The 144,179-nt window shown below is 40.6% G+C and overlaps 1 protein-coding gene across 1 annotated transcript; it reads right to left on the bottom strand.

The window, feature by feature from the left end:
- Positions 1–34,236: 34,236 nt before the first annotated feature.
- On the bottom strand, positions 34,237–95,546 carry cdh2 (cadherin 2, type 1, N-cadherin (neuronal)). Its single transcript, XM_026150927.1, has 16 exons — positions 95,210–95,546; positions 93,464–93,572; positions 57,295–57,503; positions 53,650–53,817; positions 52,436–52,591; positions 49,429–49,573; positions 48,992–49,164; positions 47,851–47,988; positions 47,182–47,367; positions 46,196–46,449; positions 45,358–45,500; positions 44,171–44,404; positions 43,118–43,351; positions 42,744–42,883; positions 37,722–37,886; positions 34,237–35,155 (listed from the first exon to the last, which is right to left on the bottom strand). The coding sequence occupies exons 1-16, from the start codon at positions 95,267–95,269 to the stop codon at positions 34,949–34,951; spliced, it is 2,721 nt and encodes a 906-aa protein (XP_026006712.1). The 5' UTR covers positions 95,270–95,546; the 3' UTR covers positions 34,237–34,948.
- Between the last annotated feature and the right edge of the window lie 48,633 nt (positions 95,547–144,179).

The raw sequence follows: 144,179 nt of genomic DNA, 5'->3' as shown, positions 1-144,179 counted from the left end.
TGCCTTCATTTATCCTTAAAATTAAGTCACTGCCTGCCTGACTGTCCGCCGTTATATCCTGCCTGTAAACTCATCCATGGCAGACTGTGCATGTCATCCAAAATCCAAGACACAAAGACAGAAATCATATTTTTGTGCTATATGACCATAAAAAGGGACTAATAACGCCTCACTGCACTCCCAAAATTATATTATTCTTGCATGCATTTACAGTCCCATAAATATTATTTTGTTTTCCTCTTCAAAAAATAAATCTGCTTTATAGTCACAGCATAATTATGTTATTAGAGACAGAAAACATACATTCATAACATCATATTCTATTAAAATGTTATTCTTCTCTACAATACGGTGGAAATATGTTGAGCCACTCCTCATTTCTTTATATTTGCTTCTAAGAAGTCAGACTTCGCTTTTTAGTCGTTTGATGTGGTGTTGTGCAATAGTTCTCCAGGCTTTCTGAAGGTCTTTTAGGTTTTTAGACACTGGCTGCTTTTTCAGTCCAGTCCTGATAGCGTTTTCTTTGTTTGTTTGTTAAACCATTTATCACTGACCCACGAATCATTCAACTAAATATCTACACGGATGAATAAGTATTGTATCTGCACATAAAAGACAAAGAACAAATGTTCAAATTGTAACTTTAGGCACTTTGTTCCTAGTCGTCTGATGCAGAAACACATAATCCACCAAAGACCTAATGAGAGAGATGCAGCTGCTCTAATGATCTCTGAGCATTCATCACAAATGGACCCAATGGAAGAGTGAGTGTCAAGAAGGCAGTTTTAAGGATGGAGGGCAGGGACAGAATGCTGAGGTATGTCAAATTACATAAAAGCTCAAATTTAGCAGCACCATGTGCTTGCTCATAGGGGGTCATCTGATTATTGGGGTTTTCTCTGTATTAATGTAGGGCTTTTACCTCGCCATATAAATCACATTATCTGTTGTGTTGATTTGGTGCTATATAAATAAAATTGAATTGAACTGAATCATGAACTGATAGACGCAGTATGACATATGGTGTCCTGTTAACAGTTCAATTCTCTGCTTGGAAAAGTCTAATAACAAAGTGTTTGAAGTGAGATTAAGAAAACAAATGAGTATAAACCTTTAAAGTCACGTAATGTCACAGAACAGGGCCCATATCTAAAATGACTTTTCTGATCTTGAATAAAAAGAGAAAATTGAAATAAAAATGTAATTTTACTGAAATAAATTTTTTTTGAAAGATTATATACGAAGCTGACATTTCATTAAATTGTGCTGTTAAGTCATTTCACCCAGTGAATAGCCTTAACACTTACTGCACTTTGGCAATTAAATTTTGCATTTGAGTGAATCCCCTACATTATTTAATGCCCTAGTATTTAACATTCCCGTCAGACTTACACTGCAAAGAACAGGTATAGAAACAGGGAACCTAAAGGCAGGCTGTGCTTATGTGGATTGGTAATTTCAGTCTACAGAGAGAAGAAAATGAATGAAATGAATGGAAGGAGGGGTTTTTTCTGCCTGCTGCTGTGAAAAATGATCTGGGAACCTTCTTCTGAATGCAGACAAACAAGATTAGATCAAACTGATGAAAAATGTGTCATGGCTAATGCTTTGGGTTGTTAGCACTGCTGATTCTGGTGACCAGACTCTGCCCCCGGTTCACATGTGGCTCTTATTATGAGGGGCCTTGTGGTTTTGAAAACTGGTGACCTTAAATGCTTAAAAGCTGTTCTGAATCAAGAATGAGGAAATATGTTTCCCAAAGTGTGTATTTGCCCGCTCTTTGCCACATGTTCTAAAATATCTTAATATCGTCACCAAGAGGCTCTGAATCCCACACTGCATGCACAGTTACTGAATACATTAGAGTGCAACATCTGGAATAATTAAATTTTACATTTTACTTGTGTGTGTGCGTGTGTGTGTGCGTGCGTGTGTGTGTGTGTGTGTGTGCGGTGTGTGTGTGTGCGTGTGTGTGTGTGTGTGTGTGTGTGTGGTGGGTGTAGGTGAGAGAGTTTTTGAATCGGTGCGGCACAAAAATGTAACTCAATCAGCAGGTGGCCATGATGTGATATGTATGCTAATCACTATTTCTCTGTATGAAATCTGAATATGGAGGAATGACATCTGTATTTCCTATTTCAGGACACCTGGATGTTATGCTGTCACATCACAGCTACTAACAGACGTTTCTTGAAAGTTGCATATGTATAGACTGCACAGCTTTAAAAAGCAATAGAGAATCTCATACATTTTGCTACAAGAATAATCTCAAGGGTGTTGCATAGCTGCTTTCTTCCCATTATTACAGGCAAGCAGTGAGAGGATTAGGATGAAAGTTACAATCCTGAAATAAAGGTTTACATAGTGGAAGTTCATACAGTACGCAACACATCAGGCAGTACACCAAAGACAAGCATACTTTCTTCTATTTTTTATACTACATTAATCACCAAGTGATCAGGTGTTTTCTTTTGTTTGTTTTTTTTTTTTTTATTACTTAATAGAAAAACACCACACCACAGAACTGACAGCGCTCTCGCCAAGACAATAAAAGCACAGATGCACATGAATGTGCTCAAAACAAATGCGCACACAATGCAGATGGAGGAAACAAGAAGCATGAATGGGTCCAAATTCCTCCTCTAATCCTACTGGAATATTTTGCCGTTACTGTCTCCTGTGTGAGCGAGTTTACGGGAATTCATCATCCAGTGTGTGGTGCCCTACAGCCAGCGCTGGGAGAGCCTCTGCCAACCTGATGTGTTCTGCTAGCAATCACAGCACTCCGAGTCACAGGCCAGTGGAAAATGCCAGATAAACATCAAACTGGGAATGAGCTTCCTCCCTCTCCCCGTCTTCTCGCTCTGGCAGTTTAAGTGGTTTAAGAATAGCACAAGAGATGGAGCTGCTTATTTTAAGTGACACCATGAGAGCCAAAAGGTCAAATGGAACATACAAGGCTGGAACAGACGAAAAAGGTGCTCAGTAGATTAGACGACTGAGGCACATGCTAGGGTAATGCTGTGGGTTGTGCTTAGATTCAAATGCCACTCTGCATGTTATGCTGTCTCACCGACGTCTTTGCTGTCATCTTCTATTATGTACGACGCAATAAAGGAAGCGAGTCTGTGTGAAGCAGAAAGGAAACAGAGCTGAAACCAGAGTCAGTGCTCAGACTCCTGCTAGAGCTACACTGCCTTGTGATTTTACCCTGGCTTCCATCCAATTCACACTTTCACACAAACATTCACAAAAGCTTATCGTAATTTCCTGTGAGACCTTAAAAGACACAGTCAGGAATAGCTCTTACGGCAGTCTGCTGTTTTAAATCACACGAGGGCAGCTCTGATATTTCATTTTTGTTGAACATCTCTCGGCTCATCGACCAATGGGAGAAAGTATCCTGTGACAAATTTCTTCTAATTTCACGACATATTGCACAAGTTCTAACCTTTTGTTAATCAGAGATAGTAGATTAGTGGAAATGAATACGCGTAAAAGAAATAGAAGACCCAGCAGCTGAAAGTAGCCTTGATGAAATCACAAATCAGTCACATCAAAAAAATCTTTGGATTAGCTGGCAATGATTAGAGCCTCCTCAAGGAGTAACAGGTGGCCCGCGTTATATCTGACACTCTGACATCTAGGCTCTCTTAATTCTTCCTTAGTATGCTGCCATCCACCATCTGAGAAAGAGGCTGTGGATGCCCATGAGTCTAGCAGAAGATTAAAAAATTTATTTGAAATAAATCATTCCACTGTAATGAATAAACTACAACTGGCTAAGATGCCATGCCAATTTGTCCCTGTCTGGCCATTCCAGCAAATTCAGCCCTAGAGCAGACAATTTGATGTAAAAAGAATTTTCAAAGGGCCCTCAAAATTTCATCACCAGATCTGCACCGAACCCTTGGAACTGTTAGTGTCAGCACACATGCATCTACAGTAAGAAAGAGATTACCTGAAGTTGACTCGATTTGTTGATGTGCCAAGAAAAACCCGCGCCTTCCAAATAACCATCAGAGCAGAACTAAAGTTTTGCCAATGAGCCAATGAGGGGGAAAAGAGCTTTTTTGGAACAAACTTTGCTGTGGAAAGTCAAGTCAAAGAAAGAACAGTTTGACAACAGTAACAACAGACCAGGAGTATACAAACTGTGCATTTTGCTGGTGGAAATGTTCTCATCTTGGGTTATTTTTCTGCCTTAGTGGCCGACAACATCATGGTTGTTGATTCATCTGTAAATTTTATGTTAATAAAATGATTTTTTAAGTGTTAATATGAGATTAGCGTGGAATGAAAGTGAACTTTTCAACAGGACAATTACTCTTAGCACTCTGGCAATCCATCTGTCTGTTTCTTATGTCAAAAAATCAGAAACAGACAGGTGTTGTGGAAACACACAGTAAATAAACATCTTGCAGCTGAAGAGCTGTTTTGGTTAAAACAGCCATACAAGTTTTTCCATAAAAGAGTTCTTCAACTAATAATTAAAAATAGTCGCTTGCAATGTAGAGTGAGATGCAAAATGATAGTTTTCATGTAAGCGTAGCTGAATGACACATTAATAAAAATAACACACACAACTGAACTCAAGGTTGTTGACTGTCAATAGCAATTGGCTCAACTTGCCTGATGTAAAGGATTATGTTGGCCAGCTGAGAGAGTAAGATAAGCCACCTGATTTTTTAAATGATCATTGTCGCTCTAAATTACATGTTTATTTTAAGAAAAGGTGTTTTAGCTGATAAACACAACATAAACAACAATGCCTTTGTTTGTAGATCTTGGCCTACAGAGTTCTGCCTTATTTTGCCCACAACTCTCATTTTGTCAAAAACTCCATTTTTACATATTGTTAGTTCATCACCACTTTTGATTTAACTTTATAATGTTTGTAAATGAGATAAATACCTTTTAACATGACACTAATTAAACCTGTAATGAAAAGAAAAAGCTTTAACAGACAAATAGCTGCCGTGACTTCTCTCTGTGTTCTCCTGCTTCCTCTCACAGTAGATGGCTAACTACCATTTCTAAACTGGCCATAGGTGTGAATTTGAGCGTGAATGGTTGTCTATCTCTGGGTTAGTCCTGCAACAGACTCATGACTTGTCAAGGGTTTGCACTCCCTTTCACTATATGACAGCTGGGATAGGCTCCATCCCCCCAGCAGCAATTCTGACCTGAATAAGTGGAAGAAATGGATAAATAAATAAATAAATAAGCAGCTTAACCAGCAACATTTACAGGCTAACTCATTCCAGCATTCAGGGTGAGACATTCAGTAATTTTTGGCAGCTATACTGTAGGTTTAAGCAAAATGAGGTACAATAGTTAGTTAAAATCTCTCTTAAACGTGGGCAGAATTTAAAAAGATGAAGTTTTTCCCCCCTAGTATCACAGATATAGTAATTCAATTTCGAAACTTGTCTAACGCCTTTAAACTTCTAACAAAATCTCATGTTAGGTCTTTATCCCCAGATTCAGCTTTCTTTTCAAGTCATAATGGAAGAAAAAGCAAAGTCCTAGGTCCATTTCCTCAGGACTACCTCATTAAAGTGCTGACTGAGTGCTGTCCATAGCTGCTGCACAGAGCAGGAATGAACTACTGTATATGCCTTCCGGCTCGTCCTCCTCTTTCTTCCTGGCATTCATTTGCTGTGGCAGCCGGTGATCATGGCAACGAATAGTCTTTGGCGGGACCGCTCAGGTCTAGACCGGTCCAAGCTGCAGCAGCCTGTTAGGTACAGTGCTATGGCGCTTTGTTTAATTAGGCCTGTCCTGCTGAGCTGCTGCTGTTTATTTCCCCTGTGACAGTCTGCTGATCTCCACTGAGCAGCAAGGGAGAGACAGAGAGACAGAGAATTGTTATGCATACACTTCTGCACTAAAGTGCCTAAAGAGTAACTGCTTATAGGCACATGAACCGACTCACACTGACACACATTCAAACTGCACAAATACATTCATATGACCTAACAATGCTTCAGTTTGTGGAAATTTTTGTGTGTGCACTCGCCATTACATTGCAGGTTGACATTGTAGCAGCTCATTGTGCTCATCAGTGATGCTCTAGTCTTTGTCTGGAGCCTAGCCTCTCACATCTCTAACCTCACACATCTAAAGGAAGCCCTTTAAAACTCCTTGAAGTTGAAGTGAAAAACAGATTCCTCTTTATTATCACTCGCAGTCAATCAGAAAATAAATTAGCTGTGCCATGTTTTCTGCAAAACGAAAACCATCATTAAAAGACTGACATTTCAGCAAGTTTTTTAATTCACTTTCTTGCTGAAAGTTAGATGAAAGCATCAAAACCAATGCCATGTCTGTACAGTATATGAACCCACTATAGCCAGCAGCAACTTAGCTCAGATTAGCACAAAGACTGCAAGGCAAGCAGCCAGCCTGGCATGTCCAAAGATAAAATGTTATCAACTTGCAGCTACAAAGCAATCAGGAGAGGTGACTGCCTCCAAGCCAAAATTCTGTCCTGTGCATAACCTTTTAAAAACTCACAGTGGCTTTAACACTCTTCTTTTTGTTGCTACATATTAAACAAACAGGATATCATGTAACTAGTGAAGCTTATAGGTGCTGTCGTGCAGTTTACTTTTGGACAAAGTGAGTCTTTCTGCTAAGCTAAGATAACAGGCAGCTTATTGCTTTTCGTTTAATGTACAAACACAAGTCATGTTATCAATTTCTCAGCAAGAAGCAAACTGAAGAGTGCTACTTCATATCGTGTTGTGGGAAATATGGTGTAAATGCGAAGATGTTTTGGGGGCATTTTTTGGTCAACAAATGCATGTTCAGACATTACTGTGACACCTCATGATGAAAAATATCAGAAATGCTTGTCTCACACACACAACTGAAAATGGAGTACAAGTCGCACGGGGGAAAGGGCAGTAGCCATGTCTCTGTGGTACAAAAATCAATCCAGCAAAAAAGCAATTGCCCTAACAGAAGTTAAGTTGCGTCTGTGAGTTTCTCAGGATCCCTCCAGGCGACAGACTCCACTGAGTTCTTTTAAACAGTAGCTGTTTAATTTAAGTGTGGGTCCAGTGAACTGAAAGAGAATTACTGTTTATCTCGACTGGGCCTCCATGCGGCAGAGAGAAGCATCAGGTCAGCACAATGCTGCAGCCAAAAGGATAGACAGAGATATATGGATTGTCAGAATGCCTCAGTACCAAGCAACTCATAATGTAGGACAAGTTTTCCCAGTGTGCACTTTAAGCTGCTTAGTTCAACAAATCTGAGAGAAAATAAGGTAGATGGACAGGATAATGTGCTGTCTACACATTTTTTTCTTCTTTTTCTTCCCTTTCTTCATTGTGTTTCAGGAGTTGCAAATTGAGAACAATTGGATCGCATGGCACAGTCGAAATCCGTTTGACTACTCTGGCAATAACGAAACTGTGAAACTAGGACTGGCAGAGTGGCCATATGCTCTGTGCCAAATCATTCTTGTTACACAAGCACAACTCTGCACATGCACGCGGACACAATTATTTGGAGGAAGCACGATTGATTTCCAGTTTTTAAATATGAACCTCCGCAACTTTATGCCCTTTAGATTTAACATAGGCAAACCTGCAGCCTAATGTGGAATGAAAAACGCATTCGCCACAATAACAATTCTTTTCCGCGGTTACAATATGGCATTTATTGATATCAAGGTCATTTTAAGCATTTAGTTGCAGATGAGTGACTCATGAATCTGTATTTCAGCTCCAGGTGCCTAATTGTTATGACACTTCGAATAGCATTTGTGTTCGTGCACGCGCGCGCGCGTGTGTGTGTGTGTGTGTGTGTATGTGTTTTCTGGCTTCTGGCTGACGTTTTTTTTTTGGTCCGCAAGATCAGAAGGGAATATTTCCTTGGTAAATGGCTCAATTTCTCCTCTTTAGGCTAAATATATGTGAAGAATAATTCATGAGACACGCTTTTATAGTATCCGCTTTTGCTTGTAATTCACTGGCCATATGGTGTCATTGTGTCTGGATGATAAAGTGACTGAAAGCAGCAAAAAGGGCAAAAAGGAAATTCGCAGCTGTGTGCTCATATATGAAGTATAATGAGGGATCTCCTTGTCACTGTCACCTGTGATAGACTCATCACACTCCAAATCACAGGGCTAATGGAGAGATCACCCATCGGGTACAAAGGAGAGAGATTGTCCGAGGTGACGGTGGCACCTGCACATTGAAATAGGATGCATAACAGCAGATTTATTTATGGTGTTAATGTATCGGAGAGGAGCTCATTTGTCTGTCACCGTGTACACTTGACTGGAGAGGATGGAGATTAGCTGTGGAGTCAATGTGACCTTTCTGTCTTACATTCCTCTTTCCTTCTTCCTGACTGTTACATCCCGCTTTGGCATTTTTCTCAAGCTGTGTGTACACAAGGTGACCATGAACTTGCTTTGGGAACGGTCCAAAGCACTGGTGTTTCTTGATCATGTGCCTTGGGCTGCACGATTTAGAGTAATATGAAATACACTTGTCGTCGCACAGGTACTAGAATTGGTACAATTTTGTGTACTGTTTGTTTTCTTTAGCCATGACCCCAATATATAGAAGGAAGTCAAGAACAAATAGATCAATATTGTCACTTGTATTTATCGTTTTATTTATCTCTTTGCTTTCTGAATATTTTTTGCTTAAAATATTCAGAAGTAACAAAGACTCTTTTTTTGAAAGACAAGCTGGCATCACAACCTATTCAGTAATTCATAACACAAAACCTTCTAGCCAGATGTTTGTAATGACTCCCCACAGTCTATCTGACAGTTTAATTATTTTTTAGAATGTGCATTATTAGCAAATCTCCTAATGCTTATTGCTTCTGCCTCTTATTTGGCTAATGGGGCCCATTGTTAATTTCTTTTCTCTATGTTACCAGAGTTCAGGAGGACAGCACTGCCGACACTGAAATGATTCAGTGTGGGGGGGACTGGGACAGGCTTGAGCAAAACAATCTCAGCATGATCAAAGCTGCTGAGTGGAAGAAACACTGATTGGAGTGGGGGTGTGGAGGACAGTATGTAGCGTAGTGAAACAGATCACCTCGACACAAAGTTTCTCTTGCGCTGCAGTTTGTGGGATGAAATGGGCGTGCTGTTGCAATCCATTAATCATAACCAGTCAATACCCTTATAGTCTCATGGCGTAACCTCACAGCCAGTCGAGATGTGATACTGTGTCTGCAACTGCGTTGTAATTAAACAGTAGCCTCTGCGTCTTCAGTAATCGTATTATTACCTAAGGTGTGACAAAAGACAGACCCGTCGAAAGAAAAACACATGTCAGAGCGTGAGGCCCGGTCAACACTGTACATTGTAATCAAACTGACAAGGGAACAACCTCCATTCTGTAGCACACTTGCAATCTCCGTCTCCATTTACAGTCTCCCCACTTGTACATAATTACCGCATTTCTCCCCTGTAGTGAGTATTACCGGTAGGAGCTGCATCCCTGTAGAGGGAGATAGACGTGTGACACCAACCACTGTCATCAGACACTGGGTGGAGGCAAGGATCAGCAGACAGCTACCACGTAATAACTGTACGCTCAGGAAAGAAGCTGAATTGGACGGGGCGAGTAGTAACCCGTAAAGGGGTGGTGGAATTAAATGGAGCTAGTTAAATGGGTGTAATTTAGAGCTATCCAAATTGTGTTGCAGACTGCAAAGCTGTAAGTGATGCTCACTGATTCAAATCCCACTGTATGATGTCATTGTTCCTCCTCACAATGGAGCAGCGTGGAGCTTTCCCCGTGAATCAACGAGCCACAGAATTAGTTTTGTTTTCACTCTGTCAGTTACCAATGTTTGTTTATTTTTTTCTGTATTTAATGGCAAGACAATAATGAAGCAAATCAAAAATAAATTCACAACGCAACAATGGATCTTGCACATTTATTGACTGCTCTGTTGATAACTGGACAACAACATTTTGTAATCATTTTTCTTGCTAACGGTTTGTTTACATCGGAGAGCGGGCCCTTATTTTTAAGTGCAATCTGCTGAATAGTTCTGAATGCATATTTTAATCTGTGAATGAAGCTTTTTTTTACTGTGAATACAATTACAGAAATGCAACCAGACAAAATTCAGCCTCAGAACTGATCAGCTGGTCTGATGACTTTGGCTCTTGGTTCAGTTTTTTTCAGGACCTCTAACATAGCCATCTAGAGAATAATGAATATCCAGTTCAATAAGGATAGAGATCATTTGGAAGAACTGAACATGATTTATTGAGATGCAGAATTCAGTTATTTGGTCATTAGACCCAGATGACCCATCACAGCAGAACTGGATACCAGAGGTTTTAGGAATTAGGACAGGACCCCTTGGAGTCTAGATGCTGCTGGTGGTGAAAATTAAGATGAATGCTTGGATGGGGCTCTGAGTCACCCGGATGAGGCGGAGACGGGGACGAAGTGAGTTGCATGAATGACAGTCTGAAAAGCAGAATGGCACAAGTGCACTGAGATTTAAAGCATGCAGAACGGAGACTGATTGGCTCAGAGAAAGTAGGCAAGAAAATGATTGGCCAAGAGCAATGATGTCAGCACTGAGTTTGGCAGCGTGGAAAACATGGAAGTGTGGAAAAGAATAAACAAGAAGGCGAACGCCCATGAAAGCAGGCAGATGAGTGATTACAGATCTTCCTTAATGAACTTTGACATAATCTTCATTTCAATACTTTCTTTTTTTTTTTTTGTCATTATTATTTACAAATGCACTGACCGCAAGCAGACACCAAAAAGCTTCCAGTACCAACAAGCTTGTCCCTTGCCTATAGATTGTGCACATGCAGATACCTCATTGCAACAAATGTAGAATTTCAAACATTTGTGGAGGTTCATGGTAAATATTTCAAACATTTAAAGTTATAGGTGGTTTGAGGTTTAACAAGGTAAAAAAAAAAGAAGTGATAATGATAATTTCAGAAAACAGTGGTTTGACAAGTTAAAAAAAAAGCTTAAATAATATCACAAAAATGCATAAATGTAACTCACTGTGTCACTTACCTCTAATAGTTTTTGTGAATACCAGTCTGGTTCTGCTGGGCTTTATTAGGTAAAAAAAAAAAAAAGCCAATAGCTTCAGAATCAAATTTGTTTCTACCAAAATGCCAGTAGCATATCTGTTAATTGATTACTTAAAAAAACACAAGCTGTCACCACACTTTTTTTTTTTCTCTCTGGTCTTTTTTGATGGAACACCTGGAGAAATATAATTGGGACACGGTGTAGTATTCCTTACTTTTGTCTTTCTTTTAACAGTACATAGAGGGAATGGACTACATTTGAATCTGACACCTAAGTGTCTGTTTTGTTCTAACATGCATTATTGTGTAAGTGTCTCTCTGTGTGTGTATGTTCATTTTATCTAAGCTGGCACAAAATTAGACACTCCAGTGTCAGATTCTAATTTAGTCCATTCCCTCTATGTACAATTAAAAGAAAGACAAAAGTAAGGAATACTACACCGTGTCCCAATTACTTTCCTCCAGATGTTCCCAGCAACATTTCTGCAGCGTGCACTCTACTCCCTCTCCTTCCTACTTCTAAGTTTGGGTGACAGGCCTCTGAAATACCTTGTCTGTAGAGCTTTTCACAATGCCCCAGATCCATCATTGCAGGGCCATTGAGGCTCATTGTGCGCATCCATTAACTGTATCTATGGTGAAGCCTTACAAAGGGCCAGCTTGAAGAGGGTCACTGGTGCGTGGGCCTCAGCCATCATAAATCTGGTGCGGTCCAGACCTCAGCCCCCCCTGTGCTCCGTTAATGGTGCTCTAATCGCTGGTACCACTTCTTGGGTGGGATGGAGGGGAGGTGTGTGTGTTTGTGTGATGGGTGTTGGGGGCTTAAGAGGGGGCAGGCTGTATCAAGCATTATTCATTTATTTCAAAGCAGCTCAGAGACCAATGAGCCCTGACTAATCACCTAGCTTTTAGTTTTTTCCATAAAAGTATTTCCGAAAAAGTGCAAATTGGTCCACCGTTTTAGTACATTTCCTTTGTCAAGATATTTATATTAATCATTGTCTCTATCTCCACGCTAGCACAGCATTAATACCCATATTAATAAAATATAGGCTGCGTACAAGGGATGGTCAAACCCCCTCCTCATTATTGAAGTGGGTCAGTGCCTCCTCACCTCTTTGCTTAACTGTGGAAAAACATATAGGGCTGGAGAGAACTGCAGGGTTAATGGACTCGTATAGAAGAAGAGACCTTCAGTCACATCTTACCATGAATACAGGCTTGTGTTTTGTGTCTGTGCTTGCTCTATTAGACTCGTAGGCAGTTTTTTCTTGCTATACAATTCTTAAAAATTTTAATCCTGCGGTTTAATATGTTGGTTGATGTTCATGCGTACTGACCGCTGATCACAGCACCAAATTTAAGCATATTATAAAAAAATTAGCCACTTCAAAAACTTTAACATTTTGCAATATCCTTCCCCGCAGCATTTCATAGTTAAAAATGTTTTAAAAAACCACCTATCAGCCCAAAGATTAAAACCAGTTACCTCCCCTTATTTCACCAAAACAGATCGGACTTGTCTGATGTTTTATACCTGTGGAACAACCTTGTAATGGCACACAGAGACGTACAATCTGACTGGGATATGGGAATTTTGGTGTAAATTTTCTTGGCTGTTTTTAAAATTTTCTTGTGGGATGTTTGGTCTGTTAAAGTTTGGGACATGTCAAAATAAAATCCAAATGAATGCCAGTACTTAGCATTCCCCAGAAGACGGTTGGATTGTAATAATGTTATCAATATTAACTGTGAGTGGTTTTAATGCTGTGGCACAGGCTTCCAGAAAAATGGGCTTTTCAGAAATGTTTTCCACTGTCTTTTTATGAGAGCATTATGAATAAAGCTGTGCAAAGAATGAAAACTGGCATTCATACCAAAGTCAGAAGTTCCCTTGTTTAATGTGTTTCCCTGTGCTCTGAATGCTGAGCAGAATCCCTGTAAGCATTGCCATGCAGGTACAAGTGTCCCACTAATTTGCCTGCAGGGCCCGATTAATTCCCTTGTGCTGTAGAACATTGTCTAAACTGGGTTATTTTGAGAAAGCTAAGCAGGATATAAACTGATTTTTAACACTCTGTATCCCACAGTCTGTCCTTTTTTCAAATGAGCAAAAGAATTTACATTTCTTTGCTTTTTTTCCCTCTGCTCACCACCTCCAGCTTTGTAGGCATCTCACAGTCAGAACATCTCCCACTGGAGCCTGTGGGTGTCCTCTCAAGTAAAAGGAGCTCCTGTTGGTGCATCCTACCCACACACATCCAAAGGTTCCCCTCTCTATCCCAGGCAGTACCTGTGAATACTGGCAGTCATCACAGTGTCTGAAACACAAAAGAAACGTGTCTACCTTAATACTGTTTGTGTGCCCAGAGATGCAGCTGGTACTGGCATAAAGAGAATAGTGCCCCTGCTCGAGCCCCCCTCCAGTCCTCCTCTTTCCTTCATTGGGAGGGTGATCAAACCTCCGAGGAAGATTCAAGTCAAGTGCTGGGAAAACAAAGGCTTTTTTCTCAGAAAAACTGCAGGGTTACTGGTGGACTGTAGCCAGTCAAATTCTCACATCAATTACACCATTCAGATAACAGACTATGTACAATGCTTGTTGTCCAATCATACTTGTGAAGCCCGAAGAGCAGAGTCCTGTACTAATACCAATTATTTTTGGAACATTTAAGAAAATCCTCTCCTAACTTTTTGCTCTTTTTGTTTTGGCATCTGTACATTTCCAGTTAGATTTCAAATTAGAAACTTTTTTCTTATAAAAATGCATTTCCTATCATAATATGTTATTTAAAAAATACAGTTATGTAAAATATGACCTATAAACTTGAGCTTTTTATGCATATGGATTCTTATTAATAAGCAAAGTTACTCGTTACTCTGCCTGTGTACTCTGTTTAATTGGAGGGGCGCTGTATTGTTGGTTGATGAAGAGTTACATTGGAATTGTTGGTTGTTCTAGCTACGGGCTAACCGGCTAAATTTAGCAGATGAGTGACAGGCACAAACAAGTTCAGCAGAAGCAAAGCAGACACGCTGCCTTCGAGCTTGTTGGCCTCTCTGTACAAGTGTGTCTTAATAGCTGTTTTTTTTTCTTCACAATATGTCATTCAGAGCTTGTTGAACACTGTTTATTCAGTGCCAGATGCCACCCAGTGAATAAAAATGGTGGTCAAACACACCATCTTGAGTGGCACTGCGTGACACCTGGTATTTCTCAAGCAAAAAAGCAAGCTGTCATTCAAAATCTGCATATGAAATGTGTTCCTTTGTTTTCTCATTTCTGTAGTCTGCCCCCCAACAGCTGTATATTTCTCCCAAGTACCAAGTAACACAGGTATTCAGCATAATGTAAGCGATATAGTAAATAACCTACTCGGGCGACCGTGGCTCAGGGGGTTGGGAAGCGTATCTGTAACCGGAAGGTCGCCGGTTTGATCCCCGGGCTCTCTGTCCTGGTTGTTGTGTCCTTGGGCAAGACACTTTACCCTACTGGTGTTGGCCAGAGGGGCCGATGGCGCGATATGGCAGCCTCGCTCCTGTCAGTCTGCCCCAGGGCAGCTGTGGCTACAACCGTAGCTTGCCTCCACCAGTGTGTGAATGTGAGAGTGAATGAATAGTGGCATTGTAAAGCGCTTTGGGTGCCTTGAAAAGCACTATATAAATCCAATCCATTATTATTATTATTACTACATTTAATAAGCAGGGGACATTTAATATTAATGGTTCAATAAAAACATGAAGGGATTAGCACACTATCTAAGGGGTATTTTACAATCTAGCATGGCTTTTACATGACGATCAGAAGCTCACAAAACCTCATACTCCATTGTGCACCTAATGTTACTTGACTTTCAGCCTGTGACAGGCCCACTACGTGATTATTTTCTTTTTTCTTCTTTTTTTTTGTGTGGCTCGTTTGGATCTTTAGCCATCAGAATTGTTGTCTTAAGACCAAGAAAGATGCCAAGCGGATTTATTTTACCAAGTGGATCATCATGGCCTTGCCATATTGGTCCATTTGATTGACCTTTATTATAATTATGTATTTATTTTATTTTCGGGACAGATATGACTGGGGGATAGGACAGGGAGAAAGAATGAAAGAAAGAGAGGGAGAGAAAGAAAACCAAAGGGGAGAAGAGACGGTGAGAAGGGGGGGAAGAAAGAAAAACAAACAAAACACCTGGATCACCTGTATGGAGAAAAAAAAACCAGAAGAGAAAGCAAACAAAAAAAGAGAAACATAATAAAAACAGCACCATCACAATAAACTAGCTAGCAGTAGATAACAGTAGATACTAAATATTAAACGATATTGTGCAGCACGCAAGATAGATAGCGCACAATGTGCTTTGAGGCAGCAGCCAAGAAAGGTGTGAACACCCGTGTGTACACCTGTGTGCATACCTGTGTGGATCAGCATGTTTGTATTCCAAAGGTTTCTCCATGTAACGATGTGCTAGGGAGTGTGGGGAGCCATAGCCCCGTCCACCAGGGCATGAAGCAGGTATGGAGGAGATCCAGGCCCCAGATATCCAGAGGCCCCAGAGTACAAGGACCCGACGTGGACCACCAAAAGGGGGGGAACCATGCCACCCTCCTGGGAAGAGCTGAGTAGAGCCCCAAAGGAGAGGTCACCCAGCAGCTACGGAGCAGAGGCCAGAGGGGGTTGCAGTGGCGTGCCCGCGGGCTCTGCCGGCAGCCAGCTGTGCCAGAGAGGACCGAGCTTCAGGCCCAGAGGCCAGAAGCCCGAGGGCACCCCATCCCCCGGAAGGGGCCCAGCCGGGCCACAGGCTCCAGGCCCCGCCAATCGGCCACCAGGAGTGAGCCGGTACATACATGAGCGCCCAGCACCAGACAACAAGGACCACCAACACACCAACGTCTGAGGTAATCAGCCACCAGCAGGGAGTGTGGTGAGATAGGCCTCCGTACTTTAGAGGGCCTGAGATGTACCCAGAGAGGTTGAGTCTAAGACCCAACCTGACATATAGACACAGACGAACAGGCGCATGTGGACACAAACGTGCATTCCCACCCCATATACACAACCAAATACTCGGCACTCACCCAACGTGTAGACAGACACAAATAGACACTGCACAGACAGTCACACTCCCCAAACATACTCTATATCCCAGGTCCAGGTACCCCCGCCCCCAGAGGGGCAAGCCGCACCTAAACCCAGGAGATGTAACCCTTCTCTCTGGGGTGGAGGCAAGCGGAACACCTCCTTATCTGCAGTAGCAGGGAGGCCCCGCATCCCAGACCCCAATCTGACGGCCAGCACCTCCTCCCAGCCCCCCAGCCCTGATGGCTAACAGAACCGGGGTGAGTGAAGACCCCAAACCTCCCTACGCCCACTCATATGTAGTGTTGCTGTGTGCTGTTCTAAAGTGCATTTAAAACACAGGAGAGCATGGTACTTGTTTCCTCTCAGAGAGCAGCATGGCTCCTCCCGAAAACCCTTAGTGTCTATATGCATTTAAAATTGAGGGTAGGGCACCAGCGCCAGAGGTGGGTTGGAATACACCGACTATCCTCTGGATGCTGTAAAACGTGCCCACCCCCAAGGCCCTATATGTGTGTGTTATGTGAGAGTGTGAGTAATGTGGATGTCTAGGTTGCAGAATAAAATTGAGGCACAGGCAGCCAGAAGGAGACAGAGGGGGAGTGCCTCCCCTGCACCCTGCTGACATACCTGCACCCCAAGCCCTGCGTGTGTGGGTGGGTGTGGTAGAGCGAGAATAGGGAGGCAGCTGAGGATGGGGAGGGAAGAAAGGGAGGGGCAAGCGGCCCCTCCCTAGGGCCAGCTCCCCCCGCTGACCCCAGTAGGCACCCCAGTGATTATTTTCTACTTATCTCTCTTTGAGACATTAGGAATCACTAGAAAACATAATTTGGTGACGGCAACAACAGATTTGGTGCACTCTATATAATTTCTTTCTCTGCTCTGCTTGACTTAGAAGTAGAGATCATTCAAAAAGAAAAATATATTTTAGTATGCTGCAGTTTTGTTAACATTGTCAATCTAACCTCTTTACATAGAATCTGTCCCATAAATATACACACATGTATGCAATCATCACTAAAAGCAACTCCAATGATGCATTGTGCTCTTTTCGATTTATGACACTGTGTCAAAGGTTTAAGAAAATGTTTTCTCTGATGTAATCTTCACACTAACACTTTATTATCAGTGAAGCATGTGGAGTAATGCACCAGGGAAAGCCTTATCAGATATTCATCTGAGATCATTTCCATTGTGTAAACATGAGTGTTGTCCTTGGTAAGGATGTGCCGAATAGTCCGGTGCAGATGATAGATGGCCGGTGTGCTGCCCGTGTGTTTTTCAACACTCCTCCATACGTGCTCATCAGCCTTGGGGATTGATATTCTGCTGATGTCCTGCTTCCTCTGTGTGCCTGGACTAAAAGCAGGGGCTCCACAAAATATTAACTACATATGCAAATAAAGCAGGCAAGCAAATAACTAAATAAAGACAAATATTCACATCTACCTGTTGGATGCTGTTTGGTAATGATTTTACGATCACTCGTGCATACAGTGTGCTCCATTAAATTAATTCTTAGAGTGTGGGAACTCCATTGTGTGCATTCAGTTGCAGATAAGATTATCCATGTTGCACAGTAGCTCATTTTTCAGCTGGTGAAGATTTTGTCAAAAGAGATTATATGTATAATCCCTTTTCAGTCTCTATTTTTCAGGAAAATACACTAAATATATCTAATACAAACATTTGTGTGCTGGAAATAATAAAACAAGCTAAGCCATATAAACACTTACGCATAGCTTATAGTTAAAAGTTAAAAAGCATCTTTCTGTCTTGATATCCAAATTTTGCTGAGTGTCACATTTCTCTCACGTCATGAGTTAAAACAGGCCTCCTACAGTAAACCTGAACATCATGGCAGGTCTAGGTCTTAAAATGACACCAGTACCTGCTGCATATAAATGATGCTGCATAAGAACGACTGACTGACTGCTAAAACCAAAGCAGCACACTGCAACTATAAAACTGTCTTATATGTCAGGAAAACGCAAGAGAGACAGATAAAAGAAGGAATCAGTTGAAGCACTAAAATAAGCCTTGACTCTTCCATATTATAAAGTGTGACTGATCACAGTATCCTGCCATCAGTGATGGTGGAGCTCAATCCGAGACTACTGGATAATAAGGTCTTGCTACCATATTATGATCAGTGCTGATCCTTGACACTGTCGAAATATCTGCTTGTGACTTGTGCTACAAAAACTTTTCACTGTAATTGATTTGCATTATTGGACAAATTCAGATTCTACCATATAATAATAGTACATCTTTTTAAAAAAAACACACCTTTGGATATGAATGTTTAATGGCTCGCACCCAGGCAGCTATAACCAAGGAATTATTGGCTTTGCATAGCCAATTCATGACTAATGTGTGTTAATGGTATCTCTATAGTTCCTATTCAAGACACTAATCGGCAGTAACTGTGGTGTGTAACATCTAATTAATGATAGATCTTAGCCTCATATGCAATATCTGTCTCATACCTGTCTTGCTAAGGATGTATTTTTCATTGATGCACTTTTGCTCCAGTACGTCTGGAGCAAAAGTGCATAGAGGGCCTTCATAATTAAAGAGAGCATGCTCATCTGCAGTTTGTTGTCCATACTGAAACGAGGGAAATCAATGAAAAACACACAAAGAGCAGCATGTGCAATGACTGGCTTGGCCTTGGTATCAATAGATGGAAATAATGAGCTGAAATTGTTATGTTATCAATTAAGGGTGAGCAGATTTTACACTTAATTGGAATTAATTAGTCTTATTGTACCACGTTGGTTGTCTAATTAAACAAAGAATTATGAGTGTAAAGGCATTTGCGAGGTCACACACCCTCTCATTACATCTGCAATATACTGTATTTAGAAGTTGATTGATTAAAAGATTAATGAATGGCTACTTTTGTTCATTTAATTTCATCTAACCACTCATTTATTACCACATGATGCCAGGCTGAATCTGTTTGTGCGCTTGCATTTACTTCGCCGCACTGTTCTGTATGTAGCATACTTGATCATCTTGACTGTCGCGCGCTGTACTTGCTGCCAGAAATGGGGATACTGAAACAGCAGTATGAAAGGGCACACAGTTATTGTCATTTCTTTCTACTGAGCATTGTTATTGTTTGTGTAACTGTATAAAAAAAAACCTTCCAGCATGCTGCACACGTTTATAATAAAGTCATTTTTGGTATTGTGAATTCTGTGTTTGGCGTTTTAAAAGCATGAAGATGATTTATCCATTTTGGCAGCCATGTGTTGCTACTTGTTTATAAAATGAAGAGTTTATGGGGGTCTTAGTTTTTTTTGTCTTTTTGTTTTTCACTGTTGTCTTTGCCTGGCATTTGGTGTCATGGTCCGGGTGAGCACGGGGTTTTTCCACTCCGCTGGGTTCTACCTTCAGGCAGAGACTCCAATCAGCTTCCACACCTGGTTCCAATCAAGTCACCTGCATATAAGACCAGCATTCACAACAGACCTCTGCCAGATCTTCTGCTAACCCATGTCAGTGCTAGGCTGCGAACCCCTTGTGAGAACCCTCAACTACTGCTTTTCCCTCACCGTGTTTTTCTTTGTCAGGACCCACCTGGCAGTCACGTTTCCCGAACTACTCTCATCTCCGCCTGGACGCTGGTTCTGTCATCTGGTTTCTTCCTCTCCACCATCGGACTACACCTGCCTGCCTCCCTGCCAAGTCCCTCACTCCACGCATATTCTGGATCCTCTCTGGACACTCCTCACCCGGAACCCCCTGGACACCCCTTCCTCGCATGACACTTTAAACCTGCAACGCGTAAGCCCTAACCTCCATAGCCTAATCCTGCAGCTGTGATTCACTGGACTGCCACTGACTACTTGTCTCTTCTCATTATAGTGACTGCGTACCCCTTTTTTCCATCTGTGAAATCCAGCACCTAGCCATAGCACTCAGTTTCATGTTCACAGTTTGGCCTCACAGTTCACAGTTCATAGTATTTCATAAGTCATAGCATTCATAGTCTCCTGTTGTGTAATTTCACTAGACACTTGTAAATAAAGCACTGTGTTCACGCCCGTTTGCCTCCCTCTGTGTCTGCATTTGAGTCCACACCCACAGCCGGGCCCTCTCGGCCGTAACAGTAAGATCTGGCCACAATATGGACTCAGCAGACGCAGAGCGGACAGCCATTCAGAAACAAGGTGCAATCCTAGGTCACCACGAGCAATCCATTCAATATCTCCTGGCTTCACAGAAAGACCTTGGTGAGGGACAGGCTAAGATCTTTGCTGCCCTAGAGACTCTACAAGCTAACCTCGCTTCCGTGCCGCGTCCTGCCCCCGAACCCGCGCCCCCCGCACAAGACACACAGCCATCCACTTCGTCCCCTGCCTCGGCTTACGCGCTCCAAAGTGGGCCGATTTTTCGCGACGCATCATCCCCGGAGCCCGAACCTTTTTCTGGGGATCCGGGGAGCTGCACGGGGTTCCTACTTCAGTGCGATCTGGTATTTGGCCGCTCACCGCGCACCTTCATTGACAACGCCGCTCGGATTTCCTATTTCATAGGGAAATTACGGGACCGTGCTCTAAAATGGGCAGAAGCATACCTGTCAAGCCATCCCCTGCGAACTTGCTCTTATGATGACTTCCTGGGTGAGTTTAAAAAGACATTCACTCATCCTGTCTCTGAGGGCAGTTCGGCCCGTAAGTTGTTAAAGCTGCGCCAGGGTCGCCGTAGTGTTGCTGATTACCTCATAGATTTTCGAACGGCCGCCGCGGAGACGGGGTGGCCAGATCACGCGTTGCAGGGAATCTTTCTACAGTCCCTGAATGATAACATGAAAGATCAGCTTGCTTCACGGGATGAGCCCGCTACGTTTGAGGAGTTAGTCTCCCTTTCTCTCCGTATTGACAGCAGGCTGAGAGAGAGGGAGAATGAAAGGAACTACAAACCCCAACGTCCCCTCCTCCGCCCACTTCCGTGTTCGTTTACGCCAGCCCCACCCATAATGCAGTCGCCTGTGTCGGCCGCCTCTCCCTCCGTCGTGGACGCGGCGCCGGAACCGATGCAGATTGGCCGTGCTCAGCTGCCGCCGGAGGAGAGAGAGCGTCGCTTTCGTGCACGCGCGTGTTTTTATTGCGGGTCGACAGAACATTTAATCGCAGCATGTCCCAAGAGGGGGAAAGGGCCAGCCCGCCAGTAGATTCGGGGATACGGGTGGGCGGTTCTCATAGTGATGATAAACCCCGTTTGCTTCTCACAGTCAGTTTAGTTATCAACCGTGCCACGCACACCTTTCAGGCCCTGGTCGACTCCGGTTCAGAGCAAAACCTAATCAGTTTTGACCACGCCACACGGTTAGGATTGCACCTTGTGCCTTTAGATCCGCCCATTTCTGCGAAAGCACTTAATAACCAGGTCTTTGCACAAATAACTCACCACACTGAGCCAGTGACTGTAATCACTTCAGGAAATCATAGGGAGGAGCTCACTTTCTTCGCCCTCTCATCGCCTGACACTCCCCTCACATTCGGCTACCCTTGGTTAAAGCTACACAATCCACACTTGGATTGGTCTGGACGGAAGATAATAAGCTGGAGTGTATTCTGCTATGCTAATTGTTTGAGGTCGGCGTGTCCCCCGGGCCCCGAGGAGCCCTATGCGTTGGAAGAAACAACCCCCGATCTCACTGGTGTGCCCATGGAATATCACGATTTCAAAGAGATTTTTAGTAAGAGTAAGGCGCAAGCTTTGCCGCCTCACAGACAATATGACTGTGCCATAGACCTTCTCCCCGGTGCTCCTTTGCCCTCCAGTCGATTATACAACATATCTAAACCAGAACGTGTTGCTATGGAGAAGTACATCAGAGAGTCACTTGCTGCTGGAATAATTCGACCGTCGTCTTCACCTGTTGCTGCCGGATTCTTCTTTGTGGGTAAGAAGGACGGGTCGCTACGACCATGTATTGATTTCCGTGGTCTCAACGACATAACTATAAAGAATAAATACCCATTGCCACTCATCAGTTCTGTGTCAGAGTCCCTGCAAGGCGCCACTATCTTCACTAAGCTGGATCTTCGTAATGCTTATCATTTGGTTCGCATTAGGCAGGGAGATGAGTGGAAGACGGCCTTTAACACGCCACTGGGCCACTTCGAGTACCTGGTCATGCCCTTTGGACTAACGAACGCCCCAGCCATATTTCAAGCTTTGGTGAATGATGTTCTCAGGGACTTTCTGAACAGATTTGTGTTCGTATATCTGGATGACATACTCGTATTTTCCAGATCGCTCCAGGAACATCACGCTCATGTCCGTGCTGTCATCCAGCGCTTATTGGAGAACAAACTGTACATAAAGGCAGAAAAGTGTGAGTTTCATGCATCGTCAGTCTCTTTTCTTGGTTATATCCTGGCAGGGGGGCAACTGAAGACTGATCCAGCAAAGGTCAAGGCAGTCACAGAGTGGCCGGTGCCCACATCCCGTAAGCTTCTCCAGAGATTCCTGGGCTTTGCCAACTTCTACAGGCGATTCGTCAGGAACTACAGTCAGGTAGTTGCACCTCTAACACGCCTCACGTCTACAAAGCACCCATTCACGTGGCCTACCGAAGCCGACAGAGCTTTCAACAAGCTGAAACAACTGTTTACAACAGCTCCCGTGCTAATTCAGCCCGACACCAGCAAGCCCTTCATCGTTGAGGTGGACGCATCAGATGTTGGAGTGGGGGCAGTGTTGTCTCAACATACTGGTCCATCAGCAAAGTTACAACCCTGCGCTTTCTTCTCGCGTCGCTTGTCTCCGGCAGAGAGAAACTACGATATTGGGGACCGTGAGCTGCTTGCTGTGAAACTAGCATTGGAGGAGTGGCGGCACCTGCTGGAGGGGGCTGAGCACCCATTCATAGTCTGGACAGACCATAAAAATTTAACATACCTACGGAATGCAAAGAGACTAAATACACGCCAAGCCCGTTGGTCACTGTTTTTTGCCCGTTTCAACTTTTCTATCTCATATCGCCCAGGTACCCGGAATGTTAAGCCAGATGCTCTCTCCCGCCAGTTCGAAGCTGCCTCAGAGCGGTCAGGGGTGCCCTCCATACTCCCTGCCAGCTGTCGTGTAGGGGCTGTCACATGGGAAGTAGACTCCGTCATTCAGCGGGCTCTGCAAGCAGAACCTGATCCGGGCAACGGTCCAGCTAACAAGCGCTATGTACCCACAGCAGCCCGCACCAAGGTTTTGGAATGGGTTCACACGGCCAAGTTCACAGGTCACCCGGGCCGAGGTAGGACAGCTATGCTACTGAAGAGACACTTTTGGTGGGAGACGTTGGATAGGGATGTACGTGAATACGTAGCTGCTTGCACGGTTTGTGCTCGTAATAAGTCCAGGAATCACCGTCCTTACGGACTGCTTCACCCACTAACCACCCCACACCGGCCATGGTCACATATTGCGTTGGATTTTGTAACAGGGCTTCTAAACTCTGCAGGAAAGACTACCATACTTACCATAGTTGACAGATTTTCCAAGGCAGCACATTTCATAGCTCTAGATAAACTGCCCACTGCTTCAGAAACAGCTAAACTGTTGGTTGAACATGTTTTCAGACTCCATGGGATCCCTATGGAAATAGTGTCTGACAGGGGTCCCCAGTTTGCTTCTCAGGCCTGGGGAGCCTTTTGTACGGCCCTGGGGGCCAAGCCCTGTTTGAGCTCAGGCTACCATCCACAGACCAATGGCCAAACTGAGCGCCTGAACCAAGAACTCGAGACCACTCTTCGCTGCGTCACTGCCCATAATCCAGCCTCTTGGTCCACATTCTTGCCGTGGGTTGAATATGCGCGTAACACACTCACCGCCTCGGCCACAGGTCTTTCACCTTTTGAGGCGTCCTTAGGTTACCAGCCACCTCTGTTCCCCGAGCAAGAAGCTGAGCTTGCAGTGCCTTCTGTCCAGCATCATCTGCAGCGTTGCCGCCGGGCCTGGACGCGGACTCGTGAGGCGCTGTTGCGCGCTGTGTCTCGCCAATGCCACTACGCCAACCAGCGGCGCACGGCGGCTCCTACTTACTCTCCGGGGCAAAAAGTGTGGCTGGCGGCTAAGGATATCCTGCTTCAGGGAACCTCCCGCAAGCTGTCTCCGCGCTATATTGGGCCTTTCGTGATTGACAGGCTGATTGGCCCTGCGGCAGTCCGGCTCACATTGCCTGCATCGTTGCGGATCCATCCGGTGTTCCATGTTTCGCAGGTCAAGCCAGTGTTGTCTAGTCCTCTGTGCCCTCCTTCCGACCCCCCTCCTCCCGCCCGGCTCGTCGATGGTCATCCTGCCTTCTCGGTGCGGCGTATCCTGGACGTGCGTCGGTGGGGCAGGGGCCGGCAGTTTCTGGTGGACTGGGTGGGGTACGGGCCTGAGGAGCGTTCGTGGGTGTCTCGGTCTCTGATCTTGGACCCGGCGCTTGTTTCTGATTTTTTCAGGTCTCGTCGCGTGTCCGGGTCTGCTCGGTCGCCGGGGGGCGATCGTTGAGGAGGGGGTACTGTCATGGTCCGGGTGAGCACGGGGTTTTTCCACTCCGCTGGGTTCTACCTTCAAGCAGAGACTCCAATCAGCTTCCACACCTGGTTCCAATCAAGTCACCTGCATATAAGACCAGCATTCACAACAGACCTCTGCCAGATCTTCTGCTAACCCATGTCAGTGCTAGGCTGCGAACCCCTTGTGAGAACCCTCAACTACTGCTTTTCCCTCACCGTGTTTTTCTTTGTCAGGACCCACCTGGCAGTCACGTTTCCCGAACTACTCTCATCTCCGCCTGGACGCTGGTTCTGTCATCTGGTTTCTTCCTCTCCACCATCGGACTACACCTGCCTGCCTCCCTGCCAAGTCCCTCACTCCACGCATATTCTGGATCCTCTCTGGACACTCCTCACCCGGAACCCCCTGGACACCCCTTCCTCGCATGACACTTTAAACCTGCAACGCGTAAGCCCTAACCTCCATAGCCTAATCCTGCAGCTGTGATTCACTGGACTGCCACTGACTACTTGTCTCTTCTCATTATAGTGACTGCGTACCCCTTTTTTCCATCTGTGAAATCCAGCACCTAGCCATAGCACTCAGTTTCATGTTCACAGTTTGGCCTCACAGTTCACAGTTCATAGTATTTCATAAGTCATAGCATTCATAGTCTCCTGTTGTGTAATTTCACTAGACACTTGTAAATAAAGCACTGTGTTCACGCCCGTTTGCCTCCCTCTGTGTCTGCATTTGAGTCCACACCCACAGCCGGGCCCTCTCGGCCGTAACATTTGGTACTGCTTTCCTTTTGAATCTGTCTCTGTGATGCAGGAGAATAAAACAAATCTAAATAATGTTTTTTGGCATGGATGGGAGTAGATGTATAAGCACAAATATGAATTCTGGTACCTGGTTAAGTGTTGCAGTATCCTAAATTTTCTGGTGTTGTATTAATTGCTTCCAAATCACGGATAGATGGTCCTCTCACTGCTTTAGGTTCATGATTTCTCTCAGTCCTGTTACTCTGTTCTTTTTTTCCATCAGTCTATCCATCCATTTTCTCCCACTTATCCAGTTCAGGTCACAGGAGAGTTGGAACTTATCCCAGTTGTCATGGAGTGAGAGGCAGGGCACACCCTGCACAGATCACAATCTGTCACAGGGTTAAACCACACAGACGTAGATAACAATTCACACTCACCTACAGCCAGTTTAAAATTGCCAGTTAACCTAACATGCATGTCTTTGGATTGTGTGTGGAGGAAGCCAGTGTACCTGTACCTGAGTACATGCTTACTCCACACAGATCAGCTGCTGGATTTGAACCCACAACCTTCTTGCAATCCTTTCTTTTTCTTCTTTTTCTAGCTAAAAATATTTGTTTCAAAAACACAAAACAAAAAAATGAGACAGAATTGCCTCCTAAAACATATCTAATTCATCCATTTAGCCATATAGAGATGCTCAAGACGCCCTAATAAAGTTAAGAATCGTAAAGAGAGATGACTAGGTGACTGGGCATGGTTGTTAGTGCCTAGAAGGCTGTTCTATTTCAGAAACTGTTGATCTACTGTGATTTTTTCCCTAAAAGCGTCTCCAGAGTTTACAGAGAATGGTTTGAAATACAGTGTTAACCCTGCGACAGACTGCCGACCTGTCCAGGGTGCCCAGGGATAGGTTCCAGCCCCCCTGCAACCCTGACAAGGATAAGTGGAAGACAATGGATGGACGGATGGTTTGAAATACAGAAAATAACCATTGAGTAGCAGCTCTCTGAATGAAAATATCTAATTGATGCCAGAGGTCAGAGGAGAAAGGCCACACTGCTTTGAGTCTGGAGGTAAACAGTAACTCAAATAAACACATGTTACAACCAAGGTTTACAGAAGAGCATCTCTGAACGTACAGTATGTGAAAACTTGAAACAGATGGACTACAGCAGCAGAAGACCGCACCAGCTGCCAATTCTGTCAGCAACGAACATTGTGCATTGTTTAAACTTCACATTCTTTTATCATCATGGACGCTTCCAGTAGAATAAAGCACCAAGTTACAAAGTTCAAACTGGTTTCTTGACATCACAACCAGTTCGCTGTACTTAAATTGCCTTCACGGTAACCTGATTTCAATTAAATAGAGCCCCTTTGGAAATGTTTGCTCTCAACACCTATCATCGAGTAAAGTGTTGATATTAAGGTGTTATTGTATTACACTATATATTATTATCTGATGCCAGTTTGAGCAATTTATTTTTTAAAAGAATTTAAATTGAATCTAAAGAAGCAAAAAAAGAGTGAAGGGATTTCATAATTGCTGTGTTTAGCTCATCACAGTAGATTGTTTGACACATCTGTCAGAGCTGACTACCACTTTTTTATTACTATTCAGTAATGTTCTTCATGTTATTACTGACATTTTACAGATGCTAAAGAAATAAGATGGTGTATAAAACATTCTTGAATTGATTTGCACTCCCATATCAAGTCCAGCATTCTTTGACAACGCGTGAATGAAAACCAATGCTCCTTAGACTGTCTATGCTCCGGAGCTTTGTTCATGAGTCGCTTGTCACTTTAGCTCTCGGCTATCTATATGAATGACTGACTACAATAGAGTCAGCAGACAGGAAAGACTTGACTAGCCAGTGGCCTCTTTCCCCCCTCCATATAGACCATAATGTAACATTGATCTCAGGACTCTCTACATTTATTAGCCAGTGATCATGGAACTCCCTGTGTAGTCAGCACCAAGATCCCAGTAACATATTTGTGCTTATTGGAAGAAATTATCCACTTATTGTGCGAATGTGGCCAAGGGACCCAAAGCTTTAATGACAAGAGGGTGATGGAATGTCAAGCATTTGAAAGCATGAATAAATCTAACAGTACTCGAGGGATTCTTTGTTTCGCTCCTTTTTTGCTTGCTGTTCTCTTTTTCCAGCTCAAGTTTTGCATATTCTATTTCATTTGAAAATTAAAATCTCAAACGTATTTCTCTGGAGTGAGTTGCAGTTGCTTGATGTAATTGCTCCTTTTAGTCAGTTTCAGGTTGTGCGTGAGATGGCTAGTGCTGCTGTGTGTGCAAGTGTGAGAGAGAGAAAGACAAAGTGATGGCCTGGGTGTCTTTCTGTGCATGTGCATGGTTTACAATTACATGTCCTCTGTGGATCGCATCAACCAGTCATGCAAGAGAGACCAGAGCAAGATGAGAAATGCCTTCAGTGCACTCGCAGGCAAGAACAAGTGACATTGAACGTTCATATACAACCTGAAAGTCTCATGCTCAGCTGATATGCATGTTATGGAGAAAAAGAAAATAGCTTTCATCATATTCATGTCAGTCCACGCCACCAAGCTCACTCCCAATCACGTAATCAGCCGTCCCTCCATCTCTCAGTTCTGTGACCAGTGTCACAACTGTGTTGACTGAGAATAATGGCAGGGTGGAAGCTGATAAATGAGAGCCGATAAATCAGTATCACGAACAGAGGAAGAACAATATCTGCTGAAACAGAGGGAAACCCATTCGAGAGATATCTGTCTGCCGTCAGTGTGAACACAGGGAGGTATAGATCAAGGCTGGTGCAACTGCAAAAAAACAAACAAACAACCAAAACCTGGGACTCCAGAGCAGTTCTCTTACACTCTCTGCTAGTGAGACAACACAAGCAAAAATGATCTCATATTATACTTAGTCAACAATCGCATGGAAATGAATTTGACTTATTCTACGCCGCTGACACTACACAAATACATTAAAGACTTCATGTGGCCCACTGTGCATTCTCTGTCATCCAGCCTGCTTACTTATTCATTCAAGGTAGCTTGCAGGAGCTGGGAAACTATAAGAAATATGTTCTTTCTCCTCCAGGCCAGAAATTTCTATCGATAGCCTGGGTAGCATCCATCTTCCCAAAGTCCACCAAAGGTCAGGAGCAGCATAACTTAGAAGCTGGTTTGCATTGGATTCTAGTCTGTATTCTGCATGTTTACTGACAGTCCCCCCCATGGAGGCTGGGTGGCTCTGTGACACTTGCGCAGCCATCCACACACACACACCGAGGAGCTGAGATGGCTGTCTTGTAAATCTGCTATGGTGTAGGGGGTGATGGTAAAAGCATTGTTTCACAGTCAATAAAAGTGGCCCTGGGGTGCTTGTAAGAACAGCAATCTGCAGCAGTTTTCCAAGACAACATCTTGGGAGTACCCAAGGGGGGTTTAAGTTGAGTCCCACCTCGTATTTGGAGTTAATTTTTCGGATAAAACCTAAAATAATAATGTGCCCGCCACATATTGCAGAATCTAATGGGAAAAGATATGGTGTCACTGGAAAGCAACATGCACACGAGAGCCAAATCTCACCCCAGGAGGGACAGCAAAGCCCATAATGCTAGCCAGCAATTAATAGCACATTCATTATTTATTGTTTAGTGTTTCTGAGGTGTTTTTTTTAGCATACATTTTGTGTGACATTTGCATAAACTGGCGGAAGAAACTGCTGTCATTCATATCCATATTAATCCATTTTAAATGGGTGTTTGCACCCATTTGTCAGCTAGCTAAAAATGTGCAAATGAGATAATGTTTTGAACATTAATTTCACTCAACCTTGCTAGAACATATGGCATATTAATGATGAAAATCACTCAATGTCAGTGAAAAGAATCTTCCAAATACTGTAACATCCTTTTCACTTTCTTTTTAAACATACTCCTGCTGCACTCCAACTATAGCAAACAACTTTCCTTGCATTAGTCCACAGTCTCTAACAGTACATGTCTATAAATGGTACAAAGCTATATGTTTTGGGTGAGGATACTGAAGGCACTGTCTAGCAGCTGCCTTTATGTCCTATGCCAGGTACCTTAGGGGATAATCCATGTTGTGAAATTGAAGTGCAGTGCTGGAATATCAATACTTTTTTTCCTCCCTACTGGGAGTTTTAAAAAATGGAACAGAATTTGACTTCTTGGAGCCGGCTGGAGCAATGTAAACATCAAGATGGCAATATGGCAGGATGGGAGGTGCTGTGGAGGAGATCTTGCTGGAGAGGAGGCATAAATGAGATAGTAAAGTTAAAAAAAAAAATGCATCGCGTCAATTTAAAAAAAAAAAAAGTGGCTAAAAAAGGCAACAGCTATTTATTTTCTAGTGTACATTGTAGAGATTAGCAAGAGCTAGCTTAGCATAAAAACTACAAGCATGGTAAGCATAACATGATAAGCAAACAATATATTCTATTAGGATCGAACGCATTCCAACTTAACGTGTTATTGTAATCACATTACATTTTCCAGTAATGCAATAATGTGACGCGTTACTGTACTGATCTCGGTAATAATATAACAATATAATTAACTGTAATATTAGTATGTTGTTTTATGCGTTACATAATCTGCCGCTTTTCACACTGACAGAAAAACCCACTTTTTTTTCCCTGTTCGTTTGTGCAACAATCAACTTTTTTTAGTTGATGTGCTTAAAGGAGGAAAACGGTGAAGTGATCTACAGCTTTTGAGAAGTGGTGATATAGTCATTTCTTTTCGCCTCTGTCAGTGCGCCCCAGGGCAGCTGTGGCTACAATGTAGCTTGCCATCACCAGTGTGTGAATGTGTGTGTGAATGGGTGGATGACTGAATGTAGTGCAAAGCACTTTGGGGTCCTTAGGGACTAAGTAAAGTGCTATACAAATACAGGCCATTTTACCATTTACCATTTTTATTTTTATTGCACAAAAGAAGTGCATAATGATGAAATGCAAACTGCATTTGGGATAGAAACATCTGCATAATATTGCTAATACAACTTCAACTTCTTGCAACCAACTGCACAGACATGCTAACACAAAGCTAGCAAGGAACCCAGAATAGTATTAAAGCTGAGCCCATGCCGACTGTAGACTAGCAGGCAGACCCTGAACTTTAACAAAGGGAGTAATGAGGAGTCAGGCTTGCAGTCTCCATTTATACCTGTATATGTTTCAGTAGAATCATTGTAGTGATCACTTTAAAGTCCGTTTGATCTTTGTCTATTTGGTTTTCATCTTTGCTTTGTGTTGCCAGCTTTATGTTCATACATATAAACCAAAAAAAAGATTGTGTGTGTGTCCTCGTTAGGATATGGATGTGTGTATAAGTGTACCCTGTATAAGTTTTATATCGTTAACTGATAATTATGTGGCAATGAATTTTAGGTAATTTTCTTCAGAGTAAAATAAAAGTAATATAACAAGGAAAGCAACTAATTCATTTATTCAGTAAGTAATTAAGTTTTTACCATTTCCAAAGGAATGTTGTTTTTTTAAGCAAATTAACACTTAGCAATGATTCATTCAACCATAAAAAAAGGCACAGTGTCTACACATAAGAGACAATTTAGCAAGGAACCAATATTAAATTGTGTCTTCAGGCACTGTGTTACTATCAGCCTATCACAAAAACATGATAACATAGTTTGACAGGCGTATAATAGTATTTTGGCATAGCTTGTTGGTGATTTCCAAAGAGCTATTAGCCAAAACTTGACTTATCTGGTATATCTAAGATATTTTAGAAATATCAGGAAACTGACAAGTGCAGGATTGATGAAGAAGTAGCAGGCCTAAAAAAACTGTCTATAACAGATGAACAGTATCTAAAAGTCCTGTCTTTGAGGAGCAAAGACTTGATAAAGGGACCTGAGATATACATCTAGCCTTTTAGTTGATCCATAGCAGTGAAGGTCTCCAGTCATCTGTAAAACACAGAGGAGGGTCTGTCATGGTTTGGGGCTGCGTTTCAGCCAGGGATGTTGGGGATCTTGTCAAATTATTAATGCAGAGTAATGCAGTCAGATTTTGAGTTATGCAAAATAACCCAAGACTAGACTGAAAATCAGTGGCAACAGGTCTAATGGAGTGATGAATCGAAATTCAGACAGTCTGTATGGAGGAAGGCCAGGAGATCAGCAAAACAGGGAGTATCTACTGCAATCTGTAAAACCTAGCAGAGGTCCTGTCATGGTTTAGGGTTGCATTTCAAGATGATCCCACACTGCTGGGGATCTTGTCAAAATTGATTACATTTCAAACGCACACAAGGATGGTCAGATTTTGATGTACCTTGCAGTACCATCTTGAAAGCATCTGATTGGCAATGGCTTCATTTTTCAGCATGAACCCACACACTGCCACTACAGCAAAAGCATATCAGGATAGAACAAAATAAAATCGATTGGCCTGCTCAGAGTCTGGACCTCAACATTATTGAAGCAGTGCGGGATCATCTTGACAGACAACAGAACAAAAATCAGCCAGCAAAGAAGAACTTTGAATGTCCTTCATGAAGCCAGGAGAACTATTCCAAAGGACTACTTACATAAAGAACACATGTCAAGGAGAGTTCACGGTGTGTTGAAGAATAAAGGTGGTCATACCAAATATTGACTTTCAAGCTCGTTGGTATTGTACAAACTTTGCTTTTACCTTTTATGCAGTTTTCCAGGTGTCTTTGCACGTTTCAATAAATAGCGGTTCCCATTCCCTATTTTCCTAGCAGAATATATAGAAACAGCAGATGAGTCGGAACTTTTGGACTCTATGTTTATTTTATGGGAAACAAATGAGTTTTTTTCTTTTAAGGACTGAAAAACTATGGATACACAGTGATTGCGCTGATGTGCCCAAAAAGGGATTTTATGAAAACCCTTTTAAGACGTTGATTCACTAACCACATCTGTCCCTGCTCAAGATCAAAGTAAAGAAAAACAGTTAACCAAAGGTTTAAGTGGTGTAAGCCTTCTATCAGGAGAGCAGAAACAAAGGGATATACAAAAAACCCCACCAGCCATCTGACTTAAAAACTTGAAAGTTAAAGGGAGTAATTTGGAAAAGCAAATTTGATTCGGTCGCAGATGAAACAACACTTTGAGGTCAGGCAGTTCATCGTTAAACATATCATCTGACTGGGCACTGTAAAATGTTATGTTGCTTCTGGCAAATGGAGGGCAGGGTTATGCATACAGCAAGATAAATGATACACGCCGCACAAGGTCATTTGAGGTCTGCAAGAATAACGCCGTGGCTCACGCAGGATATATGAAAGACTGCTAAGAGGTACAGGATGTGGAACTGATTAACACAGATCAGCACACTGATTACACCAACTGAAAAACAAAAGCCAGGTACGGTTCACTGGTTATTCTCTAACAGACATTCATTGTGCTTTGTGTGACGACTACAAAACCAAACCCGCTCCTGTCTAATTTGGTTGAATTAATAAGCCATGTCCACATCTATTCAACTTGGCAAATGGTGGCTGTGAATTACAAGTCCCAATGTAATAGAGGAGAGAGCGGAAACGAAAGGCAGGTGAAGGCCAAACGACTTGCACATGACAACTGAACACATCGTTACTGCCGCAACTCCCACGTAGAGCACACACACACACACACGCACAGCTGTTCTTGTTCATCCTCCCAAATGTCCCCGGAGTCAAGATACACGCAGAGTCCCTAGAGGCAGTTTTTGGAGGCGTTCTTCATTTTGAGGTCAAGTCCAATCTGACCTACAGTACTCAACAGTACAAATCCCTGATGGCAGAGAGGTGCTGGATGGATTTGAGTTTGCCATGAGCCTTTGACCTTGACTTGCTTTAGGGACACACACAGTGTTCCAGAATGAGCTTATTGTTTAGCGTGTACCCTTCCAGCCACACAACTTATCATCTATAGCCTAATATTAGCCTTAAGCGATTTGATTTTATATGTATATGCGAGAAACAAATAAATAAGGATTTAAATGATTTAATTCTTGCTTCTGGCAGAATGTTGTAGAATTATTATTTATTTTTGTTTTTGTTTAACACTATTGTCCTTTGAGATAGCTTACATAATTCGCAATCTAATTAAGCCTCTGCAACAACGTTGAGTTTCAGTAAGAACAAATGAAGAGGCAGTTTTTAGCTCCAAAATTAGCATTTTATTTGGAAGGTTGGGGTCAGAGATGTATAATTTGTGTTCCAGTACACATGGTTATCCACAAAGCTTAAGTCCAACACCTTTTTCCAGTCTTAAAGCTGATTCCGTAATTAGTGCCGAGCATAACATCCCACCCCCCCCCCCAACCCTTTTTGGTACAAATTCAACAGTTGTGCTGACAAGATCACTACTTTAATTTCTTTTTTTTTAAGTGTGTGTTTTTTTTTTCTTTTTTTTCTTACAAAAAACTCTCTTAACTTCTACACATTTAATGTCACCCAGATTTTTATTTTTTTTTCTTTCCACTTTGTAAATAAATTTGGGAAACAACAATTTTTTTCCTTTCTGTTGTCATGAAAAGATAAAAACATGCAAAAAACTTGAATTTGTAGTTCAAATTATACATTTACAAGTTTGGAACTTTTTGCACTTCTTCATATACTACATCAAAAGAAAGGATAAAGAAAAAAAAACATTATGTACACATTATCTTATCTTTTTACAGTGAAGTAAAACTTGAAAATACCAGATGATGACTAAGGCAAATGAAGTGTACATAGATTAGACCAAAAAAGTTTTTTGTTGTTTTTGTAAAACACTACATCACTTCAAAAAAAGAGAACAAAAAGCTGCTACAAAAGTATGATTCATAACTCCCTTTATTTGCAACCAGCTGCATAATTTTTTTAATTTTTTTGTGTTTTTTTAGTGAGAAAGTCTAGATGTCTAGCATACTGTACAGTGTTGCTCGTAACTGTTTTTCTTTTCCAACCAAACTAACAAATGATCCTTCATTTCTTCATCGTTGTGGTTCATTTAAATAATCCTCAACAAACAGGAGCATTTTGTAACCAAAGGAGAAAAAAAAAAGCATGTAGAAGCATACCAGAGTGTAACATACTTTGTTTGAAATCACTCCAAAAGTCAGTACCATTAAAGCCTTGAACATAAAACTAATCATTTAGATCCAAAAAAATGTACAAAAAGGCACATTATATCCCAGTGCTTCTGTACTGTGAAATTCAAGTGTAACTGAGCGCATTCAATACCAACAATCTGAATGGTGACAGTCCACCAGTGTTCCCTCCCACTTCCTCCGTAACTGAACCACAGTCTATGCCTAAGCTTTCAACAAGCATATGTATGCGTAGACTACAACAATAAGCCTAGGTTGGTTGTTTTTTGAAAAAAATTCTGAATCAATGTTTATTTTTTTGTTTATTTTCTGTCATGGTTCTACCTTTCTCTCTCTCAGGGAATATCAGCTGTCCATGTCCATCAACAGGAAATCTTTCCTTTTCTTCATTTTTTTTCTCTCTCATCTTTATATCCTTCAGGGCGTGACTGTGTGTCCTAGTCGTCACTTCCACCGTACATGTCTGCCAGTTTTCTAAAGCGAGGGCCCCAGTCGTTGAGGTAATCGTAGTCCTGGTCGCCCCCGCTGCTGGAGGAGTTGAGGGAGCTTAGGGAGCCAGCTGTGGAGCCGCTGCCCTCGTAGTCGAACACTAGCAGGGAGTCGTAGGGAGGAGCGGTGGGGTCATTGTCTGCTGCCTTGAGTCCCTGTAAAAAAAAAAAAAAAAACGTTAGATGAGAAGATTAAACACCGTCTCCAACGAGGAGTGAGTCACGTAAAAATAACTCTCTCCCACCCACTACCGCACACAAATGGCTGTACTAAAAACAGTCGGTCGCTCCCTCCGCACTTGCTCAGGAAATAAGGATTAATCAGGCTCTACTGTTCCTGTGTGTTTCCTCTGTGTTGTTTCATTGGGATTCTCCTGATGTTTCTAGGCTGCTGGCTTGATCGAAAGCCAAGATTGAGCATGACCAGTAGCCTCAGATGACAGTTCCATCTCCCCTTACCCCAACTAACACTCCTCTGGCTTTGTACAGGGAGCACGACTCTGGCACCGACACATGGTCGTCTATCATCAGATCAAAATATTTGTAACATTTTATATCTGAATGTGGCCTAAACACTACGCCTAACTGTGGAAACCAGCGAGAACGTGTCTCTGTGTGTTATCGTGAAGCCCGCAGTGCTGGTGGGAGCGGTTCTACTTTCAAGATCATGTTTGACATTCCAAGAAATCCTCACACCGGTGTGAAAAGTCCTCATGGATTGTTATTGATTTCCAGCCTCCTTCCTTAACGGGACTTGGGAGAGTTGATGGATTGCCAATCTAGGAGTTGAGATGCGCTTTGGCCATGAACCATGTGGATCCAGGCTTCGTTTCTCCCTTTTACCCCCTGGAACTGAGGACACCCAACAAATAATAAATGAATTAAAAATAAAGTGGAGCAACATAACGCAGAGAAATGAGACCTCAGCTCGCTGGGAACTTGTCGAAGATTTATAGTTTCCTCCGCACTGCCATTACAGTGCTGAAATGCTCTCAAATAAAAAGATGTACTGAATTAAAGTGCCCGGGCACTTAGCGATTATTTTCCACTTGTTAGCTTTTTGTTAAGTATTTGCTCAGGGCTGTGGTGCTGATAATTTTGTGGGAAATATGACAGATGGATCGTTCATTACAATTACAACCATAATCGCTCTGCTGGTTATAGCCCCCTCCATCTACAACCACAACCCCACTGGCAGTTTCATAAGGTTAGTCAATCACGGAACTCACTGTAATTTCATTGTTAACTGAGTCATACACCGCACCGAAGATAATAACCACTCTTAGTAAAATGGTGAACTCGCTGTCTCTTTTTTGTGCCACGGTTAACAAAGAGATGTGCAATCAATCCACTGTAATCTCTAGGCACACCTAACCCCGCCAGGCTCTATGTAAAACAATGAACGCCATCATTTAAGGTTTGCGTCCCTCTGTGGAGAGACGTCCCACCTGTGGACAACAAAGGTCATTTGAAGTTGGTGCTATTGTATTTAAACTACCCCCTCCCCCTCTGTCAGAACAAAGCAGGAGTTCAGTAATAGACCTTTGTTTGTCAGATTGTCAAGTTAAAGTCCTTCTGCTAAACCTATTCCTATTTTTTGTCCATCTAATTTAATTAGGAGACACAAGCTCCTGGGGCATGTGGAGACCATTCAGGATGGAGATCAGACACACTCCCCCTCCCCAGCCCTCGCTGTCTCCCTGCTCCTCTGGCAGATAGCCCTATCAGTTAGGTCGGATTCCAGCTCCATGTGCATGCTGAAGCTACCATGACTGAGCTTTAGTGGCAGTCAAATTTGGAACTAAAAACAGGTCAGGGTGCTCGGAAATGTCTCAAAGGCCTTGCAAGCACTATAAAATGATATGTTTAAAAAAAAGCTAAAGAAAAAAATAAGTGATCAAGAATGGTTTAAACTGTCAGGCTGTTACTCGCGGGACAGCACAGACTATTACATTTCATCACATATTAGCTGTTACGACAAGTAACATGGCTCACGGTGAGATTAAAATAAGAGGTGCCTGAGTAAAGGGATCTGAGAGATAGATGTTCGGGGGCAGAGCAGAGAGAGCTAGCTCTAATCTAAAAACATGGGCACCATCCAAAAACTAGGGGAGAACTCCATTTGTAATGCTGTGAAACTCTTGTCTGTTGGAGCTTGTGAAAAATATATGACTGCTCTTTTCATTTTACATTCTCCCTTCATGCTGGAGTCAATGATGGCCTGAGGCAAACGAGGGCACGCCGAGCAGTTCACTGCGATAGAAAGCCAATGTATTGCTTCTCGCATCTCCTATTTCTATATCCTGACACATCTATAACTCTACTTTGGCAGAAAATGAGGAGAAAAACAATTATATCCAAGTGAGTTAGCATCATGTACTTTTTGGGCTTTATACATGTTTGAGTGGATATTTCTGAAATGAAAAAAGTTTCAACTTTCTGCTGGGAAAAGATGAAAACAATTCTCATAACGACTGATTCAATTTAAAGTACTTCTCTGTCAACTACAAGGGAGCGAGCAACTCCTTGATGCTCAGTCATATGAGCCAAATTGTTTATTTAGACACAAGTTTATTATAAGAAAACCAGTCAGCTTGGAAATGAAATTCAAGCTTTGCAAGACCTCTGATCCTTTTATTTCAGCTCTTATCCTTGGATTTGATTTTCACCTCACCGCAAAATAATGTCAGATTTCAACAACATTACTGGCTGATGTTTTTACCTCATGGATGAAGTCTCCGATGTCTCCGGGGTGGGGTGCTGCTGACCTCATTGGGTACTGTGGCTCAGGGTGGAGGGGCCTCTCGTCTAGACGGCGGATTCCCACCGGCTTGATGGCATCGGGCTCTATCGTGTCCGGCTGCTGGAGCTGACTCAGGTCATAATCCTGGGGAATACAGACAGAAGGGACTTAGCTAAGCACCGTGGCAAGACCCCAAACTGAGTATGATTATTTAAATAGGTAAGCACATCCTGTGCTGTAAGTAGGAAGAAGTAGTTCAGCTCAGTGGAGGGGAGATTTTAAAGTTAGAATCCAGCGAGAAGAGTTGAGGGAACACGAGGGAAACTTTAATCTTCTTGTCTGTGAAGTACAAGCCCAGGGACAATTTGACACATAAAAAAGCGCCAGCGCTGAGGGGGGGCCAAGCTGAGGACCACATCATACGCTGCAGAGTGTTTGTACTTGGGCGGTGTGCTGCAGGAAGGATGTGCAGGCGACTGTTTTGCTCTAATCAATGCCCAGACACGGGATGGTGGATATGCATAAGCCATTTCTAATCCTATTAACATTACCAAGGCAACCTGAATGGCTCGCAGTTTGCGCAAAGTCATGGGCAAGGAAGAAGGAGGAAAAAAAGGGTGAAGAGAAAAAAAGAGTTAAGAGCGAGAAAGAGGCTGTGGTGAAGAACAACCCAGCTGAGCTGAATGACTGAATGGTATCAGGGTGACAGCAGATATGATAGAGAAAATGCCATTTGAGAATCAGAGTGTGTGCCTAATAAGCGTGCATGATGGATTGTCTCTCTTTAAGAGATTTTCGTAATCCATCCATCTCTAATATGCCCCTTCAAAATTGTCTTTGCTCAGTTGCACACGTACCTACACACAGACACTCGAAAGAGTGGAAAAAACGTGCAGATATTCTTGAAACAATTTTACAACAAATCCTCAAATGAAGCACCAACATCCTGAATAGAAAAAACACAACCAAGCAAGAAGTCAGTTTACAAGTACTTTACTCCAGACATTTTTTTGCTATTTGATTTAATACCCAATAACAAAAGCTCTGTTGGTGAATGGGGTATAATAACAGTCACATGCCACACGAAAAAGGTATCCATCATCTTTGGCTCATTTCAGTCCAACTCCCATTTCACCTTGTCTAAGGTCGTGCTCCAGAAGGGTCAGGAACAAGTGACAGGAATTGCAATGGAGCCATATAATGGCTTAACTATGCAGGAAGGTCTAATGATATACCAGCCCCCTTCAGGGATCAGACTCTTCACACATACGCTGGCCTGATGAAATATTTGCCACCGGCGTTCATGACCCACATTCAAAGAAGACTAAACATTGTTAAGCATATATATATATATATATATATATTATATATATATATATATATATATATATAATATATATATATATATATATATATGCTTTAAAATGCAAGGTGCCTGTTAGAGGATTATGTTGTCGTTCTGTTTTACTGTGATACGTTTGGTCGACAGATTACTACCATTCTCATGTCCTTGCAATTATAAGCTTATCATTAGCTCAGCATAAAGACTAGAAATAGGTCTGCTTGTTAGCAGCTCCCCATCTTCGCTGAGGTTACTTCTTACTGTGCAGATCTGAGCATAGTTTTCCTTTTCTTATATATAGCAATATTAATAAAACAAGAGTAAAAAAAAAAAAAGAAATCCAAAAATTTTAAACTATTTGAAAGCTGTAGATGTAGTTCAGTAATTATTTCCTTTTGCTCAGGGTTATAAAAATTTAAATAATGACCAAAGGTGCAAAAAAGCAAGCGCTATTTTCTAATAAATTTGGAGTTCTCCTTGAAGTTAAGTCATAGTTCCTCTGATGTGCAGAATGTCTTCTTATCTGTGTAACAGGTGGTTAATTTGTTTCATTTATTGAAAAATAAATCAAAACCTTTCGGGTTTTTCCAAAGCATGCCTTCAAAGCCACACTGGGTTAGGTTAAGGTGAAGGAAATTTTCCTGAGGTCACTTATGGAAGCAGATGGCTCTTTCTCTCCCATTTTTTTTTAACTTGCAAACCTGTCCGCAACTGCCTGTCCATCTGTCATTATTTCCTTATTATTACTTTTTTCAATGTGTGCTGAGTGGGTGCCTGATCAGCTGTCTGCCTTTGATGAAATGCGTACTTCACAGAGCAATACAAAACCAGGGCAATGGCAGCAACAACTAAAATCATATACTCTGAGCGCACCCAATGGTCTGACACTTCAATTTCCTCCCCAGCGGGAGATAGGGAGAACAGAGGTGGGCATTATAAAGTCCACGTTGCTGGGAAAGTCAGGTCTATTTTTTACCCAACACTGACTTCGCCGATTCCACAGACAAGACCATTTTCTCCTGGCTCCCTGCCCTTCTCAGCACCACTCAAAATGGAAGCTTGTTTTCCCTCAATAAATTGCTGCACCCGCTCGTTTGCCTTTGAAGGGTGTTATATCATGTGGCTGTTTCCTTTTCAACATGTTTTGGGCCGCAAGTTTGTGCATTTTGTGCTGGAAAGTGAGGACGCGAATACACAAGTGGTTCAGTCCCTCCTGTCTAATCACTGGCAGATGTGTAATGGCTTTCCAGTCGTATTGTTACCTTAGACAGGGCTTCATTATTGTGCCACAGCAGATGTCTGTCTCTAAATGACATCAGCTTACCAATTACAAGTCTCCCAGGCTAATTTGCTCCTACTCTGGGTCAGGCTGGGGTCTCCCGCACATTTCTGCTATATCTAAGCCACCAAAGCACTTCAGCAAGCAGCAAGAAAATAGCCCATTTGGTATATTACTGCCTTTTTTTTATGAAATGATTCCATTTTGCTAACAAGGGGTTATTAGGACAATTGAATTTGTGCCTGTGTGTGAGCCTGATCAGTGCGGGATGATACAGAGATGTGACTCTCCCGATGCCTGTGGCAATGCATGTCTGTTGTGTTGGTGTTGCGAAGCGGAGAGCAGTTCCAGTTGAGAGACATTCCCAATATTTCTGGAACCAATTGGATCAAAATGTGTTTGCCTTATTGATTCGAGCTTTCGATTTCCAGCTCCCTCCTAGAAAAAAAACTTCCAATTTACGTCTTACAATTCATTGTGAATTGCTGAAGTGTATCCTAAAGCGGCACAATGAGCAGACCTCATGCTAGAATGAAGCATTGTAAGTCTATGCATGCTTGCAAAAGAATCTAGGTGGTCCTCTATGTCCTCTGTAGCTTCAGCTATGCAGAAATTGCTTCCGTGCTGCATAAATATGACCTGAATATTCCACACCAACAAAGACCACACACTGTACAGCTAGATGATGTGTATAGCATGGCATTTCTCTGCAGTGTGAATAGACTCCTAGGCTGCAATAACACAAAGGTTCTCCACAAAACAAGAAAAGAAAGAAAAAGAACAAAAAGTTGTTTGGATAAACATATAAACATGTTACAATGCAAAAAGAATTTTAGAAATCTGAGCATTATTGTCATTATTATTAACTTAAAAATGTGCTGTTGTGGAATTTTGATACTTTTTGGATACATCAAAGAATTACAGTTATTTAGGACCATTAAAATCTGGTTTATTAACTGCCCCTGAGATGTTTTCTTGTTTCATATCTCCCTATACTAAACTATGCTGACACAGTCCAAATAAAAAAAAAACCCCCCAAAAAACCAGAAACTTTGAATTTGTAAAGTATTTCTCTGTTACTTTCTTTATTAATGCCTAATTGATATAGACATCAAGACATACAGTAATGTGCAAAAATCAAAAACAGAGTCTCTATAATTATAACCAACTAGATAGTCGATATATGGTACAATCACCTTTACTCTTTGACACACCTGAACTCTCCCTGGCAAGCTTTCCTAAGCAGTCTTCAGGAATAGTTCTCCAGGCTTCTTGAAGGACACTGAAAGCTGATTGACGGTGGTCTATCATGTGTTTTTCTATTCAGGTATACTTTTATTTGGGGTCTTTGTCATGCTGAAACATTTCCATGTTGCAATTAAATGCTTTGCAGATGATACTGCATGGTAGATAAAATCTGATTGTACTTTGCTGCGTTCATAATTCCATGAAGTTTGACAGTGAGAGCAGACCCAAACCATGACAGAGCCTCCACCGTGTTTTACAGTTGGCTGTAGACTCTCGTGCCGTACTTCTGTCCTGATCTTCTCTGAACATACTGACAACAATTTGAACTAAAGATTTCACACCATAAGACTTTCTGTTAATTTTGATTATAGTACTTGTGTAAGTTTGCATCACTCAGCCTTTGTTTGCCTGATGGATACGGATTGTTTTTTAGGCGAACTACTTCAGTTTCCTCAGTTCTTTTTAGGGCACAGTGCACATCGTGGCGAAATATGCCAAGTTTTTGGACACTAGCTCTTTGGGAATGACTTTCTTGGTGCAAAAAATACTTTGTTAAATACCTGTGTTGTCTGTGGTATTTTCAGTAGATTCAACTAAATTGGGGTGAGGGTGTTTGCTAGTAACTAATACAAGGCATAAAATGAAAATTCATCAATTATCAATTAAGTTAAACAAAAAAATCTCTGAAAATAATCAGGTACAAGGACTGGACTGAAAATGAGTGAAAAAAGCAGCAATTATCCATAAAAACATTTGCTGCTTTGAAAGATCCTTTAGAAACCCAGGGAAACTATTGCTCAGGACCATTTTAAAAACAAGAACGTCTGGCTCCTTGTAAACAAAATATAAAGAATTGTGGGGTAGCTCAAGGCTTGCGCACAGTACTCTATGATTCATTTATTATTTATTATTAATTTAACTTTTCAATTCAGCACAGTTTGGGTTTTATATCGTTTGTTTGGGGCTGAATAAAAAAGCAGACACTGCCACAAATGTCATCAGATTCTCTTAAAATCATTTAAATCCTGGTACAATTCACAATCAGTAATTAACATCTGTTGTTACCTATTCTATTGAGAACAGCAGATTTTCTGATTCTTTAGAGGTGCACCCAAACTGTTATGATTCTTACCTGATCCTCTTCTCCTCCACCTTCTTCATCATACTTCAGGATGTTGTCTCTCACGTCATCCTCAGGATCGATAAGGAGCTGCTTAGCCTGACGTTCTTTATCACGACGCTTCATCCACACCACAAACATCAGCACGAGAACTAATAGGCAGAAAGAAAAGCAGCTCTCATACAATGAAAAATAATAACCTGCATATTTTCATTCAAATGTAATCGGATCCAGTGTTTTAGAGCTTGGACGTGGGCCTGATCAAGGCTATCTTTTTGTTAATCCTGCGGTAATCTAGTGATATCTCGGATAATGTTTAGCTGTTTTTATAATTCCCGTGTGCGTTCCCGTGGTGTGCTGTTTGAGAGAGCCACTGAGACACTCACTGAGGAGGATGATGATGCAGAGCAGAATGGAGATGATGGCGCCTGTGCCTAGGCCGGCAGCCATGATGTGCTGCTGGTCAGTGCAGTCTCCGTTGATGTCGCACTGGCACACTTTAATCCGCAGGTAGGAGGTGTTAGACATGGGCAGGTTGCCTGAGTCCGTGATTATGATGGGGATCTCATAGATACCACTTTCAAGGAAGCCAATCTTCAGGCTCACCTGAGCATAGTCACCTGAGAGACGGACAGGAGAAAAGAGCTGTCTTAGCACCTTGTTAGAGGAAACACATTTCGAGTGGTGAGTCTAAAGATTAAATAACTCAGGCTGTTTAAATATAAAAGAGACAGGAAGCCTTTCATAGGGGATTAAGTCTAAACTCTGAATGCTTGTTTGTGTAGACTATGTTCGCAGCGTGATTACACTCCTATTACCACAAATATGCAACATAAATTCCTACCTGGAAGTTGCATCAGCATATCTAATCCAAAACATGGTCCTGATTTGGATTTGGAGCTTATAAATCTACTGAATGCGTTTTGATAATGCTGCTTAGGCTAAATTCCCAGCTGCGATAATCCAAATGCCATTATCCTATTAAGATATATTCACTGCGTTTCAACTCGCACCATCTAGTAGCTAACAAACAACAGATGAGTTCCTACACTCGTGTTTTGTTGTAAATTAGCATAAACAATTAGTGACTGCTGAGTAAGGTTAATATATTGTTTCATTGTCAGATCTGGCTGTGTGATTTCTACAGCGTGTAACTAATACACAAATTTCACATGTGCTTTGGAGGATAACAGATGTGAATGCTATAAATACTGTATGATTTGAGACTTTGGAGTTTTCTAATTAATCATCAAATGCCACTTTTTACTTTTCTTTTACATCAACAAACACAAACGTGGGCACGCAAGCGCAAAACAGCCGAATTGCCTTCTGTCACACGCTATCAGGGGAACAGCAAAACGAAGGTTAGTTTTACTAAATTAGCCCAGGGCTCGAGCGAGCGCCTGAGCAGCATGGTGGAATCATAGTCTGCATCTTACCGCTGATTCTTGTTATGGTCCAGTTTCTCCGAACATCAACGGGCCTGTTGGCTAACTCAAAGGCGAATGGCCCAGCATTTGGGCTCAGGTCTCCATCAAATGCAGTGATGTTGATGGCATTCGGGTCTGGCTTTTCACATATTTCCACCTCCTGAGGGGACACCCGGGGCGCATTGTCATTGATATCCAGTAGGAAGATTTGGAGAGTTCCTGTGCCACTTGCTGGCGGTATACCTGTGTAAAATAAAAAACACACATATAGTTAACATCAACTTTTTACGAGACGTAAGATTTCCCAAAATTCACATATGGAAAGCAATACTTGCTATTGAAATGCCATCTCTCATTTCGCAGTTATTATACAGTGGACATAGAAAAGTAAAGCATGAAGTTTAAACTTTGGGTTTCACTCTAAAAAGCTTTTTGCTCTAGTGGAGGAAGATCCGCACAAAATGAATACTGATCTGAGAATTTAATCTTATGTGGGGAGATGGGCCGAAACACTTGGATATCAGAACATTTAGTGTGTGTGTGTGTGTGTGTGTGTGTGTGTGTGTGTCTCTGAGTGTGTATGTTTGTATGTGTGTCTGAAGAACGTCTTCCTGACGAAGGGCACGGGTCGGGAATACTAAAGCAGACAAACAGAGCCCACTGTCGCTCCTCTCAGGCTCCTCTATGTATTCACTCAGCTAAGAGGCTTTTTTACCATTCAGGCCACGCTCAAAGGAGCTAGTCATCCAATCCTGACCCATTAATGCTGAGAAACCTCTTTATTGGTGGAGTTTTTAAGCCTATTGGCCTAAGCTATGCTCCGTAGAACAGGGTAAACCTGAACAGAGGTAAATCCCGCCAGTTCAGAGACGAGGTGAATACATCCACATGCTCTGGGATTGCTAGCACATTAACCCCCCAATAAGGTGCTCGGCGTTTCAGATGTGCCAAGTGCCTGGTTTAAGGTTGACCTTCGAGAATTGAGAATGTCTTTGTGGCTTTAACCAAGATAGATTTTTTTTTCAGCAGATGCGTTGCACTTGTGCACTGGCTTCAGGTGAAACACATCACAGAGGTAGTCAAAGTGATGCAAGGTGGAAGATAGACCTTTGAGAGGTAGGCTACACTAGACAGCTAGGCTTCCTTTAGAGAAGTGAGTATTAGCTCTTACTGCATCCATCTAGATAGATACGTACCATTGTCAGTAGCCAGGAATGTTGCATTGTACAGATTGTTCTTCACGTAAGGTGATTCTCGGTCCAAAATGGCAATCGTTGTGATCCGGCCGGTGTTTGTGTCGATCCTTAACCAGTTGGCTGGATCTGAGAGTTTGGAGTACCTGAAGAGAAATACAAAGAGATTCACACAGTGACTCGTTATTTCAAGCCAGGCGTTATTTACCGAGTTCTCTGATAAAAGCATCGAGAATGTCTCAAAGGTTTAATTTTGTATTCTGCTGGAAAAAAAAGTCTGTTTCCAGCTTGGCATTTTATTCTTTTTGTCTTTATTAGTTTACATGGAATAAATATTTTAGACCATGAATTTTTACATAATTATTCTAACTTTGGAGAGCAGCCTCACGGGGGAAACCAAACTCAGTAGCTCAAACTAATTTGTAGGACAAGCCGTGGAATTACAAAGCTAGCTCATTTCTCATGGACTGTTTTCAAGCAGATAAATACTTCCACTGCCAAATAGCTGTGATGAAAAGGAAAAAAAATAAGGCTGAAGAATGAGATGGAGACTGCTGCTGGCTGCTAAGTGTTATCTTAACAGGCCTAATGGAGAGAATAGCTGTCACCTTAACCTACCATATTACTCCATATTTTTCACATGTTCAATAGCATTATTCATATTAGAAGCTGGATGTGATGTACTTGAAAAGGGGGAGAACACATTCGAGGAAATTGGGCTAACTTTAAAGATTAGAGGAATTCTTCCAAATTTCCACATCTGAAAGGTGGACTCGAATCTTTTGAAGAGGTGTAAAGTTTCAATCAGACTCTCCTTTTTACTTTTTACTGTAAAATGTACCTGATGGTTTGCTGCATGAAGCGATCAGGATCCTGTGCACTGAAAGTGGTCAGTGTTGACTGTGGCATCATTCCCTCTTCAAGCCTAACGAATTTGGGGTTGGGCTCAAAGTAAGGACTCTCATTGACATCTATCACTCTGATGGAGACGGTGGCAGTGGACTGTCGGGGAGTGTGGATGCCTTTGGCCAGGGAAACTTCATTCCTCGCTTCCACTGTCAGCACATACGTCCTGCTGGTTTCATAATCAATAGGCTGAAAAACAGTAAAGGAGATTGGAGTGAATCACACCTTAAACATATAGGGTAAACTAAATCACATGAAAATTGTGGTTATGTGTCACTGATCTGAAAGCAATAACTAAATCATTTTCTTCGTCTTTGCCTGAAAAATGCTATCGTGAACACTTGCATTGGACAGTGGGACGAGATAAAGAGACTAAATCCTTTTATGGTCAGCTCAAGGATACAAAACAGCAGGAGAGCTGGTGTAAGAGATGCGCAACCAATCTTTTCCATTTGAAATGTGGTCGGAATTAACAAAAAAAAAGGATTTAAATCTTTCATTATATTTTAAAATTTTGATTTTGCACAATATTTGTTAGGAACAAAGCTTTTACAAAATATGAATTGCTGTCACTAAATTAACCTTTGTAAAAAAAAAAAAAAAAAAAAAAGACAAAATCCGAGAGGTGCTGCAATTTATCAGTACTCGTCTACAGATGCTTTACACAAAATTATTTTTCTACTTTCAGATAATTAATCAGGGCGGATTGCTAATGGGTTTTTACAGACAAGAGGTGAGATGACATATGAGGCAACTTTCCTTCTATTAAATCCATGCATCTCCTAATCAAATAAACATGACCCATGTTTTTCATGCCAGACCACATGTCATGTATCATTGCAAACATATATGCATACATATACTATGCATTTCCATGGGATTACAGGCTGTTTGAAGAGCTTTTTCAATAGGAGGCTTTACCTTGACGACTGTTACCAAGCCCTCATTAGTGGTTGGATCAGTGGGCACGGAGAACCTGCCGGTGGGGTCGCCCCCGGTGATTTTGTAGACAGCATTCCAGGCCGGCGTGTTGGGCTGGTCCTTGTCAGTCACTGTCAGGTTAGCCACAATGACATTCACGCGGTTTTCAGGCACCTCGCCGAAAAACTGCATGAATAAACCATGAACACAGAGAGCAGCGAGCTGTTAGTGATACTGCTGTGGCAGCGAAAAATACACTGAGCCTTGTCTCACACGGCACAGCAGGACCGATCTTGGGTAAATAGATATCTAAGGTAACTTATCATGTCGTCATGGTCATCTCATTCCCCGTGCTCCCCCGATAGCACAACAGTAGCATTACAAATTTCAGTGATTCACAGGCACAGCAAGTGCCTCTTTCACTCGGGCAGGCATCCCCTGTACTTGCATGTGTCAACATTTGGAGGGGGATATAACACTTTACGCATGGCTGGTAACTTGTATATCTGTGTATGGCTTCAGAAATGCAGGGCAAGCAGAACTAGGTAAGTGAGCAGAACCGATAGCTGAGTGCATATATCTACATTGGGGTGAAACAGGAGTCCTTGTGGTGCCTCTTTTACGCTAAGATTGCTGTGCTGACATCTCCGATATGAGCTTGTTTCTTACCGTCTCAGCAGTAAACTCTGGCGGGTTGTCGTTAATGTCAGTGACTCTGATGACAGCCGTGGCCGTGTTAGAGAGGCCATACATGGGATTGCCCTCCATGTCACTGGCCTGGATTATCAGTGTGTACTGTGGCACTTTCTAAAGGGAAAGGAAAAAGAGGCTGAATTAGCATCACTCCCAATGGCATCATCAAAAAATCTCTATTTGAAGCTTCATAAAAACAGGATCCATTCTTAAGACTATTGAATTGATTGAGGCTCCCTATTAAGAAGGCAGCACACTGTAAATCAGTATTAATGTGTCCAAATAAAGTGAAACCAAACTGAACAGGCTAGCTTCATAATTATCGTGACTGATGGTGGGTTTTTTATATTAATCTGGTTTATTTCCTGTGAGGTACTCTGAATTTGTTTGTGTGTCTCTGTGTGCGCGTGCGAAAAGTACATCTCTGCTCTGGACAGTATCATGAAGCTAACAAATGACTCCTTTCACATTAAAAACCACTCAGGTGATGGACCAGTTGCTAGGTAATGAGAGTCGGCCAAATTACTTTCATGGTGGCAACTGGCGGACATAAAATGGTGGCCCCCAGGGTGGAAGTGATTGAGCAGCCACCTCAGCCAGATTGCCCTCACTAGAATTGAACCAACTGGCAACTAGCTGTATATATTACTTTATTTATTATGAGATAGATCCCTGCAATTCCAGAGATGGAAAAATAAGATGAAAGTACAGCTCGTAGGCTAGAAAAAAGACAGAAGAAAAAAACAAAGAAAAGAAAAACACAGAGAAGGTGAAAATGAAGAAAGTCCAGTTCTACTTCTCTTTTAATTCTAAATAAGAAATATTCCCGTTGGCTTGTTAGCTCTCAGACAGCCTTGATATATGTTTAAGCAGCTTTGGCATTCCTTTAAAAAGGAATCGAAACATAAACCTCAAATGCACTGATATATCTCCAGAGTAAGAAGATGAAGAACAAGGAATATAACGGATGGCCTTGCTAATGAAGGTGTCACTTAAATGCAGGTGCAGTATGCCTATTAAATCAACCTTCTTAAACACAATTTTTACAGTCAGAGTAAGGTAGTAACAGTATTTGAGCAGATTAAACAAGCACCAAGGAAAGAAAAGTGTCAAATACCTCTCTGTCCAGGCCTGCTGCTACTGTAATGATGCCTCCGGTTTTGTTGTTGATGGTGAACATATTGGAGGTTGGACTCTCGGGATTCTGAGACAAGATCTTGTAACGTAGCATCCCATTGGCTGTTTTGGGGTCATCTTTGTCAACAGCCGTCACTGTCATAACAAATGATCCTAAGGGATAGAAAGAACGAGACAGGGTGTCGATATTTTCACGTCACCGCTCTAATTGGCAATCAAAATACATTAGAAGTTCAGCGAATGCCGCTACGCTGAACACAACCTGAATTATAGCTCTGCTGTAATACATCCTTAATGCTTTTGTTTTCTTATAATACAGCTGATCGCTAGACAAAGTGATAACACAGTGGCCACCCCAGAAATGCCATCAATACTCTTTAATCTGCAAACACAGTGGTAGAGAATACACTTTATTACCTGGCTTGGAACCCTCTGGAACGGTGCCATTCCAGATCTGATGGGTGAACTCGGGTCTGTTGTCATTCATGTCGATCACATTGATCACAATATCAATAGGGTTTTCAACTTGGTTTCCATTCAGGTCTACTGCATGAGCTCTTAGCTGGAGGAAAATACAAACACATCTGTACTATAAGCACTGTTCAAGTAAAGGATGTTCTCATACACATAAACAACATATGGGCTTAAACCACAAAGCACTTACTCAGTCTCACCTATCAAACTTTGTGTTAAAGCCATTACAAGAATTAGTCTTATACCAACTTGTGTGCGGGTTACTGCTCATATACAGTGCCTTGAAAAAGTATTTGGAGTACTTTTCCACGTTTTGCCACGTTACAACAACATATTTTAACAGAGATTATATGTGATAGCCACATAAAGTGTGGCGTGCATTTGTTTTCAGCCTCCTTTACTTGGATAGTCCACCTATGTGTACTTTAACTTCATTATAAATACAGCTGTTCTGTGAAGGCTTCAGAGGTTTGCTAATTCAAATGTATTTATATAGGTCCAAAACAAACATCATGTGCCTCAAAGTGCTTTATCTTTTAAGGTAAAGACCCAACAATAATACAGAGACAACCTTAAAATAACCTCCTATGAACAAACACTTGGCAACAGTGGGAAGGAAAAACTCTCTTTTCCAGGAAGCAGGATCAGAGAGCCATCTGCAAAAGACCAGGCCCTGTTACAGTATAACTAAGGGAGGATTCGGGGTCACCTGATCCAGGCATAACTATAAGCCTTATCTAGAAGGAAAGTTTAAGTCTAATCCTAAAAGTAGAGAGGGTGTCTTTCTATCGAATCCAAACTGGGAGCTGGTTCCACAGAAGAGAGGCCAGAGAGCCTCGGAGAGCATTAGTGAACAAAAAAAAGCATCATGAAAACCAGGAAACATACCAGACATGTCAGCGATAAAGTTGTGGAGAAGTTTAAAGCAGGGTTGTATTATGAAAACATATTTTGGGTTTTCAGTATCTCACAGACCACTTTTCAATCTATCATCTGAAAAAAATTATGAAACATAGTGGTGGCAACATCATCATGTTGTTGGGAAGTTGGCGAGAGATCATGGGAAAGTGGATGGAGCTAAATACTGGGCAATCCTGGAAGGAAACCTGTTTGAGGCTGCAACATTCTTGAGACTGGGCAGAGGTTCACCTTCCAACAGCGACAACGACCCTAAACATACAGCCAGAGCTACAATGAAATGGATTAGGTCCAAGCCTATTCATGCATTAGAATGGCCCATTTGAAGTCCAGACCTAAATCCTATTGAGAATCTGTGGAAAGACTTTAATATTGGTGTTCACAGACACTCAATCTGACTGAGCTAGAGCTATTTTGCAAAGAAGAATGGGCAGAAATTGCAGTCTGTCGATGTGCAAAGCTAGTAGACACAAACCCCGAAAGACTTGCAACTGTAATTGCAGCAAAAGGTTCAAAAAAGTACTGACACAAGTGAGCTGAATACAAACGCACGGGACACTTTTCAGATGTTTCTTTATAAAAAAGATGCATATTTTTCTTCTACTTTACAATTATACCCTTCTTTGTGTCGGTCCATCACATAAAATCCCAATAAAATTCATTTATGTTTGTGGCTGTGACATAACAAAACATGGAGAAATTCAAAGAGTATGAATACTTTTTCAACGCGCTGTAAAGACAGCTATGCATGTATAGCAAAAGATAAAGGACGACTATATTTATTCAAATGAAATGCCACAGCTGTTTCATGGATGTCTCGCGAGACAAATACATTCTGGTTTAACTCATATCATATTTACCATATTCATCATTTATCATAGTTATACTGCTGCCTAACATGGAAGCCCATTTGTTTTATAAGACTAAATCTGATTCACTGCATCTTTTTGTTGTTCAAGTCTATTTTGTCCAACATAATGTATGCTTCATGCCTAACATGGGATTTAAATTCACTCATACATGAGTTGTCATACTTTTATAGCATAAAAGTATAAAAACAAATGATAAATTCAGAGTTATATCTGTGGCAGCAAATATAGTTACTCTATTAGATCCAAGCTCTCTAAACAGATTGACAGATACTACTTCTTAACTCACTGTGATAATTCCCATCAAATGAATGAAGATAAAGTTCACCAACTTGTAATGAAGAAACTCACACGGGTAGAAATGGTATATAAAATGAAGCCAAATCAACTTAACTGACACATTATTACAACAGAACTCTACACACATACACGCACACTGACACTACAAAGGAGAGGATAACTAAAATCTTAATGATTTTGTCGGTTTTCTTTCAGGTGATGTTATGTATCGAGTGCAGCAGCAGAATAGCATCATCTATTATACTAGTCTTTTACCACAAGTTGCTGTGTGATTCTTATACCTGGTGCTTGAATTGCAAAATATTCAGTGGACTTCATGTTACAGTGTCAAGTGCAGACAGCAACATTAATAGAGGAAATTGCAAAAACTACAAAAGAATTACGGACATATAGCTTAAATTGAACAAGCATAGACATCTGTGACTTTGTGACCTTCCAAGGCCAGTTGATTAGACTTTACAAGACGAATATGTCAAAGGCTATGATTTCATTTAAACTACAACCTTTATGATTTTCTACCATATTGCTTTCAAGCACATTATTTAAGTCAAACTTAATGGAATGGAAAAACCACTAATACAGCAGCATCGCAGCTCATTGTGATATATCTAACACACATACAATTTATTCAAAATCCTTGAAATTCTCAGACGGATAAGTCAGATTTCCTGGGAGACCCCCAGTCTTTATGGAATCTGAGATTGTTAAGGCTACACATGACTCTTGAGCACATGCCAATTGGCAGGCACGTACAGCACTACCACAGAACATTTCTCTTTATAATCCAGAATGGAAAAAACCTTTTCAAATCACAAGGAATTATTGAAGAGGGCCTTTGTTTCTAACTATTTTACATGACTCACATGGAAGCTGGAGATGTGCTCCCGATCAAGGGGCTTGTTGACAGACAGCTCTCCGGAAATTGGGTCGATGATGAAGATTCCAGTGGGAGGCTGGTCAGCACCCGGGCCTGTCACGCTGTATCGCAGGGATCGGTTTTTATCATGATCTGATCGGATCTGTTGGTATAAAGATTTGTTAATGATAGGGCACACACACACACACACACCCATATATATATATATATATATATATATATATATATATATATATATATATATATATATATATATATATATATATATATATATATATATATATATATATATATGTGTGTGTGTGTGTGTGTGTGTGTGTGTGTGTGAATGAAACCCACCCAATAATCCCTGAATTGCTAATTATTTCTAGTACTAATCAATGATTTCAACAGCAATCACAATATTGGTTTAAAAATAGGTTGTTATGTGAATACAATAGTACATATAAAATGAGTGTCTACATATACACGTATTGAAATTCTCTCTTGGCTGTCTATCCTGCTTGCCATGTAAGCTGAGACCCCAGCTCCTGCACTCTTGATCCGTTCTGAGCAAACTGAGCTTTTCCTCTTCCTGATATCACCCACTAAAGCCAATAAACATCCCATCAAATATGGCCGGATTAAAAATAAATCATACTTAGAGAATGTACAGTACTTAACACTCTGTAAGAAAGTAAGCTTAATATGCTGAAAGGATCTACTTCTTAGCTGTCTCAAGCTTTCCGTGTCCTCTGTCAGCCACTCACACCTAGCCCTGACTAGAGAATTGGTGTAAATGAATTGGGTTGTGTCTGTCCTTGAGCCATGAAAAAAGGAGTGTAATATCTCAGCAGTCAACCGAAGAGCAATTATGCTCGTGAGCACTTCAGATTTCTCCCTGCTTCTAAATAATGCCAGGTTATACTGGCACCGACTGCTCCCTGAAACAAAAGATAAATAATACAGTGGGGGGAAAAAAAACCTAACCTTTAGCAAAGTGCTGTAAATATGAAGCATTTTGTTCAAGGCACAAATCTCCTGTCTCTGACTCTTTGAGTGAAGGCCCAGGGTAAGGACGAGCCTGCAAGGTTGTCATATAAAGCAAAGGGCTTTTTTTGGTTTGTGTGTGTGTGTGTGTGTGTGTGCGTGCGTGCGTGCGTGCGTGCGTGCGTGCGCGCGCGCGTGCGGACATGCATGTGCTTGTGTGAAGTACATTACCCGGACAAGCTCTTGTGGGAATGGGCCTCGTGAGTTCTCTGGGACATTGATTGGGGGGATGACCCAGTCTCTCTTCATGCGTTTCAGCTGGCTGTCCATGTTTCGTGGTGGAAATGCTATTTCCTTTAAATCCTTGGACATGACTGGAGGGACAGCGCCTTCCTGCACCTGGCAAAAGCAAATGATTTAGTGATCACATGTATGCGGTCAAGTATGAGCACGTACATTTTTAGCCCTGCCAGCGCACGGCTCTGTGGACGGTAAAGCTTGAAGTTTGAATGCCACAGAAGTTTTTCAACAGTCACTTTACATTATGCAGAGACTGTTTGTACAGAGATTCTTGCATTTTAGACTCCTGATGACTTTAGTGACCTGACTCTACCTCAGACACAAGCATCAGGCGGACAACTGTGGTTAGAACAAATGAATTTGATTCAGTTTAGTTTATATAGCAACAAATCACAACAAGAGTCACTTCAAGGTGTTTTATATTGTAAGGTAAAGATACTACAATAACACAGAAAAACAACCAGATAACCCATTATGAACAAGCACTTGGCAACAGTGGGAAGGAAAAACTCTATTTTAACAGGAAGAAACCTCTGGCAGAACCAGGATCTGGGAACTGAAAAGACCAATTAATGCATGCCAGAAAAATGCGGTACATTCCCTTCAGGATATAAAAAAGAGCAAGTGATTCTTACACTTTTGTCAAGATGTTCCTTTGCAATTACATGTATTTATTTTATGGGTTAATAGCATTCATTGGCAAACACTAACATGGTGATTTCAGAATATAAGCATGATAAGGAAACACACTACGAGTTCTGGTTTGCTTTAAATGGCAGACGTCTTCTTATGTCCTGATAAAATACACCCACAGAGATAGAGCAGCTTCCATAATGGATCTGCCATCCTCCCTCGGCTGTAATGAATGAGATTTGAAACAAAGGAGGATGGTACCTGAAAGCCAGACACTAAACACACAGATGGCTCAAATTGCCTATGCTGCTCCAGAGACTGAGGAGACTGAAGTAGTGCCAGAGAAAGTTAAAATAACCTTGAACAAAACAAGGCAGAAAGGAAAACAGAAAAACAATATGCGAAATCCGTCAATGTCAATCTATGATAGCTGGAATTTTAATGGAGCTGCCGTGCCCCTTCAAGTATCTCCCCCACTGTTATTTTTATGTAATTAATTAAATGTTGACCGGTCGTGAGGTAGTCAAGTCCTACAAACTACAAAGTACCCTATGCAAACACAGAAATTAATTACCACTTTCTCACCTTTATAACATGACCCATATCCCACACTCCCCCTCCTCTAACATCTGGGGAGCTGTTGCCGAGCTTCCACTAATCATGTTTGAAATCCGATTATACTGCTTTCACACATTGGAAATGCAGAGAGGCAAGCGGACAGATAGTGAGGGAGCATGCTTCAGAAATATCTATTACCCTATTAAAATGGGTGTGAGTGAGAGCAGTAATTATTTGCAACTTGTGTCTGGAATGATGAATGGCATGGTGGGTTTGTTCTGCCCAACGCAAATCTATCTCTGGTACACTGGAGGTCTGTACCAATCCACACTCCGCGAACCCCTCTTCATCTTCCGACTAGGAGTCTACTTCAGAGTGCAGGAGAGTGTTTGGCTGAGTGATGGCCTGAGTGTTTGTGAGTGTGCGGAAAGGATTTCATATGTGTGTGTTTCCCCTTTTAGGAGAAATTCTTCTTTCGGATACTGAAATGTTTTCTCCTCACGGACTGTGGCGGAGCTCAGGTTCTAATGGAGGTCAAGACAGTGGGCGAGTACACACTCATGTTAATGAGGATATTGTTTTGTTGTCATTGATTAAAATGTTTCCCCAAGGCTGGAGCATTCAGGGCACTAATAAAAAAAAATGTAATCACTGATGTGATTAAGAGATGCGTGATGATTCATGACAATAATTGTGCTAGGGGAAGATAACATAGCCGCTCGTGACCTCGTAAACGTGGAAGATACGGGAAAGTCAATCCCTGATTTCATTACAAGCAAATCAGGCCAAATCCAGCAGCTCTCACCAGATACAGATCAGAGTTCAGATACTGATAATAAAGTTAATCATTTGTATACACATGTATCGACCACGTGAGATTCGGATTTAGCAATGCAGAAACTGCGAAAAGTCTATTTTTACCTGATTATTTAAAAAAATATATATTTACCTGTGACCACCCAACAACAGTGAGTAATGGTATCATTAAAATCACATATACCTGCAGGAGTCCCTATAGTAAATGACTGTCAGTGGCTAACGATGGTGTTTTGAAAAGCCCACTAAGTTTAATTTCGACCAAGCAGACCACTATGCCTGCAGCACTGATAGTAACTACACAGAACTGTCAGTATTAATTCTAGAAACACACAAAATAACTATTGACTTTTTATCCGTGTTGCTAAACATTTAAAAATGAATACTTCTGGGAGTTTATTTAAGTCCAGTACTGGAATTGAAATTAAAAGAACATTGGTCTTTTGAAAAGAGTTTTGCTTTTCAGAAAATTCAGAAGAGTCTCCAGAAGGCCAATGAAAGTTTTTACTGACTACTTGATTTTAATGAGTACTTACAACAACATCACTGGCTGAAATACAACCCCAAACCATGACAGAAGCTCCACCAGGTTTCACAGATTCCTTTAGATATTCACCTTCCTCTGTATATACTGTCTGAATTTAAATTCCTTTCTCTATACGACCTGTTACCATTGATTTTCAGTCTGGTTCTTGTGTAATTTTGCATAGCTCAGCCTTTTCTCCCAGTTTCCATTCCTTAAGAGTCTATTCTTGATAGGCACCAATAGGCAAGCAGCTAGATAACCCGAAGGACCCGATGTGTCTCTCAGATACTGTGTCAGATGGATTTTTTACCATCCTTAAGGGCATGACTTACAGATGCTGTTCATCTGCTGTAGATAGCGTTTAGACCTACTACTGTTACGTTTGTCCTCCACTTGTCCAGAAGGAAAACATCTGGCTCTTTGGGAAAAAAATATGAGGAGTCACTCAAGTCTTTTATATATTACTGTATATGTCTGCACTGTAAGCAGATATTTCCTAATTGAGTACTTTTTTTTGGAAAATTCCTTTGATCTCCTCCCAACCACAATGTTGACGTAAGAGCACATGGTCATTCAGACTAATTGCAGATGACTGCACAGCACATCCAGAGGAACAGTTAGAGCGGTACACTACAGCTCAGGCAGATGCTCCCCATCTTCCAAAGCACTAAAAGAGGTGTGGCCCCCTTTTGCATGATAAGGCAATAACCTCACAATCACAAGGCATGCTCAGTGAAATCAACTTTATGGGGAGCTATTCGGCATCTGCTCTTGCTACCCACTGACCGTGTTGAGTGTATGTTTGTGCTCCTAGTAAATTGACACATTAACTTTTAATTAGCAAGCATCCATCCAGTCTTTGGGAACACCTGCTACAATTTAGGGAAGTAGTCAACTGTGAATGTGAAGTGCACCTAATAAGTGTAAGTTATTTGATGCAAGGGGAGAATTGACCATTCAACCTTTCTTTATGGCACTAAACATCAATCAGACACTCAACAAACAAGTTAAAAATGTTATAAAAAGGGTTGAGGTGTATTCACCTGCTGCCTGGGCACCAGCGTGACTTGGGCCACCCATTGCTGCTGAGTGGCGGCGTCACTCGCCGTGATCAGCAAAGGTGACACAGGGAGTGTGGAGCGCTGAAGAGTCCTGGCAGCATAGAGGACTCCGTTGGCCTCTATCCGAAAGTCAGATGGGTTGCTGCATTCAAACTGCATCAGACCACCACGGCCACAGCTGACAAACCTCACTGCAAGAGACAGAGACAAATAGATTTGAGTTCAAAATTAGTTTAACTGTAAAACCCCAGAAAATAAAGAAGAAAGAGCTAGGGATATAGACAAAGGAGAAGGAAGACAGGCAGCCAGACAGAAGGTCCACAAAGGTTTTCTGATTCTCCTTCTCATACTCATACATTATTCACTTCAAGCTGTGCCCCAAAGGTATTGCTCAAAACAGGTGCAGCGGAGGAGAAAGATGGAAGGAGGAGGAAAAAATAACTAAAGAAAAAGAGAGGAAGAGTGCCCCTCAAGGGCTATTAATGAAAAGCCCCAAAACCCACAACAATACATTAACAGTGAGATGTATAAATTAGACTAGTCTACATGTTTCCCCGTGTTTAAGAAACTACGAGGCAAGTGCATAAACATGGTTTATTCTGCTAGTTAAATGCTATTTTCTTTCCAGCTAAAGCCATTCCATGCTGCGTTGTCCCCGATGACACACATGGAAGCCTTCTGTGGGGGACTGCAATCCTCGGAAGACAGGTGCGTGTGTTCGTGTGGGCATGTGTGCGAGCGTGTATGAGTATTTATTTTATAGGCGAGTTCACAAAAAACACACCGAGGCGTCAGACAGGTGGACTTTCGAGTCCCACAGGTGCCTCAGTGGCAGTGGTACAACATCGGTTCATGTTACAAGTGAGTGACAGTCCAGCACAACCTATGTAGCTCTTGCAGGTGCGTGCACAAGCCCATACACACAAACATACAGACATACTTCGACACTTAAGAACATCTTTGTGTGATTTCTTTGTGTATGGGTATGTTTCCCCGTTAACCCACCCCACACCCCAAACATCCCACCCCCACCCCATACTTGAAAAACAGATATATCATTTCTATGGCCGCTCTGCTGATGCTGCTTTGAATTATTAAAGCAGATGTGGAATAACTTAACAAAACCCTTGCAGGTGGGTGCCTAATCTTCCTTTGTGCCGCTTCCCTGGGGACTTGCTCATGTCTTCAGAGCATCATCTGCTCTTGGAGAGCATTGAGTTCCTCTGGGTTTTGAGGATGCAGCAGACTTGCTTAAGGTCTACTGGAAATCCCCACAAGCACACCACATCTTGCAACTATTAAATCTCTTGGTGATGACAGAAGCGAGAAGAAAAGAGAAAGAGAGAGAATTAATCAATGAGGTTGCCCGAGGAAAGTTTGAAAATTGGCATGCAGTGGAATCACATATTCATTCTTCAAAATAGGAAGAGAACATCTTTTGCAAGGACCATGCTCTGCATTCCATTACAAGCTTTTCATATCCAACAGTTCAAATAATAAAGATAAAAGTGACACCACCTTTCTTCCATACTGGAATATACTCTCTATTGACCTTCCCCCTTCTGGTTCAATTACCCATGACCATTTGTTTTCTTCTTGCTGACATCAGATAAATGACCTTCTCCCTCTGAAGGTTTTACCTTAAAGACAGGTACACGCAAACTCAGAGCCTTCAGGCTATCATGATCCAGCCCAAGTCAGCAGCTACTCAGAGGCAGAATACAGAGTAAGAGGCTGTCAAAGTCAAAAGAATCAAAACGCTTCACACTGCGTAAGGTAGGTAGTCTCACACTGCTCTGACTGAAGTGAATTAAGAAATATATAATCCTTTTCTGCAAATGTTCGTAGATTTGATCAAATTAGCTGGTTATTTTGTTGATTAGATAATGACCTGCAATTGCAGGAACAGAGAGGCTAGTGCTTGGTTGATTATTGAAACAAACCCTCCAACATTTTTATCCACCTCTGCATTCTTTCAGCTGTACTAACTAACCATTTCCTCCCCTCCTCATTGTACTGAGTGACACTTCATTCAGGTTTTTGTCAATAAATAGGAATGACATACAAACAATGGTATGTCTAACCATAAAAGGCAATTAATAGACAACAAATGTCTATCTAGCCCAACTGGCTTCTCTCCCGCCCCCCAAAAAATACCTGACATTCATGGCCCCACTTACATATAAATACATCTAGGTGTTGCTCGCTCTCTCAGTTTGGAGGTTCATACCATATATTGCCTCCTATTTTCCATGTTCTGTCTTACTGGCACTTTTAACAATGAGTCTTTTGTAAATGTGTGCAGACATGCACTTGACAGCAGCATTTCCCCCGTGAGTTTTTTTAAGCCCAGGCCTCTTCTTGAGATGAGCTACAGCTCCTTAACATTGCCTGAAATTTGGCCATCAGGACACCTCTGAGAGGCCCTTCAACAGTCAGGCCCCACAGCAATTGCTACAAAAACTCCCAGCAGGCACAACCATTTCCAATGATAATGAATGTGAATGTCCTGCATGTGTCTATTCATTTATCAGGCTTGCTCTGGTGGCTTATAAAACCAGAGAAATGTGTAGTGTGGCACTGCTGCTTATCTATAGCTAGGTGTGTTGGCTCCCTAAGGTACAGGGTGAAAAGAGGTCTTGGTTGCCACGCCCTAACACACATGTCATCGTGGGCACAACGATGAAGGCTGGAATTGGGCAGAAATGCCGATACAGCATGGGAGGAGGGGGGTGACTGTGGATTGGGGTTAAAAAAGATGGGGGAGCACAAGAGAGAGAGAGAGCTGGGGAAACAGGCATGTCAGCAGAAAGGCCTCTCTGACTAATGCCCTTCACCGGGGCCCAAAATTACCTCCAACTCAATGATCCCATTCACAGCTTAGATGCCATCCCCCCTCTTGCCTGACAACACAAAAACCCCGACTAACCTCTCCATAGTGCAAGAGTGCCTCTCTATTGTCTGATGAGTCACGTGACAACTCCAACTCAGACAGACACAAATAGTTGGAGAGAGAAGGGGTGGGGGTGCGGGGGGGTGCACCGAGAGATGCACTTAATTTCAAACATACAATGTGAAGGCTGTGATTTCACGGAAGCAAAGAATATGTTCCACAATCTCATCTTTTGTGCCTGCCTGCCAAATGCATCGGCTGCAAGCGAGCAGGCTGAAAGTCCCTCCTAATGCGCTATAAATGTGACGCGACTGAAACTTCTCGTGTGAGATCATATCAATATGCCATCATTCATTTTATGGGAAGTGAGGTCACTGACAGTTGAGAAATACTCAGCGTAGGTGTTGCATACTGAGGTAAATGCCTCTCTGACCCAGCACTGGTAAATCTGCACCTCTGACAAAATGCATTCCTCACTAATGAATGTGACCACGTTTAGTACAGTGGCCTGCACTGGCAAGGAGACAATGCGATATGAAGCAGAGGCTTCCACTGAATGTGCCGTGAGAGACATCCATGCCAGCACCACTGTTTATAAGATCCCGTTAAGCCCCCACTGAAGCTCGCACTCTTGTACTTCAATTCAAACTGCTGTGATATTAAATTCTAAATTGTTGCAAGATTTTTTCTAATGCTATTACTCTGAAAGTGTATACTACACCTTCAAAGCTGGTAAGTAAACAAACACCACTGTGCAACTTAATACAGCTGTTTTCATATACTGAGCTCATTTGTTATTTTCGAGCCCTCCTATCGATATCTATATCTCTAGCAACATATATGTTTTATAAATTATGCCAAATGATGGCTATTTTGGATTTCTGTACTCAAAAGTACAGAAATGATTGCATCATGCAATATTAAATTCTCATAAAACAACAACTCACTCATTATATTAAAAGCTAAATATTGATTCATTTAAAAGGCACATAGAGGCCCATGGTATGTTTGTGTTTTTTCCCCCTTTCTTTCAAAAATAGGATATTCTTCAGAGAAACCAACATGTAGCTCAAGCTTGGATCTGGGAATGATGATACTGCCTTTTGCCAGACTAAGCCCTTGAAGGCGTTTTACTAATGCATTGCACTTCAAACGCTCAAAAGCATTCCATGCATTTATAGCTAGGCCTAAAATATGTAAGGGATTTGCATGAAAAATATTGCAGTGTTTATTCTCCGTTCAGTGTCTCCAGCAATTAGGGAAACTAAAGAGGAATTGCATCAGAGCATAAACACATTTAACAAGCATCTGGCTCATTTTCCGAGCTTGATTGCAGTGACCATTCCCCTAGTATTTGGTTTATGCATATGGTTGGAGATCATTTTTTTTCTCCCTAAAATTGCCACTTCAATTAGGGAATTATGAAGAGGCTCTCAAAAACCACACTGATACTACCTTCCCTTATCACATACACATACATATTAGTGTACACACTGACTGGGGAAGACAATATACAACGCAGGCATGCCTAATCGTTCACACTGGGGTTTTTAAGCTCTCTTGATCTAGCAATCTGGCCCTTAGGAGATGGAAACAAATTTAATTTGTTTTGATGTTCTTTCCTTCTTCTTCTTGTTTTTTTTTTAACTTGCATTAATATCACATTTGTACATTTGGTCATTTTTTCTCTAGGGTACAGCAAATCCCATTTATAAACTACTGTACTCAAAGACAAATTACAATGCAAGCAAACTACCCACCAGGACAAGAATCATCTCCCTTTTCTCCAGGAGTCTCAACACTTCTCCATAGTCCTGTAGGATACAGTGGTTATATTCCAGCAATGAGCCACAGGGAAACTACCCCTCTCCACTGGCTGCCCAATGCGAACACATCAACTGCATGCTTGGTACATACCCGCTGGGCTCTGACTAGGCTAAAATGCTAATCAAACGCAACCAACCACTTCCTAAAATGATCTTATTCCAGAAGAGAAAAAAGGTGGTTATTTCAAAAGAAAAATGTATGATAGTAGGTCTCTTTTGAATAAGCAATAATTAGCCTTTGAAGATGAGTAATCTCACTGGGTTAGTAGTGAAAGAGGGCAAGCAAAGGAACATCACAATTATGTCCAGGCCTTTGTTGGTAAATGAAACGATCCTGTGTTTTCCAGTACAATGACAGCCGAGCATTGTGTGGATTACCGTGTCAGTGAAACGAAGAACTGATAAGGCTAAGCTGCATCTTTCTGCAGTTATCAGTGCATAGCTACTGGGGTTTTGTCCTGCGAGTTATTGAGACAAGCAGCTTGATACTCAGCCTTTAGTATGCCATCACGCTGACCACATTACTAACGTGTCAATTACGCTTACTCATCACAATCCTTCTGAGGAAAGCTCTGTGACCCTAATGCAAATGCCCGGAGGTAAAGCTGATTGCATTGTTGTTGCATTAATAAGTCGAAAAATAAAACAACTAAAATTAGAATGGTTCTATAAAAAAAACAAAAAAACAAAAAAAACAAAAAACATAGTTCATAGTTTCCTTCATCTTCAGCACCAAAGAACTATAACTGACACTGAAAAAGTAAACTTATAATTACTGCACACTATGATAAGGCTAAATGTTAGATACACGACCACATATTAAGAACACAGACTTCTATCTCTTAAACAAACGTCTACAATGCAGAGCCTCTCATTTAAACCAAAGTTCAGCGAAATGGGTTGTTTAAGTTTTCAATTCATGTCTGTAATAACTAACCTTTGACCTTATTGTCATTCTTGAGTCATCACCACAACTTACTTCTCCTTATAGGTACTAGCAATAGTCATTTTTTTCAATCAACAAAGGCTTTGATGACGAAGAACAGAGGATAGAAAAAGGAAGAGGGGTTAAAAAAATTAATATAAAAGGATAAACAATTTGGTCGAGGTTGACTGAGACACTGAGAAACGTTTTTGGAAATCAGATTGTGAGTAATAAGCCTAATACGCCATTTTAGGTGTTCACATGCATTAGCTTTTATTGTTTCTCTATTACAGAGGTCATTCTCTTGTGACCATACACTGCAGTAATACACAATCTAACAAATGCTCCACTGCACTCTGCATCTATCACTACTACGCCAATGTGTTGCTACGGCGCTGCTGCGTCGCATGCTTTTTCAGCTGAACAGAAAATTAATGGATCCCTGAGGCTCTGGTTGGGTGAGATATAACCATAAATATTAAACATCAGATATTGATTGCTTTCATTTATGTATCTGCTGCTATGAACTACGCAAGAACTTCAAATAAATCTTTAGGTGAGATAACTATCCGTTTTATTATTTTCACTTTTTTAGATTTCTTTAGATTTTGACAGACACAATTAAGATACTGTACTATTAAACCTATTAGTGAATAAGCTAAAAGAGCGAGTGGTATACAGCTTTAATTTGGTGGTTAATATTCAAAAGAGAAAAGTATAAAAGTAATGCAGTCTATTACTGAATCAGCTTATCACTATGAGCCCCGTGTCTCGGGTTTCAAGCTGAGCTGTTATTTTCTGAAGAGGCTGATCACGAGGGCCAGGCACTAAAACTGCCTTAGTACAGCCTGTAATGTGACATTATTAGGGTCTTTTGATCTCAAAGGCACAGACTCAAAGCTATTTAATTCTTCCCCTTGATCATTCATGTCAAAACACCATCATAAAAATCAAAGAGACAAAAAAATGTAGTAGTGGCCAGTGATGAGATAACCTCTGCTGGCATGTTCAGGCTTCAGGTCTTTGAAAGATTGTTTTAATCATACCAACAAATTGGTTCCTGTCACCATTTGTTTCTGAGAGACGAAACAAAGAAATTAGCCGCAATGTTAAAACCACTGACGGGAGACAACGGCGGCCATCGTCTCGTCACAATGCAGTTTGTGAAATAAGAAATAAGAATCCGATAAGTAAGACGTCTTCGCATACACACTTAGTTGTGCAGTGAGTTAAAAAGCTAGAAAGGACTTTTACTCGGAGACAACAAACCACACTGTTAATTAAAACTTTGATTTGGACTGGACCGAGGTTGTGCAAATGAATGTTCAAGACAAGGCTATTTCCCAGCAGATTGACTGCAATTTTGATAATATTACCAGTTGTTTATTAGAATGTGATTAACTTCTGACAAATTGCCTAACCTCTCTATGTCAAGTAATGACATGGAGTTCATTTAATATAGAAAATCAGTGGACCTCGATGCTGAGACGCCTGCTTTTCAGACACTGCATGCATACTTATAGATTAATAATACTGTGTTTTAATATAGTTTTATAGGTGGCGATGCACAACCAACATGAATGTCTACCCTTTTAGACGTGCGCACCATTCAGTTATTTTAAACGGAATATGTGACCTTTGACTTCTGAACGAGCTAGATCCCACTCGGCATTGTTGCCACATTGATAATATTCACCAATATTAACTTTGTGCTAGGGATGGGCGATATGGCCTAAAATCCATATCGCGATATAATTTGAAGCATGTGCGGTAACGATATATATCACGATATATTCTTTTCTTCTGTATAACGTATTTTCCACACTAAAAATCCTTTAATTTTCTCAAAAATCGAGAGTGTGCCTTATGTATGAATTCTGGTTGTGCTTACTGACCTCAAACCGATTTTGGCGTGCAGAAATCTGTTAAAAATTGTTTTAGTACAACTTTGGTAAGCTGCACAGCTTGATGGATTGTCAGAGATTACAGCTGCCGTAGTGAGGAGCTTTGCAGAGTAATCTGGGTCCAAAACTCCGTCAGATTAAGGTCCCAAAGTCAAACGAACACTAAGAGTTAAAAACGGTCTAAATTCTTTCATCTTTAATTAAATCATCAGCGTTGCTGCTTTATCGGGTGTAACAATTAAGCTTTACATCCATGCATCCATGAAAACAGAATTTATTAAATTTAATGGAGTTAGAAGTTAACAGGAAGTTAGCTCGCTAGTTTCCACCTAAACATGACATACCATGTTCTGACTGAGAGATTTTTGAAACTAATTAAAACGTACAGCTCTGCTACCACTTCCAACATAAATGAAGACAGAAAACTAAACAGCAGTAGCGTTTGCAGGGTTACTGAAGTTGGACTACCTGGTATATAATGTTGTGCTACATGATTGCTAGCGACACAGATGAACGTCAACTTTTTTTCCCCACTGGATAAAAGTTAACGTGATGGATTCTGGTGGTTAGAGACAAATGCAATCGCATAGCAGGATGCTATACACGGGCCAAACTTTAGTCAGGAGAACAACTGAGATTATTCATCCACAATACGATGTTAGTTATTAATATACTGCAACAACATGGGAATAGAACAGCTGCGAGAGAATTCAACATTAATGAATCAATGTTACGGAAGTGGAGGAAGGGCAGTTCTCGGCTTTGCCCATATTTCAAAAGTGCTTCATCTCTTTGCTATGACTGTCGCCTGCCATAATTTGCAGATGATAATGGTTTTAGCCGCTGCGATGCTTTCGACCAAAACAGGCGCAGCTTGATGACATCATCAGCATGCGCTATCGCGATAGAGCGATATAGTCAAAATCTCTATCGTTGGCCAAATTTATATCGTTTCTATCGTATATCGTTTATATGGCCCACCCCTACTTTGTGCCATTGATGATAAATGAAAAGTTTAAAAACTAAAGACAAGATGGAAGAAACACCCTTCATGTTATGAGTGCTAATGTTGCACCAGAACCAAGAAGGCACTCTGGAACTTCTCTGATAGCAATGCACATTCGGAAAGCTGCATATAATCCGAGTCTGAATCCAAGGTAACTACAAATAACTAGATATAACAGATAGTGAAACGCTTGTGTTTTGTGTGTCTGACAGAAAAAAGAAAGATATATCAGAATATTGGCTTTTTAAAACACCAAACATTAGTATCGGCCTTAAAACTCTTATCCTGGCAAAGCCAATGCTAGTCATTTTTATGTGAAAGCTCCAATGCAAGTCTTTCTAGATTGAAGTATCAATTCTATGGTAAGAAAATATGATATTGCACATATGTGACAGTTCTCTCTGTCCCAGGTATGTCTAAGTGCATATTAACATGAAAATGACCAATGCCTGTGTGATGACAGGAGCGTGGTGAAGCAATCTTACGTTTCCCGTGTCTGCAAAGAGCCTAACAAAATGGAATGAATAATACTTCGATTCAGAAGCACTACTTCCCATCTGTTTGTTGACTCATAATTGCACATTTACAAGTGAGTGGAAGTCAAGCAGACTTTTAAAGTGGGTGGAATAAAAAAAACAACAACATCCTGTATACTGGAAAACAACAGTAGAAAAATGTACAAGGCATAATAGGGAAGCCAGGTTTATTTCTGTGTGCACCATACATACAAAGGAATTTGATTTCTTTCACCTTCTTTCAGCTTTTTTTTCCTGGATGTGTTTTCGTGCTTGACTAATCTCAAGCACAAATGGCATCCTAAAGTCGACCCGATGTTTCTTTTTTTAGCTTTGCTTTTTGTGTAAGGACAGAATAGGACATTTAGGGGTTTTTTGGAGTGCAGGGAGATCAAATGTCTCCCAAGCGTTTGCAGAAATGCCCATTATAGCTTCAACTTATGCTGAGAGCTAATCCACCATGATCAACTCCAGTTCAAGGACTGCATCTGAATATAAAGTACATATCTTTATTTTAACAATTTTCTCAGCAATGATGACTCAATATTAATCAACAAAAAAGTGATAGCTAATACAAAAAAAAGGCTGCATTTTTTTTTTTTTTTTTTTACAACGTCTCTGCCTTCACGGGGAATAAAGCCTGTGCCTACTTTGCATAGCTCTGTTGTCAATCAAACCCATGCAAATGACTAGTTCAGGTAAAGACTGTTACAGTCCACTGCATCCAATTACAAACCTAACCACACACACACAAACATGTCATTTTTGTTCACTTTTTTGATTTTTCTTCTTAAGATTCACACCAAAAAAAAAGTATGCTTACACATGCTCACATATACTGTTTCCCTTTATCCATGTGCATGCTCACAACAGTCCAGCGCAGCAAGTTGGGGGATTTTATACAACAGAGAGTGCCTGTAAATGGATGGATGTGATTTACTTACCTGCAGAATATCATGTAAAATAAAAGCTGTTGGGGGAAAAAAATGCGTGGGGATATGGGACCAGTTCCGGGGCCATTATGTCACGTATAGCACAGTCACAAGTTCATGCTGAGCTTTCGAGAACAAAGCTAATGGAATTCCTGCTTCTCTGCCTTTGCTGTGAAGAAGTCAGGGCACAGGGAGAAACAAGGAGAATGCATGTGAATCTGCTTTGGCTGGGAAACAAAGCAGCAGACAAAGGAAGATGAGGCTGACAGCTTCTGGAGTAGACTATTGTATTGTAAGATCGAGGCTGCTTCTGCATCTCTCTCGAAGAAAGAAAGATGAATTACTGAGTCATCCACACAGGAAAGAAAATACGTATGCATCAATATAAACTGTAAAAAAAATATGCATTAATCAGCTGAAATGTTGCTATAGGGATGGAATGTGGATTTTTACATTTCAAAGCAAAAATATTAGAGTAGGAGAAAAGGAGCTGAGAGAAAAAAAATAATCACTCTGCCAAAAAGGCCACAAGGACATTTAAATGCTTCCCTTTCAACCTAAACAAAGCAAATGAGTCATCGTGGTAGGCAGACCATTACAGTCACAGCTACCAACCATTATCCTCATTTTACTCACTTGCCCTATGCCACACACCATGAGACACTTGGAAATCTCTCTCTCCCTCGCTCTCCGAAACCCTTTCACGTGAACAAAAACAAAGCAACGTGATTTTGAAAATCTCGGCACTGTGGAGTTAGCGTGCATCTTCTGAAACGCTGGGTAGAAGAGACAACGTAAAAACAAAAATTAACCATCAAAACAATGACAGGAAGAGAAAAAAAATCCTGTAAGGACCGAAATTCTTCAATGACAGGGATTACTGCCACTGCCAATATACAGAGTGTGCACGTTTGCAATTGGTACATTTGAATCAATACGTGTCAAATTCTGCTTGAAACACAATTAGCCCGTGTTTAAAGAAAAAGACGGAAAATACACAGAAGGAAGATTAAAGGTAAGTCCAATGTTCCCCTCAAAAGCTTGCACGTCAACACATGACAGCTTGTTATTTGCTGCACCAGTCGAAGAAAGCAAACAGCGAGGAAACCATGCATTTGTATGAATTTACAAACAGTGTCTTAGTGTGTCAACTGAGCTTATCCTTTGCACTGTTTCTTTTGGTTCCTGGGGATATCAAGCCACAACTGAGATGGTGAATGCGTGCAACTTCTTTTGACCTGACTGAACCTTCGCACCCCCACACTCAGTTTGAGCTCAAAGAGATCAGCTAAGTGGAATGGAGTGGAGTGTGGGGGTGGTTGGGTGCTGTTATTCTACGGCTGCATCAGCCACAAGCCTTTACTGCGAGGCAATTAACATCCATCTCAAATCTTTATCTCAAAGCTGAATTTAAGTTTATTTGAGTTAGAATATAGAGGATGAAAATAAAAAACTTGAATCAAACACACACTTAGATCAAAGCGGATAAAAAAGGTGCAGGAAGAAGAAAATCTTAGAAACCTGTCCTTTGTGCGAACAAGGAGTTTAAAATAAGGCAATTTACAAGAGCAAAATGACTGTGTGGATGCAAATATACATTTGGGCATTAACAAACATGCACAAAAACAAGCAGGTGACAGCATAATTCATACACTGACAAGATCAAAAACAGAAGAGAAGCAAAAAAAAAAAGCACGACAACCTTAAAATGAGCTGCCGAACTGGCCATTTTCTACAAATCCCGAAAGACACAGATCATCTGACTCATACTGTGCAACAAGCTTTTTATTGGCGATTCCACAGTTTCATTACATCAGTGGAAATACACCTCTGTTTTAAAGTAGTCTGCCAAAAGTTTACTTTAAAATGAACTTCTCTGTGGAGAAACAGTTTCTTGGCGTGATCTCTTGAACTGATTTTGTGTATTAGTCTAAGTGTCGTTTTCTGTAATGCTGTAATTGTTTTAAATGGATATTAAAAAGATTAAAGAAAAATATGTGGCGATCGTGCAGATATTTAACTTTTTCTAATATAGCAATTTTTTTTAAATTGTTGATTTTTAAAATATGATTTGCAAGCAAACCGCCCAAGCAATGCTGCCACCAGTTGTTTGTCTCATTTAAGTAGAAAGTCGGTATGTTGCGCGCAAGCGGTTTGGGTAGAATTCAGAATTTATTGAATTTTTTTTTTTTTTTTTTGGTCTTTATTGCAGACGTTTAGCCTCTGTCGCTCAATGTGGCACCAATTTGTAAAAGAGACACATCTTTCTGTTGGAGCTGCTCACTTTCATATGCATGACTTTTTCTCTTTTTTTTCTGGGCAGAAGCAATTTAACACAATCCAGTCTAGAAAATTGACATGCTGCATTGGAGTCTTCACATTATTCAGCAAGAGCAAGATTAAACCTACCAAAAAAAAAAAAAAAAAAAAGAGTCTAATTCAAAAAAAGTTTTCCATTCCAAAAAGCCTGTTGATCAGACAACGTGTGCCCATTTTAACAACGTGTAGACATGAAGATGTGTACGCTTCCACAGTTTCCTCCCCCTACTGTGCGCAAAAAAATCTGTTTTGCAAATCACAGATATAAATTCATATTCGAAGTCCCTCCGTGGTAACAGTTGCTCGGTGCAAATGCAACATCAGGTGTGAACAATTAGTCCTGGCATCGGTCCAGCACAAGGAAGTGTCTCCTCTCACAAGCATTATCCGTGTTAGGGGAACAGTTGAACATTAACATGTGGGGAGCATGTCTGTGAACTGGACTCTGTGAGACGAGAGCCCTCTTTTTTCTTTTTTTTTTACTCCCATGCAATCAGCTGAACTAAGTGGGTTAAAAAAAAAAAGAATCTGTGCAGCTGTGCTTTATTACACACACAATGACTCCCAGATTAGGGAAGCTGGAAGTAGCGAGGAAGGGAATAGATGATCAAGGGAGAGGAGGAAAGGGAGCTACAAACACATCTGTCCTCAGTTTGTCTGCAGCTAAAACACCACACCGCAAGCACGGCCATGTACAAATCTGTCTTCGCTTGGAAAGGCCGCCTGCGGAAATGTTTCCAGACCTCGGGTTTTTAATACGAGGACTCGTGGGAATACTCTGTTGCCTCATGGTGATAGCGATGTTCGTCAGGGTCACACTAACATCGAGAGCGGTGGCACAAACAAGCAGGTGGCACAAACATGTGAATCACTGCAGACAGCTCCTCACACCGCCGGCCAGTCTCTGCATGTGTATCACATATCGTTGCCCAGAGTTTTACAGCGAATGACGAGCGCTGTTTCCCTGCTTTTTTTCCTTCATGCGCCCATTATTTAAAAGTAAGGGAAAAAGCAGCCTGATTTGTCAGCACAATTCTTTTGTTTGGGCTTTTTCTTTCTTATTTCTGTGCGTTGCAAATGTGAAATATGGTTTTCAAACTTTAAGCATGCAATGCTGCCTCCACGTGAGTCACGCTAACAGACCCGGAGACACAGAGAGCGAGATACATAGAGGAGAGGGAGAGAAGAGAGGTGCTATGTTTGGTTGGTGCTGTCCGATTATTCTGCTTCACTGGAACCTCTCAGGCAAGAAAAAAATAAAAAATAAATACATTTTAAAAATGCCGGTTTACAGAGTGTTATACCAGCCGAGGCAAGATTCACCAAGAAAACATCCCGCTGTCATTAGAGCTTACTGAAAAGCCTTTCTATCTCCCTTAGAAGAGCTTACGCATAGAAAGTGATTAAACATCAAACCACACTGTTGCACCCTAATCCAACGCCAAATTCCTGATGTGTTCCGCTGTTTGTCTTGCTTTCTTCCTTTATGTATTCATTTGAAAAGACAAACTAATTCACATTGAATCCTGTGCTTGAGAAGTTCTGGTAAGACTTTTTTAAAGGAGAATTACAACTTACTTAACAAAAAAGGTATTCTTTTGGGGGTGTTTTTTGGTTTTGTTTATTAAGGACACTGGTCCACTTTTTCATTACTTGGAAAAGGCCAAAGTCGGATCACGTTGGCAGGAACTGGCCAGCAGGCACATGACGTGGGCGCGATAAAGCACTGCTTCTTTGTTGGAAATATGTGTCGGAATTAAATTGTTCCAGGTGGGGTCCTGTTTTCTTTAAAACTCCTCCGATAGGCCTGCAGGTACGAGAATAGCAGTTTTCAAGACTGAAAATTGATCCTACTTTTTAAAGCACATGAGCAGACCAAGAGGAGTGATGGGGTTGCATCTCGTGGTGTGTGGCTGATTTTATTGCTCGCACTGTTTCTCATCTAGGGCTGTTCTCCTCAATTATCCACATGCCTCTGATTCACTGGAGTGGGCACAGGAATTAAGTTTTTTTCTTTTATTTTTTTTTACGAGTTTAATCTCATTACTTTCATTGGCTGATAACACTCTGGTAGAAGTAAGCTTATTATTTATTGTTTTGAACAAAGTATCTGCGCAAAATGTGTGACCACCCTCGGATGAATACAGGGATTCGGACAAGCAGTCCAGGGGTGATAACAATAAACTTTTATTTATTTTTTCATATCTTATGTGGTCGGGGTATGGCACAGCTGCTTATGAACTAATATGATCTCCTGTGCTACTCAATTTTCTCTAGGACCACACAGGACAGATGCGGCAATATACATGGACACTCAAGATGTACAGCCTAATAACTCATATTATATGAATTCAATAGCACATGTCTATGGCGCTGCATGGTTGTTGATAGGAGCACTAAAACAAACTTTAATAGCTCAGTTTGTTAGGCCCGCTAATGATCAGCAGTGATGACATTTGAGCTGTAACTCACTGTCCATCTCCACCTCAATGCCAGAGCAGACTGTAATTCTCATTCTAACACTATACATGGGTGTCGAAGAGATGCTCCACCAAAGCCGAGCGCGCATAAATAACTTTCTGCTGACATTTTTACAGTCTCAACAGCTCTGTGACGTCACCACAGTCTTTGTGGAGCCCTAAAGCTCACCACAGTATCTGATTCACCAGCTCTTGTTTTTGAACGAAAGCAGAACACTGGATACTTTGGAAGGTTATTCATCAGCATGCGATTTGGCATCTGCGGGCAAAAAAAAAATTTGTTAGCAAAGGTAGGGCTTTGGCAATGCAGTAAAATACAGCAAACATGTCATGCTATGAGATCACAGACTGCTGGCCAGCTGTGTCTGTTGATGCAGTGGAAACCTTTTAAGCTCCTGCAGCATATGGTTTGAATCATGCACATCAGAGTCAGACTGAGTTTTTAAAAACAAGCAAAAGGTCCCGCATATTTGCAAATGCTGAATTAATTAAAAAAACTGAAGAACAAATTTCAAATGGATCTTGATGTGCAGAAATGCTGACAGCGTACTTGTGTTACCAAAAGAAAAACACTTAGCCGGCTGTTTCATGGGCGTCCAGCAAATGTTTTAAATTAAAATCTAGATAGCTATTGACAGTGAGCATCGCTCGGTTTGACCCTTTAAGCAGCAACATGCATTTTCCACCTCTAAAAATACTTTTAAGCTGGAACAGCTCAGGTGAAATCAGACTGGTTCAAATTAGAGCTGGGCGATAGAACGATAACGATATGTATCGCGATATAACTTTTACTCGATAGAGAAATTAAGCTATCGCGATAGACCTCGCCGCTCTTGTCCTCTTTTTTTTTTTTTTTTTTTTTTTTTTTTAAAAAAAGGTCAGCCAATCCAAATAAAGTAGCGCAGAGCCGAACCAATCACAGCCGCAGTGTCACGTCGCGTCACTTGTTACGTACAGCACAAGTGTGTTTGTTTGGGAAGCAGCCAGCGGGTAATGGAGCCAGCGCATAATGGAGGAAATGAGTGTGCCGACTAGAAAAATCAACCGAGCGTGACCGAAGAGAAAACAGATGATGGTTCCAATGCCGGAGAGATTGTCGAACGGAAGAGCCATAGAAGTTCCGTAGTTTGAAGGTATTTCGGCTATTTCAAGTCTGACAAAAAACAGAGTAGCGTGCACTGTAAATTGTGCCGAAAGCAAGTCTGGAAATACAATAAACTGGTGCATGCGTCACACTGCGCCACGTTATTGTTTCGGTGAAATGAATTTCTACAATACTGTTACTGTTAATTCTACTCTCTGCAGTGTTTAAATGCTTACACATACACACAGTTACTGTCCCTCCACACATACGACTCGGTTCTGCTTCTATGCCGCAGCTTTGTTTACTTTTTCCCACCGAGGCTTCTAGACTTCTGATTGGCCAACATTTCTGCACGGTTAGGAATCTAGCGCCACCTGCTGCTTTGGCATGTTCATAGCAGCGTTTTCCTTCATTTCTCCCTTTATGTGCGGACAGGATTATTTTTTAAAACGAAAACGGAAAATCTCCGTTTTCAAAAATACCCGTGTACGTGTGGACGTAGCCTCAGTCTCTGACTGGAAGCGCTAATTCGTCATTCGGCTTTTGTCAGACTAAAGTAACTGTTAAAACTGTTTGAAAAGCTCAGCTATACAACAAGGAGAGATTGAGAATTTCCTTTTAGTTCTCAGTTTATTTGATATTGACAAAAGTTAGTCAGTTTTGTCTGTTCTTCTGTAAAACAAACTAAGATTTATTTTTAGAATTAATACTTTGTTTCTAAGTGGAATTGACAATTTAGTCTGTTTCATTTGTTCTATTTTGAAACTTAAACGCTTTAGCGGCTGCCTTTTGTGTAGTTTGCAATATTTGCCTTTATTTATCTGAAAAAGTCTCATGTTCCTTAAGTACATCTACCCTGTTGAACTTATTATGGGAAATAAATATTTAAAAACAAGCTGCTGATTATTTCACATTTTACTTGTGAGCAACGGCACATTTAAATCTTACAAATATAGTTATTTGGCTTATATCGTGATAGATATCGTTATCGCCTGAAATGAAAAAAACATATCGTGATATGAAAAAATCTCATATCGCCCAGCTCTAGTTCAAATTAAATACTGTAAACCGCAAACTCTTTCTATCAGCACAGCAAAGCATTGTGCGTGTAGCCATAACATGCTAGACTACAGGCTACAATGCCCGCCATCGCCTGCACATTTTCAGTAGTAGACACACATTAACAACAACTGCCAATCACGCCGATGCAAAACTTTAGTTTATTGAGTGCGAAGGCCGTCCTTTCTTTGAAAGGCATTATGCCGTTTTTCAAGCGCATTACTGCACTGAGAGAAAAGAAAATCAACATAAAAGCAGAGAATAAAAAGACAACACTGAGAACCATTGAGTCCAGCTGTGTAACTTGCATTACTAAAGTGTCAACCAGGGGGCTGTTAAAATCATTAACACTGTACACAAAAGGCAGGAGGGGAAGAGCAACAGGATTTTTTTAATGACTGATTAAACAAACACAGCAAAATAGTAACTGATGAGTCGCTTATTGAAGACATTCAAAACTACTTTGGAGTATAACATCGGCCTAATGGGTCAGCTCCTTTTTCTAAATACATCAGGCGGTATTACACCCCTTTTTTCTCATACAATTCAGCTTTATATATAGAGAGATATCAATTAAAATGCTTGAACAGTTGAGACAGTCAGTTGTTATTATGTTTATTCCCCTTGTAGCTGACAAAATGGTCTCCTTGGTGCGAAATCTAAAACCTCTAAGGCCAGAAACCGTTAGTTGATATACTCGGATACAGTCTGGGAAAGGGCGTTGTCCATGAACCTCAGCACGTTGCTTCATCTTACATTACACATCCCCCCCACCATCCTTTGTGCACAGGGACAATAACAGCATTTGAGCGGAGGGCATCGGAGGGATGTCGAGGGGAGATCCAGTTACCTTCCCAACCACTACCTTAGCAACATACGGAAGAAGTTCAGTTGCATGACAACAGGTATAGCTTACTTTATGTGTATCTGTGCTACTTCACAGCTTGAGGGGCTTTTTGTCCAGCAATTTTTACCAAAAAAACAAAAAAAAAACAAAAGCCCTGCAGAAATCCAGTGACAAATGTATAATAACTACTTTAACATGCAAGCAAATATCTGGCTTATCAGCAAGCTCACAAAAATCAAAGCACTAACGCACTAACGCTCCTTGTGTTTGTAGAAATCTAATAGTATCACCTCTCTCATTTGTGCACTCATTTACATAATGTGGGTGTAGAGAGGTCAAAGATCACCCCCATAACAAATCCCTTTCAGGAAGAACACACAATGGGCAGGAGCTGAATGCTTTGAGCCTAGCAGCAAAGGGGAAAGTAGCTCCTCCCTCCCAGCTCTCTACTATAACCCCTTATATTAACCATTTGAAAAGTATCTTACATGCTGCATTGTAACCTGAAGCAGTCCGTTGCATATTACTTTTTGGCCAAACAAGAAGAGCAGAGGGAACGAGACAGCAAGACGTGCTACAAAGGCATTGTGAAGCAAAGAGAAAGAGGAGGGGGTAAAAGTAGTCCTCTGCTTGTAGGTGTTTTATTGTATCCTGGCCCATTGCAGAAACTGCAGGGCTTCTTTCAGCTGTCACATTAAAAGACCCATCCATCAGAAAAAGAGCAGACACTTTCCACTGTGCTGGCCAACACTTTTTAAACCAGCTAGTGTAAATAAGATTTCCATTGGCACTCATTATAGCCAGCATACAGGCAAGGCTAACATTCCACAGAAAGAAAACAATTAAATTATAGACATGGTGAGTGGGGGATTGTTGCACACTAAACAAGCATAGCGGAGACTTGACTTTCTCCAGAATACAACCCACCTAAAAATGTAGGTTCATTCAGCACTGTCGTTAGCGCACGGCGTTATAAGAGCTAGAAATACGATTTCATCCTCAAGTTAGTCTGAGGGCGGCTGCTTCGGAAACCTAACAATTAAATATCGTGACTTCTGTCAAAATAACAGCAGACGCATTAAAGTGTCAGCAGCTGCGATGTTTGAAGATAATGTGTTGCGTTTCGAGCTGGTGTTTTTATGCGAAAGGAGGTTAACGTGACAGCTGTAGCAACCCGGGATAACGGGAAGACCTGTAAGCACAAACATTTGCCTTTTGACCTCACTGGAATCCACATTAGGAGGTCATCTGCATCATAGATCCCCTCACCCCCACCCCTTGCAGATCAATGGCAGCTGTGAAGTGCATTTTATAGGCCAAACAAAAACCAGAGTTAGGATTTTATTAGCGCTTACAACAAATTACATTTTTATTCTCATCGCAATACGAACAAAAGTAGAAATTTTACTTTATTTACGTGCGGCACGGATTTACACTCAGCTTTCAAAAACTACATAATGTTCAATAAAAGTTTGAATATAATTAGTCCATTAATTATTAAGTGAGCATAGGCTAATCCTTGTTTGAGATCCTTGTTAGCAGTATTGCATATGGATCCAGATATACGCAGAAGCTCTAAAACAGATATACATACTTCAGTATTTACTTTGAGCCATATTGTCATTGCTAAAAATATACAATGCTAACTAATGCTTGGGAGTCACCTCAAATCGTGCCAGTTTATTGTCTAAAGCGGGGGTTTGATGTTGTCGTGCATGAACAATATGACAGTAACACTATGCCTGACTGTGCGCCTGGAGTAAATTAAATTACCATCCATCTCATGACATGGTTTCACAGAACCAAGTACACATTTGCATATATTTACTAAGAAAGAGACAATAATAGACAAATGATGTGAGTGGTAATATGAGAAGCCTCCTTTTTGTACCACAAATCCATCAGGTTATCATCACCGGGATCGTTTGTTTTCTTCCATGAAATACTAAAATGTCTGATGTTGTCCTTGCAAATGTCTCTTTCAATCCAGTCAGTCTTCTGCTCAAATAGACCAGTGGGAGCTGAGCTTTTAAGATCCATGTAGCATATGGAACACACTAAACTGAGAGGGAGTGGCGCCCATGGGTTAGATTTAAACATGGACAGACAGCTGGTGCTGTGAGCTAAGACAGCAGAGAATTTGTATGGAATTCAATTCCTCCTCTTTTACGGCTGTGGAATTGTGGGCAAATTGTGAAGCTCCTCTGTTAAGAACATTAAAGGGTTTTTTATGAGCCTGCTTGCAGAGAATGGGTCATTTTAATGAGGGGGTAATGTCCAGTCCATGCTCCTCGTCGCTTTAACTGCACGCTGCCTCAAAGCACACGTTGGACCTTCAGCCACATCAGGGACATCTGGCCCCTCGATCTACAAACATGGCCCTTAATGGGCAATTACAAAGTCCAGAGTCTGGGAATATGCTTCGATTTATAGTTCCAATGCATCCAAACCCAGAATCCTCTGTCTATCATGACCACATTAGGTTACATGAGACAGGAGGCCCATCAGACCTAATAAGCCTTATCCTTTCCAGAAGATGGCCATTAAACTCCCTCCTACTATGCCAGCACAGCCATCAGCACCCAGTCTAGTAAATTAAACAAATGAATGGCGTCCCCAGTATTACAATTAAAGCATTGAATAACATCAAACAATGAAGCTCACTGACGATCTACACTCCATGAAGAGAATTAGATAAGTCAGTTATAAATCACTTATAGGGAAGACGCTCAGTGCGTACATTTTCTTTCAGTCTTTTAATGTCAGGCTCATATTCAGTCCTGATTAATGCCTGAATGTTAGCTTTCAGGAAGGGAGGGTGTGAGAGAGGCAGCTTGCACATGCACCATTTCAGTTGCCCCAAACAACCTGTGGCTTTTGCCAAGTTGAGCCCTCTTAATTTAAGTTCCTCTCTTCTTATTTCACTCTGCCTACGTCCTTTTTTCAGTTGGGGGTCTCCTGTTTTTATTAAATCCCCTCCCCTCCCTTTCGTTACAAACACAACCATGTTATCCATGTCAAATCCATTGGAGTCAGCCTGGGGAAGTCAATATGGAGCCAATAGATTATGCGCTTTTTATTAAATGCTGAGGCAGACTTTGCCGAGAGTATGACAGAAAGCTTTAAATAACTAACTTTTTAAAGGCAAGAGTTTTTAGTGGAAGGAAAAAAGATTTTTTGATATAAAAAAAGTGCAGTGTATACAATACACAGTGAGCCAAGAGCTTAATGAAAAGTTGGGGGGGAAATGAGTTGTAGTAAACTCTGAAACAATGAGGGATTTTTGTAAGGACCAGAGAAAATTAATGAAATGCAAGCAAATAACAGAAAAAAATGTTGGTCAGATTCCTTAGTCCTCCAGAGTAGATGCAAAAACAGAAATGATACATGTATGAAATATCAACTTGGTGAAAAACCAAAATTATGGCAAAAACACAAACAGCATCAAGCCTCGTTTTCCACTGTCTTATTTCTTTTAGCAATTAACACCTGCCAACAGCCTTTCACCCTCCTGTCCTGAGCCGCAGGTGTGAGGAGACCAATGTGTGACCTGATGAAAGGCACACTGCCAGTCTAGTGGCAAACAGTCATTTCCCCTCACTGATAGGCCACTCTTAATTTAGAGCAGCCTAAGGAGGTGTTCTTAGTCACCACCACACACACACACACCGACACTCACCGGCACCGACACTAAAAATAAACCATTACCACCAGCACGGCCCACAAGTCGCACATCAACCACGGCAAACCAGCTATTCCCTGCCTGATAAGATAGCGCGTCCTGAAATTAAACACAGGCAGAAAAAGGACAGACAAAGGGGTGAACATGGGTGTCACAGGTGAAAGTATAAATCACCACCTGTACAGGACTATTGCTCCTACTCTTCGCACTGCTCACCCAATGGCCGGAACCCTGGAAGTGACAGTGAATACTAACAATGCGAGCTTGTGTCTCACGGGCCTCCGTACAGCAGGCGCAGAGTAGAATCATAAATGAGCGACTTTGACAGAAAACAGCATTGGCTTATAGAAAGAAAAGGGGGTGAAGGATGAGCAGCAGAGGACGCAATGAATTTAGAGGTTGGGGGATTTTTTGATATGACAGGGGGTAGTTATTTGCTGGCAGCAGCAAGCCCTTTACCAACAAAGGGCCTTTCATATTTCCTGTGAACAGAGACAGAGACTCCCATTAATCCCAAAGGGAGGGCTCATCGCATGCTTCTAGTCCGCACATAAATTACTTTTCTTATACCCTTCCTCCTGTTACTTCTCACTGTTTAGAGCATCACGACAAACGAAAGAAAACAGAAGTTGGCTCCGCATCTTTTATGTTTGAGGCCACTCTTAAAAAAACTGTTATGTTAGCGCTAACTCATACCACATGTGCCAACGTTTGCCACGTTTCAAGCCGCAGCCAGGAAACTGTGGCTACCCCACTCTCTGCGTGACTCTCCTCATTTCTGTCTCTCTTTCTGGTACGGGAAGAGTGAAAGAATTCTGCCCAGCTGTCACGTTTTCCAGCAGATGAAACCCCCCCTCTGACGGGCAGAGAAAATGCCAATCCCCACTTAGCCAGCACAGAATGGAATTTAACGGTGGTGCACAGGCGCATGTATACACATGCTCAGACCCCTTGTTGGTCTGGTAGAGGGCATGATAAGCAACTAGGGAACCACCGTTTTCACCTGTGGGGCATGCTAGCAATGGATCTGCTAGAAGTGGATAGCAGTGAAATGGACATTGATATGAAATGAAAAAACTAACATCAATGCATGCCACCTGTGTCTCAACTGCCTTGTTTAAAAAAAACCCCACAAATCAACACAAATCAATTGCATTTTCCAAGCACACTGCAGCAGGACATATAAATGAAACCCAGGGTTTAGGCGGCGCAAAGGCTAGACGCTTTCTGTGACCGGTATTCATAGAATGCTGCTCAGAGGTTTTTAAATACCTACAAAGATGCTTTGGTTGTTAGTCTCACTGTCTGTAAAAAAAGCAACACCAGCCACACTGTTGCTGTGAGACTAAGTGTTGCTGAAATTTGTACGAATCTTCTTTATAACACCGTGATTTGCTGACATCATCAGGCAATTCATTTATGCAGCTCTCCTTTAGAAACGGCATCACTCTAAATAAAACGTCTAAATTCTCATATCCTAATAGCAGCTGCATGCTTGCATGCACTATATGCATAGTCTAAATTCTGAAAAACATAAGTGCATTTAATTGAATGCTTTTTTTTTTGGTCTATGGAAAAGCCTCAGAGTGCAAAACTTCAATATATTGTAATTCCGAAGATGTTTGCGACTGTGTTGACAGTCAAAATTAAATAAAACTAATACACAGCACTGACACTCATAAATAAATATTCTCCTCCAATTAACTACCCAATCATTCAGCGGATGCATAATGAACAATATGTGCCAGTGTTGCCCACTACAGTCACTCTGCACAGAATAAGCCTGGTAAATGCAGAACAAAGCCTTGTTTGTGTGTCTGACCTCAGCTCTCCAAGACAACACATTCTTGGTAGGACAGAGGGGAAACATTCAAATGGGTTCACCGCAGTTGTTTTTCCGCTATTTATCCAATAAGATCTCCTTTAAAAGACAAGCTGTGTGTGTGTGTGTGTGTGTGTGTGTGTGTGTCCTGTGAGGAGAAGGGCGGGGGAGGAGACAGCAGCTTTAAACAAACACTAAGTACTGACTTAATATGCCATGTCAACCTGATGTTCTATGCTCTTGGTAAATCATCAACAGCTGTCTGTTGTTTAAAAAAAGTTCTTTGTTTACTCTTTGAAAGGATAATCAGTGGAACAGTGTTTTTGCAAAATCACCTCACCATCATTGCTCCACAAAGGAGTGATGTAAGTGAATGCTAATTTCTCATTTCCGGTAAAAACTTGACTCAAACACTAATAATGACAAATGGACTAAGGTGGCCAGCTAGTGTTCGGACTGTGTGTTCCTGACTGACAGCCCTATCAACCACCAACCGAGATTAGAAATGGCAAACTCCATGAGAGCAGAACATGATAAGTTAAAAGGTTACAAACGGCCAAAAGCGCCAGGGCTGCATAGTTCAAATAAACATCGCTTTCATTTTATTAAAGCGACATTATTTACAATACAGGGCAAAAGTCTGAAGTCAGATAGGTGCTGCAATTTATTGAGAAAAAACATAAAAACAAAACAAAAACAGCGCGTGTACAAATCTACAAAGCTTGAAAGTCAGTGTTTGGTATGGTCACCTTTTTACTTCAACACAAGCTTGATCTTAAGCACCTCTTTTGTTTTTTCCTTAAGTAGTCTTTGGGATTAGTTTTCCGAACTTCCTGAATGACATTCAAAGAGCTCTTCTCTGGATGTTGGCTGCCTTTTGTTCTGTTCTTTGTTAAGATGACCCCACACTGCTTCAATAACGCTGAGGTCCATTGTGGGTTTTTCTATCCAGCTATGCCTTTACTGCATTGGAAGTGCGTTTGGGATTATTGTCATGTGGAAAAGTGAAGCCAATCAGACACTTTCCAGGTGGTACTGAATGGCGGATCAAAATCTCGACGTACTTTTCTGCATTCATAATTCGTCAGTTTTGACAAGATCTCCAACGCCGTGTTTTACAGAAGATTGTACCTCCCGCTGTTGTACCTCTCTCCTGACCTGCTTCGTACATAGTGACGGCAATTTAAACCAAAAACTTTCATAAGACCTGTTGCCACTAATTTTCAGCCCAGCTTTTGTGCCATTTGGCATACTTTAGCCTTTTTATTCCTCTTTCCCTTACTTAGAAATAGCTTCTCATAAGCCACTCTTTCACTCAGACCATTTGTGAAGAGCAAGTGGGGGGGTAACTAAATGGTCAAATGCATCTTTCAGGTCCTGTGTCAGGTCTTTGCTGTATTTTTCCTATTTCTTAAGGACATGAATTTCAGATACTGTGACAGGCTGCTGGCTTTTGTTTTTCCATGAACGATCCAGTATTAAGTAGCTGGACAATTAAAAAAAAACAGTCATCTGAAAAAGGTTAGGTAAAAGAATTGGACTGAAAATGAGTGAAACAGCAGCCAAAGTTGAATAAACCCAAATGTAAAAGACTTTCAGAAAACCTTGAGAAATGCTTATTCAGAACCACTTTAAAACATCAGAAGTAAAATATAATCAGACATGAGGGGTGGCTCAAGACTTTTACACAATACTTACTCTTCTTTCTGACAAATTTCATGGCTTTTTTTTTTTTTTAAAGAAATGCTCTAAAGAAGAAATGCTTTAAAGAAGTGCTGCAATCGGTCACAGACTGCAAAATGTCCCACATTCTGAGGCGGCCCCTGTGCAAAGATGCCGCCTGTATTGAAAATGTTAGGATGTTACAGCTTATTCCCGTCTCTATATCTGTATCTGCGACTGAAAGGGCACAGGCAACTCACACCTCCAAGAGAAATGAGGAGAAAGTAAAAAGGTTATGAGTGATGTTGCAAAACTCTCTCGCCACTGTGTTTTCAACACACATTGTAAATTTCAAATAAATACACGCTGAAATTCAGCCAGATATATTTTTTTGGGCTTTACTTTTTCATTTCCAGCATTTTGTGCTCCTCCTCTTTTGTAACTGAACTGTGTGTGAACCTGAGATTTAGGTGACAGCCATGCTTAGCTACAGTGTGATCATACCCTAAGTGCATGTTTTTCCATCAGCTGCCACCCACTTGTCTGCAGCACCAGCTCGACGTATAAGCTCTTGCGATATGGAGCTTTTCAGGTCCAAAATACACACTCCCACTCATACCCACCCCTGCTACCCACAGGCCAAGATAATTTTTTTTTCCAGTTTTATACTGTACATTTTGATAAACAGTCCATTTAAGCACAAAAACAAGCCCCACCAGCGTAACGCATAAGTAGGCACTGCACTCACCAACAGCACGCTCAAGCACACAATTCTCATGCATTAGTCCTTTTACCTCAACCTATATCTATTTTCCTACAAACAAACAAACACTTGAAAAAATATCAGCCCTCCTTGGAGGATGGTGCAAGTAGCATAATTTTACTGATTCTCTAAATTGGACTATAGTGAAGCACGCACGCAATATCTGAGGTACATATGTGAACGAAACAAATGCACGATATTAAAATTGCCCTTATTTTAAACCGCACTGAGAAAGTTGTCTAATAACTAAAATACATTTATGGGACAAGTCTCTTGTTTTTATCTATTTCCTTTTCCCCTGGGATGTAATTGCAGACCTATATACAAACAATGCATCACAGAGCTTCTCTACACTATAAAACCGGTTTTAGTTGAATCCAGTAAGATAACAGGTATGATTATGAACACAAAACCAGCGGGGCTGTAAAACAAAATAACATCATAGCATGTTGATCCAATATAAATGCATCCCTCCCCCAAGATTTTACAGGCTGGGAGCTCAGAGGGAGGACAGGGCTGAAATAACATGTACTCAATCTTCTCTATTCACAGCTCTGGTTCGCCACAGTCCACACAAACATTCTTTACATGCTTCATTTTATTCAAATGGTTTTTCTGCCTGTTAGATTACCCCATTGTCTTTCAGCCGCAATAAAGCATAAGCAAGTGAAGACAAAAAACAAAAAACCAAAGAAGAAAGATTTGTGATTGAAATAAAACTCCAAGGTCCTTCAAATTATCTTTGCAGAAAGGCTCGCAAGTGGCTCTGAATCCATCAGATAATAATGACCTCAGTTTAAGATTGGCTGCTGTAATGTGTTTTGTGCTCCAAGTTTTAATCCTCCATGGAGTCTGCACATTACATACCCCGATCTCTCCCCAGACATATTCATAGAAGCACTGTGATTTTGTGTAATTCTAGCTGTATGTGCTCTCGCTGTCTAATTTATTTGAAAACAATTGGTCAAACGCTGTTTAAAAAAAATACAGTAATAATTTAAATGAAAGCAAAAAAACTAATAAAAAAAAAATCTGGAGAATAAAGCTGCCCCCTCGGTTCGATACAAAGTTCGGCTCCTTAATAAGCACATTTTATTTTCCCTTCTGGGTGTGGGTCCCTCTATCACTAGTGACAGGCGTGAAAGGTCAATAACCTTGGCTCATAGCCCTCGTATGGTTAGCAGTGCCGCGAATTAATGGTTCAAGGCGTTATTCCAAACTCTTCAAGTCAGCCAAAGGAAGCTTATCTTCTTCAAAGGTCACAACATTTAGATCACTTAGTGTGACAGCGAAGAACTGACACAGGACCTATATACAGTAAGACCGAGCATATTCTATTTGTGAGAAATCAGATGGAAGGTAGGTGGGATGTTGTTCAGCATCTTCAAATCCAGGCCATACAAAGTGTAACGACTTCTGGTACTCTATCTAAAAAGCTATTGAGGGGCTTCTATTGTGTTTTCAATGAATGTTCAGTTCGTCAAAGTTAAATTTTATTGAGCAATAGTTCAACTCACTACTTTCTGATCTTTAGAAATATACACAAAGGGGAAAAGATAAAGAGCAGAGACGTGCAATTCTCTCGACCAATTCTGACTTTTTCGAATCCACATTCACAGCATACAGAGTGATTTCTGAAACTTCTTTAAGGCCTTATTGAGTTTTTTGTTGTTGTTTTTTAACCTTGAATCACACAACACCCTGTATGGGATAACAGATACACTGTACTTGCCATGCATTTCCCTTGGCTAAAAAAGATCAGTATGAGTGACCAGAAAACAGCAGCACCTGCACGCTGTAAAGCACAGCACCAGTCTAACGTCTGACCCGAAGGTTTTTGTTAAGACTACTTTTTCTGCTTCAGGCGTCAAGAGACTAAACTATGGAAACAGCTGGGATTTCATAGTAGTTTCATGGCCTTGACTGCTTCATGGCATTGGGCAAATTATCTGATCTCACCTTCCACTAGTACAGCTATGATTTTCTTCTTCCAGCTATGTGTTTTTGCCCACCACAACCATCTTGGAATCTAGACAAGTGTGCCAACAGGTTTCCTGCTAATTTAAACAAAGAAAAAAAAACACTGACATGCAGAATAAGATTTCAAAGTTAGGAATGTAAATATTGATTTTAATATTAGTGCTCATGCAGATCTAATGGGCAGCTGCTGCCAGCTCTCTGACACAGGCAGATTCTATCTGCCCAGGATAAAATGATATAAAGCCATAAAGAAAATGAACAAGTACGGAAGAACTCGGGACACTAAGCATGGCCCAGTACTTGGAAGAAAGTGGCCATTAAAATAGTGGCAATACCTGAGCTGCTTTGACAGGTGAGAATAGGCAGACATGTGTAATATGCCCTATAATTGACATCACAATGCTGTTGTTGTTTTTAGGGTAGCTGAATAGAAGTTTTAAGTTTCACCTAAAATATATTTTTGCTTTTAATATTTGAATATCTTGAAGAATAATGCAGAAGTCAAAGGCTTGCAGGACTTGCAAATTCTGCCTGTTTAGACACATTTCATCTGAATCTTGTTAAACATGGATAGATTCTTAAAAGCTGATTTAACATACCTCTGCCTCAAATCTCACTTGTGTTGTGAAAAAAATATACATAATGCCAGTTCGTGCACTCTGCTTAAAATGGGGTTCAAATCTGGGTTAAAATATGTGTGACCTGTGTGTGTGACTTGCATACATAAAAAGGCTAAAGACAGGGCTTGCTCTGTTCGTTATTTTGCACATTTGCAAAAACATATCTCATTAATATTCATTTGAGATCTGCCATTGTTACAGGCAATGTACAACTGACTGCTTCTTTTGTTAAAACTTTAGTTTTTGCAAAGTTTGAAGCTCTGCTTTGGGTCAGTGTCCTGTTGTGGGAGGAAACCAGCTCAAATCACGCAGCATCCAAAGAGTATGGCATTGCATTGTAACAAGGAGTTATATAGCTTCCCTTGTTCAAGTTTTCTTCTGTGCAAACCACACCACTGCTAGCTAAGATCTCATATGAAAGTATAAGTAAGTTTTGCGGTAACATTTATATCTCAGAAATCTTACAGCCACTTCTAGCAAAGCTTTGCTAATGTAGCTACTTGACTGTATAGCTAGCTTACGGTTTCTAGCAAATGCTGTTCAATTCATAAAGAATAGGAAGGACAAAAGCAAGGAAACACACAAATGTCAGAAAAGGTACATTCATAACAAGAGCGATACCAATCGAAATCAGATTCAAACATGCCTGTTCTTTGTTCTTACGTACCTAAGCACCATATATCTTGGTTAAACATGCTTTGAACTATCAGACCTGCAGTTTGCATAACCAATTAGAAAAAAAAAAAAAAAAACATTACCCTTGCAGACCCTGTTCTGCTGAGGAGGCAGTGCAACTGGGGGGGGAAAACGGTGACATTCTCCGAGATCTTTAATGTCTTAGTAAATATCGACACAGCTAATATAAACTTAGACAACACAGACCGCAAAGTGATATGTTGCTTACTGCTATAGTGCATGCTCAAATGGAGGCAAGAAATTGCTGTAGGTCAATCATAATATCCCTGGGGTTGGCAGACACTGGTGTCAGCAAGGCCTGGTAACAGTAGATCACTTGAGACGAGTAATACTGTGGGCTACATATGATGAGCCAACAGTTTGTGGGGAGAGAATGTAAAGAAATATTTACAATCGCCAGTCCAAATCAATATTACACTGAAAGCTTTAGGACCTAGTTTGCATATATATATGTTATATATATGTATATATAATATATATGTATTCAACCAAGGTCACTGCAACCAAGAAAGAAAGAAAGAAACAAAGTAAAAGGACTAAATGCTACAGTACTGTCCTTGCATTACCCAATTAAGGCACATCAATCATTATATAGAGCCAGGGGAGTTCCTCCATCTTAAAGCACTCATCATGACGCAGAGGGGGAAGGGAAAAAAGGCGAGTGGTGGAGGTGATAGAGGACTGGATCAAACATGGAGAATGTCACAAGATACAACCTAGCAAGTCATAAGAGGCTAGTGTCCAGAAAAATGCTGGTGCATTGAAATTTCAGCTTGCAGCAGAACACAATAGTTGAACTGGCCTCTTCCTAAGCAGGATACTGGGCCTTTGTGAACACGGCGACAGTATGTGGGTCAATTAATCTATCCATGCTTCAAATTTCACTTGTTTGCTTTTGTCAGAGGAATAATACAAAGCCAATTCTTGTAGTCTCTTGATTTTGAGGCTTGAAATATGTGAGATATGTGTGTCACTTGCATACATAAAAAAGGCTAAAGACAAGGCTTGTTCAGTCTTTATTTTGCACAAACTATCTCATTAATATATTCATTCGAGTATTAGCTTCCTGGTTTGACCCTGCGCTCAAAGACTGCATTGTCTGCCCGCTGTCTGTCGTTCGTAGCTATGCAAGACAGGTAATGCCGACGACTTTTACACCTGAGCAGTAAGTGAATGCCTACTTTTCTGGTGGAAAGCAAAAAAGGCTGGAGTTAAATGTAACGCCTTACGAACAAAAGATTTAACAAGAGTGAGAAGCAGCGGGGGGAGTGGGAGGGGCTTCCTTTCACATGCCTGCCAGCATAAACGTGAGGACTCCGTGCACTCATGTAGCTTAACATAATGAGAAAAACAAGCACAGCACAGACAGAAACTGTGGGCAAAATCGAACAGGGTTATTGCACAATAAACAGCTGGAGAAACACTACAAAGAGCGCTTTCTCTGTAGAGACAGAATCTGTGAAAGAGACGTGGAGTTGTTTGCTCTACCAGCCAAAAAAAGGCTCTCCCACAGAAGAAAAATGACGCTGAAATCCACAAATCAGACCCTAGAAAAGAAAACAATTCACTCCAAAGTGATGATGTATTGTCTTCTAGGTGCAAGCTGGCATTTTCTCTTTTTTTTTTCCACACTGGTTCTAGCATTTCACTTGTGAAAAATAATACTAGCCCAGTTATATAGAGACATATATGCAGAAAGTCAGGTCAATACAGCTATTTATACATGGCCTCATTACACGGCGGGGTCATCTATTGCACGTTCTGGGTGTTCTTCACATTAAATAAAACATATCAGAACCACTGCGCCAGGCATTCATAATCACAATAACTAGGAATGTTCCAGATCTTTTTCATGTCACTAGTAACTGCAAACGTGGCAAGATAAAAACTCATAAACTCCCTTAACCTTCATATGATCACGTGAAGGAATTCTATTGTGAAATCCCTGCTTCTCAAATCCATCTTCAATCACTGCGCTTTGAAAACAGACATTAAAATTGTGATTTGGCAAATGGAGTTCCACGTGTACACTATGCGAGAGGCAAAGGACCATTTACGACACACCAGTCACAGTCAAAATTATATAGCACGGCCTGACAGCCGATTTTCTGTCAAATCTTATGTTAACAGAGCCTTTAAACCTAGCTTGTTATAGAAGCTTCAGTCACCATTATACTTCGTCACCTCCACCTCCACCGAGACCTCTCTGGGCAGAACAAGCTAATTATATGCCAAGGTCGAACTTCCTACGCACACACACAGGCATGACAGAAGGGCAACTTAACTACTTCCAAGTGTCAGTGGTATGCTGTTAGGTGCCCATTGTAGAGGGCAGGGCCTGTAACTGATAAGAGGGACATGAACTGAGGCGATAAGAAGCTTCAAGCCAGTGTCTGCCCATTTGCCTCCAAATATGGAGCATTAATTTGATACTAGCTTTGATTCGGAGAAAACTTCAGCTAAGTTCAGACACCAATAAAATGCATCCTATAAAATCATGCCGCACAGCAGGCTCAGGAAGCGCACACAATTTAGCTACAAATAGGTGTATTTGCTTTCATACGCTAACATTACTAGTATTTCACTGTTACAGTATAGCCTTAGGATTGCAATGGAGCTATAATGTTCTGACAAATGACTGCGATGTTATTACCAATGGCACTCCAGTCACTCTGTTTCCTTGTTATATTGCCGGCAACTTACAAGAGGTTACTCTCCAAAACCATTTGCTGCCAAGATTCAATCTGTCGTCACAATATGTGGTGGTTATCTAGGCCACGCTGCTCCCAGGAAAGAAAAGGTAGAGTGAAGTCAGATGAAAGCAAATGTATGCAGGCTGATAACAATAAAGAATAAAACAAATTCAACCCGAACCCGACAGTGATTCTTTAGCTGGGAATTGGAGCGCAGCCTTCATTACAACATATTGATCTCAGCAAACAAAGACCCTGAATTCATTGATTCACTTTGAGAAAAAAAAAAAGAGGGAGGCAGGGGCAGCGGACTGCTCTTTTGAACAAAGTTATAGTGAAAGTGCTGCCTTAGCTTAAAAAAATGAAGGGAGGTAAAAAGAGAAAGATGGCCATGGTCCCGTTGTTCCGCAGCGACAAAGAATATACATGAAATACAAAGAAAATATAATATAAAGGACGAGCGTCTCCTCGTAGTGCTCCTAATTTTCCCATACTGCATGGTAGTTACTCTGTGCCTATGGATCCCGTCTCGAAAATGAATTTGAATATCAATAAAGTCATTTTTTGAGATTAAAATGCCAAGTGCTGCCACAGAGTTTCAAAAAATAGATCCATCTCACACATCCCAAAAACAGAGATCTCAACAGCTCAGTAAATATCCTGTTTCTCCTGTTTTTCGGAGTTATCAGTAAATATTTCAACAAACAAAAGAGCTCTATAGATTTTTCCTAAGGCAGATCCATACAACTCTCGGTCCACTCAACAAAAACCATAATAGTTACCTACTGTCCATCATGCTGTTGGAGGGCAAATGCTTAGAAACCTGCATACGTCTCAAAAACCCTAGGTTTTAAATTTGCGTTTGTGTCTCTAAGTGATGAATGATCATCTCTGCGGGTCAGAATAACATAAGGTAGAAGTGCTATGCATTTGCGGCCTCCCCCGGTGATGGGTCAGGACCTTTTTGGCTGGTATTCCATTTATCTATACTTCATCAGGAAACCCCCGACAACCTCATTCCCAATTTGAGGCTAGGCAGAAAGGTTGAGTGTGTTGCTGAGCACTAGGTCCAGTTTACAGAGCAGGTCGAGCAGGGTCATGTCTCACCAAACACTGGGGCCCCTTGAACACATATGAGTGGCCCCGGCTGTATTAGAAAGTTAACACAGAGCAGAGAGACAGAAAAACAACATACTGGGTTTATCTGGTTCAGAATTTTAGAATTTCCAAACAGATTTGTTCTTCTGCCAAAAGAGTAAAATCGGTTTGTCTAAAAGGTTTGCAAACATAGCAAAGAGGTGCATTTAGTCAAAATAATACATTTACTACAAATTCTAAGATATATTTAGCCTGGAAACATTTTCCTGATGTATTCTACTCGCTGATATTGATGCTGCTTTTTTCAATCCCTTTATTAAACCGGTCAACTGTAAATCCATCCTCCAAGTCATGCGTGGAGCCAGCCAGCCAACTGGGCCCTCTTGACACCAGCACATTTAAAGCACTTGAACCAAGGCCAAAGCTGACTATAAACATACTTCTTTTTCATCACCAGAGCTCCCATAATTGTCAAGAAAATAAGTGAAACTCGGGGCTCAGGGGTGGAGGAAAGAAAAATGAAAGCAGCATAGAAGGTTGGGAGGGGGTGGGGATAGCAGAACAGCAGCATAAGAGAGTGTATTAAACTCAATTAAGCTTTTGGGCTTTTCATTAACCCAGTTTTTAGGGAGGGAAACCTCTGCTGAATAATGCTTCAACAAACTCGCTTTGCAACCCTGCTTTAAAGGCTTCATCTAGAAAAAAACGGCACAATGTGTGTCAGCTCTCCAAAGCCGCAAGGATTCCATTAGAAACCCAGGAGCAAACCACCCGCAGCCGCAGCCTACCTGAAATTAAATGCAATTTAGTAAAGTCACTTTGTCAAACAACTAAACTAGATAAGGGGGAAGCACTGCCTTCACATGTGTGATGGTCTGATAATAAACAACTATGTTTGGTCATTTCTCTTCGGTAGTATCAGGCCAAAGCAAATATTCCAGCCTAAAAGCAAGGTCATATCCAGCCCCGTGGAGACATAGCGCCCAACTGCCCATGCCTGATGTGGTTTGGCATCTACAAACAATGAGCACAGCCTCCCTTGAATGGCTCATTGTAGAGGAATCCTCATAAAAGAATAGTTGTACTCCCTGACTTTTCTGTGTGTTGCTCCGCCATGTTACTTTGATGCAATTAATTATTACCAATCTAATGAAAATCAATGGGCTTTCACGTGGTTAGCAAACAGTTAAAGTCTGCTTTACACAAACCTGATTAACGCTTACTACTAAATACACATTGTTAACTGGCTGGCCACAGTTCCTATCATTAAATCCACAGGATGTCTTTAAATTAGCGCATACAATGTCAGCAGTTTCCATGTGAACCGCCACCATTTCCAGGTCTTACAGGCCTCGGGATGTGTATTGTCATTCAATGGCAAAGACGACGCTGCAATTAGATGGGACAAAGATGTCAGACGACTCACCTCCGAGGTGTCTAATGCATCTGGGGTCAAATGCAAAATCATATGATCAAAGGACTCATGTTACTGACACCAGACGCAATGCACTGATAGTATTACATGGGCCACTCCAGAAGATCCTCTTTCAAATAAACTAATCAAACCATCAGACATCTGGTGACCCTTCACCAACAACTTAAAGAGAAAACTTTGCATACTGAAATGAACCTTCATTGGTTAATCAGCTACTCCACAATTCAGCCAGTGTCTTTCCGATTCGTTATTTAAAACCTCCAGGCTCACAATTGACGACGTTAATGAAATGCGAGGAAACATAAAGCGTCAGCCTGCTCAGCGTGGCTAAAAAAGCATTAGTTAAAAAAATAAAAGCTTGCTAGTGAAAAGCAATATTCTACACCAGCATGGTGAAAGCAACGTTGTAAAACTTTGGGAATACTCTTCACACTGTGGGGGCTTTGTCTTTCAAAACATGCCACAGGAGATTTTCATTAGAGAATGCAGTTTCATTAACATCATCCCACGCTGCTGAGCTCTGCTGCATTACAATGACACAGGAGTGCCCCACTCTGTCAAGGAAATCTCCACAGAGCAGCAATGTGTCTGGGGGAGGGGAGGGCAGAGAAAAGAGGAGGTAAGGGGGGTAGTGTGGGGGCAAACAAAAGAGAACCTGATTACCCCCAGTCACGGCTCATCCACGAGCCGACGGAGGGAAATCCATCACCTGCTGGATCAAACAGGAACTTGTGCACAAGGTAAAGCCCAGTGAAAGCTGCACCCACCCATCGGAGCACTCTCTTCCCTCGCTCCTTTCTTTCTTCCCTCGGCACTGCTACCCCGCCACCTCCACCCCACAGACTCACACCAACGGCAGCGTGCGAGTTTTAGGCACGCGCTGTGAAATCGAGAATGTTTACTAGTCCAAATGACCTCAAGGCTCTAACCCTTCTGATGGCACAACGGTGATATATTCCACTTTTATTACCGTCTCCAGACCTGCGTACCATTTCACAGTAGCTGCATCCTCATTTCACCAATATTAAACTCCAAAGAAGCAGTATTGGTCATGCCTGCTGCAACGTAATGAACTGCTACTTTCTTGTTTGCACCAGTTTATATGCTGGAAAAAACATAAAACCCACTTCTGTGTTCAGCAAAGAAGGACTACTGCTGTAACAAACATTCCCCAGGATATTTAAATTGCTGTTATTACTGCTATTGAGTGGGCTTAGCAGTGTCACCCTGTAGTTGAGAACACTACCATTGTAGCAGGAACTTTTGAGTGTTTGACCTAACAGGCAAAATGTTTAACGAGTTTGATTGAAATCTGTACAGAAGTGATGATAAATTATGACAACACATTGCAATGCAATGGCATAAGATAATGAAAATGATTCATCCCTTCATTGGAAGGCAGGGAATGTTTAATAACTAAACTATTTGCTTGATTAACGTTGTGTAAGTGTTCGAATGTGTGAGTAATTGGGTTTCAACGCTTTGCAACAGGAGTCACATCTTCACTGGATTCAACAAGTTTTGATCCACCAGATATTAGTTGCTAAAAAGGTAAACTAAAAATAATAATAATACTAATGTAGCCACAGTGTTTGCCCAGCAGTCAGCTAACAATGTGCCTGGTTTTCAACTTGCTCTGAGATGAGAAAAAAAACCACCATGCAAGCAAAGCAGAAAAGAGCCATAAAAAGCTGAGGCACATTTAAGCTGGTTTACAAGGCAAACTACATGACTTGCAATACCACAGAACAGCACTAAAGCTAATTGTTTAAATCTGTCAGGCTTGTTCTGATCCTCCCTGAATTGTACCACATGGAGGTAGGTGAGCACGCTCAACTGATATGCATGCATGCACACACTCGCACCCTCAAGGAGAGACATAACAGGGCAAGGAATGTTTCACTACTTACCGTTAAAAAGGGGCTGTCCTTTCTCGGTGATATCTGGCACCACAACCTTGTATACATCTTCAGAGAAGCCTGGCCTGCATGGTGGGGCACCCCTGCCCTCTGCTGCAATCTGTAATAGTGGGGTGGGGGTGGGAAAGGGGCAACAATGTCATAAATCAACCTTCAGAAATGCACTCCTGTTGCCTCCGAAACCCCTTGGTCACGTTCTGAAGTCCCTACAGTTGTACAAAAGCATCTGTTGTTTTTATAGCAGGGACCGCAATTAGGATAATGAGGCCAAAAGGGTTAAGCATTAGCCAAAAAGCATGGCTAGGCAAGAACAAGCTCCATTTGTCTCTGTGTAGGGGCCCAGGCACAGGGTAATAGCCAACACTCTTGGCCAGCCCCTCTGATCAACACACTACTCTAGACAAACACTCTTCACTTTGAAGTACAGGAACAAGGGAATAAAAAGTAAATGCTAACAATCCACTGTTGAGGGAATAAACATTTACGTGTGAATGTCTGAATAAACACCCTCAAACCACAGCGTTTTCTAAAGACTCTGCGAGGTTGTGACTGATCAATATGTTCCTTTTTATATCCCCCCCCCAATTTCAAGAAGAAAGCTGTAGTTGGGGGGACAAGATATTTAGAGAGTAATGTGGCTGTTGTAAAGAAAGAAAACAAAGCTTATGAAACTTGTGTTTCCATAAAGAGTGAGTTTTGCGCCAAACAAAGAAAACAGCGACTGTGAAGAACACACGCAGGGTATACTTATTAAGAAAAAATGCTCTGGTCTCCAGGCATGCCCAAATGTAGCCAACTAACAGCTCTTAGGAAGGGAGGCCTGGCCCTGTTTCTTTGCGTGCACTCTCAAAAGAATGTAAGACGAGAGGAGCCCCGCTGAAAAAGAGCATTGTGAGTATCCGTGCCACTTGCCATTCTTAATCAGAGGAATTTAAATGGAAAATGCTGGCAGAGAGGAGGGGTTGGGGGAGCAGGAGGAGGAGCAGAGCTGGAAGTCTGGCACGTTAGAATAAGGGATGTATATTTCTAGATACAAATGTTAACATAAATCACAGTTGCAGTTTTTTCAGATCCCAAAAAGCTTTCATTTAACTGCCTGATTGCTTTTTCCCCTGTTGCTCAAAGTGTCTGACTAATGAAAATAAATACATTTCCACAAGTCACCCCATTACACAGAGGGGTTCCAACCTTAAGGCTGGACAACAATCATTATCCCATCACTGAGGTGAAATTACCACAATAACATGTAGTCGGCTACTTTTCATTGTTCATCTTAAAGACTTTTCTTTTCTACCACAGATGCAATTAACTCGCCCGGGGGGACAGAGACACGCTGCAGCAATCTACATAAATATTAAACCAAACTAAATATAACCAAGTCATAACTAGGTTAACGTGGGCCTGTATCGCCCAACTGAGAACACATTAGCCTGCAAAATGATTGCAAATCATCCAAATGATTATTTTCTTTGTTTTTTTTGGCTAAAATGCGCACGCAGCATCTCTTGAAAAAGAAGAAAAGAAAGAAAGAAGCCATTTAAGTCAAAGCCACTTTACAGCGGATTTTTGTGTACTGTTTTTATCAAACTGCACACAATGTAAAGTGGCCGCTGGAGGGTCTAAGCACCGTGCCCGGGTTCCCCAAACTCAACATTAACAGCGTCGCTACGAAAGAAAACAAGCGGCGAAACTGTCCGGTGTAACTCCTGCTGGAAGCCGCTTTACACGTTACATTACCTGCAGTCCTGCCAAGACCAGCAGCAGAAGCAGACCGCTGCCCTCGTGTAAGGAACACATTTGGACGCCCGTGAATGCTTAATTCCCTCCGAATCCGTGAAAAGAAAGGGAGAGAAAAAAAGAAATTTAAAAATTTAAAAAAAAAAAAGAATATCCCGCTGACTCAAGTACAGCCCTCGATGGAGAAAAAAAGAGAGATCCTTCTACGACAAAGGCAGGAGCAGCGTCAGGAGCGGCGGCAGCATGTAGCAGCCTCCTCCTCTGTCTCTATCTATCCAGTCCGTAGCTGACGGAGGGAAGAGCACTGCCTGGTACTGAGGCTGCTGCGCCCTCCCATCCAGTCCGACACGAAAACGAAAAAAAAAAAAAAAGCCCCGGCCACTAGTCTATAAACCGCCCATCTCACTGTCTCTCCCTGCCGGTGACACAGCCAATTTCACTATTGGAAAGGAGCGGGTTCTCTTTAGCTATCTCGTCTAATGACTATTGACATGGCATTTTTATTGCTGTTGTTGTTCTTGTTGTCTGTCTTATAGGTAAAGTATGCATCAAATGAAAGTATGCTTTCAAACGTAGAAGAAACAACTATAGGTTTACATTTCCAGCCTGAAAAGATACACGATTACAAAACTGCTAATTGGACATTAGTGTCCTGATTCCAAACGCAGTATATGGTTTTCATATACCGGTACATAGGTATTAAAAAGTTTTAGTAGTGTATCAAACCAAAGACTCACACAGTTATTTAGCGATGATTGCCACACATTTAGTGGAGCATTTTGGTATTTCCTTATAGTTTCCCAGCCAAACTCTTTGGTCATTGGCTCCAGACTCCTCTGAGAAAGAAAATGCTTTTTGAATGTCATGGGCATCAGTAAACCAGTTAGCTGTCTGTCAGCTGGCATGAAAAACAGCCCAGATTTTACCGATCATTAGGTGTGACATTCAGATCACACCAGCCCTGGGATAAATATTGTTTGCTGCATGTTACATCCTAAGGATTATCATTTATCTTAATGGCCTGGCCCCCTCCTACCTCTCGGAGCTACTACAAATCAAATTCAAATTCAAATTTTATTTGTCACGTACACAGTCATACACAGTACGATATGTAGTGAAATGCTTGGACAACTGCTCGTGACCTAAAGAAAACAAAAAAAGGAAAGGCTATGAATAAGATAGGAAATAAATATGAAAAATTAAAAAGGGTAAATTTAACTAGGAAGGAATAAAATATAAATTAAGGTTAAAAATGAAATAACTGTACAACACAAATTAGAATGAAGGGTAAATTTAACTGGGAAGAATAAGATAAAATATATAAATTAAAGTTGAAAATAAAATAACTGTACAACAAAATACACAATACACAATATATAGAACTATATAAGAATGTATGAAGAAATCTAAATATAAATAAATATATACACAATAACAGCAGCTGTACAAGTATTAACTGGAAATGAAGAATATAGTGACCAGTGTTGTGCAAAAACAATGTCCAGAAAGTCCAGTGTGTGTGTGTATACAACCATATACACCTCCCCGTTCCCTTAGGTCCGCCAATCAGCAGCTCCTTAAGGTACCAAAAACTAAGTATAAATCTAAAGGTGATCATGCTTTTGCTGTTGTGGAATGATCTACCCTTGCATGTTAGGCAGGCCTCTTCTCTCTCTGAATTTAAAAGTCGTCTTAAAACATATTTATTCGCTGAAGCCTTTGGCATTGATTAGAGGGGTTGACTCAATTTGTTTTGACATGTTTCAATTTATTTTAGTTTTTTAGTTATTTATTTGATCTTATCTCATTTTAATTTTCTTTACTTATGCTTTTAGCATGTACAGCACTTTGTGAACTCTGGTTTTATGTTAAAGTGCTTTATAAATAAAGGTGGTATGGTATGGTATGGTATTTATCGGTGATTAGGGTGTGAATCTGCTTTGGTTATCTCTCTCTCTCTCTCTAACACACACACAAACACATGTGCACATGCATATACACATATACACTGAGCACCCCATCACAGGCTAACAAGCTCATTGTTTCATAAATGGCTCACTCGTTCTGGAATTTGGAATTCTGCAGTCTATTCATCTTTCCTCAGCTTAGAATTTGCAAGCAAAGATATTTTTTTCATGTTCCACTCAAAGACACAATGAATAATTCTCTTAAATTGCCTCCTCATGTGATACAGCCTGATGAAGGTTAAGTCACCTGGGTTGTGCTGCTGACACCTAATTAACTATCATGAGATAGCTCCACGAAAGAGATCGCATCTGAGATATTTTATTTCTGTAGATGGGGGAGAGGGAAAAAAATACTTATTCCATCTGCAAATAATAAACAAAGGCTGACTTTCGGTTCACCCCCTCCTGGGCAATCTATTGTTTTCCAAGTTATTGGCGGTTTCAGGTACAGACAAGTAGGCGTGTGATGCTGCCTCCACTCCTACAAATCAAACCATCCACTCCTGAGAGTCTGTTGTAATCCTAAATCAACAGCAAGCACCATTAAATTCCTCTTACACGCAACACACATACACACATACGAGAAGCAAACGATGTGTAGTTTTGTTTTTTTAAGTGTGTCTGTGAAGGTTCTCAGTCATCCAGGTCATTGTAGTCAAAGCTTGCAAAGAAAAGCGTCTGGACTTCTTTAAGTTGTTTCACCTCTCATCCGAGAAGCTTCTTCAGTTTTTTAAGTGCTTCCTTCTTGCAGAAATGGGACTTAAGTCACCTCTGACTCTTCTGTTATCAATTAACACGCCTGATGATTAAAAGTAATAATTAAACCGTTCATTAATGTAAACAGAAGAAGAAGAAGAAGAAGAAGAAGAATGCACATCAAAAATGAATATAACACACACCTGTCACAGATAAACTGTTGTGGTCACGTTTCCCTTTCTTTCGTCGATTAAGGAAAGCCAGTTATTTACCAAAGGCAGCCACATTTCACGTGCCCTTCCTTTCTTTGCTGTGACAGAATAGGGCAAGAGATCAAACCGAATGACCTGCTGATAATTGATATCACATTTTGTACAAATTGTTACATTTATGTAATCTAATTGAGAGTGGGATCAAAATGCTCCATCTCTTTGATTAATGCAGAGGCGGTTATCTTTCATCAGTACTTGTCTAGGCAGGGACGAGAGGAGGCGTTAGTGGGAATCCAATTTGGACTTGGTGCATTCAATCAAACAATATCACATTGCATGATGCATAATACCAATCTGAGACCCCCAAGACACCTCAGCTTCACTACTGGAACTTCAACATTATGCACTCCACACTGTATATAAATGCCACTTGTTTTGCACATATTCAACTCTGTATATTTTATATATTTTATTATTATTATTATTATTATTTTATTTTTTTTACTATTTAATTTGTAAAAATGTGTATACACACACACACACACACACACACACACACACAGGAAAAGATTTAGTATACACATCCAGAAATGCATACACTATTATATATTGTACATATATTTATTAGTTTCAGGTTGGCCATTCTTGTATTTTGCTCGTTTGTGTTGTTGTGTTTGCACATCTCTGTTGCTTGTGGGGCTCGCACACAAGAATTTCACTCGCATGTGCTGTGCCAGTGTGCCTGCACATGTGATGTGACAATAAAAAGTGATTTGATTTGATTTGAAGAAGTCTTCGTGCAACACATGTTTTGGCTTCAAAATGTAGAGGAGAACATTTTTGCCATCAAGGTCACTTTGCAGTCTGTGGATAATATATTCTCTGGCCTGAGCGACTCTGTGTGCAGACAGATAACTTTGTTTTGCAAGCGTGTGTGAGGCAGCTATATGATGCATGTTGGTGGTGATGCTGACACTGCTGTTGACTCTCATAAGCACAGGTGTCTGGGGGCCGGTGGCCCGGAGGAGCCCTCGATTCCACACCTTTTAGTCTGCACAATTGGATGTTGTGTGGTGTATTGCAGCACGGTGGCCTTGACCGCACTGGAAGAAAAATGGACGAGGTCAGCAGCACTTTCACATCCGCGGCACTTCTTCATGCTGACTTTGTGTTGATACAGGAATATGACACAGTTCACCCTCTGCTCGCACATAGTGTAATGCGGAGCTTAGGCATTTACTTGCGAAAGCCAAATTTACTGTATATCACAATATTCAATGACACTTGTGGGCCCAGCTTTGTATCTTGCAAATGGTAGTATTTAGCATTGAAATATATTCCCTTTGGGTAAAAACACACATATTTTGACCTCCTTCAACAATTGGCTAATTACATTGTCACTGTCATTGTCCTATGCATGTCAAAGGTTGCTTTGGAACAAATTAGTGAGCGGAAAGGAGCACCTCAACGCCATTATCAATTTCAATCAAGCTTCATTGTTATGCATTCAATAAAGGATCTCTAAGGACCGTCGTATTGCTCTGATTATTCTCCTCTCATTCCAAATCAGCTCATTGAGTCTTTTATTCCATTTGAACAATAGAGCCAAAAAGAGACGTGGTGTAGCTGCAACTCTGTATAGCATGTACACAGATATATGCCTGTTTTTTTCCTGCTTTTTACAATGATTTTTAGCAAGGTTTCCGCTTCGCATCCTCCACATAGTGCGTGGCATGTTGACGAAAATATTGCACGGTTACTTGGCTGAAGTTTTGTAACCTTGAAAGGATCTGATTATATTTTATTATTTGCAAAGTGACAAACAGCAAGGGAGACATGCACGAAAATTTCTGCTGAGCATTTTCTCTCTGTAATTTCTTGTGAAAAGACATGTCAGTAAAGCAGCTTGGTGCCACCCCCTTTGTCGACAAATAAAGGCAAAATGCTGCTTTGCAAGCAGCTCTGGCAATGTCTACGGAGTCACGGGGCTTTTACAAGTGTGTGTCTGCCCCAATTTATGGATTGCAGTTTTTTGCTGGAGGCCACATCTGTCTGCTGCATGCTGGTGTGCCACACAGATCTAATAGTGATTGATTGCCTGATTGAGGGAAATTGTGTTGAACTCCCGAGCAACCCAAGGAGAGAAGAAAACATCTTTAATTAGTGATGCAATAAAAGTGTGGCTATTGATTTGTAATGGCACACGCATGTGCAAAAAGACACTTATCCCAATTATTTATTGTTCAGAGTTCAGCTTAGAGTGTTAGCGTGCTACATTTGCTCATTAGCACAGAACCCACAGTCACCTACAGTACAAGCTAATGGGAGTGTTCTGTCATTAGGCGCTGAGACATCTTAGTCTATCCACAGACCCAACCCACAAACATGGCATAAAATATCTGCCATGCACATCCTAATGGTAATGAGAAAAGCAGCTTAACAAGTTTCCTTTACACGTCTGTGATTCTGTCACTTGAGCTTTTGGAGCAAAACTTGAAAGTTTGCTTTAATAAATAATGCTGTCATATCACCATGTTATCTTATATGACAGATCAAAGTAAGGCTTCTGCAAAAAAACACACATACATATACAGACACTCACAGCACTCGACTGCATGGCCACACTGCATTGCCTAAATGATAAGCTAATGCAGGGAGACTATCAATTTCCAAATTGACACATAACATTTCTTTTTATTCTTTTAACATTCCTCCTGAGCTTTCTGAAATCTGTTGTCTCTTTTGTCTTCAGTATTTCCAGCTCAAAAATGTATTTTCCCTTATCACTATTGATCTGCAAGAAGACAAGGTCTTTGGCCGTGACAGCCCAGCCCATATGATTTAGGAGTGGACCAACAGCCTGTCTAAGCACAGGGGCATCAGTGGATTTACACAAAGGCTGGTGCTGCTGCTGATCTACCCCTTGCATCTCCCTCTACCTCACACTGGGCTTTCTTATTAGGAGCTTAATTTTGGAGGCAGTTGGGAATAAGACAGTTTTTTTTCCTGTAATCACAGAGGTAATGAGATTAGAGGTTATCCCAATAAATGCTTGATTTTGGGTTTTTTTTTTTTTGGTTATCTTCATGTTTTCAGCTGGGAGAGTTTAGTTTTCACATTTATTAGATTGCTTTAATGCAAATGAAGGAGAAGCCTGGTAACAAAAATGTGTTAATAATTACTGCAGGCTTAAAAAGGTGGCAAAGGTCTGGCTTGTTCTTGGAGTTTGTCAGATTGCTTAAAGCGGTACAGTGTGTTCATTACAATTACAAGGGGAACAAATTATAAAAAGAAAGTTTGTGAATATAAAACATCATCATAGTGTATCATTATAGATTAAACATAGAAAATTAAGATGCTTATTTTTAATATAAAACCAATCGTCTTAGGGACAACCAAATTAAGATCATTATGAATTTTACTGAAGACAACATTGTTGATTTGATACATTATAGTGTGCTCTAATGAGATTAAAATATGATCCTCGTTCACAGTAATTGTCATAGTACCTACTCCAACACGCTTGCCCGTGGATATTAGTATTTATTTTTTCCCCATTAGTATGAACAGGATTATTGTCTGGTGCAAAATGCTATCTTTACAGCTCATTAGCAGTCAGCAGGTTATCAAAAGTGATGTTTTTCTTTCATTAACTTTGAAAATATTGCTGCACTTTTCATCTGGAACAGATAATTGCTGAAAAATAAAGCACCTAAAAATGAGCAATATAGAGAAGGTTGTAATGCATTGTTGTTCATTCTGTGATTCTGCCTGGATTTCATCCAGTGATAGACTTGTGTTTGCCTTCAATATGTGCAACTCTCTGCCATCCAAAGAAACAAAAACAAATAAAAAACGATCCACTGATGTCAATAAGAAAATGCATTTTTTTTGTTAAACTAATGGTAGTTTTTGTATTCAGTTCTTTCCTTGTATCATAGACAATGCTTCAAACCATTAAGCAGCACACAAATTATATAGCATAGAAAGGCACTTGTAGCCAAAGCAGCAGATGTTAGTGGCAGGTTGCTCAGTGCGAAGGGTGCCTCATTTGGCTCACTCAGGAGGTGATCATGAGACATATTGCCTTTACTCTCGCCCTCCACACAGACTCATGACTGTTCCTTTCACCCGCTGGGATGCTGAGGAAGGGTCAGTAGGACACAGCAAAGACTTTGAAGTGAAGAGTTTTTAGGGTCAGTGTTTCTGGTGTTTCCTTAGTCATAGCTTTACTATATTTGGTTAAACCAAAGAATGATTCATCAGTGTGACTCACAGAATCCACACTCCTTAAACAGACAAAGCACGTCTCACACAATGCTTTTGAAATCTCATGGATCTTCACTGAAGCTATCTGCAGTTCCGTTTTTTAAAAATATGATATTCTGTGCTTTAGGATGTTTTCATCCAAAAAAAGTCTTAAGGATCCTGTTTTGTCTCTCTTTGTGCTTTTTCTCCTCAATACCCCCCTCATCTTTCTTGGTATCTAATTGGGTTTCATTGATTTACTCCATCACGATGCTAGCTTGGCCAAGTCTCTGCTGACCCTGCAGAAAAATATCAGGCAGGCTGTCTAACAGGCAGCGTTCCGGCTACCCGGACACAACCCCAGCACTCCCAGTGCAAGCAGTGAATGATTGTGTCAGTGAGCTGGAATTGAGTCAACCTGCCGCTCCTGTGGCCCTCACAGCTGAACCATAGATTAGCTAGCACTGAAACAACACAGGGCTCAAGAGGGGGGGTGGAGAGGGGGGGTGGCGTGTACACACTGGGCAGAGACTCTGGTGCGGTTGTGAAGAGGAAGAAACGAGGGGGCCAACTGGCGGTTGTCAGGAAGCCGAGGGACACAGCCTCTCATCTGTGCCTGAGGAACTATGTGTCACCTTGAGTTCTCTCTGGAGGAGGTGTCCGGACATAAACCTGCTGGGCCAGGTGGGGTGTGAAGAAAGGATGAAGGCAAGGAGGAAGTAGAGCTGTCCAGATTTTCACATGTGACAAATGTGGCTGAGCAAAAAATCCACAGCATCACTCATAGAACATTTGAACAGAGTGAAAATGAATTTGAAAAAAAGAGTCTTGCCTCACCTTTTCAATTCTGCATGCAGCAATAGAGAGGATAAAAGAAAAGGATATAATACTGACAGAGCTTTGATACCAACTGTGTCCTCGTTTCCTCCTCTCGACTCCTGTCCCCCTTCTGCCATGCATTATAAACGGCTGATTATGACAGTGACAGCTCCTCAGGTGTGCCGTATGCTAGATTTGTTATTCAGCTCACAGGCATTTCTGTCCCTCCCTCTTACCACCTGCACAAGCACACAATCACGCACACAGTGACACACACACAAATGCACACACGCAGGCAGAGGTGCACACACCCACACTCACCCTCCCACTCACACACAGATCCCACACCCACACATACACACACACAACCACAACGGATTTCTCACAGCTGCTGTGTCAGCGGGATTCTGGAACCAGAGAGAGGGGGGGTATTACATGAATCAGCCTCACACAACTGTTGTATTCGCAGTCCTATGATCTGAACGCACAAATGAAATTAAGCTTTTATTGTTTGATTTAAATTTTCAATGGCCCCTGGTGCGCTCATGAGGTTGTAATTGCAAATCGTTTTTTGGTTAATGTTGTTTTTTTTCATTTTAAATTAATGGACAGGATGGGCTGATTTGGATTCCTGGAGCACACTGCAAAGACAATTTACAAATCATACCTTACAGGCAGGGGTTAAAGTGGGCTTTGGCAGGTGGGGGGACCCTAAGATCAGGTGCAGCAGTGGAGCGTGGGAAAAAGAATCAGTTAGAAATAACTCAGCCAATGATTTGTATTGTGAGCTTCAGTAGATTTTACTTTGTTTGCAGGTTGTGATCAGCTGATCTGTCCTGCCGCTTCTCCTGCTCTCTGTGGCTTTAGCTAGCTGAGTTTAACAAGCTACAAGCAGATGTTTCATGGGCCATCATGGCTGATTTCCGACCCCTCACAGAACGAAGCTAGTATAAAATGTAGAATTTGGTCAGTAAATCTAATCAACAACATCACCATAAATTTAAATTGACGTCTGCGACCCTTTATTTAACCTAATTGACCATGAACGCCACACCATACTCTGCACCAGTCCAACAAAGTGCATTACTGTGATCAACCCTGCACTAAGCTGCAGAGTTTTTCATGCAAGATGTTTCCCAACATGAAAAGATCATCACTTCAGCAACACATCAAGTAATAGTGAATTAGGACATTACACATGCAAGCTTTAAAATTCAGTTTATCAAATGTCATGAGCTGAGCATTTCTTACCTTTGAAAAATAATCGCTTATCTTCTTCTCATGTGTTTTTTCTTACATCTCTATATCTGCTAGACCGTCACACTTTTTTCTAGCCAGTTTAAACTTAGCTAATGAGATACATTGTATGACAAACAGCACAGAAACAAAGTTTTCGTTGGGTGATTTGTGATTTGTTGAGCTGTTTGAAAAGACGCATTTGAAAGTACCTGCCACTGTACTCCATTTATGTTCACTGCTCTTTAGTAGCACGAGCTAGATGCTGCAGTACCACGAGAGCAGCTCTTCCATCTGCACCATTAATGTATAAATGGTGCAGATGGAAAACTACTACTAGTTAAACTACTACTTAAATACTCATTTACTTTAGGTGTCAGAACACCATTCCACATCATTCCAGTGCACTTTAACTCCTGCTAACAGCAGTATAGATACACCCAGCACTATGTGGTCAATTCTTTACTTCTAACATTTATTTATTTATTGAAGTTTAAGACTGCCCAGTCTCAAATTGCTTGATAACTTTATATTGATAATTACAGAGCCCCGCAGGGGACATGGGAGAAAAAAAAAATTAAGACGGACTTTTGCGAGATCTCGCAAAACTTTTGCGAGATCCCGAGATAGTTTTGCGAGATCTCGCAAAAGTCCGTCTTAATTTTTTTTCTCCCATGTCCCCTGCGGGGCTTCGTAATAAATGACTGGGTGCAATGTGAAAAACGAAAAACGACAAGCAACTATCTGGTTCCCTTTAATTGTGCCTAAAGTTTTAGCGTCTTCATTATCTCTACAACTTAACTGTTAAATATTACCATATTTAAAAACTGCTGCGAATGTCTAAAAGCATTTCACAAACTGCACAGAAAACACCTGATGCGTGCAACTAACTTGAATGAGGCTGTGAAAAGGAACAGATTTTTCCTGGAACTGAAAACAGAATTAATTAGAGAAATTATGTTGAGTATTACTCTCAAATTATTGGTGAAGTTACTTTATCTTTACTGGATATATAAATAAACATCTGCTTCTCACCCTAGTAATAAAAGCTACATTTGTTAATAATTTGTTTGCCTTAAAATGTTAACTTATTGATTCATTATTCCAATTCACTAACTAGATTCACTAATCTGCTGAGCGAAAAGAAAAAGAAAATCCAAACCCCAAATGTTATTTATAATGTAGGAAGTGATATTTTTCGGGGCCTGGTGCTTGATGACGTGTTACTGGCAAGTACTGGCCAGCTATAAACTATGTGAAGTGAGGTGAGGTCACCTTGAGAGTTTTCAAGTGCTGCCAGCAGTGGAAATGTTTTTCAGTGGAAATACTTCATTGAAAACATTAGTGGTAAACACTGAGTCATCAACCCTTCTAAATCAGCAGGGACATCTTCAAAAACTGGTCGACTGCTGTGCTCAAATTATACCGTTGGCCATTTGGAAGTATATTTACTTGCAATAATCAAACCCAATTTCAGGAAAAGGAGAAATTCAAAAATCAATGTACTGTTGAGTATACAGTTATCAGACTGATAAAGTGGGTAAAACAACACTGTAAATGACAAGCCGTTATTATTTAAAACATTGACTGAGTGTTCAAATGTCTCATATACCAACAACCACAACTGGATGCATTGCCCAATATCCAAATTATGGATTTCGTCCCTCAGAGATTTAGGTTATAATACTGGCCATATGCCGTTGTCTGCAGTCCTCTTTATCCTGTTGTTTTCCCTCGGAGGACTATTTTCTTTCTTTCTTTGTTTTAGGATATAAAATGATCTGCATGTGGACAAATCAGAAGGAAAAATATTGAAAAGATCTTGTATAAATGCAGATGGCGAGTAACTTTGACAAATGTTGTTTTTTTTAAAGTATTGTCGAGTGTTTATTTTTCACGTGGCATTTTGCAAAGTGCCTGTTGTTTCAGCAGAGTCCATGGCTGAGTTCTCTAATTTGCTCCAGCTTTGGCTTCACTCTACCATGTAAATGCAATTAACTTGCTGACAAAGTAGTTCTTCTGGCAGAACTGTTGTCTGACTTTTGCATTAACAAATGAAGAAATAGAGAAGTAGAAAAGTGATCCAAAAATAAAAAGATTAATCGCTTTGCCAGGCCTGGCTATAGGAAGCGGTTACTCGGAGAAGGTTACAGCCATTCGCCTTTTGAAGTCACACTGATTTCACCGAGTTGGTTCTACTGGTGTTTTTTGATTTGCACACAAGTATTTTTATCCTAATCTTACTTGACAAGGTTAATTTTGTGAGGCCCAGTATACAGTGAAACAGACTGCTGACCTTTTGACTTACAGATTCGCAGTCTACTTTTAATTAGGTTCCACGTTCAATTCATTACTTTGCTTTTCTAATACAGGCAGATTGCAAAAAGCAGATATATTAGATGTGATGTAACCTGAGTAGGTTAACCGCACATTGCTCCCCCAAGATTAAGACTGATTGCCCAGCCTTACTCTTGAAAAGGTTGCGTCAACCTTCAGTTAAAACTTTCTCCACAGTGATCATATTATGGGCTGAACAAGTAATGTAAATGTTAGTATAATGTCGGTTAGGTCAAGAGCCAGTATGTTAATGTCCGGGTGTCTAATTTGCATTGTTTCCTCAAGGGTCAGACATTACTTCTCATAAATGCATCATTACGCTTGTATTTCACTTCTGCCTTTAGGCCAGTATAAGACAGGTGTCACCTTGATTAGAGATGGATGTTACAGCCTCATAGGCTAGTAAATGCAGTATAAATCAATGTACAATTATAAAAGTGTGTGTTGATGTATGAAATTATTTTTGAAACAGGTTTCTAAACATAGCACAATTTAAAAACTAAACTAAAAATGACTATATTAATTTAGGACAAGCTAAAGACGCAGAGCAGATGTAGATATTGTACTATGAATATGACCAGCTGTCAGGGCCTTGAGCACTCTGAGGATACTGTGGCGATGAACCTTGGGGACACTGTTGGAGCATCTGTTATTGAGAATGCCAGGGCTCAGACCCCCTTAAAGTAAGACTGAAATTGATACTGACAGAGAAGCTCTTATGAATGTCACGGGATCCTGAATGCGATGACAAATTGTATTGTGGGTAGAGTTTAGGATTCTGGTGACAAAGTGTCATCTTGCATTAGCTTGCTGAAGATTGGCGGATCAGGCTAAACAAGGTGGCACTGAGGTGGAGAGAGGCAGTCAGCAGATGAGTCGGTTCACTCCTGACAAGCTTACGCTGCTCATGCTCGGAGTGGAAGAGCCGGTGCAGCCAAGCATTTTTTTTCTTTCCCAGTTTCTGGGCTTTGCACTTTTCTACAGTGGCTGAGAGACCTCAGCATACAACAACAACAACAACAACAACAACAACAACAACAACAAAAAACAGATTAAAAAAACCCACACACATGCAGATTGAGCAGTACATATTAACCATGCAGATAAGCATGCTTAAAACACATATAATAATTTGTGATTTATTTTTCCAAAAATTTGCTTTTGTTGATTTTCATGCATTTTCTTCAGTTTGACTCACCAATCCACCTTTTCCACCACATTTTGGAATCCGCGATGCCACGGGCTGAAACACTTAAGAGCCATGTGTCAAAAAGGGGAAAAAAAATCCTTTATATCACACAGAAACAATCAGATTAAAGTTTAAACCTCTTTTGCTTATCAAACCTTCCTATCCCCAGTATAAACTTGGAACAGGTGTAACATTCAATCACCCCACGGCACCATGTTGGAATCAGAAAAATACGGTGATAAAATAAAGAAACCAGCTGAGATTTACCTCTTTCCATTACCTGCATGTTATTTTTAGCAATTCTTTGAGCAATCCTGGATCTAGGAAAGTAACTCAAGTTGGCTGTGCTTTTATATGTATGTGCAACTTCACTATTCATTCAGTTTCCACATTTATGCCCCTTAAAATCTTTCCAAGTCTTTCCACTGTTCACTGTTGTTGTTGTTGTTTTTAAGTGCGATATACTTTCTTTGATTCTATTAATTACATTTATATTTTTAGCACATTTTATACGCTTGTTTATTTTATTCAATTAAAATGCTGCTCAATATCCAGCAAATCACCTTGTTAACCTGAATTATTACTTATGGGATTAAAATGATTGATTTCAAAGGCAGGTTATTTTGGATGCTTTAATCCCCTTAATATATTTTCAAAGCTGCTTTTTTATGATTTACTGCTCATGTATGATTCCTCTTATACTGTGAGAGAAACAAATTTGTGGCTCTCGGTCATAATCATCCAGCTCCTGCCAAAGCGTTCAGCTGAAAAGCAGGACATCTTTGCTGTCCTTTCCTAACCTTCGCTGCGAGTTAGGGAAAAATAGGCCAAACATGTGGCTAAAGATTAGTGAAATCTATTGTGAAAACCCACTTTTTTCTATGCCATTCCTATGTCTCTTCTGCTTCTCAAACACATCAAACATCTGAAATGTATTCGGTACTACAGCAGGATAAAAATAACAAATGGTGTGAAGCAGATTCAGAAAATTGTCCTTGCTATATTATGATATTAATTTAATTTGTGTTTGCAATTTACAATTTGAAAGGACAATGTGACATCTCCCTGCATCCAAAGTAGGAAAAAATGTGTTATCTTAAAATAGCTAATTAGATTTCTGATACAAATACTGACATGCTAAACAGGCTTCTCCTACCAGTGTCCTTCATGGACCATACCCATGTTTATGATTGTTATTAATCCTTCCAACAGAGTGGAAACATCTCGCTGTCTGTGTAGAGAGCTCATCAGTTAGATCTAAAATGATGTTAATCACATGGCCTCGAGTTATTTCTCACTAAGAATTAATTTTCTTGTCTTTAGCTTCTTGATTAGTCTGGCCTTATGCATGTATTGTAAAAAAAAAAAAAAGAAGTAAAAACCTAGGGGCTATGTGTAACCCTTTAAATCTGTTAAATGAGATATGTCCGATGCTGGCATGATAACAAATTATGATTTTGCATAAGGTTGCTGCAGCCAAAATTATTGTATAGAGTATATGAGTCATTTTCTAAAAGACCTCTATTACAGCATATCTCCATATCTCTACAACGGTATATGCTCAGTGAGAAATGAGATATGCTGAAAAATGTTTGTTTTGGGAGGGTTTAATCTCCACTGAGAGAAACTTGCCACACTGAGAAGTTTCTGGAGGGTGATGACAAATAGAAAGTTCGGTAGCTGTATGATCAGCTTATTTGAGGCGGCAAAGATGGAGCACCACTATTAACTGCACAGCAAGTTCCCATCGTCCTGGTCGGTAGACTCAGGGGACAGCTCCGTTAAACAGCAAGTTTTTCTGCATGTAATTAATGTGATAAACCTTTACTTCATTTCTTCTTGTTGTTTTTTTTTTATTTTCTTTTGTTTTGTTTTTGTAGGTGGAAAATTAAAATGACCCTTTGCTCTCCAGCAAACTTGAAAGATTGTGTATAGATGGAAGCGGAAATCATATAAAACACGTTTGCTGCTCTGAATTTCACAAGATCCAGATGCTCACAACTGGTATCGGTTTAACATTGCCCTTTCCTTCTCAGCACTGACAGAAAGTTTGGCTTCACGTCATAAAACAAACACTGAGGTAATCTGAGATAGGCTGAGCAAATAAAATAACGTATTAAATTCCTTACAGCTTGACTTTGATTTTTTTTTTTCGCAACTCTTAATTGCATTGCTGGCATTGCTTCAGTTTCACCCTGAGATATCTATAATAAAGGCCTTGCACTAAGTGCCTTGACTGTGGGACAGGGACGAGGGGGGGGGTTGCCTTGGACTGACAGTGACATATTCTCTCTAACCTGGCACTAACACTGCCACATGTTCTCCGTGTACTTAGTGCAAATAAGATGAATACAGTAAGCAGTCAAAGAACACGAGTGCAAGCCAGATCGTATTCTTCAGAAGAGTCTCATTTATCTATAAGGGGTCTAAAAAGTGATATTTAAAAATTTAAAATGGTTACAAACTAGCAAGGTACATGATATGTCTCGCCAGGCAGAGGAAAGGCTACCAGCCTCTACTAAGGTGGTAACTAAAATGTAGGAAGTCAATTAGGACTCTTAATTACTCAACATTGATGTGTAATTATTACATTGATTCATTTTTGGGAGCTAATTAATACAGCATCATTTCTGAATATTTTGGTGTCCTAGGAGATTTGATGATTGCTCTTACCTGATTTCATGTCTGACTTTTCACTTTAATATTTTATTAGCATTAAAATTGCTTTTAATGGTACTATTTAACACTACTACTAACTTAAAGTTAAGTTTAAGAACTCCTGCTCTGTGTCACGATCACCTATCAGTTTGTATCTTTAAATGCCTGTTATCTTTTACCAGTTTTCACCACAATTTAGAAAACGATATAGATTATTTACAAATATACACTCAATGGCCACTGTAGGTTATCGAAAATAATAAGCCCATTACATTGCAGCAACTCGGTGCATTTAACCATGTTGACAGGATCAAGATGACCTGCTGGCCACTTCAAATATTTGGTGGCACATCAGATTGGCATCATGGATGTGTAGCGGACAAATCTGCCCCAACTGTGTGATGGTATCACTATGGACCAAAATCTCAGAGCAGTACTTCCAGCATCCTTTTGAACTATGTCATGAAGAATCAAGACAGTTCTGAAGGCAAAAGGGTTTCCAACTCAGAACTACCAAAGTGTACTTAATAAAGGGACCAGTGAATGTGTGAGTGAATGTTTTATAATACACAGAGGGAGGAAGAATGTCAAAGTCTGACAGTGTCAATCCTTTAGAGAAATTCGGGACAGGATTTAGACTTTGACAAAATACAGCATGAACAAAACATCAGGCTGTCCTCAGTGTTGTACAGCTGTGTTGACCTGCTACAAGAACTAGACCAAAACATCCTCTTACTTACCTCATGCACTCTTGAAGCATTCTCACCACATCATCAGTGACATTATGACAGATTGAGGATGCAGCTGTTGGTCCTCGTAATCTGCTTTCTTTTTTCCAAATACAAACTATTTTTTCCAAGTACTGACTCACTGACTGCATCATACAAGTTGAGGACAAACTCTGTTATCCATATCCAGATTAGGGTTTATCCCCCGTATGGATTAAATTATAATATCGGCATGGAACATTGCTTCACCTACTAACCTGTTTACCCAGTTACCTGTATATTTATACATGTTATTGTTTCATATGATTAAAAAAACCCTCATATGTAAGAGAATTGTGAGTTTGAATAATGAATGTTTGTCAGTGTCAGGCATTAGCTCCTAACAGTCATGGTTTCCCAGACCTCAACCACCCATCTCTTCTCCATCCTTTTGCTCTCTCACTCTCTCCTCTGCCTGTGTATGCAGGTATGTGTTTAACTCCGCTTGTGTGTTCCAGTGGCGGAGCCTTACCTGGTTCTTCAACTGTCCTGCCTATTCACCTGGAGATTGTTTGATTGGTAGCGTGGTTCAGCACCTAGTTTTGGTATAGTGATGATGTCAGTGAAATCTGTCATGCTTGTGTTTGGACTTTCTGGTCTTTTCCTCTCTACACACACCTTTGAGGAAAGGTCAAGAAGGAAAGGACACATGTGGAAAAAAACCTGAGCTTGGAGGAAAACCTCTCAGATAACCTGCCCTTCCCCTAAATTATCCAAACACTGAAAATATGATGAACTAAATGTTTCCACGTGTTGATGTCCAGGCAGAGAGGGATAGATACATTAGGGGTTTTGTTTGTTTGCTTGTTTAGTGGTCTAAATAAATGAAATTCCAAGGCCTTAGAAAGACTTTGAGTAGTGAAAAACATTTCTGAGTCTATTCACACTGACCTTCACTCTCCCCAGTTATTTTAATTGTAAGTCCTTTTTTTTAAATTCTTTTTTTCTTCTCTTTCCTGCAGTTTAGCTACAGAAACACCTGCTTCAGGTGTTATCAGTCCATTCAATGGATGTTATTAGCTGATATCAGATCGAGGATCACTAAGAGGAGTATGGGAAGACCCCAGAATCCACTCTCGCTGAATCCACCGGAAGTCAGTTAGAGTGGATATAACAGATTTGAGATATATTTGTAGATATTATTACATGCTAGCTTAAAGTTGCCTTGTAAAGGTTAGCATATATTGCAATAACGCAGTTACTATTTAAAGGATGTTATGACAGAATTATTAGCTTCTGTCATGGCTATTTAAGTTGATAGTTAATTAAGTTACCAGTAAAATGATTAATCACAGCCACAGATTTGAAATAAAAATCCCGATTAGCTTAAGTGCATTTATATTCAATATGTGCTAGTTCCAGCGCTTCATTTAAACTGTATGAGACTCAGCCAGGGTCGATAAAATAAAATTCCACATTTCTGAACAAAGTCTGACTCCTTTAATCCTGCATGAGAAACCTCAGGATACAGATTTATAGACCTTCCTTCCTGCTGGCACATCTGTCACACGTGAGAATCAGCTAGAAGTTTACACTAACATTTATATTAAATGCAACGACAGCCAGACTTAAGTTAAGCTCTCTGTCTGTGTGTCTCTGCTGAACATTTATAATCAGGTTTGAGTCAGGCTGCATTGATTGTGAGACTTTTTTCTGTAGAAAACAGGTTGAAGATGGTTCACAATTTAGGAACCTAATGATAAATGTATTAATAAGTTTTACTAATTTATTAATAAGTTTTACATTGTTTGTTTTTGTTTAGTACAAAGAACAGATTTCAGAGGAAAAGCAAAGAGAACCATTGTCGCTTCATCCTTAATACTTTTAAGTTGCATCGGCTACAGTTTGGAAACCTGTGTTTAGTGCTGCACCAATAGGCAGCATGTCTAATTATTACATCACTGCGCTTTTTTCCTGTTGCTCTTTCAGAGCCGGATTGTAAATCAAAAGGTCTTTAAAAACTTTTTTTTTTGCCTCAATCCTGAGCGCTGATGGCATGCAATTTTTTTAAAGTGACATTCTGAGAAACAAAGGTGAGGAACAATACTTATGTACGTTTAACATATTTCTCATTTATATACCAGTCTTGTATTCACTCGACATTTTCCAGGATGGTGTCTGGCAGTTTCTTCATCCACAGAAGTTTCATTTATCAGTGTGGGACTGCTGTGTCCCCTGAAAAACTCATTTCATTCTTTCTCACACAATGTTCATTTACAGAAATGTTTTAGAGAAATTGATTCTCTACCATAGGGTGAGCTAGTGAGTTTCCATAGATTGTATGAATATATTTATTAAACGAAGACAAGTGTTTGTCCTTTTTTTCCTTTAGACAGTGAATGATACTAAAGGCAGGCAGTCAATATTAGGAGAAGACAAGAAGCAGAAGTACTTGCAGAGACAACTGCACTGAGGGCACAGCTGACCCTGAATTGGAAACATTGTTTCTAATTATGTTATCTGATAGTTTAAGAACTTACATTATGTAATCAAAATGTAAGTAATGACCAATTACAAAAACAGGAAAGCAGACAGAAAAAGTAATTGTGTTACATACACGTGATATACAAGGACAGCTACATGTAGTCTGAAAAGTCTGAAAAAGTTTTGTCAAGTTTGCAAGTCTATGAGCACGAGACATTCGCACATGTATTCACACATTTTCTTAACTAATTATCCAGTTCAGGATCACAGAGGTGCTGGAGGTGGATATGTTAAATAAATAAACCTTACAACAACCTGCATCCATGTACGTAGTTTCCCACAGGATGAGAAAAACAAAACGATCAAACTGTGGAACACTGTCGAACATGTTTATGCCCTGGTGTTTCAGAGGAGGCTTGAGGCGCTGAAAGGATCCCCTACCAGTTCCTGGTGAATCAAAGCAGAACTATAAAGTTTGTTGGACTGCATGATGGCCTTACCAGGGAGGAACCAGTTAGAAGCTGCTTTTAAAGTAGCTGAACAGATTTCATCTCAAGTAAGTGACTAACAACGGTTTGTTCATTTGTTCTGCCACTCAAAGGACATTTAAGAACATCGTTTAAATCTTTAGTTGAATATTATTCGAGTGACTCTTATCGTCATTTGCAATGATGGACATATTCTTCATGTTCATCCTGCTATTTAGTAAATTGTATGTGGCTGTTAGACCAGATGGTTGTTATCATATTACATAAGTATTTCTTACATATCAATCAGATGCTGTACAGTACAATACTTCTCACACGGGGGGAGGGATAACTATGGCATTTCAATCTCATTACACACTGAAGTTGCATGATGCAAATAAAATGACAAAATCCTGTTTTTTGTGCTTTATTATCTTCAAACCAGCCTACAAGGCCGATGGCATTCAGAAGTTGAGGAAGAAATATTTGAGGCCGTGTACTGAAAGGGTATTTTATCCTGTTATCATAAGACATCTGGAGTGACAGCTTCTACAACTCAGTTTTTGGTTGTCCTTGAATAAAGCTTAGTCTAAGAGGTCTGCTGTTGATATTCAACACATAGAGAAAAGCTCACATGTTCGAATTTATTTACGATTACAAAAATATTACAAAATGAAACAACTTTTACAGGTTTGATGTTTTTGATGTTTGTTATCAAGTGATGGGATTTCGTTTAAAAGGTTTCTATGTCGCAATGAACCACTTATGTATCCTAGATAATTGTTTTTCTTTTTGTCACAGGAGACCCACCACTACTGCACAAGTCTGCAGTCAGTGCTAACTAGTGAGGGGTATTTCCAAACTCAAATGCAGTTGGGTAAAAAGATCAACCAAAAAACTGGCAGCCTGCACAGCCATAGATGTGCTTCTGAGCTAGAAGCTCTATCCACGTTCACTTCTACCTAAACACAACAAGTTCTTAGAGAAACTTGCTAGGCCTAACTGAGGACAGGCACTCCTGCCAAACTGACATAATATAACCCCAGATAGACCCCAGCCAGAAGGTGAACTAACTCATTTAGTTAAAGACAATACGGCACCAAATGTACCTAGCACCTCTAACTAGCCTGCACAAACCTGACATTTCTTTCCCATAAGTTAAATGCATAAGTTAAATGGTTAAATGAATAGAAGTTAAATGACTACAAACATAAAAACCACTAGTTACCAAACAGGAGTTCCCTACCACAGCGTGTTACTTGTACTGAGCTGAGATCAAGAGATGTAAAAGACTAAGCTACCTGTGACACTGCATTGAATTGCTGTGTAAATCCTAATTACGACACCTGAGTCATTTCACCTGACAGATTCTTCTTTTTCCTTTTGGTAGATCAAAGTAGCTCATGCTGTTTCTGCAACTTTCATTTTGACGCCAAGAACAAGAACGCTTCAAACAAGTGGCGTTAATGGTCTCAGTGCACAGTGTGCCAGTCATGGTCACGCACTGCACATGGTTTTAAAAGCAACATGTGTCTTTAGTTACTGATAAAAAACTTTGAAATATGGATTGTTGTTTGGAGATGTGTAATATTAGTGCATGCTAGGATTTTGTATTGAATATCAACAGAAAGTAAAAAAAAAACATTTTAGTACAACATTCAAGTAATGTATTTAACCTGTGCAGTGTTGAGGTGGTGCACACAATCACTTCATTCACTGCAGTAAACACTGACTGCTAGCTAACGCTCTCTGTCTCTGTGGTTACATCACATGGTGCATTATTAGCTTTGTAAACAGCTTCCAAAGATACCACCATAGCCCAGTGCGGCTGTAACAGTTTCATTGTTAGCAAATCATTTTATATTTTTGGTAGTTATGAAGGCTGAATATGTTTTAAGGTCATCCTAGGCAGTTGCTGTGGTGGTTGCAGCCACAGTTTTTTTGGGCAGACTGATTCCTGTCGGTAGCTATCTGCGTAGGAGGGCTATGTCCCATTACAAAGTGATGTAGCTGCCAGTCTGCCATAAATCAAATTCAAATGCCACTTTTTCATTAAGAAAATCATTTTATAGCCATTGATTACACACAAACACACACATGTAAAGCACTTTACCTCACCATGACTATGCAGCTTTACTAAAACTTTTAAAATATCTGATATAAAAAGGCTCCTCCTTGAATCGCTACCTTATCGTGGTGGAGGGGTTTGTGTGTCCCAGGGATCCCAGGGGCTATGTTGTCTGGGGGCTTTTGCCCCCTGGTAGGGTCTCCCATGGCAAATTGGTCCTGGGTGAGGGACCAGACAAGGAGCGATTCAGAAGACCCTTATGAAAAGAATATCGAGGGAACAGTTTACTCTGCCCGGGATAGGGTTACCGGGGCCCCGCCCTGGAGCCAGGCCCGGGGAGGGTGCCCGAGGGCGAGCGTCTGGTGGCCGGGCCTTAGTCCATGGGGCCCGGCCGGGCACAGCCCGAAGAGGAGACATGGGCCCATCCTCCCGCAGGCCCACCACCCGCAGGAGGCGCCATAGGGGTCGACTGCATTGTGTGCCGGGTGGCAGCCAGGAGCAGAGGCCCTGGCGGACTGACCCCCGGCTGCCAAGACTGGCAATAGGGACATGGAATGTCACCTCTCTGGTGGGGAAGGAGCCTGAGTTAGTGCGTGAGGTTGAGAGGTACCGGCTAGATATAGTCGGGCTCACCTCTACGCATGGCTTGGGCTCTGGAACCAGTCTCCTGGAGAGGGGCTGGACTCTGTCTCAGTCTGGAGTTGCCCCTGGTGAGAGGCGGCGGGCTGGGGTGGGTATTCTAATATCCCCTCGGCTTGCTGCCGGTACGTTGGGGTTTTTCCCGGTGGACGAGAGGGTTTGTTCCCTGCGCCTTAGGTTCGGGGAACGGGTCCTGACTGTCATCTGCGCTTATGCGCCGAGTGGCAGTTCGGAGTACCCAGCCTTCTTAGAGCCAATTTCCGGGGGCGAGGTCACTGAGGCAGTTAAACAACTCCTTGGTGGCAGAGCCCCTGGTGTTGATGAGGTCCGCCCCGAGTTCCTGAAGGCTCTGGACGTTGTAGGGCTGTCCTGGTTGACACGCCTCTGCAATGTTGCGTGGAGATCAGGGGCAGTACCTGTGGACTGGCAGACCGGGGTGGTGGTCCCCATCTTTAAGAAGGGGGATCGGAGGGTGTGTTCCAACTACAGGGGGATCACACTCCTCAGCCTCCCTGGGAAAGTCTATGCCAGGGTGCTGGAAAGGAGAGTTCGTCCGCTAGTCGAACCTCGGATACAGGAGGAACAATGCGGTTTTCGTCCTGGTCGCGGAACACTGGACCAGCTCTTTATCCTCTCGAGGATACTTGAGGGTGCATGGGAGTTTGCCCAACCAGTCTACATGTGTTTTGTGGACTTGGAGAAGGCATTCGACCGTGTCCCTCGGGGTGTCCTGTGGGAGGTGTTGCGGGAGTATGGGGTGTCTGGCCCATTGCTACGGGCCATTCGATCCCTATACAACCGTTGCAAGAGCTTGGTTCGCATTGCCGGCAATAAGTCGGACTCGTTCCCGGTGGGTGATGGGCTCCGCCAGGGCTGCCCTTTGTCTCCGGTTCTGTTCATAATTTTTATGGACAGGATTTCTAGGCGCAGCCAAGTGGCGGAGGGCTTTCGCTTTGGTGGCCTCAGAATCTCATCTCTGATTTTTGCGGATGATGTGGTTCTGTTGGCTTCATCGGGTGAGGGCCTCCAGCTCGCACTGGAACGGTTCGCAGCCGAGTGTGAAGCAGCGGGAATGAGGATCAGCACCTCCAAATCTGAGGCCATGGTTCTCAGCCGGAAAAGGGTGGAGTGCCCACTCCGGGTCAGGGATGAGTTCCTGCCCCAAGTGGAGGAGTTCAAGTATCTCGGGGTCTTGTTCGCGAGTGATGGGAGAAGGGAGCCGGAGATCGACAGACGGATTGGGGCTGCAGCTGCAGTAATGCAGACACTGCACCGGTCCGTCGTGGTGAAGAGGGAGCTGAGTGTAAAAGCGAAGCTCTCAATTTACCGGTCGATCTACGTCCCTACCCTCACCTATGGCCACGAGCTGTGGGTAGTGACCGAAAGAACGAGATCGCGGATACAAGCGGCAGAAATGAGCTTCCTCTGAAGGGTGGCTGGCCTCTCCCTTAGAGATAGGGTGAGAAGTTCGGCCATCCGGGAGGGGCTCAGAGTAGAGCAGCTGCTGCTCCACATCGAAAGGAGCCAGCTGAGGTGGTTCGGGCATCTGACAAGGATGCCCCCTGGGCGCCTCCTGGGTGAGGTGTTCCAGCCATGTCCCACCGGGAGGAGGCCCCAGGGCAGACCCAGGACACGCTGGAGAGATTATATCTCTCGGCTGGCCTGGGAACGCCTTGGTATTCCCCCGGATAAGCTGGAGGAGGTGGCTGGGGAGAGGGAGGTCTGGGCCTCTTTGCTTAGGCTGCTGCCCCCGCGACCCGGCCTCGGATAAAGCGGATGAAGATGGATGGATGGATGGATGGATGGATGGATATAAAAAGGAAGATGAACCATCCACAGGTTTAATGAAGATGGGGGGTCTGTAGTTGATGTTTTACAGTCCTGCATGGCTCCTTGCACATTCCTATAATTCACTGAAGTGTAGTTTAAAATGCACATTGCATTCAGCCTGCACCGTCACTGTTTAATTTTTTACTTTGTTACCTTCAAATATGTCATGAATAAGGTTTACTTGCTGGAGATTTGATGGGTCAGGTGGACGATACAGTCAAAGACATACTTAAATATGCACAGCCGTCTTTTCATGCAAGAATCCTTGTTTGATTTTTGTTTGCATTCATATTTTTGAACCAAATATTGAACATGACTATGATAGAAAGGAGACCTGGCCAGGGTGTACATTGGTTTTCACTCAAGGATGCCAGGACAGAGCTCAACCCCACCACGAGCCTGGGTGGATATGTGGTTATAAATTGAAAGGACTGATAATGAATATGATTATTACATGAAAATCGTTATATTAATAGTTTGGACAGTAATAATAGTTATAATACTAGATATTTGTTAGATCCAGCAAGAGTAATATGGATTAATGTCTGAATTGCTAACCCTAACCGTAGCTCAACAAACAATAATGTCCTGAACTGTCAGTATTATTACACTCTGTGAGCGTGCGTAGCTTTGATCACGGTTTCAGTTATAAAAGAAAAAGGAAAAGACAAAAAGAAAAAAAGAAGCAAGATAGAAAAAAAAGCATAACATTGTGAGGTGATTTTCTCCCCAGCTCACAAGACTTCGAAGAAAAACGGACCAATAAGCACATGTTAGATTGTTAATTGCGTACTTGTTTTAGTATGAATCCGTACAGTTATTTAAGTTGCATTATCAAAAATAAAACATCTGTATCTTTAACACATTCACAGAGGAAGAGGACACAAATGGAGGACAGAGGGGCTGTATTAAGGCCAAAAATCCAAGTCTTTAGTCAAAAACATGCAGTGGTTACAAACAGAAAGACAACCAGTCCATTGAACAATCCACAGGGGTCATACATAGAGAGAATTTAAACAGTATTAAAAAAATAGCTGGACAAGCAACTGAGTATATTCACTGAATTACAATCAGTTACAGAGAAAAAAAACTCTTAAAGGGAGCATGCAAACTGAGCACAATACAGAAAGACCAGAGATTACAAAAAAAACCCAGAAAATAACTTCAACCTTACTGAGAGTAAAGCCTCTTTTATCTGTCTCATACAAAAACATGCTGTACAGGTGCAATTGGTAAGAGTTAATAGTAATTCAAAAGCTGGCTCTGCCTGAACTACTTAAAGGTTTTATAAAGTCACTGAGTCAACAATCTCTAAAGTTTGTTTATTTGTTAATTACAGTTAAGGTGTGGCTTGTAAAGATGAAAAAATACAGAATTTAAACTGTCTGAGATTGGTCAACTTTGTTATTAACAAATGATGGTGAAAAAAAATGAGAAAACACACAAACATGCTCATGACGTTCATTAATAATCAGGAGGCAGTAAAACAGTCATGGTCATGCTTTTTACAGTCTTAGTTGCGCTCAGTGTCATCTTCATAACCATCATGATTAATACATGACTATGAGAGGTCCTGACGTAGGCGGTGCTGTCTCTGGTAACCAGGAAAAGCCTCTCTCATAACAATATTTCTGTCATGACATTGTTTAAATGGTAACCGCTTTAGTACAAAATAAGCTAACTTTTACACTGTCACTTTAAGCTAGCACTATAAAGCCAGCAAACATGTAATAATATCTACAAATGCATCTCAAAGCTGTTATATCAGCTCTCGCTGAATCCACCAGAAGTCAGCGATAGTGGATTCTGGAGTCTTCCCATACTCCTGTTAGTGATCCTCCATCTGAGTGGAGGATATGATGGGGTCCATATCTATGGGGCTGATATTCACTAATAATGTCCTTGGTATTTCATTTATTTAGAACACTGTACTGCATGTTTGATAAATTGCACAAGAACATGTATGAAAAGTCATGATGCAACTTGATGTATCTATTCCTCTAGACATAGACATTAATACAATATAATATAATAATTTAGGGGACGGGCAGGTTATCCAAGAGGTTTTCTCCCAAGCTCAGGTTTTTCTTCCACATGTGTCCTTTCCTTCTTGAAACTTTCTCCAACGGTTTCCACAAAGACAAAGGTGTGTGTAGAGAGGAAAAGACTGGAAAGTCTAAACACTAGTATGACAGATTTCACTGACATCATCACTATACCAAAACTAGGTGCTAAGCAACGCTATCAATCAAACAATCTCCAGGTGAATAGGCAGGACAGTTGAAGAACCAGGTAAGACTCCGCCTCTGGAACACACAAGCGGAGTTAAACACATACCTGCATACACAGGCAGAGGAGAGAGTGAGAGAGCAAAAGGATGGAGAAGAGATGGGTGGTAGAGGTCTGGGAAACCATGACTGTTAGGAGCTAATGCCTGACATTGGCAAACACTCATAATTCAAACTCATAATTCTCTTACATATGAGGGTTAGGGGGATTTTTCTAGCCTGTTTTTTGGTTTGTTTGTTTTTTTGATCCCATGAAACAATAACATTGGGTAAACAGGTAACAGGTAACTGGGTAAACAAGATAGTATATGACGCAATGTTCCATGCTGATATTATAATTTAATTCATACGGGGGGTTAAATCCTAATCTGGATATGGATAATATCATTTCTCCTCAATGATGTGGTGAGAATGTTTTAAGAGCACATGAGGTAAGTAAGAGGATGTTTTTGGTCTATTTCTTGTAGCAGGTCAACACACCTGTACAACACTGAGGACAACCTGATGTTTTGTTCATGTTGTATTGATTGACACTGTCAGACTTTGACATTCTTTCTCCCTCTGTGTATTATAAAACATTCCCTCACACATTCACTGGTCACTTTATTAGGTACACTTTGGTAGTTCTGGGTTGCCTTCAGTCTTAATTCTTCGTTACATAGTTCAAAAGGATGCTGGAAATATTGCTCTGAGATTTCGGTCCGTAGTGATTGCATCACATAGTTGGGGCAGATTTGTCTGCTACACATCCATGATGCCAATCTGATGATGCCTCCACATATTTGAAGTGTGAACTTCATTAATCACTTTACTGGTAACTTAATTAACTAGTATCTTAATTAGCCATGAGAGACATTTCGGTCATAACATCCCTTAAATGGTGACCGCTTAAGTACAATAGACGCTAACTTTTACACTGAATCTTCAAGCTAGCACCATAAAGAGTGTAAAACAAGTAATACTATCTACAAGTGCTTCTTAAAGCTGTTATATCAGCACTCGCTGTATTGCTCAACACAACCACTAACATTTTTCAGTGCTTATTCACACTCGCTGACTTCTTATAATAACTCTATAAATGCTGTTTATTGAAATCGTCTTACCTGTTCACTCTGCCATATCCTGCTCTTGGAGCTTGGTTTTGTTTGTTTTGTTGTTTCTAATAGTTTCGTCTCACTGTCTTGAGCGTTGTTCAATAACCACCTTACTTCTTGTAGTTCTCTCAACAGTTTCTCCTCTCGATGATTGATCTGTTTTTATTGAAAAGCCATCAAAATACTGAATGCTGCTATGAAATAGTTTTCAAATCTGTGCAATAATGTTTGTTCATGTGCAGTGATACCTTTTCATGTGGAATATACACAACTTGTTTATAGTGATCTAGCATATAGCATATGGGACTTTTAAACATGTTGACTAGATGTGTGCAAAATGTGTATTTAGTGTGTGAAGTGAATGTTTTCTTAATGGAAACCACCCTTTTTGAGATCTGTTTCTTACATTGGTGAAATTCAGTTTTGTTGTATTATTTTTTACAGTGACATTAAAGGGAATCTTGAATCTGAATAGGCTGGACTACATAGTCATAGCCTAGTCATAGACATAATTTCCTTAGGAATTAATAAGGTATTCTGATTCATGCGCCCAGGAAAGGCTTCCAATCTAAAGCATATAGAGACAGACGAACATTCACGAGCACATTAAGGCTCTTGGGATCTTGTTACAAACCTTCTTGCTACAAAGTCATTCAACATAAAGTGTGTGCAGGTGATAATGGCAGTTTCATTTTTGGTTTTTTTGTTGTTGTTATTGTTTTGAAGGATTATAGAAAAGTTCTCACTTTTGTTCTCATGCAAAACATTATCCTCATAGCATTCAAAACACAACAAAACCACAAGAAGCTAATTAACAAATCTGCAGACTCTTGCATTTGATCCCTGGATTTCATTTTTAGACTGCAATAGCGATAATGATCTTTTCTTTCATTGAGCAGAGATTACATTTCAAATAATATTTCAAAAACTGTTGAACGGGGTCAATAAAATGCCACAGTACTTTGAACAGATTAAATGGCCACCACTGGAGGAACACTATTATACCCCCCGCTGCTTATAACAGTTATTGGGTATACGTGGCTTATTGAAAGGAACTGCAGAAAATTTTGATGCCTAAATTTAGATGGGTAAGATTGTCATCAAAGATGTTCTAGTACTGGAAACACAAACAAGCGGCTGATTGTAGAAAAGGGCTTTTTGATAAGAAAAACAAAGCATCTTTTGGTGTCAAACTGTCACTGAACAGCAATGATTAAGGTATTACAAAAAAAATTACGTTTTCAAACAAAAATGTGGATACTGCTGCTGTTGTCACATGAAATGACAGTTGGGATCTAGAGAGTGCGATCGTGAAAAGAATATTTTTGTTCACCTGACATGGGAAATCAACTCACCTAACAAATGACATGATTACATTTCCTGATTGTATTTTTTAAATTTCAAGAAATTAAAGGTCCCCACATTTCCAAAATAATGCAGTTTTCTGTATTGTACTGGCTCTGTTTTGTAGGTATTTATCAGCAGGGTATAAAAAAGGATAATTTATTTTGTATCTTGCGTGTCTGTGTGAGTGCTTAAACTGTTAATAACACTAAAAGAATGGTGAGCCTTTTGCCTCTTTTTTCCAGGGAGGAACAGAATAGGACACAAGAGCACAAATTAGATGCTATTGTTTTGTGCTGATTGATTTAGATAAATTTGCCCTGAAATACAGCATAATTAGCTCACAAGGGCTTTGCAAATTCATTGCAGTAGTCAGGGCATTCCTCTCTGCAGGGAGACTAACTCTGCATCATTTACCACTTATTGTACCTGCATGTTAAGACCAGTGAAATCAGATATTATAATGGTACTGCTGTACAAGAGGCCAAATAGGTTTTTCAGGCTGCTGCTGTAGAATTAAGGTGGTAATTACGGAGACAAATCACTTCAGCTTATCCCAACTGTGGGAAAATTGGAAAACCAATTTCCGAACACATTAAAGGCATTTCAGTACACACATCACAAATAGGTATCCAAGCCAAATCACATGTTGTGTAAAGATATTCTCTATTATTGTAACATACAATAAACAAATCTAACGTCTATAATATTTGGTATTTTGTGACTCACTGCTAACTTTATTACTGTATTTGTGTCAGAAAGATAAATATATTTATAGTGCTTAACTAATTTAGTACAAAATCCATCTTACAAATGAAAAAAAAACTATTTTGAAATTTAGAAAAACCTGCCATAGCTTGTTTAAAACTAAAAATGATATTGTTATTTATTAGGCACCTTTTTCATCTCATATTGACCTGCACATTGGATTTGTGCAGTTAGAAAAAAAAATCAACCAGTAAAACAATTTTTATTGTTGAGGAATACAAATAAATAACTGTAATTAGGCAGCTTAATTAAAAAATAATAACAACAATAATTATATGTTAACATTAAAAATACCACTTTAATTAAAGAGCTTGGACATGCTGGGGGGTTTACCATTATAGAAGCATTAAAATTGATTTTGGTGATTACCAAATGGTAATTTGGTAATTACCAATGGTGGTCTACTGAATTTGTTAGACATAGACTTGATTAATCACACACCAGGGAAATCCACAGTTGCACCAGCATATGGGTCAACAAGAAAACAGGAATTAGAGATATAGTAGAAATATAAAAAATAAATAAGAGAAAAAGTTTAGACACAAAAAAGTCAAGAAACTATACAAGAATAATTTCTCTCTCTCTATATATATATCAATTTATATATAGAAAATGAATATAAAGAGTTCGTCTATCATCACAGTTAGATTCAAGTACTTTCCTTCACACCATGTTCATCATCTTCAACACGTTTCTCACGTTCAGCTGTCAGCGTCACCTTGTTTGTCTACAGCAAGCAAGAGCCAGATAAGTTTAAAAAAAGCATTACATCATTCACACAGCCAACAACAACTGTTGAACACCACACTTTAGACTGATTAAATCTTTCATTGGGGGAAAAACAAACATTAAAACAAGAGTTATGTAAACAGATGCACTCAAAAATTCCTAGAAGAATGCAGAGATAGCAAAGGATACATTGGTCTTACTTATTTGTTCTTACTTCAGCATGTCCAGGAAAATGAGACTGCTTTGTAAACTGTGTAGTTCTTCGGCACCACCTGATCATCTTGCAGAACATGTGTAGGCTTAAGTCTATCAACAGAGACAACCTCCTGCCGATCGCCAAAGTCCAAAAGGAAATGCTTTTGGCCCGGTTGAATAACCCCGAACGGGCCTTCATACAGTGGATGCAATGGAGGTCTATGGGCTGAGGTCTGAGAAGAGTCCAACGACCTTGGAACAATAGCGTCGAGCAGGCAATGGTGGACCGGGCCAGGAACAGAAAATGAGTTTCTTGGGGGATGGATAGACAGCACAGAGGTATCAAAACACATGGGGGGCTCTCAGGGAGGAATTCCTGGAGGACCAGTTCAGCCGGGAAAACCCTGAGGTCTTCTTTAACTGCGCTGCACAATCCCACAGAAGACAGTCAACCCAGTTGCCACCTGTTAGAGAAGCCTGGAGCGTGGCTTCGAGTGACCGGTGAAACCGCTCGCACATTACGTCGGGGTCACCATTGTGGAGGTAAACACAGACGACACAAGAGCGCTCACTTCTCACTCCAGCTTTATTCTTCACCTCTTAACAACTGACCACGTGCCTCAAAACTCAGAAAAACACTTCCTTAACACTCGGTGTGAGTGGAGCCCTCTAGTGGCCCACCACAAACTATCTAATCAAGTCTCACAAAAAATTCCATCAGAAATCAAAGAAAACCATATTCTCACTCACTAATATTTTGTCAGGGCTTGACTCTACAGAATTACCTTTTTAGTCTTCTTAAAAATTGTCAGCACCAATCAGCTATGTAAAGAGTTTATTGTTATAATTCGTCAAATCTAGTATCTTGCCTTCTCACTTGTGTAGTAAGTGCACTGATAATGAAACTGTTTTATTGCAAGAAAAAATATAACCTGATGGCTGTAAGAATTTCATTATTTTATTTTTTTACTTCATTACAATAGTCTTATAGATTATTGATTATGGCATAATCAAAAGTTAAACATGCAATTAAAATTGGTGATCACATTTTTATTTAAAGCAGAGCACTGCCGTTATGAGCACGGCATCTAGAAATACAATTTAATGTGTGAAGTATGGCACACGATCAGCAAATACATCTCTGAAATTCAAATGTGGTGAAATTCAGTTATCGTTATGTGGGGGATTCAGATGGAGCTGTTTGGACTTGGGGCTTTTCATTCATTTATTCACCATCGAGCTGCTCAGCTGTATTACTGAAATGATGCGCTGTGACAGTCTTAAGCTATTTTTATCTCAATTCTCCATCGTATTGAGAAATTACAGCTGCTATACAATGGAAAAGTCATGGATTTCCAAGCGACAGTGAACTGAACTTGATATAGCTCATAAAACTATCTAAGCCGAGTATTGAGTTTTGTTCCACTGTGACCTGTAGATCAAAGTAATGGACTGTTGGAGGCTGTGCACTTCAAACTAAAGAGGCTACTGAGCAGTTTAATGGTTTTGGGCAGGCTCTTAATTACCGGACAGTTTCCCCCGAGTGATTCCTCTCTTATGGCATAGCAAGGCAATTGTACATTTTCACCTGATCGATACAATGGGGATGTTGAATAAAAAGCTTGATGAATAAGCTCCATCAAATCAATTAAGACAAAGTTATTCAGAGCAGCAGCAATACAATACAATACATTAGCCTCTTATGCCACAAAGTTGCAATAATACATATTTCATTAACAAAACGGCTCTTTCCAGACATTACGTCTTTCCAGATTTGCACCATCAATATGATCATCACCACTTTTTCAACACTTGTCTTATGACTCAATGATTTGTTTTATATTTGCCAGAGGTTTACAGGAGATGATTCTTCGGGAAGTGCAGCCTTTTTGTCCACAACAAGCTGCCCTTGTTCTCTCTGTTGTTGTGGGCGTCTTGCACGAATGCTCTGATAATGGTCTGATGACTTTTTGTTCCAACAAGTTCAGCGGGTCAGACGTGTCATCCATTTTACTTTGGCGAGAGCTGGTATTGATCTCTTCTAAGTGTAGCTTCTTTTTCTCTCTTAGCAGGGATTTCTGTGTCAGTGAGAGAAAATACTTCTCTCCCTATTTGCCTGGGCCACACTCACTGTATGCATTAAATCCAAGCAACTGAATAGTGAACTCTACAGCAAATTGATTTTTTCTTTTACAGTAAAGTGAAAGTGCATTAACCACCACAGGTGCTGAACCAATTTTATTTTATTTTTTAGTACACCAAATAAGCAAAGGTTCTGGAAGCAAAGGTTTAATCTAGCATAAATCTATACATCTGGTATAATGCATGAAGAATAATACACTTAGAATAACTTAAATAAAGAAAATGAGACATTACTTGTATGAAATTTAAAATGTGATATATTAACAGTGATCTAGCACTGAAATCAGGATCATTATCCAAGTGTGCCAACAACTGGAGCGCCTGTCTAACACATCTTATTACAGCTCTGCAATGATTTTGCCAGTTTTGCTTGGTACAGCAGTTTGAGATCTAAACTTAGAACAAAATGCAGTTATGGAAAACAATATCACAGAGTTATGAAATGCACCCACTCCAACTCATATCGACTGGAAGGAATTCAGAAAGATGGAACTTCTGGCGGTACACCTCAGTGTTTCAATACTTGTGTTTATTGACAACAATAGTCTATACAAAGCTTTCATGGTCACTGGCTCATGTGCTTTAACAGAAAGTGCCTAGTTAATCATGCAGCAAAAAGTTCCCTTTACACTGCTGTTTATACACATGCAGACCTATGGATATGCAAACAACACACAGCAGCCCTAAAGACGTCACATATAAAGTACTAATAAATAAACCAATGGACGAGCCAGAAGAAAACAAGCTGCCATTTTTGATGACATCTCCCTATAATATATTAATTTAAAAAAATTTATTTCAATGTTATGCACTCCTGTCTAAGACCATGCACTTTACATCAGTTTCCTGGGTCTGCGGAAGACCAAGATATGTGTTGGGGTCAGTGATCTGTTATCAATCCAAATCTCATTGAGATTAAAAATCTCATCTGTTAGGGCCCTAGGCAAAAATTTACAGGGTGCCCCTCTAGCCAATGTTTATCACCATTCGATAATACATAACCTAAAACAAAGAAAAAACAGCAATATGTAAATTTCATAACTTGACAGTTAACTCAGTTGGACGCAGGTTTCACCAGTTAACTACAGAAAAAGGTAGTGTCCAAATCTGTTAAATTTACCCCTGCAAATTTTCTACTCCATAAAACATGCGATCAAGTTAATTGGTTATGAAGCGCTAATGATAGCTTCTTTCAGCCTGCTAGCTATGCTAACAATTCAGCAGCAGGTGTGTCTATTCCAAACTAAGCTAATTCATGTGAAACCTCAAAGTAAACAAACAAATAATATAATCCTAGTGGAAGGGATGTCATTCAAGTGTGTCTCCCCTACATTTAACCCTAGACTAGCAGCATATAGTTATTTACCATATTTGATCATTACTATCAGATCCACTCAGCACTGGCTTGAGGATAGCTTTTCGTCCTATTTGATGAATGTTTTTGTTGTTGTTGTCATTAGTTTTGTTTAAACAGAATTATGCATAAAGTAAGTGCAGTGAGGCGGAGCCTTCTACTGTTATTGCAAATATTTCACATTGCCACTGCAGTAACGTTTGTCAGGGAGGCTAATGTGCAGTTGCTTAGCTTACTGAAACAGGTAAATTGAGCTACAATAGCTAGCTGCTTAGTGAGCTAATGTAAGTGAGCTAGGATGGAGTTGGGCAGTTACTCTGGTGTCATAGTGAAATATAACATTAGTTGCTTTAAACAGTGACATCTAATAACCACAAAGCTAACACCGCACGCATAACATTATCATAGGATACACCTATAGTTATGATTCTATAGAACACACAAATCGCAGAAACCTAAATAATATGCATGTATAATATTTACATGAGCATTATTATTATGTTTTCACCACTTTAGGATTGTACCAATTGATCTGTGAATTAATTCAAAGAAGTAATCAGTTACTCAGAATAAAACAATCAGTACACATACAGAAAAAAGTTTGTTTTGCTAAAACCTTTTCACAACCCAAAGATTAATAAGCTGTCAAGGACAAGCAGTTTTTGTCGTGCTATCCTTTTTTTAATGACCCATTTCCACAAGAAGAATTTAAACAAATGTGCTACATGGTAATCATCAAAAACCTGTGACTCATACTCTGATGGTATATAAAACGGATGTTTTGAGATGAAGGGCTGCCTTTGAATATTCTGACTGGTTTAAGACATATAAGCTTTATTCATCTGTCCATTACTTTATATAATGATATATAATAATAGAGGACTTTAGCAGGGTGTTTTCATAGTATGTGCAGTCACTCAGCTAAAATGTAAAAATACAGTATAATTATCATTATCATACATTATAGTCATTTTAATAATATTAAATTATTATACAGTTGTTGGTTTTTTTTTAACTAGTCATCCACATCTGCCAAAAACACATTTTGCTTTTCAAGTGTAGTTCGTCATAAGGTCGCTGTAGTTCTCAGCAACCAGATAACTGTTCATTACCATACCTTTTTCTAAATTCCTCTTTCATCCAGCCGACTGAAATATTAGCAAGTGCCATTTGATATTCGTCTTTAATCCTGTTTGTAGAATTTCTTTGAATGTCTACATCTTTCTAAGAATGAAGAAGACACAATTTTTCCAAAACCAGCTGAATAATTTAGTTAAATGAGACTGCCCTGAAAATCAAAGAGTGTGCTTGTCTGTAGCGGTGAAGTACCTTAGGTATGATCATGCTGCTCTTCGTCAGCTCAGTGTACTTAAAAGTCATTTTGCACACGTTTCATCACTCATTCATAACTTTTCTTTGATCCACATGGCCAAAGACAGTGAATAATGTTATCCTGATTTTTTTTATGGGGGATCACTTTTTTGCCAGTTTTTAAAATGTTTTATTTGGGTTTTTTTTTTCAATACTATATCCTCTATGTTCTCTTTTCAGGTCATATCTTTACTTGTTGACTGAGAATATTCATTAACTAATCTTAAAGATGCAAATATGCCACAGTGTCTAAAACAGTTTCACCTGTTTTCAACAGTTGATATGTGATGTTAAGCAAAAACCTCACATTTCTTACATTGCTCCTTTTCAGGAGCAATGTAAGAAATGCTGTGCTTCTGTCACTGGGCTCAGGGGTGAGCTAGTACAGACACTCAGCTCACTGCATGACTTTGAGAAGTTCTACAAGACCTCCGTTAGTCAACCCTCTGGACTAAGCTGGATGTGAATGATTTGAGGCAGACAGAGATATCATCCATCAGCCACTTCACCTGGGCCTAATGGCCTGCTGCAGACAGGCATGTTTGACTGTGTGTTTGATGTGTGCATACTACATATCCACCTACTCCTTTTATGTCAAAATATCAGCGGGCAGCAGCGTGTACGGGCTCACAAATGGATTTTTTAATCCAGTTGTTTGCTAGAAGATCTTTCAACCCCCTAGTTTTGAAGCCCAAGCCAAAAATGTACTTAGACACGAGCATTCCCTTAGACCCCTGTCTCCTTTTTACCCCGTGGCTGTCTTTGTGTGTTTTGACTGGCTGAAACATTTCCGTGGCAGAGACAAAGAGATGAAGGCAGGGAAGGAAGAGGACACCAGGAAAGCTCAAATAATGAGATGTCAAGCAGGGCAGTCCATAATTGTTAATTACATTTATTCCAGTGCTTTTGGAATACAGCCACGATGCTTTCAGGAATATAAAGTGGTGTCCTCAACATGTTCCAGGTCCAGCCTTTTAAATGAGTCTGAGTGATCACTCCTGAAATTCAATAAGCAGTAGTAGTACAGACAGGCCACACATGGACATACACAGAATAAAGACAGATGTTTAAAAGCAAGATAGATAAAGTCTGAATGAAATGAATGAAACTAAATGAAATACTGGCTTTATTATAATAACTGCCACGTGCACCCAGTCCATACAGTGGGGTCCAGAAAGACTGTTTCTTCATTAAAGAAGAGTTTATGCTATCGAAGCCACCAAGACAGGCTGCACTAGTTTGACATTGTGTACCCATCAAACATGGCTCTGTTTAATGTCAACTGGAGAACACTCCCAGGATGTTTGCTTTGACTACACTGTTTGCTTGTTCTTGTCTTTAACTGGCAGATTAGATGATTTTTTTTCCCCCAACTTTTTTCCTCCACTTGAACTTGTGTTGCTGGAAATAGAGGTCACTTTCCTCAGCATGTGAAAGCAATTAAAAAGAAAGTCTGTTATTCCCAAGTTTCAGCCCATCTCGCCTGTGATTCTGCATCTCCTAAAGAAAACTAGAACAGGTTTTATTGTGAAAGTCGGTAAATTATTCCTACCAAACAGTGTCTTATTTGACTACCAAAGAGAAACTGTCAATCTTCTCTCTTTTCTGTCACTCCAAAACAGATTGTTGTTGCAGTAAAGCTAGATAAGGCTCAGTAGTACTGCAAGCAGGTCTCTTGTTTTGCAGTCAACAACTCCTTCTTTTACATGCATGCACAAGCACATACTCTGATGCACATATACCTTCCCAGTTTTGCTTGCCACCCCCAAACCATCTGCTGTCAGACATTGGTAATTAGTTTTATGGTGTTCTTGGCAGCCAGAGAATAGCTTCACGATAATTACCCTTTTATTGTGTTGTATTCTATTGTTAATGTTGTTGTTGTTTTGTGGCTTGTCCTAATTAAAAGTTTGGAGCTTCGTGGAATTAACACGGGCTGCCCTTTTTGTCCTTCTAAATTGCTTATCCTGCAAAGCTAATATTAAAAGGATATGATGGATGGAATGAGTGACTTGAGCAGATATGGTGTCGAACACTAAAGCGTCTCAGTAATGGAACAGACTAAATCCTCCAGACTACAATACACCAGAGTTTCTTTCTCTGCTGCAATGACTATGAGGTTTCCAGGTTGCCTGTATTTCTCTCAAAGAAGAAACTATCATCACTATTTTCTCACCCAAAGGTGCTGGAAACAACCCGCCTCGTTTGTTCAGATTTCTTTGACATTTCTTTATTTCCTGCTGCTGTGCAATCTCCAGGGACTAGCACGAGTCAATATCCTTCCAGCATTTCTCACCGAGCTGTTTGTTTAAATGGGTTTTAAGTTGACAGGTGGTCAGAGTTGGCTTTCTCAAGCCTCAACCGTGACGCGACGCCTGACATTCAACAACACACATTAACCTATATTAAAAGACTCGACTGATCTTATGGAAATACAGGCATTCACTGATCACACAGATTAAATTGATCAGAAATAGAGCGCGTGAACATCACCAGTGTTCTGGTTTGCTCAAAACAGCGAGGCTGTTTGCATGTAATATTCCCACCCTAAATCGAATTCATTTTCTGTGCCTGCAATGACAGTTTTTACTCTTAACAAGGAAGATTTTTGCATTTTACATTAAAGTATGCGACTGAAAAGATTGTGTCTGCTCCGTATTTTTCCCTAATTAAAAAATCAAAGTCTGCAGGCAAACGTTATCTCCTTTTTGCCGTCAGCCTTTCTTTTTTGCACAATTGCACGCAATCGGTAGTATGGTGGCAAGCAATAAGTGGTATGTGTGATACAGCCTCGATGGCTGATTGCTAGATCTTTAAGTCCCAGTTTAACTAGCAATCAAAATAGTTTTTTGAGACTGCCTCAGACTTTTCCTGATATCTGCTCTGCAAACTTAAAAAAAAAATTCTTAGATTTTAAAATAACAACTTGTTCTTTGTCTCCTTCTGGTGCACACAAACGATTAAAAACTAGTTTTGAATTTATGCACAAGGCACAGTCACCACTAGCCATGACACTAAAACACATTAGTGCTTTTTCTTCATGAATTGGTTAAGATCCATGCTTTTTATACACTACATGATTGAAATAGTCAGCTGTCAGTAGTGGTTACATCTGTATGTCAAGGCAGCCTTGATGATCTTGTAGCCAATAAAACATTTATTGTCTTAAAACAGTGACTCACTGAAATGTTAAAATGAGAGGCACTTTTTAAATTTGCAAGTGGTATGTATATTAATATATGATAAGCAGCCACACGCAAATGTCTTCTCTTCCAGTTAACGGCCATCAATTATTATAATTAAATTGCAGTAAAGCATTTGGCAAATGAAGAAGAACATATAGGAAACTAATAAATGATTAATGAGGCGTCACAGTGACGTTGGGAGTAACAGACTGCAAAGTGATATATTATTTATATAAGTCATATGTAAAATATCCATCCATTCACTTTGCTGGCGCCCTTTGTCCTCCTTGTTAGGAGAAATAATTGTTATACCTGTAGGTGAAGTCTAAGATTATGTTGTTTACTGGTACTTATCTGATAATGCCTCATGTATCTGGCTAACACAGAAGTAATGGGTTGTGTAAAAGGAGTAAATAAGTAAAGTGCTGTTTTCAAATGCTGAAAGAAATGCTTCACGCTTACTTTGAAAAAAATGTAATAGTGGATATTACACATTGTAAACTTTAATGGGCATTGTGTGAAATAAATACATATCAAAACCTTAACGCAAATGTGTTTCTAGCTCTTCTTCTGCTAAACAATAAAACGTGACATTAGTGGATCATTGTCCTTTAATTTTCTCCACATTTCCCTTTTCCCTAATTGCCCAAGTTTAACTTTACTTTAACATTACACCCTCTTCCTTAGCCTAAATGTCAGAGCATTACATATTTATGCTGGCTAATGACCTGTGCTGACAAAAGAGTGAGATATACAGAGAGTAATGATTTACACTCAGAGGGGGCTCTGGTGAGGGCTGGACAGTCTGTGTCCTCTAATAGGGCCTGTCTCCAATGATTAGGGATTGTTGACAGGGGAAGTTGTAGTGCCTAGCACCAGATGGAGCGCTCTGTTTCTTTTTTCCTTTTATTACCATCACAATCTATGCTTACGAGTAAGTTCTAGCCCACACGCGCGCGCACGCAAACGAACACACGCACGCACACATACTTTTGCTCATTATGTCAAATATCAGATTGTGAAACAAACACTGTCAAGTCAGGGAGGAGAGCTTGGCTGTCTTTCCTCCCACGCCTTTTGAAAACTTCTGGGTCTCAGGGCCACATTGGCAATCACACTCCAGCTCTCTCATCATTACATCCTGGTTCACAGCACAGCATCAGTACTTTCTTTCCTGAACCACGCTGGAACCTAACTAATTAGGCTGTCATCTCTATTCTCTTGTCTTTGAGGCTTCTAGATTTTCTGTGATTAGTTTTCTTTATTTTTTCATTTCCATTTCTAAAATGCTCCACAGGCCACAAACTCTTTTCTGTCTAAATTCATCAACAGTATCCTCTCCCCTCCTGGTAAAAAAAAAAAAAAAAAGCCCAGACCTTGAACTAATTGTAAAGGGATAACTGTTTCAAAGTCTTTTCCTTCCAGCAGACAAAACGTCCAATTCTCTTTTTGGTATTGCAGTGCTTACTCTTTTCCAGTCTTCCCCATGCCTCTACAGATCAAACCCAGGTTCCCCCAGGGCTTACAGTTCTCAGCCACTACAGGTTGTAATTGACCTGCACCTCTGACCTGCGCCTGTGCGCAAACTGTACAATCATAATTTAGTAGACAGCGTATGCTGAATACCTATGTCTTGGGCTGGGTGCTGAGGGCTAAATTAATTTGTATGAAAGTCAAGGATAACTAATGGACAGCCTGGACAAATAATGCAGCAAGAGACCTTGTATTCCACAGTAATTCAAACACACAAGGCTTTATTTGATTATATATTCCTTACAAATGCATACTCATCCCCATATGCAAAAGGGGACCTAATGGCATACTAATGCACAGTGTTACCCATTATGCATGAACCGTTTGAGCCTAAGCTACCATGAAAGCCAATCAAACCATAGCCTTCCAAATTCCACAGCGTGCCTTATGTTCGGAACAGTTTATTCTCTTGAAATCAGCAATTAATTGCATAGAGTTAATTGCAGACTGAACTGCAGATGACCTCTACTGCTCTGTTGCTGCAGGATGTGTGTGTACCCTAAGAGAATAGCGTAATAGATGTACCCAAAGAGAAAGGATGCACTCAGGGGATTAGTATGGGCTCTCTTGTTGCAACTAAAGCTGGGATATGATCCTTGAAGATAATACCTGGTTGAAATATTGAAAAGCCACCGAATCATATTGTGCCCATCAGTACGGATAGAGGTTAAGGCACAGAGCCTCAACCTTCAAAGGCATTTTAAGCTCTGGAAAATTCGATCCAGCTTTGTCATTATCCATCATTTGTGACCATTAACCTATGACACATGGCATACCCTACCAATCATCTCCTGTTATAAATGACTCTGTCCTGTGAAACAATGCCATTTATATGCCTTAACATGAAAGTCCACATGGGATTAAAAAGAAAAAAGAAGAAGAAATTAAAGCAAGTAGTTACATTGCCTTGCTTCTTGTCACATGTAATGATGGTTGAATAGCTAGACTGTGTTGGTCGATGGGCTTGCCCAAGCGCATGCCAGCTCTGGCCTTAATTGGCTATGATTATAACTAATGGCTATATTGATGTACATTTTCTCCCCAGCAAAATTGTTCAGTTAGGATCAAGCAAATTCTGTAGCTCCTCAGGCAGTCCCCGAACCCTCCTTTTTTCCACACTGTATTTAGCCAAGATAGCGCAGTAGTGCACATCTGCTGTGCGAGTTTGCGTTTGTGTGTCTGTGCCAGTGCATAAGACAGAGAGAGAGAGAAAACAAGAAAGAGTGTGTTTATAATAGGGTTTAACTGTATAGCTGGTCACCTGCTTACCTTTAACCCGCAATCAAAACTCATATAAACCTTTTTCTCAAAACCAGCTTTGAAATGACTTCCTACATTGTGAAACCTCTAAAAATGAGTGCTATTAGGTTTGTTTACAACATTACAGGGTTATATATTCTCTCATTAGTAATGCTAGATCATACGCAGTACTGAAATGATACCTTTCTGGTGTTTTGTTTCTCCATAAATGAAAACGCTGATGTTTTTTTAAACATTTAACTCATACAGCCCTGGCATATTAAAATTAAGAGAATCATGTACAAATATGTGCTGTAAGGATTTCACCAATTTTGTTAGATGGCTGCATTATTCATCAAACAAGAATTGCCTCTGGTAAAATTCTCAACCCTGCAACTTTGAAAGTTGTTTTTGTTTGTGGAAAAACCTCTCTATCGCTTACAACCACATCCTCTCAGGCACTGCTTGCTTTGGGCCAATAACACAGTGTATCAGATTCATAGTGTGTTTCATTGGATCAATTACAGCTCTTTGGGAAAAGAGTTGAACAAACCCGTATTGTATTAAAATCAGCATGTTGCCGTTATTGGTATATTGTTATTGGTAATTCTTATCATATAGAATGGGTATTTAAACTAATAAAGGTTTTTAGGGTTTACTTTCAGCTATCTCTCTTTTCTACTAGCTTCTACTCTCATAAACATATTCTCATGTACACACAGATATACACATTGTACTCATCAAATCAAGCCATGTCTCCATGGAAACTGGAGTTGAATAAAGAGATTGCCTTAATCACTTGATAAGTAGTACAAACTCTGCTCTCGTCTTGCCAAAGACATTCACTTTCCAATATAATTTCAAATTCACTGTGTGAAATATGTGGAGCCATTTCATTCTATTACCCAGAGTTATACATGGTGACATCTGGGACAGCTCTCCAATATGTTGTACTTGAGGTTAATTAAAAATGTAATGGTCAAGTCTGTATTTCTAATAGAGCTGACAGGAGCTCATAATTCATTCAGATTGATTAGATATTAAACCACTGATCTGTATAACAGTAGTTGCAGATTAGGATATATATATATATATATATATATATATATATATATATATATATATATATATATATATATATATATATATATATATATATATATATCCTAATTGTGCATTAGTATCTAGTTGTATATAACAAGATGCTTTTCAAGTAGTGCCTGCTCAGGATTTTTGCATAAACGATCACCTCCAGTTTAAACCACAAACAAAGGTACTTTGCATAAAATTGCTTCTTTGCATCTACTTTAGAAGCTACTTGATGTTGAACTTAGAGGCTAAAAACATACTGGTAAGCAATCAAGACAAATTTCTCCAAGGCCCCAGATGGCAAATTGCACTGTCAAATCTTTAGGTATAAAATAGTGGTTAATGATTTGTCACATTTCTATTGTGCTGAGCTGATAATTGAACAGAGCTCTCTGAATTTAACTGACTGTTACAAATGCTTATTATGAGAAATGACAACCTAGGTGCTGTTGACCCTTTTATTAGAATTGTTAATGTGCAAGTGTGTATTATGAGAAAGTAACAAACGTGATTTACTGCTTTTAGCAGGCAAAAAATAAAATAAAAATAAAAAAACACTGATTGATGTGCCAGTTTTTAAAGTCTTTCTACACATCACAAACAGAACTACACAGACTCTATCTGTGGTACCCATCTCCCTCCCCTGAGGCATTGCTCTGATGTGGATAAAGTGAAGAATTATCACTTGCCTGCTGCACCTGGGTTTCATTGCATATTTTCATTCCGGTGTGATTTATTGCATTAAAAGGAGAAAGAATGACAAGTAATGAAAAGGGAGGGCTGAATTTCTGGTTTGCACATTAACAAAATTTCGCAAATCCTTTTCAGACATAGATAACAACATTGGGGTAATCCTAAAAACCAGTCTCAAAGATTTAGAAAGGCAATTCTGCAAGTGTCTTCACACTTGTTCACCATGTATGCTTGTTTTTTTTAACTATTATACATTTGAATATGGAGAATGCAGCAGAAGTCCATTTTTATTTTAATTTACCTTTTATTTGTAATCAAACTGTCAAAAGCCCACAGTAGTTTTTTTCATTCTTTATGCTTGTGAATGGTTATTGTTTATTCTGAAACCAGATTTAACACGACTTGATAAACCAAAGGATAAGATATGGAAGTTTGAAGGCTAAAATTAATTCCTCTTTGAAATGCTGTGCTTCTTTTCTTCTGAAAGGCAAAAGAGAAAATATCATTTGTTTCATGTAAACACTGCAAGACACATTTCCTTCTTCGCCACTAAGATTTAGTCATGGAAGCTTGCATTTCTGAGCAGAGTGATTTCAGGCACAAGCTCATATTTTCTTCCGCTCATGCTTTGGCAAAAGACATTATACCTGTCCAAATATAAGTAAAACAACATTTTACGTGTATGGAAAAACTCATGAACAATAACAGGGAAAATACCTCCACTAAAATCCACTAAAAGCATAAATATCAGGCCACATTTCCAAAGTGATTATAGCATTGTAAAAATATGCCTTTTTCTTCATGCTAGTGGCAAACACTAGAATATTGTTAACGCTTCATTAAAATACTGTCCTGAGCATAGACCATTTAAAAGATGGATGTAGCTAGTATGAGTCACCCACTGGTTTGTGAAATCCCATTTCGAAGCATTGAGGTGAACGTCTTCATTGCTGCTGCTTTTGGTGTTTCGATGTGATGAGAAGGGGAAAGCCTGAGTGTAAAACTGCGTGCTCATTGGTTAAAGACTTGTTAATCACAAGTTGTTACCCAGTGGACATACCCCGGATAGTCCTCCTTTCCAAGACACAATATGACCAAAATTTTAAAATTAGACTTTTTATGACCTGAACTGAGCAACTGAACCCACAAACTCATTATAAGTGTTTACCACATGTATCACCCACTGGTGATCATTAAAAAGAATATAGGTTTAAGGCACATTCTTGTCAAGCGACCAGATCAGTTCCAGAGTTTGAACTTCCTGGGATTCTGATTAATAGATTTTACAGTCTTCATGTAAAGAGTGTAAGAAATGAAGGCCTGAGTAAAAGAAAAAGTAAACTAATTACTAACTAAAAGTATCATATTTGCGAAAATCAGGCTTATAGTTCATTGAAGCAAACTATAAATTCACCTCTAACTTCAGTCTGTAGGCAGCACTGCAAAATTTGAGGCACATACACCAAATTTTAATGGGTTCTTTCCCTTTCTCATCTCTCCATTAACTTCCATGTAAATAAGTTGAGTACTTTTTGTGTAATCCTACTAGAAGTCAATGTGGCAAACAAATAGTAATGCAAACATAACCTCCTTGGCAGAAGCAATAAAAACTCTCATTAAGTCAAGGAGTGAAATGGATCTGCAGCACTTAAGCTTAAACCCGAAAAAGACGGAAGACAAATCATGAATAACAAGTAATATCGTAAATAACATTTGGGAATGAATGAAGCTGTCCGTCTTCACTAAAAGTTAGATGAGCATAAAAACCAAAAATCTAAGCTGACAAGCTTGAACAGGTGACACATTTTACTTATGCAAAGTGTTCATTTAGTGGAATAATAGGCAGCGCCTTCTCAGTGATCTGATCCTGTATTCAGCATGTGTCTACAACAGCGTCACTTTGCAACCATGCAAAACATTTTTAGTTCTTCATCAATTTTTTCAAGTGTCTGCACCTCAAGCAGCCCAGTGACAACAATGGACTGAAATGAGAGGTAAGTAACCTTTTTAACTGTACATACCAGTTTTCTAAAACTGAGGTACTCTGTGATCAAACCAGGTTCAAAGAAATGTTAATCAGTCTTATCAAACACCTCAGTTATCTCAAATCATATTAAAATGTTCAGTGGCATTGTCACTGTCACTGTAATTTCATTATGCTTGTATAATGGCACTGTAAAGTCTTGATCATAATCTTTTTTTGTGAGTTTTTGCCATAATTAAAATGGGCACAAATGATCTATTACCATCTGCACGCCACTGTTGTCCCCTCTTTGTTCACAAAAACATGTCCGAGTTATCTGTTATTCCTAAAGCTAGCAAATTTTTTTCCCCTGAACAACACATTTGTTGCCAAATTGTTGTGGCCAAAATCATCTCCAAGATGCAAGGACAGCAAAAGTGTCTGCATGTTGTGTGCTTATCTTTTTATTTTATGTTGATGTGATTTTGCTTAGTTGTTTTTTGTGGCATGTACATATGTCAGGTGACTTATGTTGCAAGCCAATTTCCCCAAGAAGACAAATAACTGTAACCATCTATCTGATCGTCAGACCAAGATTAAAGAAATCTACTACTTCTTACAAGTTACACTCAAATTCAAATGCATGTATTGCGATACTGACTATTTTATTTATTAATAAATCTACGTAGAGTGCACACACACATGCATTCACAGCAAAAGATGCTAATGGTAATGACAGTAGTCTCTATATAATCCCACCTAGCTCACATTTTGTAACATGTCTATTGCTGCACTGACAAGATTTGCTTTTGAGAACACTGTGTTTGGAGCACTGCTACATTATTTTCAGACTTAGGGGTGCTTACAGATGCAAGGCAATCCCCAGTTTCCCACTCTCCTGCCCCCACCATTCATTTGAAAGACAAACAGACTTTCCATCTGTCTAAAAGAAGCTGTCCACTCTAATCAATGTCTATGTGACACCTTCTCCCTCTTCTTAGCTTAGTCTTAGCAAAGACAGGACATCTGTGAGAAAGAACAGGTGGAAGACACAGTAAATGCCCTCAGGGTGGAATCAAACCCCGGACTCTGCATTAGCTTCATGGCATATGGCTAATGGCCACTGGTATACTTCACCCCAGTGAGCTGTACCAGTGCCCATGAATATACATATTAGGCCATAAAACTATCCAATAACTTATTTATGCACATATTACAAAATGCAGCACCTTATCATTAAGGTTCTCTTAGGGAACTAAACCCAACTGTATAAAGTTAGTCACGCTAGGCTATCCTACTAGCTAAGTTAACTAAAGTAAACAAAATAAACAATGTGATGCTACTGGGAGTCACAAAGTTCGACCGTTTGGGAGTGATGGGAAAGAGAAGAGAGCAGGGAGAGACAGGACAAAATAGGAGAGAGACAGAGCCAGAGTTTCATAATTGCTAATGATTAAATACAGCAGTGGTGTGTAAACACACAGGGAGTGAAAAGAGGTAATGGCTTCACGAGAAGCCCTCCCAGCAGCCTATTGCAACATAACTAAGGTATGGTTAAGGGTCACCTGATCCAGCCCTACCTATAAGCTTTATCAAAAAGAGAAGTTTTAAGCTTAATCTCAACAGCACAGAGTGTTTGTCTCCTCAATCCAAACTGGGAGCTTGTTTCATAGTTAAGCCCCCTATAGTTAAAGGCTGGTTATTGAACTTTTACAAACTCCAGAAATCACCAGTAAGCCAGCACTGTGAGAGCGATTTGCTTTGTTTGGATTATTATAATGTACTGTGAGGTCTTTAAGATATGAAAGGGGCATTAATATTCAATCTTTTATATGTGAAGCTAAAGATATTAAATTGAAGTCTGAATGTAACGGGGAGCTAATAAAGGGAAGTTAACATGGGAGATGTATGATCTCTCTTTTTAGTCTGACATAATACTGTCAGTGTAGCATTCTGGATCAACCAAAAACTTTTCAGGAAACTAAATAACTAATCTTGACTGGTTTCTCTTTTTTTGTTTTACTGCAATCATACAATCAATTCCTTTTGAAGGGAAACCTCTTGCAGTGGCAGTTACAAAGTTTCAATAAAAAAATAAATAGCTATATTTAAACACATGGAGACACAAAAGTATATAGACACTCAGTCACACAAAGTTTCCCCTTTGTGTGAAAAATTATTCCATATTACTAAAAATGTAACTAGCTCCTGTGAGCTTTTCAAGGTTTGAAGGCATTCTGAAGATTTTAGGATCATTTTTGCCTTTTTCATCAGTCTAAAATTAAATCCAAGCGCAGTCAGCTGACTCATGCTTTCCTTTACAAATCACGCAAAGCAACTTCCAGCGTGTCACCATGCATGAGTACATCAGCAATGTACATTCTATATTTTCTAAATCACAAATGTTTAAAGTGCTTTAAAATTTGTTCAGTTTCAAACACAAATGTTTGACGCGAAGCTTCAGCATATAAATAACACCAACATAACACTCGCAGTCTGCTACGCAGCAGCTGTAGTAGCAACAGGACACAGCAATATAGCTGTAAGTTTAGACAGGTCATTTATCACATGTAACACAGCATGTGCTCGTCATCTGTATGTGGCTGGTAGAATAATGGTTAGAAAAAGATATTGCAGCAATTAAGAGCTTCTTTTATGTAGCTGAAAATCTCGCAAGCCTCAAGGCACGCTCACAATAAGTTCGGGTCTTCCAGTCAATTCCATGGCCACAGGTGTGAAAACCAAACACGTAGGCGTGCAGACTGCTTCTACAAACATTTGCAAATGAATGGGTCGCTCTCAGGAGCTCAGTGAATTCCAGCATGGTGCTCTGATAGGATGCCACCTGTGCAACAAGTCCAGTTGTGAAATTTCCTCGCTACTAAATATTTCACAGTCAGCTGTTAGTGGTATTACAACAAAGTGGAAAAGACTGGGCCAACTCAGCCACAAAGTCATAGGCCATGTAAATCACAGAGCGGGCTCAACGGATGCTGAGGTGCATAGTGTGCAAATTTGACCAACTTTTCCAAACTTCATGTGACCTTCACATTAGCTCAATAACAGTTTGTAGAGAAATTCATGGAATGGGTTTCCATGGCTGAGCAGCTGCATTCATGCCTTACATCACCAAGTGCAAGGATAGCGTCGGCTGCAGTGGTATAAAGCACTCTGCCAAGGGACACTAGAGCAGTGGAGACTTGTTCTATGGAAGGATAAATCATGCTTCTCCATCTACTCTAATCTGATGGCCGAGTCTGGGTTTGGTGGTTGCTAGGCAATGGCACTAGTCTGACTGTATTGTGCCAAGTGTAAAGTAAGGTGAAGGGAGATTTATGGGGTTGTTTTTTTAGAAGTTGGGCCCGGCCCCTTAGATACAGTGAAAGGAACTCTTAACGGTTCAGCATACCAAGAACTTTTGGACAATTTCATGGTCCAAACTTTGTTGGAATAGTTTGGGGATGGCCACTTCCTGTTCCAACATTACTGCGCACCAGTGCACAAAGTAAGATCCATAAAGACATGAATGAGAAGTTTAGTGTGGAAGAACTTGACTGGCCTGCACAGAGTCCTGATCGCAACCTGACAGAACAGCTTTGGGATGAATTAGAGCAGAAACTGAAAGTCAGGCCTTCTCGTCCAACATCAGTGACTCACCTCACAAATGTGCTTCTGGAAGAAAGACCTAAAATTCCCCTAAACACTCCAAAATCTTGTGGAAAGCTTTCCCAGAAAGGTTGAAGCTCTTATAGATGCAAAGCGTGGGCACACACCATATTAAACCCTATGGATTAAGAATGGAAGTTCATATACATGTAAAGGCAGACGTGTATATGAACATTTTTATTTATGTAATGTTTTCTGTGGGATAGCGTTCCTGTCTGAAGTGATGGGAAAATATTTTAATAACCTGTCTGAGAAATGTGGTGGTAAAAAAACGCTTAACTTGTAGTATGTGAGAAAATATCTGAGTAGCTTTATTCTGTGGAAATTCTGCCAAATTGAGTTTTCTTATAAGCTTTGGTATCACCTGGGAAACGAGGGCTATCTGTCGACTCAACAATTGGTTGTTTTAATTGGTATTCGCCCAACAGCGCTGTCAGACTCAAGGATTTAAAAGAGAATCACAAATCATAATCCTGCTTTTACAAGATTTTAAGTTGTTGAAAGCCCCGGTGATTCTTTAAACTTTCTGTACAAGCAGACACCTCAGTGGATGCATACTACGCAGGGCCTCGAGAGCCCTCGCCACAGGGCTTCGACAGCATGCGCTTTGATGTGTGGTTAGATGCATAGACACTGAGAGAAGAAGACAGGCAGAGAGAGGGAACAAGCAAGTATTAAGTTGAAGGCCATGTTAGTTTGAATCTACACTCTCAAGCCTGAGAAAAGCCTTTCAAGTAAAGGAGTACTGAAGAAAAGTCAC

This window comes from Astatotilapia calliptera, chromosome 18 (assembly GCF_900246225.1).
Source record: "Astatotilapia calliptera chromosome 18, fAstCal1.2, whole genome shotgun sequence".
Taxonomy (NCBI): Eukaryota; Metazoa; Chordata; class Actinopteri; order Cichliformes; family Cichlidae; genus Astatotilapia; species Astatotilapia calliptera.
The sequence above is the reverse complement of the archived record's forward strand: the minus strand, read 5'-3'. Positions and strand labels throughout refer to the sequence as shown.

What these genes read in the sequence shown, in the direction of transcription:
- cdh2 (XM_026150927.1), bottom strand. Translation starts at nt 95,269, where the DNA reads ATGTGTTCCTTACACGAGGGCAGCGGTCTGCTTCTGCTGCTGGTCTTG. An exon ending in TGGTCTTGGCAGGACTGCAG is followed by an intron (nt 93,573 to 95,209) that starts GTAATGTAACGT and finishes CCACTATTACAG; the next exon opens with ATTGCAGCAGAGGGCAGGGG. An exon ending in GACCATAACAAGAATCAGCG is followed by an intron (nt 43,352 to 44,170) that starts GTAAGATGCAGA and finishes TCCGTCTCTCAG; the next exon opens with GTGACTATGCTCAGGTGAGC.